The sequence below is a fragment of the Natrix helvetica genome (genome assembly GCF_964273705.1).
Source record: "Natrix helvetica genome assembly, chromosome: 6".
Taxonomy (NCBI): Eukaryota; Metazoa; Chordata; class Lepidosauria; order Squamata; family Natricidae; genus Natrix; species Natrix helvetica.
In genome coordinates this window covers 21,359,018-21,484,650 of record NC_138553.1, presented here as the reverse complement: position 1 = coordinate 21,484,650, position 125,633 = coordinate 21,359,018, and the positions used below count along the sequence as shown (strand labels likewise).

The 125,633-nt window shown below is 43.2% G+C and overlaps 2 protein-coding genes across 5 annotated transcripts; one reads left to right on the top strand and one right to left on the bottom strand.

The window, feature by feature from the left end:
• The first annotated feature begins 14,574 nt into the window (after positions 1-14,574).
• Positions 14,575-98,886, top strand: AKR1D1 (aldo-keto reductase family 1 member D1). 2 transcript variants are annotated; one of them, XM_081958122.1, is made up of 9 exons: positions 14,575-14,816; positions 64,805-64,972; positions 76,332-76,448; positions 80,838-80,915; positions 84,567-84,689; positions 88,648-88,757; positions 93,294-93,459; positions 95,213-95,295; positions 98,429-98,886. In XM_081958122.1, the coding sequence occupies exons 1-9, from the start codon at positions 14,697-14,699 to the stop codon at positions 98,469-98,471; spliced, it is 1,008 nt and encodes a 335-aa protein (XP_081814248.1). In that variant the 5' UTR covers positions 14,575-14,696; the 3' UTR covers positions 98,472-98,886. The 2 variants fall into 2 exon arrangements, with proteins under 2 accessions (XP_081814248.1, XP_081814247.1); XM_081958121.1 differs by lacking the exon at positions 14,575-14,816 and adding an exon at positions 21,934-22,156.
• Positions 98,887-107,353: 8,467 nt separating this feature from the next.
• LOC309394749 (protein mono-ADP-ribosyltransferase PARP12-like) lies at positions 107,354-125,152 on the bottom strand. 3 transcript variants are annotated; one of them, XM_081958313.1, is made up of 9 exons: positions 124,563-125,152; positions 119,907-120,044; positions 118,318-118,438; positions 116,538-116,634; positions 112,774-112,855; positions 110,059-110,189; positions 109,212-109,363; positions 108,046-108,269; positions 107,354-107,869 (listed from the first exon to the last, which is right to left on the bottom strand). In XM_081958313.1, the coding sequence occupies exons 2-9, from the start codon at positions 120,000-120,002 to the stop codon at positions 107,840-107,842; spliced, it is 933 nt and encodes a 310-aa protein (XP_081814439.1). In that variant the 5' UTR covers positions 120,003-120,044; positions 124,563-125,152; the 3' UTR covers positions 107,354-107,839. The 3 variants fall into 3 exon arrangements, with proteins under 3 accessions (XP_081814439.1, XP_081814438.1, XP_081814437.1); XM_081958312.1 differs by lacking the exon at positions 107,354-107,869 and having other exon boundaries at positions 107,892-108,269; positions 119,907-120,041; XM_081958311.1 differs by lacking the exon at positions 107,354-107,869 and having other exon boundaries at positions 107,893-108,269.
• Positions 125,153-125,633: the final 481 nt, after the last annotated feature.

Sequence of the window (125,633 nt, the reverse complement as noted above, 5' to 3'; positions counted from 1 at the left end):
AAGTCATATTTTCTGCAATCGAGTTTGGAGCAGTTTACCTGAGTTTGTATCTATTGTGTGCTCGTGTATTATTACGGCTGAAGCTGAAGTAGTCATTGACAGGTAGGATGTTGTAGCAGATAATTTTGTGTACTACGCTTAGGTCAGACTGTAGGTGGCGTGGTTCTAAATTGTCCAAGCCCAAAATTTCAAGCTTGGTGGTATAAGGTATTCTGTTGCGAGCAGAGGAGTGGAGGACTCTTCTCGTGAAATACTGGATTACATTACTAGATTAACCCATATTATGGGGTCATACAATACAATGACTCAGAAATTACACTGAATCTGAAAGTAACCATTAGGCCGGCTTAACAAAGAACATAGACCGATAGGCATGGCAATAACATGATATGCAAAAGCTGAATATGACTCACAGTCAGGAATTTACTCTTTATTTTGAGTAACATTGACATTAATTAGGTGACATTAATTTTAAAACTTTAACGTTTATTGTTTGTTAATCTTTAAATAAATAAAGCTGTGTGAAATATAAATGCCAGCTTTAAGAACAGCAGTTTTTAATCTATCTTTTGCTGTTAGCAAAGGGATGGGAAAATTCAGGAAGTTAAGAAAAGGCAGGCACCAACTCCCTGTATACATTCTGTCATTACAAATAACTATGCCCCTTAAGTTTATACACAACAGAGATGGTATTCTATTTTCTTTATCTACTGGTTTGTTAGCGGGAGCGCCTGCCTCAGGGCATGCAGAAGATTCTTGATGACGTCAGGATGGGTGGGCGGAGCCTCGTGCCACTTCCTCTATCGGTCCACCTGAACCGGTGTGAACTGGCAGCATATGACCTCTGATACACAAGTGAACACATTTATTACAACACCTGCTAAAGGGAGCTGCAATCACGCGTGTCGTCATGATAGATAAACTAATACGAGACTTTACTATATCTGTGATGTGATAGTCAAGGAATTCTACTTACACTGGTGAGATTCCCGCTAGTTCGAATAGGTGACAAGTTGCACCCATGGAGAAGGTATGACAATGGTTTTGCTTGAAATAAAAGTTACAGCTGCAAGTATAGATATGTTGTCCTCCACTTAGAACCATTTATTTAGTGACTGTTCAGAGTTACAGTGGCACTGAAAAAAGTGACTTGTGATCATTTTTCACACTTAACGCCCGATGCAGCGTTCTCATGGTCACATGATCAAAATTCAGATGCTTGACCACTGGTTCATATTTAAGACGGCTGCAGTGTCCAGGCAGTGTCCGAACCGTGCCAAACCGGTAGGAACCCACCTCTGGGAAGGAGGCAGGGAAGAGATTGATAAATACTGCCGTCAAAACGATCCATATAGATGTGGGTATTTTGATGTTGGAACTGGGGTACAAAAACTCCAATATTCTAATATTCACTCAGCCACAATTCTCACTAGATACCATGGACCAATCATTCTCTCTCTTTCTTTTCTGTCTCAAGTCTAGAACAGGGGTGGGTTCCGGCAGGCACTATTGCTAGTTCACTCGTGTGCCCTCCATGCACACCCGCTTCACACGCACACTTGATGCATGTTGTGCACACATGCGTAGTGCTATTAAAATTGTTCTGTGCATGTGCAGAACTGAAAAACAAGATGGCGGCGCCTATGGTGCCACCCAGAGAACCGGTTCGGGGGCGCTGCAGGCCTGGATCGCTGCCTGTTCCAGGGACCCAGGCCGCCAAACCACTACCGGTTTAGCCAAACCGGTCAAAACCGGTAGGAACCTACCACTGGTCTAGATAATTGCTGTGATGACATCCTATGAGGAAGAGAATGCCATGTAGGCAGCCCTTCACCTTTTTGGAAGAAGAGTGATATTTAATGTCTAATAATCACTGTATAATATATGTATACTCTCACTGACTGCTATCCATCAGTGGCAGCATCAGAACAACTTGGTGAGGATGGGTAGGCTTATTACCCAGAACGTTCTTGTTGCCCTTGATTGACTCAGCAATATATCCCAGCATTCTTGACCATTATTTTTCTTTGGTTAAACTAAATATTTACAGATAACTTGACATCCAGAGCCTTGGAGGTGAAGCCCCTATGATCTGAAGAGGCGCCCAGTTGGGAAAATCATGAGAAACCTTTTGGAAGCAGCTTAGAAAAACAAAGGACAAACATTGGTAGCTTTTCTTTTATTTGATGCCATTATTCTAACAAAAAAGCCTTTGTAAGGATTCACAACCAAAAACTTTGCTTCTTTCCTTTCCTTTCCTTTCCCTTCTCTTTCTTTCCTTTCCTTTCCTCTCCTTTCTCTTTCTCTTCTACCACTTCTTTTATTCCAAAGTAGTAAAATTGTTAGCACTTACTGGAGAAATGCCAAGAGCTTTCTAGTAGTCAAATGAAGCTTTCTTAATAAATATTATTATTAAGGACAAAACAGGCAAGGAATGGAATTCTTCATAGTTAGTTTCTAGAAGAAACACAAACGAGGACACCACTTTGCCCCTGGGCTTTAAGTCCATGTCACAGCCTTTTCAGTTATACATTAAAGGATACTGAACAGATGGGATATTTTGCTTTGGGGTGGTCTGACAGCTGGAATGGATATGATCAGGTAGCATATGTCAGGAAAATACATGCAGTTTTCCTGCCTATTCGTTACTTTACTTAAATAATCCAGGTTTGCAGTCAGAATTAACCTCAGGAATGAGAACTAGAATAGATCCATGGAACTCTTGTAAACTTTTAAATAACATGCATTTTTGGCCTTCAAAGACTCTGATAGAATTCTATTATAGCATAATATATTTTAGCCCCAAGGAGGCTGCGGAGTTAATTTTATCTTGATGGAGTCAGACTTTTTTTTGTGACTTTTCTGTTTTGGATATGAGGTATAACAAATTTCTTGACACATTCCTTAATTTGTCTCTCCTTTTCTAAGCCTCCTATGACAGCAGTCAAAATTTCAAATAGGGGTAGAGAACATTTGGTCTTCCCAAAGGTGCTGGACTCTAACTCTCATCAGCCACAGCCAGGACACCAATGGTCAGAGAAGTTAAAGGCTACACTAGAATAATGTATAAGAGAGCCACCATCTAACTTATCATAGACACACCATCCATGTGGTTTGTTCTAATTGTTCTCTGTTTTAAAAGCCCTTCTTTTAACTGGTAACAGACATCAGCGAAGGTGATTGAATTTAATTTCCGCAATAGATTGGATAGCATATTTTTGCCAGAGGATCATACAAAAATGCTGGGATGATGGACACAGAGTAGACTTTATATGCATTTCCCACTAGTCTGCTAGATATGGGCACTGTTTTACAATGTTAATAAAATAAAACAACCTGAGGATTGCAAATATATATATAATGCATTGCAGCTACTAAAGTGAAGTATCAGATAAATAGTATTTAAGCAAAATCAGCATTCTGACTATGGCTGAAGCAATAGATAACCTTTATAGCCCTATAAAATGTTTTAGTGCTTTGCCAATATATATACACATCATTATCAGAACAAAGTGCAGCTTAGGAGCAAACAGAAGATATAAAAGGCAAACTCAACTTGCAAGGGTTTGATAGCTATTTCAAAGGGATAGGTAGCTAATAGGAAGCTATCATGAGTATGCCAACTGTAGACAGAATACTAAAAAGCAGAGACATCACCCTGCCAATAAAAGTGCGTATAGTCAAGGGTAAGGTTTTCCAAGTTGCAAGGTATGGCTGTGAAAGTTGGACCATAAGAAAGGCTGAACGCCAAAGAATTGAAGCCTTTGAACGATGGTGCTGGAAAAGACTCCTGCGACTCCTTTGGACTTCAAGGCGATCGAAACAGTCAGTTCTAGAGGACATCAACCCTGACTATTCTTTAGAAGGCCAGATCCTGAAGATGAAACTCAAATACTTTGGCCACCTAATGAGAAGGAAGGACTCCCTGGAGAAGAGCCTAATGATGCTGGGAAAGGCTGAGGGCAAAAGAAGAAGGGTACAATAGAGAACGAGGTGACTGAATGGAGTCCCTGAAGCAGTAGGCATGAGCTTAAATGGGGAATGGTTGTGGACAGGAAGGCCTAGAGGAATGTTATCCATGGGGTCGTGATGGGTCGGACACGACCTTGCAACTAACAACAAATCATGAGTAGACCAAAATGGAAAACAGGATAAAATAGTTCACTTAGTTAGAAATAGAGGTGAAAGTAATTTGCTAAGTTTTAATGAATGCAAAACAAACACCCTCTGCTTGAAAATCTTTCATGCTTATCACACAGCATGTAAATATAATCACTTATTGTTCGCCTTCTCAGGAGGCTGAATGTGTACACATATTGCAAATTATAAAACCTTTAAGTCACATCATTCTTTTTGTTGTTGTCGTTCTTTTTTGCTCAGCTTTGAATGAAAAAGTCAAATGGATTTAATGCTTGTAATGTTGCTATCTTAAATTGTAATTAATATTGATGGAATATATTTTTCTCTTCTTTCTATTTTCAGTTCTCTATGGTATCCAAGTAATAGAACTTTAATAATATTCACTGTATTGAAATAACAACATAATAGAAAAAGAAAGGAAAAAGAAACCCCATTTTGAGAGCTACGTAGAGGCGTGGAAGAACAGGTCCACTGCTTTTCACACATGGTTGTTTTCTTTTGTGATTTAACATTTCTTGATGACGTCATTGAGAATTTTCTTGATCTGGTTGTCTAGTTTCTGTATTGGGTTGGTGTTTACTGTTCCCTGTTCTCCAGGAACTCTTTACATTTCTGTATGTCTTGTGCTTTATCCAAGGAGACATTTCCTGACAATGAGAACAATTAATCAACAGGACAGTTTGCCTCCTGGAGTTATGGGTACTCCATTGCTGGAGGTTTTCAACAATAGACTGGACAACCTTTGACTGAGATGATATAAAGTCTCCTGTAGGAGGTTGGACTAGGAGACCTCCAAGGTCCCGTCTAGCCCTATGATTCTATTACTCTAAAGTGAAATTATTTTTAACCCTTTGAGATAGGCCAGCTCAGGAAAGGGAGAGCACAAGGATTCCATAAAGACTCCATGAGTCTTTAAGGCCACCTGGAGGTTTATCTATGTTGTCAGGGTCACCTGAGTGATGCAAATGGGTATGGAGCCTTCTTGGAACTGTTCAAAGGACTGTGTTGTACAGTTCCAAGAAGGCTCCACACCCATTTGCACCACTCAGGTGACCCTGACAACATAGATAAACCTCCAGGTAGCCTTAACGACTCGCTAAAAGACTGCCAGTGATCAGCTGTCTGCAAGGAGTATAAATCCTCCCATTCCCCATCATCCAGTCAGAGCTGAAGAAGCTTCTTGGATGAGAAATGAAAATGTCTTCAAAGAAAAATCAGAAAGTTCAGTTGCCTCTTGAAAAAAGCACCTTTGGGACAAGACATACAGTAAATAATTGATCAATCAGAATAGAGCTGGAAGTTAAAGTTAGAATTAAAGTTAGTTAAAGTTAAAGGTTAAGTGAAGTGAGGTGAGGTGAGGTGAGGTGAGGTGAAGTTAAGTTGCAGGAAGTTAAAAATTGATTTATTTGCTTATTTTTACCCTACCTTTATTTTTATAAATAACTGAAGGTGACAGACATATCTTAATATTCCTTCTTTTTCCTCTTTTCCCCACAACAACCTTGGGAGGTGAGTTGGGCTGACATTGAGTGACAGGCCCAAAGTCACCTGGTCAGCTTTCACACCTGAGGTGGGACAAGAACTCACATTCTTCCAGTTTCTTGCCCTAACGCTTCTCAAATAGTGGGGCGTGCCCCCCAGGGGGGGCGCGAGGCTCCATAAAGGGGGGCGCGAAGGCTCCCTTTCCATCTGGGTGCAAACAAGGAGCCAGGAACAACAAGCTGGGTCCCGCCACCACGTTCAACAGTTTGCTTTCAGTTTGTCTTTGTGGCCTCACTCGCGTCTCCTCTGGGCAAACTGGCAGCGAAGGCGGCAACGGCGGCGGCGAAGGTGGCGAACTAGAGTTTCCCGATGAGGTTGCCTGTCCGACCAGCCCCCGCTGGCTCCTGGCTGAGGGAGGAGCTGCCGCTCTGCCTTCTCCGAGCGGGATCCGCGCCCTGCAACTGGCCACGGCGGGCGAGGGGGAGCGGGAGCAAAAGCTTTTGCTATCAAATCCAGAAACCATATTTTTTATGGGAAATACGAGAATGAACTTCAATTTCATAATGATATCCCAAGGAACAGAAATAGCATTTTAAAAAGTCTTTTGAAAATCTCAAAGTTCCTTGTATCTGGTGGGTGTTATCCTTTCTCTAAAAGGGTTCGAACTTTGAAAGATTTTTTTTCACTATTAAAGTTCATAACATGTCCTATTTATAGGAAACATTTGGACTGTATTTTTGTTTGATCCTGTTGATAGGACCCTACAAGGAAAGGATTATATCATATCATTGCAGTTGTAATTGGATTTGGAACAATAATTGTTATAGACAAATGATACTATTTACAGTCGCGCGGGGGGGGGGGCACGAAATGTTTTCTTCTTCCTAGGGGGGGGCATGAAAGAAAATAATTGAGAAGCACTGCCCTAACCCTTCCCTTCAATTACTTTATATTTTCTGATAAGATCTGAGTGCAAAGGACATGAGAAGGAAGAAGGGGAGGAGGGAAGAAAAGGGGCACTCCTGATTTCTGATTTGGCAAAGGAGAGGGGAAAAGTTGGTCTGTAATTTGTATTATTACATATGGTTATTTGCAAAGCTGATGATTTTGTGTCACCATCTGACCTACCTACATCTCAAAAGTAGTACAGATTTTGGTGATTGCCACTGTTATCTGTTATTTTTCATTTATTTTTCAAATTTTTATTTCATGTTTACTTTTCAGTTTTAGTAATTATAGGTTTATTGTGTTATATATTATTATGTATTTTTATTTTCTGGTTTAAAGGCTGTAATGAAAGTTTTGATTTGATTGTAGATTTGTATATGTACATACATGCATGCATGCATGCATACATACATACATACATACATACATACATACATACATACCAGAGATGGTATTCAGCAGGTTCTGACCAGTTCTAGAAAACCGGTAGCGGAAATTCTAGGTAGTTCGGAAAACCAGTAAATCCCATCTCTGACTGGCCCCGCCCCCATCTATTATCTGCCTCCCGAGTCCCAGCTGATTGGGAGGGAATATGGATTTTGCAGTATCCTTCCCCTGGAGTGGGGAGAGAATGGAGATTTTACAGTATCCTTCCCCTGCCATACCCACCAAGCATACCATGCCCACAAAGCCACGCCCACAGAACCAGTAATTTAAAAAAATTGAATCCCACCACTGATACATACATATATATCCGATAGCTTTTTCTAATTAACAGATTTTATTAAAAATGGCTTTAGTGTCCTAAAATTTACCTGAAACCAGATCCCTCCTGATTTTTTCTACCAGAGATTAACATGATATATTGTAGATGTTTATAAAATCTCAACTATGTTTCTGTTTTGTTTTTGAATTACTTATTGTTTGCTTTCATCTTGAGTTTAGTTTTGATGTCTTGTTTATTTTATAGAAAAATAATTAAACATTGCAATTCATTTTGTCCTCGTGAACTCTCCCCAAACTTTTCAGACACCATATGGAGCTTCAGCCTGATTTATTTTCTTTCTACACCCCCCTCCCCAAATAATTTAAACATTACAAGTTTCCACAGAATAGCAGACCCACTGCTAATAGGTAATAATTTTAACCAGGGTTGACCATTGCATGTCAAACATTATCAGCATATTTATGCCCACTAGAAAATAAGTTATAGGTTACTTCAAAAGGTTAGTGAGCAAATTCCAAGAATACGTATAGAGCAACAAATAATAATTTGGAAAATGTTCCAGTAAAATTGATCACAAGCATATTTAAAAATAGCATTTCTTGCAAATTGAAAACTTTAAATGGTTATGATTTTGACATACTTGGAAACACGTTGACAGTTCCTTTCATTTTATTCTTTATTGAAAAATATCATCATCAGTTCAAGGTTAGTCATCCTACTGTGTTTTCCTGAAAATAAAACAGGGTCTTATTTTCTTTTGACCCCCAAAATAAACACTTGGGCTTATTTTTAGGAAGGTCTTATTATTTTTGAGGTGTAGGAGGCGGCGAGAGTGGTCACCTCACAGCTTCTGCTGTGTTGCAATATTTTTGGGGAGGGCTTATTTTCGGGGAAGGGCTTATTTTAGGGCATGCGCTCGAAAGCTCGATTGGGCTTATTATCTGGGGAGTTCTTATTTTCAGGGGGAAAGCGTAGTAAATAGTTTATTGAAACGATTTATATATCCTGAAAAGTAATGAAATGGTCAATACAAACAATGAAGGAAACGTGGATCCTCTTAAATAGAAATGACTTCGCATCTAACAAAGGCCACAGTAGAATTTTTTTTCCTCAACTCATTTCTTATCAGGGACGTGCGGTCAGGGGAGGCAGGGGAGGCAGAGCCTCACTGCTCTCATCATGAAAATTAAAAATAAAAGGGGAAAGGGAAAAGGCGCTGAGGAGCCTTCTGCACACGTGGTCGGGAATGGGAGCGCTCCGTGGTCCCCTTCATGTTGACTCAGGAGTCAGGAAGGAGGGGAATGGGACCACATGTGAAGGAGGCTCCTCTAGCCTCAGCCTCCCTCCTGCGCACGTCCCATTCCCCACCTTCCTAAGTCAACATGAAGGGGATCGTGGAGCGTGAGCCGCGGTCCTGCAGAGCGCGCTCCGCGGTCCCCTTCATGTTGACTTAGGAAGGCTGGGAATGGGACGTGCGCAGGAGGGAGGCTGACGTGGTCCCATTCCCCTCCTTCCTGAGTCAACATGAAGGGGACCGCGGCTCACACTGATGACGTCACCAGCCTCACCAGCCTTAAACCTCACCGCACGTCACTGTTTCTTATAGTAGGTGTAGGTCAGTGGTGGGATTCACTTACCTTCTCTACCAGTTCGCAAATGTGAGCAGGCACTTCTGCTCATGCACAGAAGGTTGTGCATTATGTCGGGGTGGGTGGGCGGAGCCTCCCGCAGCCACCACTACAGTTCACCCGAACTGGAGAGAACCGGTTGAATACCACCTCTGGTGTAGGTAGCCTGTTGCCCAGTAGCTTCTCATTCTGCACTTTGAGACCTCCCCTAACATGATGCCATCAGAATAGGAGGGCAACCCATTCAATTGCAACGATACAAATGTTTATGCTTTTTTCAACAAACAAACAAGTTGTGATAGTTATAAAGCCTCCAGTGTCTATGGAGATTCTCAATCATTGTTGTCCTAAAGGAGCTTTTTCCACAAGGCAAATGGACTCCACTTTGAATTTTTTTCCCCCAGAAACTTCCTTTGAAAACCTTTCATCCAAATTTTCTGACAGCGAGAACAATCAATCAATGGAACAGCTTGCCTTCAGAAGTGGTGGGAGTTTCATCACTGGAAGCTTTCAAAAAGAGAGTGGACTGCCATCTGTCAAATATGGTGTAGGGTTTGCTTGGGTGGGGATTGGATTAGAACTAGATGACTTACAAGGTCCCTTCCAACTCTGTTAATCTGTAAACCTCAAGATGATTATTCTCCTTGCATCTGGTACTCGGCTATGGCTTTATTATGACAACAAAACACACATTTCATCATTTTTCCCCATTATTATATATGCCTAACATCTTAATGTCAAGGAGGGGGGATGCAGCAATGGACAATTTACTCTTCTGCATCCACTCTAGGTGGTTGCACTCATGGAAGGAGCTGAAGCAGAGACAGCTGTCATTTCAAAAGGTACCCTTAGTCATATTCTTTCCTTTCTGAATTTTAACCAGTTATTAAATTATAAAAGAGCAGAATACCCCAAGGGCACATGAATTTACTCAGACTTCTTTAATGAATTCATCAAATGTCTTTGAAAGTCCAAATCATAAACATCCAAATATATACGAAACCCACATTATATCTAACATTAAAAACGCAAGTTCATTTGAGTTTTCTAAGAACTCATAAGTAGATGTAATCAGAACTCAGTAATTTGCTGTGGTTTAATCTCGTAAGATGTTCCAACCTATCTTTTCTCTGCCTCTTTCTGCTCTTGGTATCTTTTCCAACATGTTCCTCATATGTTTCCCAATTTCCTGGTGAGATTCAGTAATTACAAGTCTCAGAAATCCTAAACTAAACAGAGAGGGTTAAACTGTAGAAAGCAGGTTAATGTACACATCGATGGTTCATAATCTCCCGAGGAATGGGTTTTTTAAAAAAAAAATCCCATTAACAACAAGAAAAAAGGCCTTTGTTGCTTTTATCAGACCTACTGTCCATAGACATTTTAAAAATTTATCATCATTGAATGCTGCAGAATGCTATATTGTTGTGCCTGACGTTGTATTCATATTTCATGCAATAGCCAAGGGATGAAGATCCAAAACAAATTAGTCCTGTGATGGAAGTAAGGCATAAAGTACATGTTCCAAATGTAAATATTACATTTACTTAGCTCTGAGATAAAGTATTCAAAGGTCAACTGGAATGTGCCATAAAATAGAGATGATTAACATTTGATCTGATCAGCTATGCCATTACAAAGTCTTCAGAAAATAACTAAAAAGGATGAAGCCTTCCTGAAGTGCTAACATATTAGAATGGCTTCATACAGGGCTTTCTAAAACACTCCAAACTGTAGTACACTTAAAAAAAGAAAGAAAAGGAAAAGACAAAACTTCAAGCGTTAGAACAATCTTTGAAGGTAGATGTGATAATTCGTAGATGGTAAAAAGGTAAAGGAGTCTCTGCGGATTTTACTCCGCTAGTCATTGCCAACTATAGGGGCAGTGCTCAACTCCATTTCAAGGCCATTGAGTCAGCACTCTCCCAAGACATTTTTACGGTCATGTGGCCAGCATCATGGAGCAATGTTACCTTCCCACCAGAGTGGTATCTATTTATCTACTCACATTTGCGTACTTTCAAAGTGCTAGATGGCAGGAGCTGGGGCAAGGATGGTACACACACGCACACATCACGCATACACACACATAGAGTATATACTGCACCCCATTATATATACGTGTGTGTGTTTGTGTGTGTACATAGATACACACACACACACACACACACACAGACACACACACGGGTTGGATTCAACTGGTTCGGACCAGTTCGGGCAAAACAGATACATACGTCCGTGGTATTGATATATATGTGGTGTTTGTATTCTGTTTTATACCTTTGAATTTTTCTTGAGTGAGATTCCCTTATTTTTAAGGGAGAAGAGGTCCAAAGAAGTGTCTTTGGCAACAGTTTGATTTGCAAACATTAGGTGGTGATTATGTTCCATTTTGTGCTATACAAACTGCATTAGCTTAATCCAGCAGATCAGATTTACATTTTGATAGGTAATTGTTGCCATTGTCTTATCTGGAGTTTTATGCAGCATTCTTATTTAGTTCAGAACAAGTTGGGAGATTGATGGCTCTGTTAGAGCCAGAGTAATTGATGTGAAATCCACATTGATTTTTATTGTGACATCTTCATCTTTTATTGCATTTATTACCAGAAACTGCTGGGAATCTGTGGTTCATCCAGTGGGTTTAAAAGTAATAAATAAATGAACAAGCTTCCATTAAAAGCTTTACAAAAGAAAATGCCAGGTTTTTCCCACTTTCTGATCTATTAGCAATTTTATATTTTCTTGTTTTCAGAGACTGGTAAAAGGAACCAAATATTGCCTCCATTCTAGTGCCGTTTGTTTATTATTTTTCTTTAAGGTCTTTTACATTTAATTTTATTTAATTTTGCATTTTATATCATGTTTATGCTTCCTGATTGATAAGTAAATACAATGCTAATTCACTCATGTATAAAGTATTCTATACTTAAAGGCAAAGGTTCCCTTCGCACATATGTGCTAGTCGTTCACGACTCTAGGGGATGGTGCTCATCTCCGTTTCAAAAGCCAAGTTCTGGAACCCAACAAGACAAGTACAGACATCAGAGGATAATCAGAACTGCAAATGAAATCTACTAGAAGAGGAAATAACATAAGTAGAATTGTAACAATTTGTAATTGCTATTGGAAAGAACAGGAAGTTCCTGTTCGTACTGTATTGTGTAAATGTACTGTACGTCTAAGTTTTGTGTGTGTGTGTGTGTGTGTGTGTGTGTTTTGTATGTATGTAAATAAATTAATAAATAAAAACTGGAGAAAAAACAATTACTACCAACCTGCCTTCCATTGAGGACCTGTACACTGCATGTGTCAAAAAGAGGGCCATGAAAATATTTACAGACTCCTCGCATTCTGGACATAAATTGTTTCAACTCCTACCCTCAAAATGAAGCTATAGAGCACTGCACATCAAGACAACTAGACACAACAACAGTTTTTTCACCGAACGCCATCACTCTGCTAAAGAAATAATTCCCTCAAGAGCGTCAAACTATTTACTAAGTCTGCATTACTATTACTATTAATCTTCTCATCATTCCCAGCTCCTCCCACTTAGACTGTATGACTATAACTTTGTTGCTTATATCCTTATGATTTATATTGATATCGATTGTTTCCTCGTTGCTTATTTGTACCCTATCATTAAGTGTTGTACTTGCAGTAGTCAGAGGAGATGGTTGCAATTTTGCAATATACTTTCGTAATATTGATATTCTCTGCCTTGGGTAAAAAGATTGACTGTCAATTATTCTCCTGCTGAAATAATCCCCATATTTTCACATCTCCATGAAACTGCTCAGGTCAGGGATAACTCCATACTCCCCTTCAGTGCCATCTTTCTTTGTCTGTGGTGATAGAGAAGGAGAAGCTCCATGCAAAACTTTCACCCTGCATCTACCCTTCAAGAGGATCAGGGAATCCTGGTGGTGCCATGGTTTGTACGCAGTACTGTAGGTTAACTCTGCCCACTGCTAGGAGTTCGAGCCTGACCAGCTCAAGGTTGACTCAGCCTTCCATCTTTCTGAGGTCAGTAAAATGAGTAGCCAGTTTGTTGGGGAAAATACGCTGACTCTGTAAACTGCTTAGAGCAGTGGCAGATTAAGGCTCACTGGTGGCTAAAGCACTAAAAAGTCTTGTCTTTCTTTTTCAATTTTGTAGTGCCCTCTTGGGCCTGGTGCCCTAAGCATGTCCTTAGTCTGCTTAATGGTTAATACACCACTGGCTTAGAGAGGGCTGCAAAGCACTGTGAAGTGGCATATAAATCTAAGTGCAATTGCTAGCCAAAATCAGCCCCAGCTGTTCATACTAGGCCAGTGGTGGGCAACCTTTTTTTTCAACTGAGCCAAATCTCGCCAAAACCACGATTGAAATTTATTTTGAGAGCCACATTTTTTAAAACCAAAAATACATAGGATGGTACACTGTTTTTAGTTTCAATAAACTCTGGCATTTGAAGCACGCAAGTCTTAAAGCTGTCAAGTTACAAGATCCTTGCATCCCTAACCCTTTAGGGAAAAAACCCCAAGGGGTCTTCAAACCTGACAGCTTTAAGACTTGTGGACTTCAACTCCCAGAATTCCTCCTCCAGTCATGTTGGCTCAGGAACTCTGGCATTGAAGCATGCAAGTCTTAAAGCTGTCAAGTTGCAAGATCCTGGCACCCCCAACCCTTTAGGGAAAAAAACACAGGGTCTTCAAACCTGACAGCTTGAAGACTTGTGGACTTCAACTCCCAGAATTCTGAGAATTGAAGTCCACCAAGGGCATCAATCATATTAGCCCAGGGATCTGCAAAATTGGCTCTTAAGACTGGTGGACTTCAACTCCCAGAATTCTGAGAGTTGAAGTCCACCAGTCTTAAAACAGCCAACTTTGCAGACCTCTGTGTTAGCCCAAAGCCTGGCGCTGGGCGGGCCTTGCTCCCCCATTGGTGGAGCCCCAAGAAGCGAGGAGGGAGAAAAAGAGACGGAGGCCAAGGAGCTTCACCCCCGCCCCCTCCCAGCAAAAATCTAACAGGGAGCCGGGCGGGCAGTAGCAAATTAGCCGATCACGCCGCGTGGGCAGTAGCAAATTAACCGATCACGCGGCGTGATCGGCTAATTTGCTACTGCCCGCCCGGCTCCCCGGTTAGATTTTTGCTGGGAGGGGGCAGGGGGGAAGCTCCTTAGCCTCCATTTCTTTTTCTGCCTACTCGCTTCTCGTCCCCGCCCGACTTCAGGATCCTCCCTAATCATTGTGGGTCGAAAAGAAAAAAGGGAAAGGGACGCTTGTTTTGAAGTGCCCGAGAGGAGGGAGGGGAGCGGGCGCCCGGCACACAGAAGAGCCGCATTAAAATGTGTAAAGAGCCGCATGTGGCTTGCGAGCCGCGGCTTGCCGACCACTGTACTAGGCAATCACTTCAGATGATAAAATAAGATTTACACAGGGCTTGGCTAAAGCTTTATTGTAGCTGCCTTTCTTTCTAGCATATCGACAATCTTCACTCAGCCAAGTCACTTAGAATGTAAAGACTGCCTTTCAAACACTTTTTCCCTGTAGAAAGGAATTGCCTCCCAGTAATTTCTGCTAATGAAATGCCAAGGATGTCAATCTCAGTATTTAACAGAGAAAATATTTGGCAAGTGTTCTACAACAGGTTCAGCAGCAATTAGTTGCACAAGACTTTCTGTCCTTTTGCACAATCTGCTGAGAGAAAAAAGTACCAAAACCACATATAGAAAACGATCATTTCCTTCAGGAGCTTGGCTGCGGCAGCACAGGAGAAAAAATATGGGAAGCCCTATTTGCATCACCATGAATCAATTTACCTCCAAAAGCCACCGTTTGAGACTGAACGATGGGAACGCTATCCCGGTGATTGGACTTGGTACCAGCACAGGTGCTGAAAAGGTAATATCACCTTTTCTTTACTGATTTTCACGTACCTGAACATAAGATCCATGCAATGCTTGATTGGTTAATTTGCTTTATCTGATATGGAAGCTGATTTGACTTGGTGTAATTTGTTTCCTCTACCCAGAAATAAAATGCTATTCGGTGGTACTTTGGTACTCATAGTTAATTGGTTTCTGGAGGCAGGATGAGTATCAAAAACAGTTTTGCCCTTAAGGAATAATGTAGTGAGTCACAAAGCAGACGACAATGATAGGTTCTAGCTTGTGTGTTGAGTACCAAACCAACCATGAGTACTGGAACAGAATGTTCATGTCAAAATGTATTGAGTACCAAATCTGATGAGTTTCAAAGCAGTTGAGTATTAAGGTACCAAGGCACAAGATATTTACTCCATGCTATCCCTTGTCGCTTTAAAGTAGAATTAAGGTCATCCTTAACAGCTTGGTCTTTTCAAACTTGGCAAGTAATACTTTGGTCCTGGAGAGTGAATCTCAATTTTGCTAGGAGCCCCCAAGACCGTAGGTAGGGCAAGGCAAACATTCTCATCAACGATAAGAAGCTTCTTCCAAGAAGCTCTGAATGGATGGTAGGGAATGGAAGTCCACATTTTGAACAGAGAGAACTCCTGGTTTGAAATGGGGATCAAAGAGGCCATCTATGACAAAACTGAACAGCCCTGTCTCAACAGAGAGGAAGGGATGTGACATCATATATCTCCGGTGTACAACATAGTCCTTTCAACAGTTTTAAGAAGGCTCCACACCCATTTGCACCCACACCCAGGTGACCCTAATGACACAGATAAATCTCGAATGATTCACTAAAAAGAATGCAAATGTCTAACTATCTGCAAGGAGTATAAATCCTTCCATTCCCCATCATCCAGTCAGAGCTGAAGAAGCTTCTTGGATGAAAAGGAAAAGTCTGCAAAGAAAAAACAGAACATCCAGTTGCCTCTTGAAAAAGCATCTTTGGGAGAACAAAGTTGAACTCAGGAAAGACATGGTTACTCTTTGTTCATTCTCAGCCCTAATGTTGCTCCTTCAGGTGCTGATCATCCCAGTCATTCAATTACCAATCTTTTGTGGTATTTTATTGAACATGGATAAAGGGAAATATCATATGCATACAACATCCAGTTTAGCAGAGTGCTCTATGGCAGCTCTAAGCCACAGAGAGTGGAAACAACCTTCACAGAGCCTTCACAAATGTACTACTAATAATAAAAAATTCAACCTTTGAAGATTCAACTACTGATCTAATCATTGTCAATATATAGATTGGGGCACAGTGGTAGTTCCCCTCCTTTCTGCTCCTTGGAGGGAACCTGACCTCACTAGCAACAGCTTTTACTTGGGGATCTCTTGAGCTGGCCAAATAGCCTCTGTTGACGAAGAACCTCAGCTGTCATTGCCCCAAATGCCATTTGTGTGAACCAGAGGTGGTATTCAACAGGTTCTGACCAGTTCTAAAGAACCAGCAGTGGAAATTTTGAATAGTTCGGAGAACCAGTAAATACCACCTCTGACTGGCCCTGCCCTCATCTATTGCCTGCCTCCTGAGTCTCAGCTGATCGGGAGGAAACTGGGGATTTTGCAGCAACCTTCCCCTGGAGTGGGGTGGGATTGGAGATTTTACAGTATCCTTCTCCTGCCACACCCACCAAGCCGCACCACACCCAAAAAGCCACATCCACAGAACCGGTAGTAAAACATTTTGAATCCCACCACTGGAGTGAACTGTACTTGGTACGAGAACATTGAGTGCTTTACTAGGCAGCTGATAAGGTGATTGTATGGGGTCGTTAAGAGAAGCACTGATTTTGCCCTTGAGTTTGTCTGTTTTCTAGTGTATGGTTAGGCAGAAGAGAGCTTGCAATAATACTAGTACACATCAATCTGGCTCTTTTAAGTTAGACTTGAGCCTAACGGGTTTGGCTATATCAGACAGAGGGAGGCTTTGTAGCAACAGAGAACTAAGAAAATGCTTCCTGAGAATAATCATGAATTTTTTCCCAAGCTATGCAAACAATTGAGGGTGAAGGTTCATTCTTCGAGCTTGTGGGCTGGTTTCTGAACGTTTCATTATCAGGCTAGGTAGCATCTTCAGCAGAGTTTAAACCCCTAGCCTGGGTAATGAAGTGTTCAGAAACCAGCCCACAAGCTCAGAGAATGAACTCATCCTACACCCAAGCTACAGATATTCACCACTATTGCAATGCAAACAATTGTACTATAAAACTCTTCACAACATAACAGATCTCAACAATGGTTGCAAATGATTATGGTATGTAGCACAATACCTACAGATTTCCCAATACCACTTATAAGATATTCTTTCCCTCTGTGTGAGAAAACCTCTAGGCCACTAATGGGGAACCTTTTCGGCACCGAGTGCCCAAACCAGAATGTGTGCACATGCGCGTGCCGGAGCACTGGAAATCTGAAGACCATCTGGCTGGTGCAAATATATGTGCTGGCCAGCTGGTCTTTGGGTTTCCGCTGCACCGGTGCTCAGGCATGCTCAAAGACCAGCTGGCCGGGGCGCATGGATGCATCGGAAACCAAAAAACAGCTGGCAACGGTGCGTGTGCCCACGGAGAGGGCTCTGAGTGCCACCTCTGGCACGCGTGTCATAGGTTCGCCATCACAGCTCTAGATGTCGCTTAATGCACAGACCATTGGCCTATTCTTCTCGTGTGAAATCATGAATATTTCCGTTTTGGTCTGACTTAAGTTTTCAATACATGAGGGTAGCACCATATGCTTAATAAATAAATGACATGGAGGTTGCTGTTTTGGAAGCTACATTCTTAGCCATAAGTTCTTTGGCAGGTTAGCTTCAAAATGTTATTCTGAAAGCAAAAGGCTTGAAGAATAATTCTAAACAAAGCAATTATCCTGGCATTTTGCCTTGTGATTTTGCAAAATGGGGATTGGAAAAGACTATTAAGCTTTAGGGAACTTTTGTCAGCAGGGGGAGGAAGGTCCCCTTGCTGGTTAAGGCCAGTGCTTGCTTTCATGCCTTGCTTGGTTGAACCTCTTAGAACCATGTAGCTAACTTCTGCAAAAAGGAACTTTAGGGTAAAACAATTGGGCTATTTTTATACTTCTGTTTTATTTTTTACAAGGTGTCTATACATTCAATTACTTTAAAAGCCAGTTTTATGCCCAGCCACTTGGCTAGTTTGCCACAGTACAACTGAACTGCTTTAAATTATATGCACACAGACACACACACACACACACACCAATTTCCATATTGCCCTGTCGTCTGGAGTTATTGCTGAACTCCTGCCAGGAACAAGCCATGTCTAGTCTCGCTCTCAGCCTTTGAGTTCCTACACCCAGGCTGCCTCCCACCTGGTCTTCCCACCAGTGGGTGCCTGAGGGCGATTCATACCTCCTATTTGTTACTGGTTTTCACACAGCACATCCTTGGTCCCCTTGGGGACTCTCTGCTGAACTGGGGGTTCAAAAGATTGCTTGTCAAGGAGCCACAAAGTTCAGAAAAAACTTTCAGGTAGATTTGGGGGTGGGGAGGATCAGTTCCCAACATTCTCCTTTACTGGAACTCATCCTGGGGCCTCCTTTCAAGATCAAGGAGTGAAAAGACCCAGCTGAGGCTTCTAATTTTGGGAAGATAATTTAAGTCCTTTTTCAATAAAGATGAAAGCCAAACCATTCTGGATTATAACAAACAATTAAGACTCTAGAGCAGTGATGGCGAACCTTTTTTGGCTCCCATGCCAACAGCGGGGGGGAGCGCAGAAGGGTCATGCATGGGTGTGCTATACCCTGTGACCCAGCGAGTGTGTGCGAGACTAGCGACAACCCCGTCCTCGCTTTTGGTGCAGCTTTTTCACTCTTCCCAGGCTCCAGAGACTTTCTAGGAGACCTCAAGAGCTTCCCTGAAGGCTCCGGAGGATGAAAAATGGACCTACGGGGAACTCAGAGGTTCAGGAATGGTGACTTCCGGTTTGTTCATAGGGCCGATTTTTGCCCTCCAGAGCCTTCGGTGAAATCTTCTGAAGGCCCCTGAAGGCTCCAGAGATCAAAAAACAGCCTCAAAAGAAGGCCAAAGTCAGTTAGCCAGAGTGCACATGCGCGCTGGCCAGCTGACAGGACAGTGCTTCACGTGCCCTAACAAATGGCTCCTCATGCCACCTGTGGCATGTATGCCATAGGTTCGCCATCACGGCTCTAGACAATCCACATCAAATTGTCTACCACAGGACAAAAATAGAGGATGTGGCTGAGACCCAGAAGGAGGATGGAGAAAAAGCATGGCAATGGGACCTTTGGCTTGTTATCATAACACTCTGTTTGCTTCTGGCTCTCTCACTCTTCCTCCTCCTCTTCTCCTCCACTGTCAGCTACTATACCAGTGATGGCGAACCTATGGCACGCGTGCCACAGGTGGCACACAGAGCCATTTGTCAGGGCACGCGAGGCGCTGCCCTGTCAGCTGGCCAGCGCGCGCATGCTTTCGAACTGCTAGGTTGGCAGAAGCTGGGAAAAGTAACAGGAGCTCACTCTGTTACGCGCCACTAGGGATTCGACTTCTGAACTGCCAACCTTCTGATCAACAAACTCAACATCTTAGCCACTGAGCCACCCTTCACGTTTTTACTTTCTGATAAAAAGTATGCAGATAGTTTGATAAGTAAATACAATGCTAATTCCCTCGTGTATAAAGAATTCTATACTTAAAGGCAAATTAATTTGCTTGCACAGAAATGTTAGAATGACACGTTTTCTTTATAAATTTATCATGCATATAAGAAATTTCATTGGATTTATTGATTTTCAAGACTGCACAACGCCCAAAAAAACTTCTGGGAGACTTACAACATTCAAAATTCAGTCCTCGACGTGGCCACAACTGAGCCCAAAATTTCTGTGTGATAGTTGCTAAGTCAGTTTTGCCCCCTTTTACAATCTTTCTTGCTACAGATGTTAAATGAATCATTGCAATTGTTAAGTTAGTAACATTGTGGTTAAGTGAATATGGCTTCCCCATTGACTTTGCTGGTCAGTAGGTCGCAAAAGGCGATCACATGACCTCAGGATACTGCAACAGTCATAAATAAGGATCAGTTGCCAAGTGTCTGAATTTTGATCATGCGACCATGGGGATGTTTCAATGGCCATAAATGTGAAAAATGGTTGTGTCTCCTTTTTCAGTGCTTTGTACTTTTGAACAGTCACTAAACAATAGGATTACCTATACGTTATTAAACAAATAAGTCTGTCACCTGCACCTCTATAACTGTCTGGTTTGGTTCTGGAACCCAACAAGACAAGTACAGAAATCAGAGGATAATCAGAACTGCAAATGAAATCTACTAGAAGAGGAAATAACATAAGTAGAATTGTATCAATTTGTAATTGCTATTGGAAAGAACAGGAAGTTCATGTTCGTACTGTATTGTGTAAATGTACTGTACGTCTAAGTTTTGTGTGTGTGTGTGTGTGTGTGTGTGTGTTGTATGTTTGTAAATAAATTAATAAATAAAAACTGGAGAAAAAACAATTACTACCAACCTGCCTTCCATTGAGGACCTGTACACTGCACGTGTCAAAAAGAGGGCCATGAAAATATTTACAGACTCCTCGCATTCTGGACATAAATTGTTTCAACTCCTACCCTCAAAATGAAGCTATAGAGCACTGCACACCAAGACAACTAGACACAACAACAGTTTTTCCCCCGAACGCCATCACTCTGCCAAAGAAATAATTCCCTCAACAGCGTCAAACTATTTACTAAGTCTGCATTACTATTACTATTAATCTTCTCATCATTCCCAGCTCCTCCCACTTAGACTGTATGACTATAACTTTGTTGCTTATATCCTTATGATTTATATTGATATCAATTGTTTCCTGGTTGCTTATTTGTACCCTATCATTAAGTGTTGTACTTGCAGTAGTCAGAGGAGATGGTTGCAATTTTGCAATATACTTTCGTAATATTGATATTCTCTGCCTTGGGTAAAAAGATTGACTGTCAATTATTCTCCTGCTGAAATAATCCCCATATCTTCACATCTCCATGAAGCTGCTCAGGTCAGGGATAACTCCATACTCCCCTTCAGTGCCATCTTCCTTTGTGGTGATAGAGAAGGAGAAGCTCCATGCAAAACTTTCACCCTGCATCTACCCTTCAAGAGGATCAGGGAATCCTGGTGGTGCCATGGTTTGTACGCAGTACTGTAGGTTAACTCTGCCCACTGTCAGGAGTTCAAGCCTGACCAGCTCAAGGTTGACTCAGCCTTCCATCTTTCTGAGGTCAGTAAAATGAGTAGCCAGTTTGTTGGGGAAAATATGCTGACTCTGTAAACTGCTTAGAGCAGTGGCAGATTAAGGCTCACTGGTGGCTAAAGCACTAAAAAATCTTGTCTTTCTTTTTCAATTTTGTAGTGCCCTCTTGGGCCTGGTGCCCTAAGCATGTGCTTAATCTGCTTAATGGTTAATACACCACTGGCTTAGAGAGGGCTGCAAAGCACTGTGAAGTGGCATATAAATCTAAGTGCAATTGCTAGCCAAAATCATCCCCAGCTGTTCATACTAGGCAATCACTTCAGATGATAAAATAAGATTTACACAGGGCTTGGCTAAAGCTTTATTGTAGCCAGTGGCGTAGCGTGGGTTGTCAGCACCCGGGGCAAGGCAAGTAATTTGCGCCCCCTAACCCGTGGATTTTAGCACTCGAGTCTCACAGTGGCGGTGACCCGGCAGCTCGGATCGGATTCGCACAGCCAGCACTGCAGTGAGAGAGAGTGAGTGAGCCAGGCAGGGGCAGAGAGCTGCGAGTGCGAGCGCCCCCCCCAGATGTTGCGGCCGGTGCGGCCGCCCCCCTGCACCCCCCACGCTACGCCACTGATTGTAGCTGCCTTTCTTTCTAGCATATTGACAATCTTCACTCAGCCAAGTCACTTAGAACGTAAAGACTGCCTTTCAAACACTTTTTCCCTGTAGAAAGGAATTGCCTCCCAGTAATTTCAGCCAATGAAATGCCAAGGACGTCAATATCAATATTTAACAGAGAAAATATTTGCCCAGTGTTCTACAACAGGTTCAGCAGCAGTTAGTTGCACAAGACTTTCTGTCCTTTTGCACAATCTGCTTAGAGAAAAAAGTACATAAGCCACATATAGAAAACGATCATTCCCTTCAGGAGCTTGGCTGCGGCAGCACGGGAGAAAAAATATGGGAAGCCCTATTTGCATCACCATGAGTCAATTTACCTCCAAAAGTCACCGTTTGAGACTGAACGATGGGAACGCTATCCCGGTGATTGGACTTGGTACCAGCACAGGTGCTGAAAAGGTAATATCACCTTTTTTTCTTTACTGATTTTCACGTACCTGAACATAAGATCCATGCAATGCTTGATTGGTTAATTTGCTTTATCTGATATGGAAGCTGATTTGACTTGGTGTAATTTGTTTCCTCTACCCAGAAATAAAATGCTATTTGGTGGTACTTTGGTACTCATAGTTAATTGGTTTCTGGAGGAAGGATGAGTATCAAAAACAGTTTTGCCCTTAAGGAATAATGTAGTGAGTCACAAAGCAGACGACAATGATAGGTTCTAGCTTGTGTGTTGAGTACCAAACCAACCATGAGTACTGGAACAGAATGTTCATGTCAAAATGTATTGAGTACCAAATCTGATGAGTTTCAAAGCAGTTGAGTATTAAGGTACCAAGGCACAAGATATTTACTCCATGCTATCCCTTGTCGCTTTAAAGTAGAATTAAGGTCATCCTTAACAGCTTGGTCTTTTCAAACTTGGCAAGTAATACTTTGGTCCTGGAGAGTGAATCTCAATTTTGCTAGGAGCCCCCAAGAGGATAGGTAGGGCAAGGCAAACATTCTCATCAATGATAAGAAGCTTGGTGCAAATGCATATGCTGGCCAGCTGGTCTTTGGGTTTCCGCTGTACCAGTGCTCAGGCATGCTCAAAGACCAGCTGGCTGGGGCGCATGGGTGCATTGGAACCCCCCCCCAAAAAAGAGCTGGCAACGGTGTGCGTGTGCCCACGGAGAGGGCTCTGAGTGCCACCTCTGGCACGCGTGTCATAGGTTCGCCATCACAGCTCTAGATGTCGCTTAATGCACAGACCATTGGCCTATTCTTCTCGTGTGAAATCATGAATATTTCCGTTTTGGTCTGACTTAAGTTTTCAATACATGAGGGTAGCACCATATGCTTAATAAATAAATGACATGGAGGTTGCTGTTTTGGAAGCTACATTCTTAGCCATAAGTTCTTTGGCAGGTTAGCTTCAAAATGTTATTCTGAAAGCAAAAGGCTTGAAGAATAATTCTAAACAAAGCAATTATCCTGGCATTTTGCCTTGTGATTTTGCAAAATGGGGATTGGAAAAGACTATTAAGCTTTAGGGAACTTTTGTCAGCAGGGGGAGGAAGGTCCCCTTGCTGGTTAAGGCCAGTGCTTGCTTTCATGCCTTGCTTGGTTGAACCTCTTAGAACCATGTAGCTAACTTCTGCAAAAAGGAACTTTAGGGTAAAACAATTGGGCTATTTTTATACTTCTGTTTTATTTTTTACAAGGTGTCTATACATTCAATTACTTTAAAAGCCAGTTTTATGCCCAGCCACTTGGCTAGTTTGCCACAGTACAACTGAACTGCTTTAAATTATATGCACACAGACACACACACACACACACACACCAATTTCCATATTGCCCTGTCGTCTGGAGTTATTGCTGAACTCCTGCCAGGAACAAGCCATGTCTAGTCTCGCTCTCACCCTTTGAGTTCCTACTCCCAGGCTGCCTCCCACCTGATCTTCCCACCAGTGGGTGCCTGAGGGCGATTCATACCTCCTATTTATTGCTGGTTTTCACACAGCACATCCTTGGTCCCCTTGGGGACTCTCTGCTAAAGTGGGGGTTCAAAAGATTGCTTGTCAAGGAGCCACAAAGTTCAGAAATACCTTTCAGGTAGATTTTGGGGTGGGGAGAATCAGTTCCCAGCATTGTCCTTTACTGGAACTCATCCTGGGGCCTCCTTTCAAGATCAAGGAGTGAAAAGACCCAGCTGAGGCTTCTAATTTTGGGAAGATAATTTAAGTCCTTTTTCAATGAAGATGAAAGCCAAACCATTCTGGATTATAACAAACAATTAAGACTCTAGAGCAGTGATGGCGAACCTTTTTTGGCTCCCATGCCAACAGCGGGGGGAGCGCAGAAGGGTCATGCATGGGTGTGCTATACCCTGTGACCCAGCGAGTGTGTGCGAGACTAGCGACAACCCCGTCCTCGCTTTTGGCGCAGCTTTTTCGCTCTTCCCAGGCTCCAGAGACTTTCTAGGAGCCTGAGGAGGGCGAAAACAGCCTCCCCCCCCAGACGCCCTCCGGAGACCTCAAGAGCTTTCCTGAAGGCTCCGGAGGATGAAAAATGGACCTACGGGGAACTCAGAGGTTCAGGAATGGTGACTTCCGGTTTGTTCATAGGGCTGATTTTTGCCCTCCAGAGCCTTTGGGGAAATCTTCTGAAGGCCCCTGAAGGCTCCAGAGATCGAAAAACAGCCTCAAAAGAAGGCCAAAGTCAGTTAGCCAGAGTGCACATGCGCGCTGGCCAGCTGACAGGACAGTGCCTCACGTGCCCTAACAAATGGCTCCGCATGCCACCTGTGGCATGTATGCCATAGGTTCGTCATCACGGCTCTAGACAATCCACCTCAACTTGTCTACCACAGGACAAAAATGTGACTGAGACCCAGAAGGAGGATGGAGTAAATACATGGCAATGGGACCTTTGGCTTGATTTCATAACACTCTGTTTGCTTCTGGCTCTCTCACTCTTCCTCCTCCTCTTCTCCTCCACTGTCAGCTACTATACTAGTAGGGAAGAAGAAATGGGGGAAAGCAATCAAGTACTTGGGAATCCTGCTGCCAATTTTTTATCTGATTGACTAATCTACATGTCCTTTGCCAAACCAGATTACCCATATTTTTCAGACTATAAGACGCACCAGTGTATAAGACGCACCAAGATTTTGATGAGGTAAGGAAGAAAAAAAAGTTTTTGTCCTCCCTGGCCTCCAGGAGCACTCTGCAGGCTTCAGCAGGGCTGTGGGCTGTGGAAAACAGCCTCTTTTCTTTTGCAAAAACAGAGGCAGTTTTGCCTTCCCCCAGCCCTGCTGAAGCCTGCAGAGTGCTGTTGGGGGATGGGAGATGGCAAAAACGCCTCTGTTTTTGCGGAAAACAGCCCATTTTGTGAAAAATGGGGCTTCAGGAGGCCAAAAATGGCTGTATTCGGTGTATAAGACGCACCATCATTTCCACACTCTTTTGGGGTGGGGGGAGGTGTATCTTATACTCCAAAAAATATGGTACTATTCTTCCAACCTCTCTCTGGATCTCAGCCATGTTCTCTGTACTTCTGCTCTTTGAATGCTATGGATGTTTTCAGTCTCTTCTCCAGCAGTCCATGTGGTCCAGTTATCCTGCACCTTTTCCCTCCAGCAGTAGCATCAATCTAGTAATTCTGATTCTGAGCAAAAATAGCAATGCAAGCACATAATAAGGCCAGCAGCCAGGACCAAGGGTGGTACCCTGAGTTTTGCTCAATCCTACCTTTAGAAGCTTATTCTCTTCATCTTGCAGGTATCTAACCATCAGCTCTTAGAGGCTTATATTGCCAAAATCAATGGTTATGAACTAGCCACAACAGAATTAATCTCCAAACAAAATGTACCTAGCAATGGACATGCATAAAAGCTATTATTCCTTCAAATATATTGCATCTCCAGCATGGAACACAAGGCAGTCATTCTTTCACAAAGATCCACTGAGAAGAATATCATGCTCACAAGGGATTTGTAAGTGTTATTTAACGAAGAGGGAAAATAATATCTTGTGTACAGGTTGAAAAATTAGCTCAGTGATTTTTCAGTCTTATAAAAGACACACAGACACTAGTGGGTTATTTAGGAATTCAAGTGACTGAAGGTTAGAGGTGTCAGTTTTCCACTCTAAGGCCCTGTGCTCTAGAATGGCTCCTATTGGAAGTTTGATTGACTCCAGTATTATCCCACTTCTGGAAAAAGTTCAAAACTGATTTTTCTGAAAACCTTTGGGGGTTGGCACCAGAGGTGGTATTCAGCAGGTTCTGACCAGTTCTGGAGAACTGATAGGGGAAATTTTGACTATTTCGGAGAAATACCACTTCTGACTGGCCCCGCCCCCATCTGTTCTCTGCCTCCCGAGTCCCAGCTGATCGGGAGGAATTGGGGATTTTGCAATATCCTTCCCCCGGAGTGGGGAGGGAATGGAGATTTTACAGTATCCTTCCCCTGCCACGCTCACCAAACCACATCCACAGAAGTAAAAAAAAATTGAATCCCACCACTGGTATTGTTTGGGGGTGTATGGCTCTCCTGGACCCTGTTTTCACGGGCAGAGGGCTAGCAAAACAAACCAAAAACAAAACAAAAGGAGAAATATTTCCTCTTTTGCATTTGAGCATTCAAGAAGGGACAGCAAAGGAGAAAGGGAAAGAGGAAAGGCAAAGGAAATAAGGAAGGATGGGAAGAGAGCAAGGAAGGAGAAAGAAATGAGAATGAAGAGGGAAGGGAAAAGAAGAAAAGGAACAAAGGATATTATAATGAGAGTGAGGGAGAGTCTGAGGGACTTGGCCACCTCCCACCAGGTCAAACACAACCCTGATGCGGCCCTCAATGAAATCTAGTGTGTCACCCCTGTTATAAATAAATATAGTAAACTGTCTCATCCTGCATTAATCCAGAATCTGATGGATTTTTCTGAAGCAGTGTAACAATATTGTAGAATAAATTCTAAACTAATCAGTGATTTCAAGTCCACCTAGAATAAACTTTCTACCAATTTGGTGCTCTCTACTTTGCTGACAATTGTGATTGTGCTGACTGGAGATAATGTGGACAGTTAACATTCAGCATAGGATCTCTTGTAGTAAATGATTGAACTGTTGTGGCCCGCCAACTGTCAGTAGAGGTAGCGGCAGAGTTGGACAATGAGGAGGTTGGGGAGGAACTTGGGCCAGTTCAGGAGTCTAGGGAAGGTTCTCTGCATCAGACACAGATAGAGCCAGAGACATCTGACATTTCCCACCAGAGAGGCAGCTGCCTTTGGAGGCTGAGATAAGTGGAGAGGAAGAACAACTGGGGGCTGTTCTAGATGCACATATGCGCAGAGCAGTTAGGAGAGGAGAACAACTGAGGACAAGGAGTCGACTTGGGAAGCAAGGCACATGTGGATGCTGAATGGCCCCTACCTGGCTGGGGAATAAATAGAAGGAAAGGAGAGTGATGGTTGTAGAAGACAACAGTTCGGATTTCTGAAGATTTGGCTCATTGTGTTTTGTGCCTCAGAGACTGCTTGCCAGACCTTAATGTGCCGCTTTGCGGCTGTGAGTTCACTGCTTGGCAATTATTGCAAGGAACGACAAGGTCTGTTACTGCAGTTAACTCTTTGAAGGATTTTTGTCTGGACTTTTTGGTGTGTGAAGGCCATTAATTCACAAAAGTTAAATAAAAAGGGTTTTTGGGGGACAAGGAGTTCTGTTTCTTGTTTCTGCTAAGGCTGGGTCAGAACATGAACATAAGACAAACCAGATCTCACACAACACTGTTCTGAGACAAAAATAAGCTTAGATGGTTAGTATATGCCACAGGGCTTCTTCACAAGTCCCAATTAGTTTGGCGTAGCTTTCCTGCTGCTTTTGTGCAATATCCTTTTGCAATTGGACAGTCTCTTTCCCATGGGACTGCCCAGAAATAACATCTGCCAAAAAAGCCCCAACACTACTGCGGTGCCAATTTTACCACTTAACTGAAGGAGTGTTAGCTTGAGGGAATCACAAGAGATAAAACTTCATTGCTTGAACATGCTATTCCTTATTCTCTTGCATATCCTGCTCACATAAGAAGCCCTGCCCCACCTATTTATAGAAATACTTTCCGTGCAAACTGGAAGGGGGGGAAAAGTACCGAAAACCTTGTTTCCATCACCGTGATTCAATTCACACCTGACGTGGGACTAACGCAAATGTCACAATGGTAAAATGACCTTCTATTTACTGTTTTTTATATTCCTGAATATAAATTCTACACAATGCATAATTGGTAAGTTTGGGCTTCTCCGCAATCAATTTTCCACCTAGTGTCACGTTCCGGCGTTCACGTTGCATACAAATAGAGATTCAGTTTGTTTGGTGAAAAACTTTTATCTCTATCTAACAAACTACGCGATAACCAGCACTAAATGACAATGATACAAAGGTAATCAAATCCAAGTCAATTCTAACCAAGTTAACACCATCATCCATATATATATACCATTACCCCACCCAGTTCCACCCACAACTCCACCCAGATGACACACACCCACCATCACCAATCACCATGACCCACACCTCCAGCCACACCCCCACTCAGTGTCATCATAGCCTCTTTCCTGGTTAGCCCCATCCGAGCAAGAGTTACATCAGAGTAGGCAGTTGCACCCGAGTAGAAGAGTTACAATCGAGGAGGCAGTTGCACCCGGGTAGAAGAGCCACATGCAGCTACAGGCTCAATTGACAACAGAGAGGCAACATCAACGTGGCAGTATTGCATGGTGGGCATGCTGATGGACAAGGTCTCCCTGGATGGCAGCCTGAGGGAGATTTAATTTTTAGTTTAATTCTCTGTTCTTGTTGTTGTTTGTCGTTTCTTTCAAGTCATTTCATTCTCCAACAAATTAGGTACATTAAGCTTGTCGAAGGCTTTACAAACTCTCAGGATATATTTGCTTATTGGAAGACGCATAAACAAATGCGACATTATAATTGAGCGGGTTGCCAATTTTGACAATCTTAGGGAAGGAGTCCGAGTGCAGAAGAAGAGGCTGAAGGGCCACTTGGCTAGCCACCTCTATTATAACAAATGGATTGAGGGAAAAGATCCTGTTCTGACCCTTATTGGATGCTGAATCATTTTCACCCTATGAGGATTTGCATTTTCTGCATTTCTGGTAGTGATCCTTCTTTCCTTTTTAGAATATGTATCTTTCAATAATCTATTTACTAGACTGATAACACTGTAAGTATCTGACACCCAACAGTCAACACTTCTTGAAATTATTCTACTGTTGAACTGTTGCTTTGTTAACAGTGTTTAAATGGGGAGGGGGTTCCTGAGAGAAAATAGAGTACTTCAGGGGTGGGCTTCAAAAATTTCAGCAACAGGTTCTCTGCCCAGTTGCTGGGTGGGTGTGGCCTAGTCAGCCTCCTGCACCCCGGCGGGGGAACCATTTTTGCCTTTCCCAGGCTCCGGAGGCTTTCCTCAAGCCTCTTGGAGGGCAAAAACCTCCTCCCCTGGACTCTGGAGGCCCTCCGGAGGTCAGAAACTGGTCCATTTCTGGCCTTCCGGAACTTCTAGAAGGTCTGCTTTCCCCCCTTCCTGAGCCTCTGCAAGGACCCTGAACTTACCTCACATCCAAATAGGCCGTGTGGAGATTCCTGGGAATGGTGGGGTGGGAGGGGAGGTGTGGATGAGGTACAGCCAGCGAGGGGTGGGGTTTGGGGGTTCTCTGAACTGGCCATAACGTTAGCTACGGGTTCTCCTGAACCCGGGCGAACATGAGGCAGCCGACCCCTGGACTAATTTACCCAATCTGAATTCCCCAACTGCATCTGATAGCTTTGCCTATATAATTCCCAGGGCTCCAAACTGACATTAAATTGCAATTTTTAATTGCCTTTTTAAAAAAGCAATCAAGACATCAAAAGTGAAGTAATAAACAAAGAAAACAATAAAAGCTAGCAAGGAAAACTAAACAAGAAAGAGATAGAAAGAAAGCTTGGATTTTAAAAAAATATGTATCAATTAGTAATCATAACAAAGGTTTTGTTGATATACTAAGTTTAAACCTTCCAGTTCTGACAAAAAGAGAAAAGCAATGTTTACAATTCCCTCCCAGCCATGTGCTTATTTGAAACTCAGCCTAAACCTGTGCATTTCATGTATTTCTCAAAAGCTTACGCCATAAATACATTTAATCATCTTAATGTGGCCAAAAATTCTCAACTGATTTAACTGAGTATGCAGCAAAGCAAATATCCCTCTTTAAACTGCACCTTGAAGGTGCCCTGGCCAACAATGGGGACTCGGTTCCCCTGGTAGTCGCGCAGCATGATGTCTGGCGTGCGAAGGTGCCGTTTTTTCAGGCTCGGGATGGCTTGCTTCAGGATTGACCAGGAAATGATCGTGAGGGACGATCCAGTGTCGACTTCAAACTCGCAGGGAGCGTCCTCAATGAGGACTGTGACTTTCAGCTTTTTTGGCCGCCTGGTGCGGACTTGCCCTATCGTGGTTTGATAGGTTACTTTGGGTTGTCTCTCTGGTCGCCCTTGAGTTTTCCGCCAGGCCCCTGGGTTGGGCCTCTGTTGGCGGTTTGGATTTGGTTTTGGCTGCCAGGCAGTGGCAGGGAATTTGCTCTGGCACACTTTGGCAATGTGCTCCTTTTTGTCGTAACGCTGGCAAGTTGCGTCCCGGAAATGACAGGTAGACCGGGCATGGTCCCTTCCGCATCTTGCGCAGGGCAGCAGGAACGAGTTGAATCTTCGCGCCGGTTTCGTGCAGCTACTACGCATGCGGTAGCTGTCATCGTCTTCACTGTCAGAAGGTTCAAGTTCAGCGGCCTCGTGATGTACGTGCGTTTGCTTCTGCGCAGCTTGTGGCGCGTTGTGCTGGCGCTGCAAGTCTTCCGTGGACTTGTCGGCCAATTTGGACGCCCTGGCCTCGTTGAGTGTGATCTGCAGAGACATGTTTGATCTGGCTAGGAGACATCTCTGCAGGTTAATGTCCCACACTTTGCAATTAAACGGTCTAAAATTTGGTCGTCCAGGTCACAGAAGTCACAATATGTTGCTGCCTTTCGCAGGGCCACAACATATTGGTTTATGGACTCCCCTTCTTTCTGGTTCCGCACGTTGAATTCATGGCGGTGAACATGCCTCGAAGGTTTGGGCGCATAGTGCGTTTTTAGAGTCTGCTGTAACACCGCCCAAGGGACTGCCTGGATCAGAGTTGGCTCCGATAAATCCTTCGCTGTTTCAAAAACCTCTCGGCCACAGTAGCCCAGGAAGAGATTTTTCTTGCGGGAGTCGGGAACCCCCATGAGGTCGTTTGCCTCGAGGAAGCATTCGAACCTCAGCATATACGATTCCCAGTGTTTGGCCACTGGGTCATACGGAGTTGGCGGGGCGTGCATGGCCATTCTTGTCTGAGGCAATTCGAATTTGCCGCTCAAAATGGCCGCTCGATGCCGCGCCGATGCTCCGGGCTGGATTTACTCGCTGGATGTCTCATTGTTCGTTCTTCGCCTATCTGCCTCTCAATCCCATCCTCGTCGCCAGTGTTAGATGAGGCAATGAGAAGGCAGACGCAGGCTTAATGCAACAACAGCTCTTTATTATAGATGAACAAGTATGTATAATCCAGCAACTGTTCGGTCTGACAGCTCTCCTTTTATAGGGAGATCTCTTAGCCAATCAGATTAAACCTCTGTTCGCGCCGGAACAGAGGACTAGAGTGGAAACCACGGTAGCTAGTGTTAATATCTAACAAAGCACATCTCTATTCCAATGTTTTTTGGAATAACCTAAAAGATTGTGAGCAGTCTACTATCTCCACTTTACTATGAGCAAAGTCAAAATGGCTTAATATTCTGTTGCTAGTTACTTTTATCAATATGGCATCTTCCGGAGATTTCAAAGACTTTTGCAGTTGGATATGACTTGGATTAGGATCAGGGGTGGGAGTGAAAATTTTTAGCAACCGGTTCTCTGCCCTACTTGGACTGCGGCCTACTTGGACTTCTGCACCATGACAGAGGGGGAATTCTTGCCCTCCGCAGGCTCCAGAGGCTTTCCTTGAGCCTCTGGGAGGACGAAAACGGCCTCCCCCAGGCTCCAGGAGTTGGAAACAGGCCTGTTTACAGACTTCCAGAACTTCTGGGAGGCCCTTTTTTGCCCTCCCCAGGCTCTGGAGGCTTTCCTTGAGCCTCTGGGAGGGTGAAAACAACCTCCTCCCACCTTCAGAGGCCAAAAATACACCCATTTCCAGAGGAGGAGGAGCTTCCTACGAATGGCGGTCGTCCTCTGAGCTCCAGGAACACCATGGAGCTCCCGACCGGGTAGGGACTGCTGCCGGCCCCCATACCATCGAAGGGGGTCAAGAGTTGGACAGCCCGACCACCCAGGCATGTTTCAGGCTGATATTAGCCCGACAGGGTGGTCGGTGAAGAGCGGAGAGGAAAGAGGCTCGGAGGGCTGTAAACAGCAAGGAGAGAGCAATGGCGATGGCGTGGTGCGATTGCGCAGACGGCGCTGGCGCCGAAAACGCCGAAAGGAGAAGCCGAAAAGCCAGAAATGCCAGAAGAGGAGTAAGGAAGAGGGGGTGAGAGGCTCCGGAGGCTCCCAGAGACCCAGAGACATCAAAGGGCTTAAGGGGGAGCAACGGGATGCAACAGGACATTGGAATAATCAGCTGATAGGTGAGAAGGGCTGGGAAGCAGCCAGAGGCAGAGACAGTCGGAGGATCAAAGGGAGATGCCTGCGGCGGCAGACAAAGGGAGGGAGCCGCAGCCAGGGACTCCTGGGTTATTTTATCATTCCTGGCTGCTCCCATACCCCTCCAGGCCCCCCCATCCATCGGGGGGGGGCTGTATCCACCTGGAAACAGCTAAGCTGAACTTTCATCTACCCTCCACTATTTTTGCTACCTTTGCCTTCCCCCTACCACCTGGGATATTTAATCATTTTTTGCCCTCCCCCCCCCTGCCTCCAAGTACCAAGTACCACCTGGACACTGGAATATCCCCTACCCTCCATTGAGACTCTTCTATTTATTAACTTTCTACCCTCCATTCCACCGAGACTCTATTAATTACTAACTTTGCATCATCTGCACCCCTACCCTACTGGGACTATTACAACGTTTTAATTTATTCGAGGTCTGATCTGCTCCGCCTGCGGGAGGCCCCTCTTTCGCAGGTATGGCCCTTGGCTCTCTCAGGGGCCAGCCTTGATGACGGGTTTGTGAACCCCGAGAGGTGGAAGAAGAGGAAGCTGAGGGGCTTTTTAGCTAAATGTTTTATATTGTTTTTAGGGGGTTCTGGGAAGGGAGGGGGGGATAACCAGGCCAGGAGGGAAGCCAGTGCCAGACGAACAGGTGAGTCCAGGAGGGAAGTGAGCGGAGTGGGGGGGGAGAGGGAACAAGTTATTCCAATAGAGGGTTGTTTGATTACAACGGTCGCGGGGAGGGGGGGATGCGAGGACAAAAGAAGATTACAAGGTCGGTTGGGAGACCGTGGCTGTTGGCTACGCCTGGTCGTTTGTACCAACCCCTGCAACCTAGGTGGCCAGGAACTACAGAGCCCGGGCCTACGGCTGATGCTTTGCAATGCAAGGTCCGTAACCAACAAGGCCCCCCTCATTAATGAGCTGATCTCTGAGGGGGAGCTGGACCTTGCAGGGATAACGGAGACCTGGTTGGGCCACGAGGGTGGTTTACCCCTCGTGGAAATGTGCCCACCAGGTTTCCGCGCATTCCATCAGCCTCGGGCCCTGGGTAAGGGTGGTGGGGTGGCGGTAGTTATACGGGAAGGTCTAGAGCCGAGGGAGTTCACTGTTCCTCAGATATCCGGGTGTGAGTCCCTTGGTGTGAAATGGGGCCCAGGGAGGCAGTTGGGTTTGCTGATTGTATACTTGGCTCCTCGCTATACATCAGCGGCCCTGCCCGAGCTCCTCGAGCTGATCTCGGAGACGGCGGTTGAGATCCCCAGGCTTGTGGTTATGGGGGATTTCAACCTGCCGTCGACGGGAGCAGCGTCTGAGGTGGCTCGGGAGTTCATGGCTTCCATGACAGCCATGGGCCTGACCCAGTTAATTCAGGGCCCCACACACGAAGGTGGCCACACATTGGACCTTGTTTTTGTATCTGAGCAGTGGACGAGTGATCTGGGTATAGGGGACTTTGTTGTTACACCCCTGTCATGGTCGGATCACTCATGTCTCCGGCTGGACTTCCCTGGCGCTACCCCCCACCGTGAGGAGGCGGGACCAGATGGTCCAAGCTGGTACCGCCCCAAGCACCTGATGGAGCCGGATAGGTTCCAGATGGAGCTTGGGCCATTACCTGTAGCCCTGACCCGCGCTCGGTCGGAGGACCTAGCGGCCGCCTGGAATAGGGCGGCGGCTGGGGCCTTGGACCGGGTTGCGCCTTTGTGACCTCTCCTGCGGCAGCGACCCACCCGGGCTCCTTGGTATACCGAGGAGCTGAGGGTGATGAAGCGCCATAGGAGACGTCTAGAGAGCAGGTGGAAGTCCTCACGCTCCGAATCTTATCGAACACAGGTAAGAGCCTATTTACGGACCTACCTTGTGGCATTAAGGGCGGCCAAACGTAGATATTGCGCTGCTCTTATTGCGTCTGCGGATAACCGCCCTGCCGCCCTGTTTAGGGTGACCCGCTCCCTCTTGTCACAGAGGACGCAAGGGGCACCCTTGCAGGGCAGAGCAGAGGAGTTTGGGGAATATCTGCAGGATAAAGTCGCTCAGATCCGGAGCGGATGGGCCCCCCTCAGTGGACCGGACGGGCCGCCAACAGCGAGTCTTGTGAGACCATCCTGGGAGGAGTTTGATTCTGTTGCCCCCGAGGATTTGGATAGGTTGCGTGGACGGCTGCGACCCACCACATGTTTAATGGACCCGTGTCCCTCCTGGTTGGTACTGGCATCTTGGGAGGTGACCCGAGGCTGGCTTCTGGGCCTGGTGAATGCCTCATTGGGTGAGGGATCCTTACCAGCCGCCTTGAAGGAGGCGGTGGTGAGACCCTTACTTAAGAGGCCTGCACTCGACCCAATGGAGCTAGCTAACTATCGTCCAGTCTCCAACCTTCCGTTTTTAGCGAAGGTTGTCGAGAATGTGGTGGCGCAGCAGTTTCCACAACACCTTGACGAATCCGAGTATCTAGACTCACGCCAGTCCGGCTTCCGACCCGGGCACAGCACAGAGACAGCCTTGGTCGCGTTGGTCGATGATCTCTGGAGGGCCAGAGATAGAGGTTGTTCCTCTATCCTGGTCCTATTAGACCTCTCGGCGGCTTTTGATACCATCGACCATGGTATCCTATTGCGCCGGTTGGAGGGGATAGGAGTCGGAGGTACCGTTTTGCGGTGGTTCGGCTCCTACCTCTCCGACCGGAGGCAATGTGTGTTGACAGGGGGACAGAGGTCGACCCCGAGGCCACTCACTTGTGGAGTGCCACAGGGGTCGGTCCTCTCGCCTCTCCTGTTCAACACATATGTGAAGCCGCTGGGTGAGATCATCCGTGGTTTTGGGGTTGAGTATCACCTCTACGCTGATGATACTCAGCTGTATATTTCAACCCCAAACCACCCCAACGAGGCTGTTGAAGTGATGTCCCGGTGCTTGGAAGCCGTCGGGGTCTGGATGGGGGACAACAGACTTAAACTCAACCCCTCCAAGACCGAGTGGCTGTGGCTACCGGCACCTCGGTTCAGCCAGCTGATTCCATCACTGGCCATAGGGGGCGAACAATTGCCCCCTGTGGAATGGGCGCGCAATTTGGGCGTCCTCCTTGATGCCCGGCTGTCAATGGATGACCATGTGGCAGCCGTGGCGAGGGGGGCGTTCCACCAGGTTCGCCTGGTGCGCCAATTGCGCCCCCTACTGGACCGGGATGCCCTACGCACGGTCACTCATGCGCTGGTGACGTCCCGCCTAGATTACTGCAACGCTCTCTACATGGGGCTGCCCTTGGGACGCGCCCGGAGACTGCAGTTGGTTCAGAACGCAGCCGCGCGGGCTGTGATGGGGAGTACGAGGTACTCCCACGTAACACCTCTCCTGCGCGAGCTGCACTGGCTACCTGTGGTTTTTCGGGTGCGTTTCAAGGTGCTGATTACCATCTTTAAAGCGCTCCATGGCACGGGACCTAGTTACTTGCGGGATCGCATCCTCCCACATACATCCCTGCGGCCAATTCGCTCACACAGGGAGGGACTTCTCCTGGTGCCGTCCACTAGGCAATGCCAACGGGCGACACCAAGGAGTAGGGCCTTCTCTGTGATGGGCCCAACCCTCTGGAATGACCTCCCCCCCGACATTAGAACCACTTCTGACCTCCGCTCCTTCCGGCAAAAATTGAAGACTCACCTGTTCCGATTAGCAGGCCTGGCATAATTACAACTGTCCCTCCTGGCAAATGTATTATTATCTGGTTATCTTAGGGTTTTTTAATCTGTTGTGTCTGTTTTAGGGATTTTAAAAAATTATATTTATTTAGCTTTGTACAGTTCTTTTAATTGCATTTTAACCTCCTCCAAACTGTACATATTTAATTTTTTATTGCATTTTTGTGATATTCTCTATGGACTGTACACCGCCCCGAGTCCCTTCTGGGAGAGGGGGCGGTCTAGAAGCACAAATAAATTGAAATTGAATTGAAACTTCCAGGAGGCCCTTTTTTTGCCCTCCCAGAGGCAAATCTTCTTCACACCCAGATCTTATCAGAAATTGCCGTATAAAATAATGAAATCACAGAAGTTTAAGCAATTTGTGTCCTTCCTTTATTTCTCAATACCAAACGGATCCACACCAACTCTTAGCAGAGTCTCCAGGCTCAAATGGAGGGTCTGACAGTTTGAAAACCCACTGAAGATGTAGATTTTGAGGGGGGAAATCCATGCAGAAGATCAGTTGTAATTTCTTTCTATTTGTTCAAGCATGGGGATAGGAAAAAAGATGTAGGAACAGAGTAAGATAATGCTGCTTATTATTATGCAAAGCACTACTAAGTGCATTTACAAAACTTTATGTGATATGTTTACCTATATATGTCTATCTATAGTGACCAGGAATAAATGAATGTATATTCTAACTTATTACTCAGAACTTTACAATTTCTACTAGTTTGTTGCTAATTTCTCCTTCTTTCTCCTACACTTAATTATCTACAGATGTAGGAATCCCTACGGCTTTTCCTCAACACTTAATAACCACATGGAGTTTGGACTTCCACCCCCTAGAGATAGATGGAGGGAGGGAGGGACGGACTACTATAAGGATATGCCTAAATAATCAAACACTTTAAACTATTATTAATGTTAGGAGAATGACAGGGGAAAGAAATATCTTATTTTGCCATTTATACCTGATGCAAAATGTCTTGAAATAGGAAAATCATGAATTTTATCATATCGGGCCTTATGTTGTCAGTATCAAGCTTATTTTATTACAAGCTGTATTTTTTGGATTCTTGATGTAAGATGTTATTGCAGCATTTGAAACACTGCTGAATTGTGGTTCAGTTTAATATATCATATAACATAAAATTATATATATATATATATATATATATATATATATATATATATATATATGTGTGTGTGTGTGTGTGTGTGTGTGTGTGTGTGTATGAATGTATGTATGCAATGTATGCATGTATGTATATGTATGTATTTGTGTTACAACCCCTGGTATGCCTAAATATGGGAGGAAGATCACTACTCCCTCTTTCTGTCCTTCGGCTTATCCCAGAAGACCATGGAGGCAGAAAACCATATTTTTATTTTTAATGTTGCCTTTTTATATTTGTGTTGTATTTGTACTGATAAATAAATAAAGGGAGACTAGTATAGATCTATTTCGAGCTAATTAGCTCTCATCAGAATCCCAGTAAGGGTATGGCTAGCTGATAAGAGCTAATTAGCTCGAAATAGATCTATACTAGTCTCCCTTTATTTATTTATCAGTACAAATACAACATATATATATATATATATATATATATATATATATATATATATATATATATATATATATATATATATATATATATATATATATATACATACATACATACATACATACATACATACATACATACATACATACATACATACATACATACATACATATATATATATATATATATATATATATATATATATCTGTTTGTGTTACAACCCCTGGTATGACCTAATATGGGAGGGAGCTCACTCCTCCCTCCTTCTGTCCTTTCGGCTCATCACAGAAAACCATCCAGGCAGAAACCCATATTTTTATTTTTAATGTTGCCTTTTTATATTTGTGTTGTATTTGTGCTGATAAAATAAAGGGAGACTAGTATAGATCCATTTCGAGCTATTTAGCTCTCATCAGCTAGCCATACCCTTACTGGGATTCGAACCTGGGCTGTATTATACACGGCATAGTGGCTAAAACTCTTGCCTAGTGTATAATACAGCCCAGGTTCGAATCCCAGTAAGGGTATGGCTAGCTGATGAGAGCTAAATAGCTCGAAATGGATCTATACTAGTCTCCCTTTATTTTATCAGCACAAATACAACACAAATATAAAAAGGCAACATTAAAAATAAAATATGGGTTTCTGTCTGGATGGTTTTCTGTGATGAGCCGAAAGGACAGAAGGAGGGAGGAGTGAGCTCCCTCCCATATTAGGTCATACCAGGGGTTGTAACACAAACAGATACTTATTTCCCTGGCTCAGCTGATAAAGGAGGAGAAGCCTGTGGCATAGTGGCTAAAACTCTTGCCTAGTGTATAATACAGCCCAGGTTCGAATCCCAGTAAGGGTATGGCTAGCTGATGAGAGCTAAATAGCTCGAAATGGATCTATACTAGTCTCCCTTTATTTTATCAGCACAAATACAACACATATATATATATTGTAATTGTACTGATAAATAAATAAAGGGAGACAAGGATAGATCTATTTCGAGCTAATTAGCTCTCATCAGCTAGCCATACCCTTACTGGGATTATGTTATATATGTTATGTAATAGATAGATACGTATACATACCTACTGTATGTATGTATGTATGTATTCATGTATCTATCAATCAATCTATCATATATCTATCTATCATCTATCTGTCATCTATCTATCCTACAAATATTATATAAAACACTTACCAGTTTGGTCCAGTGGATAAAGCACCAGTCTTGAAACTGGAAGAATGTGAGTTCTTGTCCCACCTCAGGCATGAAAGCTGACTGGGTGATTTTGGGCCAGTCACTCTCTCTCTCAGCACAACTCACCTCACAGGGTTGTTGTGGGGGAAAGAGTGGGAGGAAGGAATATTAAGGTATGCCTGTCACCTTCAGTTACTTATAAAAATAATAAAGGCAGGGTAAAAATAAGCAAATGAATTAAACTTTTTAATTTCCTGTAGGTTTATCTGGGGTATGTCTTGCTTGACCCGTGCTGTGGTAGAAACTGAGTGGCCCCACAATCCACAATGGGCTATTTTGTCTACAAATGCAGAAGGGTGTAATGATAATAACCCTGAAGAAAGTATGCAGGAGCCAGCAAAGGAAAATAAATGATAACTGGGGAAGAACAAGATAGGAGAACAAGTCAACATAATCCACCTTATTTCTGTTTGGCACAAAAGGGGCAGAGGGAAATTCTGGCAGACTTTCCTGATTGTGTTACCCTACCCCACAACCATCAAGCAGTAGTCCTGGATTCCTTGTACTGTCCCATTCCTGAGCTGGCCTATCTCAAAGGGCTAACAATAATTTCACTCTACAATCATAGAATCTTAGGGCTGGAAGGGACCTTGGAGGTCTTGTCATCCAACCCCCCGCAGGACACTTCAGTTAAAGATTGTCCAGTCTATTCGTAAAAACCTCCAGTGATGCAGCACCTACAACTCTGGGAGGCATCTTTCCCATTGATCAAATGTTCTCCCTGTCAGGAAATTTCCCCTTCGTTCTAGAACCCTCTTTCACAAGGTTTCACCCATTACCCTCTTGTCCTGCCCTCAGGTGGTTTGGAGAATAGGGTGACCCCACTCTTCTTTGTGACAGCCCCTTAAGTAGTGGAAAACATCTATCATGTCCCTCCTTATCCTTTACTTTGATAGGCTAGACCAGGGGTGTCAAGCTTAAGACCTGGGGACCGAATCTGATCCACAGGGTGCTTAGATCAGGCCTGCAGGATCACGCTAGAAACAGCAAAGGCCCGCAGTGCCACTGGCAGTGAAAATGGAGCTCGGGAGGACCGCATGCATGCCTCTCAGGCTCTGTTTTAATCTGCCTCCTTAATGGCCTCCTGCCACTCTCCTGCCTCTCTTAATGGCCTCATGTCACCCTCTGCCAGTGAAAACATTTTTGCTGGCAGAGCACTTGGGCAACCACAGATGCCGCTGACATGAGTGATGTCAAGCTGGCTACGCCCACCCTGACGCCCAAGGTCAAACGCAACCCTGATGAAATCGGGTTTGACACCTCTGGGCTAGACAGAGGTGCTTCCCTTAAACATTCATCATACAGTGTAGGCACCAGACTTGTTATCACCTTTGCTGCTCTTCTCTGCTATTTGCTCATCATTTCTATTGGCTGATCTGTTGCCTTTAAAGCCAGGGAAAGTTTTTACAGGAGGCCAAAGAACAAATTGACATTGGATTTGGGATCAGGTACTGCAATGAAAGTGGGGAAGGAAAATTCCACACTCACACCATACTTTCATAATCTTCCAAAATGTATTATTTACTGTTCAAAGCAAAAGTCTGTCCTCTGATATGCCAAGGCAAATCTTTCTGAGTTTCAGGACTTGTAGCCCTATTGTCGTGATAATTTAAAGGAATCTGCTTGATAGAGGAAATATCAGAAAAAAACAATGTATCAGCAGGGCTAAGCAGAGTGGCTAAAGAGGTTATCATCAGATGATTATGTAATGCCATTTTCCCAATTCTCACATGGGCAGGAACAGAATGTACAGTTCTCATCACCCAAGTCATTCCCCCCTGATATTAGAACAACCACGGACCTCCGCTCCTTCCGCAAGAAGCTCAAAACCCACCTGTTTAATCTAGCCGGCCTGGCCTAATTCCAGCTCTCCCACCTCAGTCTGTATTTTTAAATTTCACGGGTTGGTCTTAAGGCGAAGTTTTTAATTTTTATAAACTTGTACAGGGGTTTAAAGTTTAATCCGATTTTAATTATATTTATTATTATTTGTATGGTTTTTAATTTGGTACCTGTACACCGCCCCGAGTCCCTTCGGGGAGAGGGGGCAGTCTAGAAATCAAATCAAATAAATAAATAAAATAAATAAGTTCTAAATAATGGGACTCTTACACATACCAACCTGGATCTCTTCGGGCACAGACCTTCCATTTTGGAATTCGTTAAGAAATGCTCACAGAAGACTGTAGAAGTTGAACTACATTTCAACATTATAGAACATAAAAATCTTTATTGGCCAAGTGTGATTGGACACACAAAGAATTTGTCTTTGGTGCATATGGTCTCAGTGTACATAAAAAGACAAGATACATTTGTCAAGAATCATAAGGTACAACACGTAATGATAGTCATAGGGTACAAATCAGGAAACAATCAATATCAATACAAATCGTAAGTTACAGTCCTGCAGTCATAAGTGGGAGGAGATGGGTGATAGGAACAATGAGAAGACTAATAGTAATAGTAATGCAGCCTTAGTGAATGGTTTGACAGTGGTGAGAGAATAATTTGTTTAGCAGAGTGATGGCATTTAGGAAAAAAAACTGTTCTTGTGTCTAGTTGTTCTGGTGTGCAGTCCTGCATAGTGTCGTTTTGAGGGTAGGAATTGAAACAATTTATGTCCAGAATGCAAGAGGTCTGTAAATATTTTCACGGCCCTCTTTTTGACTTGTGCAGCGTACAGGTCCTCAATGGAAGGAAGGTTGGCATTAATTGTTTTTTTCTGCAATTCTGATTATCCTCTGAAGTCTGTGTCTGTCTTATTGGGTTGCAGAACCAAACCAGACAGTTATAGAGGTGCAGATGACAGACTCAATAATTCCTCTGTAGAACTGAATCAGCAGCTCCTTGGGCAGTTTGAGCTTCCTGAGTTGGCGCAGAAAGAACATTCTTTGTTGTGCTTTTTTGATGATGTTTTTGATGTTAGGTGTCCATTTTAGGTCTGGAGATATTATAGAACCTAGAAATTTGAAGGTCTCTACTGTTGATACTGTGTTGTCTAGTATTATAAGAGGTGGAAGTGTGGGAGGGTTTCTCCTAAAGTCTACCACCATGTCGACGGTTTTGAGTGTGTTTATAAGTATAAATTTTCAATAGACCATAACAAAATTGAATTATAGTAGTCAGGTAACATGAAGGGTGACATAATAGCAGTATTCCACTAACTATGGGGCTGCCACAAAGAAGATGGAGTCAATCTATTCTCCAAAGCACCTGAAGGCAGGACAAAAAGCAAAGGATGGAAACTAATCAAGGAACAAATCAATTTAGAACTAAGGAGAAATTTCCTGCCAGTTAAAACTATTAATCAGTGGAGTGACTTGCCTCCAGAAGTTATGCTCTAACACCGGAGTTTCTTAAGAAGAGATTGAACAACCATTTGTTTGAAATGGTATAGGATTTCCTGCTTGAGCTGGGAGTTGGACTAGAAGACCTCCAAGGTCCCTTTCAACTCTGTTATTCCATTCTGTTAACAGTTTCACATTATAAATCCTACTCTGGGTATCCTAATTAATGAGAGGAGGTTGGAGAAATGTTGTATGATGATGAAGGATTTGAAAACTATAACTGGATATGCCCGTTCAGAAAGTCAGATGATTAAGGTATGCTAGTACAGCTGTTCTCAAACAATTAAAGGGCTATCAGAGAAGTTATGGTGAAAATTTGCTCTTCGTTGCACTGTAATGGGTTCAAAGGTAGACATCTGGATTTTCCCTTTGTTTCTCATTGCCAAGTGCAGCAAATGGCAATGATTTTGTTGAGAGATGCCCCAAAGGATATAATTCTTCACATCTGGAAAGCATTCACTTATTATCAGAGAAATCTGATAGGTCACCACGAGGATAAGAGCCTCTATCCTATTTTTCTATCCATAGGACATAGACAATCTCACAGTCTCCTTGAAATCAATTCTTTCAACTTCCTGGGCAGACAGAAAACAATTAGGGATACCTGGATGGGTGTCCAGGTGCCATATTTTGAGTCCTCCCATCTTCAGAAAAACAAGTTGGGAACCTGTCAGACCCAACTGTGGTGCAATTCAGAGGTGGTATTTAGCCAGTTCGGACCGGTTTGCCCGAACCAGTAGCGGAAATCGCGGGTGGCCCCGCCCACCCGCCCCAGCTCTTTTTAAAGCCAAAGCGTATGCGCAGAAGCCTGAGGGCATGTGCGGACACTTACACTGGCGAACCAGTAGGGAACGTAAATGAATACCACCCCTGGTGTAATTGGAATCGGAGTGGTGGTTGACACAATTGTGGAGGTCTATTTCTTCCTGTTTTGCACACTCTGCATCTGACCAGAGAAAGAATGTCTAGCTTAGTTGGGAGGGAACTTAATACAGACTTTACATTAATTATAGATATCGGGTTCCCTGTGGTATGCCACACAACCAAGGGGCTCCAGATGCCACAGGAAGCCCCAGATGTGGCATGATGGATTTAAGTTCCAGGTTGGAATGCAATGCCTTGATATGATGCTGACATGATCCTCACTTCTACCTGATGCCTACAATTAGATTGAATGATATATATCAACGGTCACCAACTGGTGGTCCACGAGAAAATTTTGGTGGTCTGCAGAAAAATTATTTGCATTTTTTATATCGCACTAAATCAGGTGTCCTCAAACTACGGCCCCTGGGCCGGGTATGTGCAATAAATGCTTGTGTTGCTGCAGACAGTCTTCCCCTTCGGGGTCTTTTTTTTTGCATGTCAGAGGAGGGCAAAAATTCCAACTTGTAGGGAAGTAGCAGTAGAAGTACTACTCCCAAGGAGTAGTAGTTGGAGGAACAGTAATAGGAGGGGTAGCAGCATTGAAGAAGAGTGGAGTAGTGGTAAGCAGTGAGTATTATTCTGTGCATGGATTGCCTAGGGCAGTGGTGGGCAACCCGCGGCTCGGGAGCCACATGCGGCTCTTTACACCCTTTAATGCGGCTCTTCTGTGTGCCGGGTGCCCGCTCCCCTCCCTCCTCTCGGGCTTCGGAGGGAAGCTTCTGCAAAAGCCCAGGCGAGTGACAACCAATTTTGGTCCTATGACTGCAGAATGCTGCAAAATACCATAAATGCAGGCCAGTTGTTGAGTGTTTCAAATGTGATTGGAACACTCAACAAGGTGACCACAGTGTGTGTGTGTGTGTGTGAGTGAGTGAGAAAGACAGACAGAGAGAGGAACAGAGAGAGGGAGTGAGGGAGGGAATCAGAGAGAGACTGACAGACAGACACACACACACACACAGACAGAGAGAGACAGAGGGGGGGAGGGAGGGAGAGAAAGATAGACAGACAGAGAGACACACACAGAGTGAGTGATTAAGTGAATGAGTGAGAGACAGACACACCCACATACACAGAGTGACAGAGAGAGAGGAAGGGAGGGGAGAGAGACAGAGGGAGAGACAGAGACAGACACACACACACACACACAGAGTGAGTGAGAGACAGACAGACAGACAGACACACACACAGAGTGACAGAGATGGGGGAGGGAGGGAGAGAGAGAGAGACAAAGAGCCAGAGAGAGAGAGAGAAAGAAAAAGAAAAAAAGAAAGAAAGTGGGAGAGAGAGATGAAATTAAAAACAACAACATACAAACCTGACTTACTCAAACTATCCAAGGAAATGCAAGGCCAATGTTCACATTAGTGGTTGTGACTTTGTCAGTCAATGTCAGGATGTAATTTTCTCTACATTGTAAGGCAAATTTTACGGAATTTAACGTTATCGATAAATAATATCGTTCTAAAGTTTTTGTTTTATTAGTTGTGTTATTTGTATCCTCCCGACCTATGAGGATACTTGCATGCAGAATATTCTCAATAAAAACTTATTGAAACTAAAAACAGTGTACCATCCTATGTATTTTCGGTTTTAAAAATGTGGCTCTCAAAGTAAATTTCAATCGTGGTTTTGGCGAGATTTGGCTCAGTTGAAAAAAAAGGTTGCCCACCACTGGCCTAGGGATCTGTGTTGTTGTGTTGGCTCGCTTGTGTTTTGAAGCCCACTGACTTTGGTATACATAAAAGTGATGGCGGAGGTGGGATACCCACCTAAAAAGCCTGGGGGTAATTGCATTGTGTGAGCACAACCTCTGATTGGTTAATGACTCCAGAATCAGAAGGAGGGGATTCCTTCCATCATTCTGTTGTGCAGCTGAAGATGCAGAAGCTATCTAGCTTAACTCCACACTCCCATTCAGAAAAAAATCTTTCGTTTTGGGTGTGGGTGTCTGCCTGTTGAAGTTTCATCCTGCAATCTATTGTTGGTTTGGTACAGAACCAAAGTAAGCAGGACAGATACCGTATTTTTCAGAGTATAAGACGCACTGGAGTATAAGATGCACCAAGGTTTTGAAGAGGCAATTTTTTAAAAAAAGTTTTTGCACTCTGCAAAACTCCCCAAAACAGCTCGCTTTTCGTGAAAATGGCCCTGTTTTTGTTTTTTTTTTTTCAAAAAAGGGCACAAATAGCCCTTAGGAGGCTTGTAGAGTGTTCGGGGGGGGGGGCAAAAATGAGCAAAAAAATGGCCCATTTTTCGGGAAAATAGGCCCGGTTTTTGTCAAAAAAAAAAGGACATTGGGAAGCTTATAGAGTGCTCCTGGGGACTGGGGGGCAAAATTGAGCAAAGAACAGCCCATTTGTGCTCATTTCTGCCCTCCCCAGCCCCCAGGAGCTCTCTGAAATCCTCCTACAAGCTATGCATGGCCATTTTGGTGAAGGGGCGAGGTTTCAGGAGGCAAAAAATGCTGTATGCAGTGTATAAGATGCACCCAGATGTTCAGCCTCTTTGTTGAGGGAAAAAGGTATGTCTTATACTCCGAAAAATACGGTAGTTAAGGCTGCAGAAAGAACAACTGCAGCCAGCCTGCCACTGAAGACCTGTACATTGTGCGGGTCAGAAGGAGGGCTGAGAAGACATCTCTGCAGACCCCTCACATCCTGGACACGGAACTGTTTCAACTTCTCCCCTTGGGATAGCACTATAGGGCAGGGGTCTCCAACCTTGGCAACTTTAAGCCTGGAGGTCTTCAACTCCAGGCGTAAAGTTGCCAAGGTTGGAGACTCCTGCTTTAAGGCACTGCATGTCAAAACAATTAGACACAGGGACAGTCTTTTCCTCTGATGCCATCACTCTGCTAAATACCCATTTCTCCCAATGCTGTCTAACGTCTCTGTATATTTACCCATGTAGTATGGTCATAGCATTATTTAGCCTTATCTTTTTTACCCCTCCCTTTTATTGGTATTATGATGATCATGGTTCTGGTGCTTTGCACCTACACGGTGGCGCAGTGGTTAGAGTGCTGTTCTGCAGGCCACTTCTGCTGACTATTGGCTCCTGCAATTTGGCAGTTCAAATCTCACCAGGCTCAAGGTTGACTCAGCCTTCCATCCTTGCAAGGTGGGTAAAATGAGGACCCAAAATTATTGGGGTCAATATGCTGACTCTGTAAAACCGCTTAGAGAGGGCTGTAAAGCACTACAAAGTGGTATATAAGTCTACGTGCTATTGCTATTGCTATTGGGTACCGAAGACAAATTCCTTGTCTGTCTAATTCAGTAGTTCCCAAGGGGGGGACAATTTGATTTTTAATGGAGGCAGGTTTAGGTTTTGGTTTTATTAAATTTATAGACCGCCCCCTCTCCCCGTAGGGACTCGGGCAGATTTAAACCTTGCTTAATCCAAGTCAACGGCCTTTCCTCCCCGTGAGTAGAGTTCACTTTTTGAGTAAAATAAGAATTATAGAATTGTATTTGCACAAAATTGCAAAATGGAAAAAAATTCCCACAGAGGGAGAGGCAATTTAAAAAATATTAGACTGTGCAGAAATGAACGGATTGACATTGGCCATTAAAGAGAAGGAAGAATCAGAGTATTATAAGATATGGGGATGTTTTTATCACTGGATAGAAAACGAATATAGACAAAAAGAAACAGAAAATTGAGTAATTTGGAAAAGAACGTAGAAATATAGGGGAGGCGTTGAATTCAATTGCAATTGAAATGCAAAGGTGAGATTAAAAATAGATCAAAAACAATGTAACTGTTAAATATGATGACACAAAGATTGTACCCAGATGACACTGTAAGATTAATGATGTAAGAGGGGTTATGGAAAAATAAAAATAAAAACACACTTTTTAAATAAAAGAATTATATGTAAGGGGAGAGGGGGAATTAGGATTTTAGAGATGCTTAGGTGGGGCATGGCCCAAAAAAAGGTTGGGAACCAATCCCACTCGGTCGAATCAAGTTCAATTCCAACAAATTCCAATTCTATCTTTTAATATTGTCAGTTAGGTGGAACCCTCCCGCGGCTGAAGCTTGCGGGAGGCAGCCGTTAAAATAAGATTGACGACGGGAGATGGATCGGCCAACTTTTTCCCAGCCTTTTCTCTTGAATCACCTCCATCGGGTTCCCCCAGCGCGCTTATCCAGGTCACTTAGCATCTAGTGGTGTTGTGTGTGTGTTTCTTTTTTAAAGCTCCGCTTTCGCAATCTCCTTTCGCAACGTCCTTCTGTCCCGCGGGGACCGGGGGCTGCCTACCAATAACTTCTGCCGACGGAATCCCAGCGCTGTCGCATCGCCAACTCCGCTATTTAAACCAGGCAGCGCGTGCGGGAGCGGCGTCTTTCCCTTGCTCCCTTGCTCCCTCTTCCGACGGAACGGCCGGCGGCCCCAGAGCACGTTGGCGAGCAACAAAAGACGGCCGTTTTCTGGAGGGACTTTGGCTTGCAGGGCAAGGGTGGAAGAAGAAATAATAATAATACCACTAATAAGAAGAAAAATAAATAAAGCGAGGGGAAGTTTCTCCCGGCCGCTCACCATGATTCAGTTCACCGTCGAAAACCACCGCCTGATGCTCAGCGACGGCAACGCCATCCCGGTGATAGGACTCGGGACTTACGCGGATCCCCAGACGGTAAAGCGACTTTTGGTTGATTGACTTTGCATGCTCCCAGCATCAAAACTGCCCGTGGATGGCTCGGTTCAAATTTAGTCTCCCCATCCGCCTGAAACGGGGAGTCTGTTCTCCATCCTAAAAGCTGCATGGGACTTCGCGGGCCCTTGAGTCTCTCTCTCTCTCTCTCTCTCTCTCTCTCTCTCTCTCTCCTCCGGTCCCCCAGTCCAGCATGCGCGAGTAAAATAAGGGCATCCCCAGCCGCTGCCTCCCTCGCTGCAACTCGGACGGCGGATCCCTCGCAATTCCAGGCGCTGGCTAATTCCAGGCGAGGAAGCGCATCTTTCCTGGGAAGCGCGCCTGGGCGTGAACTCTCCTAACCTCTGCGCCGTTTTTTGTTTTGTTTCTGAGTCAGCTCGCTTGATGATGAAAAAGGGAGAACTTTCGTTGGTGTAATCTCGGGGAGAATTGGGAGGGTCGCAGAGTGCGAGGGGGGGTTCCCTAAAAACCATCTCCTTTTTGACTGGGCTTTTATGTGACCTCTTGGAGGAAAGGTTATTCGCTCTTTGGGGAAGGCACCTGAGCTGTTCTTTGTTTCTTTTTTCTTTTTGAAAAAGGGAGATGGGTTGTGCAAATTAGCCTGCACCCGGGAACAGACCCCCCCGTCTCAAGTGGGGTTCGGTATTTTTAAAACCACCCCGTTTGGATTCAAGACTCCAAAAAGTGACTGGGTGTGTTTAAAGTTTAAAGTTTTGCTTTCTCCCAAACTCCCATTGAGTTGGGTGGACTTTGAAAAAAAATAAGAAAGAGGCTTCCATAGGATGCTAATGAAAAGAAAAGGAGGGGGAAGGGATGCATGCTGAATATGCCCCCCGCCGGCCCTCAGTTTTGGAGTGGGGTGGGGTGAGGATTTGCTAGTTAAGGTTTGGTCTTTCTTTTAACTACTCTTGATGGAAGCATGGCCTTAAAAGACCCACTCTTCCTTCCAGGCATCTGTGGGCCTTGTAATGGCTGCATCTCGCTCCACCGTGGTCCAGAGAGAGATGGCTCCGAACAATAGTCAGCTTGGGAAGAAAGCTCCCCCCTCTGGTGTTCTCCAGTTGTGAGGGGCTTCAGTGCCCTCCCTCATTTCCAGCCAGGGTGGAAGACTTAGGGACGCAAGCTTTATTCTTTTGCTTTCATAGTGGCTGAAACAAAAAGAAGTCAGTGATGGAATTCGGTGGTGGGAATTCCATCTCTACCAATCCCTCGCTGGGGCTGCTCCGGCTTGCGTTCCATACTTTTTCAGACCCAGATACCATCTCTGACTGCCTTTGTGTTCCTGCATCTCCCTTCGTCTTCCCGTAAGGCTACATCATTCAGGTGATGCTTGGAAAGGCGGTTCCTTGTAACAAAAGGAGGCTTGTGCATCTGGAGCCAGGCTGAAAGGTTAGCTGAGCTCTAGAACATTTAAGGGGGAAAAGACCTTTGTCTGACAGATTTGTGTTGCTTTAAACAATTCCTCTCACTGTCCATCTCACAACAATGACCCTGGCAGCCAGGCAGAGCTCTTCACAGTTAATAAAACTCAAATATAGTTTGTGGCTGTAGATTTCATATCCCTTCTCTCAGCATCTTGTGACTCGTGATTCTGCTGAACCGAATTACATTTTAAGAGATGAGGAACAATCTGTATTCCTTATGTGACATCTCCCCAGAGTCTAGCAGCCTTGATGAATAACTGTGTTAGCTGGGCACGAAGGATGTTGTCGTCCTACACATATGATAGTAGTGGATTAAGACTGGCTTGCCCGACTTATTTTTGATCCCAGGTGGGTTAATTGATTTTCCTGCCATCAGATTACAGAACTTTGTAGAAATGTAGCTCCAGACACCAAGGACTTTCCAAGATTAGAAGCTTCTGAGGACACTTGAATGAGAATGATCGGGTGTTTTAATGCCGTCTATCTTGAAACCTCCCCAAGGTAGACTTGCTCAATATAATTTTATTAAACTTTTATTAATTTTTGAAAAAGAAATAAAGTTAATATAAACTAATGTAAAGGGAGGAAAAGAAGAAAAAAAGAGAAGAGAAGGCTAAAAGCATTTTTGTATCTTTTTAAATTTCTTTTCTATTTTTCGTTTACTTCCCCCCTCCCTTTTTTGCACCTTTTCAAATCATCCTGTTCAATGTTTCTTGAGGCCTCCCAATATCTTGCTCTTGGGTTTAGCTTCTTGGCTTGGCTCTTCCTCTTGGCTATCCAAGATGAAATTAAAAAGAGGGGAAGAAGTCCTTTTGTCCTCTGTGAGTTCTGTGGAAGCCCGGGATCCAGAAAAGTCTAATCCCGTGATAGCGAACCTATGGAACATGTGCCACAGGTGACACGCAGCACTTTCTCTGTGGGCACATGAGCCATTACCCTAGTTCAGCTCCCACCGCGCATACACACACACCTCCTGCCGGCCAGCTGGTCGTTGTGTCTCTGCCACATTTGCACAGGGGGCGGGGCATGTGTGGGGGCGTGCGCTCATGCACAGGAGTGGGGGCGCATGTGAGGCCCGTGTGCGCATGTGAGGAGGGTGGAGTGCGCATGCAGGGGACATAAGCATGCACAGAGGTCAGGGCACATGGGGGGCGCACATGCATTGCAGTTTGGTGGTTTGGGCATACATGTGTGCATTCATGCATGCACACATGTGTTTTGGGCACTCGCTCCGGAAAAGGTTAGCCATCACTGGTCTAATCCTTAACCTGTTGTCTGCGTTCTTCTGTCTTCCCATGATCCTCTGTCTTTCAAGATCAATGAGAAAGAAAGCCTTGCCTGGAGAAAAACAGCCCGTGTGAGAGAGAAATCTAAAACAGATTCTTTTTTCTTGACACATAAACTTTCCTCTAACAATATACAAGGAAGAGGCTTCTTTATTAGGGAAGAGGAAAAATGGCATATTTTAACTGCTTGCAAGGATGTGTTGGTTAGCATCATATTACTTTTTAATGAAAAAGGAGCATTAAAAGAGGGGGGGGAATGCTGCTATGCATTGGGCTACCAGATCTGGGTTGCAAGATTCCCTGTAACACCAAACAAACTCTTTACTGCCTGCTAGTGGTTGTTAGAATGCTTGCAGCCCAGAATGAGGAGCCCTGATTTTAAGTGTATAAAGGTATTGTGTCATCTGAGGGCAGAGAACTCTTTCTGCTGAATTTGAAGGGAGATAAAATTTATCTTTTGTACCATTTTAAGAACAGTATGTACATTCTTCCACTCAGAAGCCTCTCCCCTCACTGTCAAAAAAGATGCAGAAGAGACAATTCCCTTGCTCTTTAAAATTATAAGCATTGTAGCAGGTATAAGTATGAACATGGACATGAATGAAGGAAATGAGTACAAATAAATGGGGATAGTAGGACAGGGATGGTAGGCACGCTGGTGCGCTTATGCATGCCTCCTTTTACAAACCTCTTAGGAATGGGGTGAGGTCCACGGTAGACAATTTAAGGTTGAAGCTGTGATTGTTTGAGGATGTAACAACGGAGTTGGGTAGAGCATTCCAGGCATTGACCACTCTATTGCTGAAGTTGTATTTTTTTCAATTGAGTTTGGAGCAGTTTACCTTGAGTTTGTATCGATTGTTTGCCCGTGTATTATTGACGTTGAAGCTGAAGAAGTCATTGACAAGTAAGACATTATAGCAGACAATTTTGTGTACTATGCTTAGATCAGACTGCAGGGGGTGCAGTTCCAGATTGACCAAGCCCAACATTTCAACCTTGGTGGCATAAAGGATTCTATTGTGAGCAGAGGAGTGGAGTACTTTTCTCGTGAAATATCTTTGGGCCCACTCAATTATATTAATGTCTGATATTCAGTGTGGATTCCAGGCAGACGAGCTGTATTTGACAATACGCCTTGAGTATTCCTCTGTATTATATGATGGGCTACTTAGTTGTTCAACTTCAACAGTGAGATGTGAGTTGTATAAGTTTGATTAATAAATAAATAACAGAACATAAAATGCTGTACTTAGTCAAAAACTGGAAGGAATTCATGGGAATTGAATGGGCCTCTCAATTGGCCCAATCTCAATTAATGACCACATGGTCAACAATTTGTTTAAAGTTAAAATGGCACCAACCTAATGGTACTTACCACCAGTTCTTGACTTTCTTTGCCATCCCAGCACCCCTGCAGTTACGTAATTGTGGTCCAGGTACTTAGTGCTGGGGTTGCACTTACAACAATTACAACTACTGTGCCTTCAACCAACTACCAGTCAATTCAACATGCTTTTGGCTGAGCATCTTAAAAGTTTTACTTAAGAAAGTCTTTAAAAAAAATAAAGTTGGAAACTGCTCATCACAAATAACTTATAAGTTGCTTTTAAAAAATGATAACAACCAGAATGCTATTGCAGGGGTGTCAAGCTGGTGACCTGCGGTCCGGGTGCATCACGCACAGGTCACGCCCACCCCAGCTCCGCAAATGGGAAAAATGTCATGAAACATCACATGATAGCAACATGACGCCACGAGTTTGACACCCGTGTATTAGAGAATCATTTACTATTTCTCAGTGCTACATTTCATGACAAGAAACAGGTTTGAATAAGTGAAGGTTATAGGTTTAAAGGTAAAGGCTCCCCTCACACATATGTGCTAGTTGTTCACAACTCTAGGGGGCGATGCTCATCTCCCTTTCAAAGCCAAAGAGCCAGCGCTGTCCGAAGACGTCTCCATGGTCATGTGACCGGCATGACTAAACGCCCAAGGCACACGGAACGCTGTTACCTTCCCACCAAAGTTGGTTCCTATTTTTCTACTTGTATTTTTACATGTTTTTGAACTGCTAGGTTGGCAGAAGCTGGGACAAGTAACGGGAGCTCACTCCGTTACACGCCGCTAGGGATTTGAAGCACCGAACTGCCGATCTTTCTGATCAACAAGCTCAGCATCGTAGCCACTGAGCCACCGTGTCCCTGGTTATAGGTTTACTCCTTGGCATTTTTGTTATTAAGAAAAAGAAACAAAGAAATAGAAATGGAGGCCGGACGGTTGAGAAAGAACCTTTGCTGGAGACCTTAACCGTTTGGGTTATCTCACTGAATGAGTTTAAATGAAGGAGAAATCATTTTAAATTGTCCTAATTTTACTCGCAGCAGAGTAATGGGGACTTCTCTGAGACAAGAGAATGGCTGAAGTCAAAACGCCCATCCTGCATAACCATTATTTGCTTAACCATAATTTGTTAATAACCTTGGGCGGATGACCTACTACTACATGTCAAATCTAAACAAAATAAACCCTCTGAGTTTACTGCACGGCATGAATGAGCCGATATCGGTTTTGTCTGTTGCCAATGAACAATAACCAGAGGAGTTGGCAATTCCTACCCTATCCTCTTAGTTTAGGACTTCTGCAATAACATCAACATAAACTAGGAAGATTATCTACACCAAACCTGGAGGGGTCCTTTGGTATCTGCAGACCAGTGGCGGGTTCCAGATCCCGTTCCAACCAGTACAGTTGGAATGGGCCTGGAGGTGTCCACATGGATGTGTGCAGCTTGTGCGCACATGCACACAGCGTGCACATGTGTTGTACTGTCCACCGATGCCTCCGCAAGCCTCTGCGACACTCCAGCCACTCAGCGGAGCATTGCACAGGTGCTGTACATGCCATGTGCATGCACGGAAGCACCAAAGACTTTAAAGACAGGTAAGGCGCACAGGCAGGTGGGTGGGCCCTCTGGAGCACTGTACCGGAATGGTATACTGGGGCATACCGCCTGCAACCCACCACTGCTGCAGACAGACTTTTCAGATATTTGGACTCTGCCTGCCTTTTGTAAAGATTCCCTACTGCTGTTAAGCCAAAAGAAATTCAGGCTCCAGAGGAAGAACATGACTTCCTAACCTCCTAAGGTTTCTAACTCTGCTCCCTGCCTGCCTATTATATTGCTGCAGTGAGCAAATATAAAAGGCAAATAAATGTGTGAGACCCTCTTGCTTTCAGAGGAATATTTCTAAAACAAAAGACCAGACTCTCATTGGAGCTCCCTGAACTAAGGGCCAAAATCAATAGCCAGAAGAGGCCACGAATCTCTCCCTATGTCTCTTGATCATCATCATGTTTGTCGCTGTTTATCCACTGCAAGATGAAGGACTTAGATGAGGGAATAGAAGATGAACTTACCAAATTTGTAGATGATACTAAGCTGGCAGGAATAGTTAACACCATAGGCTCAAGATCCAGATGGATTATGACAGACTTGAAAACTGGGACCTATCTAACAACATGAAATTCATTGTAGAGAAAACTAAAGTCCTACATTTAGGTAAGAAAAACCAAAAGGACACATTTAAACTGGGTGAAACCAGGCTTAATAGCAGTAACTGTGAGAGGCATCTTGGAGTCTTAGTAGACAACCAACTAAATATGAGCCAGCAGTGTGCAGCGGCAGCCAAAAAAGCCAATGCAATCCTAAATTGCATTAACAGAGAGATACAATCAAGATTAAGTGAGGTACTAATACCACTCTATAAAGCCCTAATAAAATCACACCAGAATATTGCATCCAGTTTTGGTCACCACACTATACAAAAAATGTTGAGACTCTAGAAAGAATGCAGAGGACAGCAACCAGGATGATTAGAGGACTGGAGACTAAAACATATGGAGAACGGTTGCAGGAACTGGGCATGGCTAGTCTAGTGAAGAGAAGGACCAGGGGAGATATGATAGCAGTATGACAATGTTTGAGGGGCTGCCACAGAGAAGAGGGAAGTCAAGCTATTTTCCAAAGTACCTGAAGGCCAGACAAGGAATAATGGATGGGAACTGACCAAGGAGAGATTCAACCTAGAAATAAGGAGGAACTTTCTGACAATGAGAACAATCAACCAATGGAACAGAAGTTGCCTTAGGAAGTTGTGGGAGCCTCATCACTTGATACTTTCAAGAAGAGATTGGACTGCCATTTGTCAGAAATGGAGTAGAGTCTCCCGCTTGAGCGGGCAGGGAGGTTGGACTAGATGACCTATAAGGTCCCTTCCAACTCTGTTAATCTGTTATCATGTCTCTTGATAACATGTGCTAAATATTAGACATTATCCTCTTCTTTGGGCTATCAAAAGGTTGGTGAAAACTTTCTTGATGGTTACACTCTGTGGCCTCAGTCACACATCATGCAAAGCCGGGGTTTGGTTAATTCTGATTTATTGTCTAAGCTTTCTGATAAATCATAAATCATGGTTTATAAAGTATAGGGTTCATGCAGCAATTACACCATGCTAAGCTAAACTTGAGGAAGCCATATTATGTTGCACCATGATCTCACAACCAAGTGTGAGACTTGCACTTTGTACTAAATCATGATTTGCTCATGGTTGCGTTCAAATATCTTACTAACACATAAACTATGTTTTATAAGCAATTAGCAGCAAGATTTAAGCTTAACTAAAAGCCAATTCTACTATAGTAATTTGTGTGCAAATTCATTCACTTGATCTTGGTCAATGAAATTGCAGGGAAATGTCCAGATGGTTACTGGGGCTCCAGTTTGACTTGAAGGAGACTGATATTTTTTCAATGTAAACAACAGATTGATATGGGAGTCACCAATGGTCCATCACGTTTGTGCAACAATGCTAAGCTGTTCTAGCTCACTTTTTCCAGTCTTATACAAGATTGAAATAGTACTGAAATGAAGGGAATGGAAGACAAATTCTAAATAAAAGAATTTACAACTCCCAAGAATTGTGATCAATAATTCATCTCCTTTGGCAATTCATTTTTAATTGCTACTTATTAAATTTTAATTGCTATTTGTTAAACTGATTAAGCAGACCTATTAGGGAGATCAGACCAGAAATCAAATCCACAGGAAGACCAGAATAATATATATATATTATATATTCAGTGATATAATAACGGAATCCTGTAAGTCTGATTATGCTGTTCTTTCCTTCATTCTTATATTCCAGTGAATCTGTGAAGTTTTGCCTGAGTTGCTTCTTCCTGGTTTCTTACTTCCCTAAGACTTAATTGATTGGTATTTAATCTTGAATATTTCTGTCAAGTTGTCATCTTCACTCTCTGCACATCCCAAATCAATATGAGTACATTAAATATACCTCCTATTTTGATATGAGCTGGACCAGCTGCTAAGTTGCTTCTGGGTCCAATTCAAGGTGTTAAAGGTTAAGGTTTCCCCACACATGCATGCTTGTTGTTTTCCGGCTCTAGAGGGCGGTGCTCATCTCTGTTTCAAAGCCAAAGAGCCAGTGTTGTCCAAAGACGTCTCCGTGGTCATGTGGCCGGCATGATTAAACGCCGAAGGTGCACGGAACACTGTTATCTTCCCACCAAAGGTGGTTCCTATTTTTCTATTTGCATTTTTACATACTTTCAAATTGCTAGGTTGGCAGAAGCTGGGACAAGTAACAGGAGCTCACTCCGTTATGTGGCACTAGGGATTCGAACTACTGAACTGCCAATCTTTCTGATTGACAAGCTCAGTGTCTTAGCCACTGAGCCACCGGGTCCCTCAAGGTGTTCATTAGTACTTTTAAAGCCCTTCATAGCCTAGGTCCAGGCTATCTGAGGGGGGCATCTCATCCCAATGAGATTGGCCTACCCCACTTATGCTGGCAGAAGTGTCATGCTGTGGACTCTGTTGACCAAGGAAGTTTGACTGACAGGGTCCAGAAGAAGAGTCTTTTCTGTCCTGGCTCCCACCCTCTGAAAGATCATGGCCCCTGAGATGAGAATCACATGCACATTTTGGCCTTCTGAAAGTCCTTGAAGACATGACTGTGCCAAATAGCCTGGAGCTCCAATGGAGGTGTGGCATTTTGGAGGTGGCTAATGGAGGTGGCTATTGGATGCAGTAGCTCGGTGGCTAAGGTGCTGAGCTTGTCAATCTGTAAGGACAGCAGTTTGGCAGTTCGAATCCCTAGTGCCACGTAACAGAGTGAGCTCCAGTTACTTGTCCCAGCTTCCGCCAACCTAGCAGTTCGAAAGCACGTAAAAAATGCAAGTAGAAAAATAGGGACCACCTTTGGTGGGAAGGTAACAACACTCCATGCACCTTCGGCGTTCAGTCTTGCCGGCCACATGACCACGGAGATGTCTTCAGACAGTTCTGGCTCTTCGGCTTTGAAACAGAGATGAACACCACCCCCTAGAGTCGGGAACGACTAGTGCATATGTGTGAGGGGAACCTTTACCTTAATGGAATAGATAACACTCACCTCTTCCCTGTGAACATTTTACTCTCTCTCTCCTCCTCTGGGTTAGTTTTTTAAATGTAAGAGTACTATCTATAGTTTTAATGTTTTACAGTGTATTTTAATTGTATGTCCATAAACCACCTAGAGTCACTTCTGGTGAGGTGGGCGACATCCAAATGTAACCATAAAGTATGTCTCTAATCTTGCATAGAACAATATTAATATGCATGACATTTTGGGGAATAGTAGCAAGAATATGCCCAAACTCACCAGTACTGTCCTTGCCATCAGCAGTACATGTTTCTGTGACATGGGTAACGAAGACTGCTAATACAACATTTTTCTTCTCTGTTGTACAAGCCTCGATTGACCAAAGCCATGATGAGCAGCAGAAATCAAAGCTTATGAGCCCATATGGTAATGGTTACAGCATATTAAATATTATATTACCCCTTGGAAGGCAAACAAAGAGAATGGTAAAGAATGTGAATTAAGGAGGGGCCCTTGGTGCTCTCTGAACTTGGTTGTTTTCTTCCAGATATTTCATTACCCAACCTCATGTTTGGTTTAATGAAAAGTCTGCAAGAAAGTAGCCAAAGTCAGAGAGCACCAAGGACCCTTCATTCCAACCCTGACGTACAAATATTGCCCTTTACTGGTAAAGTGTGAATTAGGGCAGGGGTGTCCAAACTTGGGAACTTTAAGACGTGTGGACTTCAACTCCCAGAATTCCCCAGCCAGCGATGCTGGCTGGGGAATTCTGGGAGTTGAAGTCCACACGTCTTAAAGTTCTCAAGTTTGGACACCCCTGAATTTGGGAATGAAACAGAAAGAAAAACTTGTGTTTGTAAAATTAAGTGAAAGAGTATAAGAATAAATAAATGTAGGAAGCACAATGACAGGTCTAAGGTGCAAAAGCATTAAAAAATAGATTGATTTTTTTTAAAAAAGAATGAAAAGTACTAATCTCTATGGAGATTCTCAGTCATCCAGGTCATGGTTGTCCCAAAGGTGTTTTTACAGGAGGCAACTGGACTTTTTCTTTTTTCTTTGAAGACAATTTGCTTCTCATCCAAGAAGCTCCTTCAGCTGAAGAAACTGCAACTGAAGAAACGTCTTGGATGAGAAGTGAAACGTCTTCAAAGAAGAACCAGAAAGTCCAGTTGCCTCTTGAAAAAAGCACCTTTGAGGACAATACAAATGGAAACTATATTAAAAGATGCTTTGTGGAATGGTAAAACGAAAGAGGGGCGCAATGGCTCTGTAGTTAAAAACACTGAAATCAGCTGAAAAGCTGACAGCTCATGTTCGAGACCTGAGCACTGCATGATGGGGTGAGCTACTGTCCTTGCATCAGCTCCTGCCCACTTAGCAATTCAAAAGCAGGCAAATGCGAATAGGTAAATAGGTACCATTTCGGTGGGAAGGTATGCCTCAGTATATAGTCATGCTGACCATATGATCACAGAAATGTTTTCAGACAACACTGGCTCCCTTGGCTAGGAAACAGAGATGGGCACCATTCTCTGGAGTTGAAGATCACCAAACAGAGAAACCTTTACCTTTACTTTTAAAATGAAAGAGACTGTGGATAATAAAATGCATATACAGTAGGTAGTCCTTGGTTAATGACAATACTTGGACCCAGGATTTCCATTACAAAGCAACATGATAAAGAATAGTATCACACTACTGCAGGGGTGTCCAAACTTGGGAACTTTAAGACTTGTGGACTTCAACTCCCAGAATTCCCCAGCCAGCATGGCTGGCTGGGGAATTCTGGGAATTGAAGTCCACAAGTCTTAAAGTTCCCAAGTTTGGACACCCCTGCACTACTGTATCACTTAATGAAGGACATCCCAGCAGTCCCTACTGATGTCATTAATTGAATCTCACCAGTCATTAATGAGACCCCATGCCTAATTCCTAATTCCCACAACACGGTCAATAATTTACTAAGAATTTATTATTATTATTATTATTATTATTATTATTATTATTATTATTATTATTATTCCCTTCCTTTCTAGTATCTACGTATTTCTCCACACTTATGACTATAACCATGTTGCTTGTATCTTTCAATTTATATTTGATTAGTAACCTTGACTCTCACTAAATGTTATCTTTTTATTCTTTATGAATGTATTTTATTCTCCTTATGTACACTGAGATCATATGCACCAAAGACAAATTCCTTGTGTGTCCAATCACACTTGGCCAATAAAGAATTTTATTCTATTCTGCCCTGCCCTGCTCTGCTCTGCTCTATTCTATTCTATTCTGTTCTATTCTATTCTATTCTAATGACTGATCCAAGTCATCCTTGGCTTGGTCCCTTCCAGCCCTGAGCCTCAGTCATCTAAGAATTCTCTTCAACACCCCACCTGCTTATCTCCTTACATCTCTGACCCAAGACCCAATCATCACATTTTAACATATTTTTAATATAGACTTAAACTAGCTGACAACTGTCATTTTGAAGAGGCGCTATTTTTTCTGAGTGGGAATAAAGAAGAGCTGTCTGATAATAGGACGTGGATGGACAGAAATCCTCATAATTGACTAATTCAGTGTTTCAGTTGGCTGGGGAACACGGATTTAAAAGTTAGAAAGACTTCCAGAAACTAAGTGTCTGCATACTTTCCTGACATGCTGTTAGTTATCAAATCTGGCAGGCCAGCTGTGAAGATGTATTCTGCTTTTTGTAAAAATAAACAAGGATGCCCCTTCAAAGGAGGTGTGTGGAGAAGTCTCAGTAGCTGCCACCTAGAATTTTTTTTAAAAAAAGTTGCTATGTTGGTTCATATGAAAAAAAAGGACCAATAGGGATAATAAATACATAAGGACTAACCCAAATCAGCAAAATTAAAATCAGCAAAATTAAAAGTAGTTTTATGCTGTTAGCTTGGGAGGGGGGAGATTGTTGTCTTAGCATATGCAGATGTACTGTATGCTTCTTTCAATTAATCACCAGATAATAGATTTAAATCTATTGGATTAATAGCAGAATTTAAGGCTTGCTTGCTTTAAAGTAAGCCCGGCTTAATTTTCAATGGAACAGATGATCCAGTGGGGGAAAAAAGCATAGAATTGTAATTCTATGCATATTTACTGAAAAGTTTGTCAAGGCTCAGTTTTGGGTACATCCATACAAGATTGCAGTGTGATTTCCTTTAATTGGACATTCTTATTCTGAATAAGGGACGTGGTGGCCCAGTGGCTAAGATACTGAGCTTGTCAATCAGAAAGGTCGGCAGTTCGGCGGTTTGAACACCTAGCACCACGTAATGGAGTGAGCTATTTGTCGCAGCTTCTGCCAATCTAGCAGTTCGAAAGCATGTAAAAATGCAAGTAGAAAAATAGGAACCACCTTTGGTGGGAAGGTAACAGCATTCCATGTGCCTTTGGCATTTAGTCATGTCGGCCACATGACCACAGAGACGTCTTCGGACAGCACGGGCTCTTTGGCTTTGAAACAGAGATGAGCATCACCCCCTAGTCGGGAACGACTAGCACATCTGTGCGAGGGGAACCTTTACTGTTTTAATCGTAAAAGACATACACAGTAGATATCCACAGTGATATTGGGTTGTTGTTTACAATCAAACCGTTTTGGGAAAGAACACTAAAGTTTAAGACTGTTCATTTACTTCTCTCCTACTTTGTTTAAAGCCATAAACTGGCCTGTTCCACAACCTGGGCAGGCTGCTTGAAAGGTGAAGACAAATGTAATCCAACACTTTCCTGAAGTAGCAGATTGCTCTGTAGGTCTATTTCAACAATGATAAGAAAGTGCCTGAAGTTTGGCATTGCTGTTCTGCCCTTGCAAGTTGCCGTTAGCCATTAGGACAACATCTTCTTCCACTATAACGTCCAATGTTGCATCTGGGAATATCATCTGCAGAACTTGCCAGCCAACCTGGCCAAAATCCTATTCAATCCAGTTCATTCCTAAAGTGTTGGGGAAATAGAATAGAACAGAACAGAACATCAGAGTTGGAAGGGACCTTGGAGGTCTTCTAGTCCAACCCCCTGCTTAGGCAGAAAGCCCTATAGATTTCAGACAAATGGTCATCCAACATCTTCTTTAAAACTTCCAGTGTTGGAGCATTTACAACTTCTGGAGGCCAGTTGTTCCACTGGTTAATTGTTCTCACTGTCAGAAAATGTCTCCTTAGTTCTAAGTTGCTTCTCTCCTTGATTTGTTTCCACCTGTTGTGTTCTAACTAGCACGGCCAGCAGATGGCGCTGTCCGAAATGCCTCTGATTGGCTCAGACGCGCCTGCCGGCCGGCGGGAAAAATACAATTCTCTTATTGGATCCCCGTCTGACAGCTACCCGTATAAATAGCTGTCAGGCGGGGAGGTTTCTGTTCCGTTCTGTCAGAAGTTATTACTGTTAATAAACATTCAATTGCACTGCGGCCTCCTCTATTATTGCCACCTCAGAACTTAAAACTGGCGATGAGGACTGATGAAACGGACCCCTACCTGATTCTACCTATGGCTACCGCTTCAGTTTTCTCTCCTTTCCGCCCTGAGGCTGAATCTTGGGACGCGTTCCTTGAACGCTTCGAATGAACGATCTCACCAGCCTCTCTCTTGACAGGAAACGGGGCATTTTTTTTGAACTACTGTGGACCTGACATGTTTGCTACTGCTAGGGCGCTATCTGCCCCTACGCCAGTCCACACTATGCCGTGGGACCTACTGCTGACTAAGCTCAAGACCCACTACAAGCCCGCTCCCTCCTGGATCGCGCGGCGCCAATTCTTCCACCGCTGTATACAAGCCGAGGGCCAATCTATCAGTCACTACATGACTGCGCTCAGAGCAGCTGCCATCAACTGTGAGTTCGCAGATCTCAATGAGGCACTGCTCAAACAGTTCATCTACGGCCTCAGAGATGTCCATCTACACCACCGCATACTCTCTCGCTCTGAGCTCACCCTCAAGATAGCTGTCAACGAAGCCTGCATTTACGAAATGGCTGACCAGTCCACACCTGACATTCGCCGCCTTCCTCCGCCTGCGGCTCTGATGTTTCCTGCCTCTACAGTGCACCACCAGCAAGCCTCTGACAATTTCAAGTCAGAGTTGGACTTGGCCATTGACCACCTGCAGACTCTCTCTCACAAGGACAGTCGCAACTGTCTAAGCTGTGGGGGGCGGCACCTCTGATCCTCCTGCTGTTTCCGCTTCGCTGTCTGCCGTAAATGCGGCAAGAAGGGGCACTTGGCCTCCGTCTGCCGTTCTAACCCCTCCGACACTCGCACAGCTGTCCTCCCTGTTGCTTTCTGCCACCCCTCTGCGCCTCCTTCTGCTCGATGCCAAAACTCCCTCTCCATTGGGGACACCGATGATGCATGCCCTGAGTGGGTCATCGACTCGGCCTCTTCTTCTGCAGGGGGTCGGGGTAAGCTACACCTCAACATCCGCCAACTGCCACTCACTCACGGCTGTCAAACACTCTTTGACTGTTCCTCCTGTCTTGGTGCAATATGACGAGTGCCTTCCTTTAGTCCTTGCCTGTGATGCCTCCCCCTTCGGCATTGGGGCTGTCCTTAGTCACTCCTACCCTGGCAGCTCACAGGCCCCCATTGCGTTCTACTCCCGCACCTTATCCAAGCCTGAGTGCAACTACAGCCAGTTGGATAAGGAGGCTCTGGCCGCCATTGCGGGAGTGAAACGCTTCCACCATTATTTGTACGGCCGTTCTTTCTCTCTTGTGACTGACCACAAGCCCCTCTGGGGATCCTTGCTGGAGACCGCCCTACTCCCCCTATTCTCTCCCCGAGAATGTCCCCCTGGGCAGAGTTCCTGACTGCTTACTCTAACTCCCTGATTCACCAGCCAGGTCGCCATATGGGCCATGCGGATGCCTTGAGCTGCTGCCCTCTGCCCATCAAGGTCTCAGATCGTGCCCCCACTGAGTCTATCTGTCTCATTGAGGACCTGCACCTTCCTATGCCTGCTTCGGACATAGCTCAGTCCTCTCTAACTGACCCCGTACTCTCCTCTGTCCTGAATGCTGTCCCCAGGGGCTGGCCTACTGGAAATTCAGGAAAGCTGGAAATGAGTCCATTTCTGCCTCCAGAGGGCCTCCTGAGCCTGGGAAGGCCGTTTTTGCCCTCCTAGGGGTTCGAGGAAAGCCTCCGGAGCCCGGGGAGGGCAAAAATGCCCCCCCCCATGGTGCAAGAGGTCAACTACGCCACACCCACCATGGCCACACCCACTCAGCAACCGGGCAGAGAAGTTCTTCCTAAAATTTTTGAAGCCCACACCTGGCTGTCTCCATAGTACTTATGTTCTTTTCTTTAATCAAAGTGGTCTGTTTTGCCATTTCAGCCAACTCCATCAACTTCTGCAACCATTCGTCCATGGTAGGAATCAAAGGGCCCTTCCATTACTTATGGCTTCCCACTTAATTGGCCAAATGAAAAAAACAACAACAAATGACTAGATTTCAATAACATAATTTCAACCCACTAGGATAATTTTAATGAATGGAACCGGTGTGGTTTTACTCTTGCTTCAATTCTTAAAGCTCTTCCCCCACCCCACCACCCACCACCCCCAAAAAAGGGGGGGCTGTTCTGATAATGTCACTGTGTCACCAGATGTTCTCTTGCAATTGCCAGGCTGGTGCTTTGTGTGAACACCCAATCATCCAGGAACAGAATGCTTTTTTTAAAAAAAGAAAAACTGGCAGCATCCTATCTTGACAAAGCATTGGAAAGCATTATTAGCAAATGAAATTTTACTTCAGTCACTGAAATGAGGTATAATTTCACACGCCAAATTACTCCAGATTAAGCAGGTTTTAAAAGATCTTGTCAGAAATAAAGGTACACATGACAGGGAATCTCTATTTGCAACTATACAATTATTCAAAGTTACTGAAGCTTCCATTTATATCATGTCTTTTACCAGCTCACTCTGTTATGGAGAAAACTAAAGGGATAATTAAAAAAAAAATATTTGCAATTTACCAATAATAACGTATATATTATACATTTGGGTTATAAACCTGGGACACTGGGATATTGTTAGCACTGTGAACAGTTGGATTTAACTTTGAATGGGTATTAGCATCCTCTGCAGGATTTTACTGCTTTTGTCGTATTGTGCTACAAGCTGAGCTCTGGGGCATGGGCATGACATCATGACACACAAAGAAAAGTGGTGAGGATTATGTTACACAACTGCTTTCATCAATCTGACCCCCCTCGCCCCCTGTGGAAGCCATTGACGGGTAGATACTGTATAGAATTGCATTGTAAATGGACTTTTCTACATTTGTCCTTGTGCTTCTGAAAGAAACCGTTGTAAAGTTTTAACAGCTTTAACATTAAGCTATCAGAGGCATGTCAGAATTAAGGCTAAACTGATGGGAAGCAGCTTGAGTCATTTTTTTTTATAACAATTAAAGGAGCAACCCAAGTTGATTTGGAAATTAAACAATATAGTAGACTGAGAATATACCGTAGGCGTATTTGTATGATGTGTTTATCTACATTTCTTTGCTCTCAGTTCTCTGGCAGAGAAACTTCCTAACAGTGAGGACAATTAACCAGTAGAACAGCTTCCGTCCAGAAATCGTGGACACTCAATCATTGGAGGTTTTTAAGAAGAGACTAGATAGTCATTTATCTGAAATAGTGCTTGAGCAGCGGGGTGGCCTAGAAGACCTCAAAGGTCCCTTCCAGCTCTATTCTAAACAAAAGGGTAACTCTGTGAAAAGTTTGCTCTAATTTTCTCTAACTTGCAGATTTCTCTTAATCTACAGACTCCCAAAGGGACGTGTGCTGAATCAGTGAAAACCGCCATTGATGCTGGTTATCGTCATATTGATGGAGCTTTGGTGTATCACAATGAAGATGAAGTTGGACAGGCCATACGGGAGAAAATTGCGGAGGGGAAGATCACGCGCGAAGACATATTTTATTGTGGCAAAGTAAGACATCTGAGTCCATTCCTTTCCCCAGAATAAGGGGAATCAAGCACGTTGTTGCTTAAATCAGTGTTTTGCCTCCTTTTTCTCCTTCTCAGATCAGACAGGAAGCTTGGGGAGCAGAGGCTACCTCAGGAATTCTGGGAGTTGAAGTCTACAAGTCATAAAGGGGCCACCTCTGAGCTAGAACCTAGGTTTACCATTCTTCATTGCAAAGATCCTGCAATTCTTGCTCCTTTCTGTTATACCTGCTGCTGCTAATTTTATGTTGCTGATGATTTTAGAGGAATCTTTTGGCTGTCCTTTCATGGCAGGAACCCTCTCAGTGAGATTTTCAACACAAGTAATAATAAAAGTAACCTGGGGTGGGCTTCAAAAATTTTAGCAACGGGTTTTCTGCCTCGTTGCTGAGTCGGCCTCCTGCACTACAGCCTCCTGCACCACAGCCTCCTGAACCACTGGGGAGGGGGGGTGTTCACCCTCCCCAGGGAGCCTCCGGAAGGGTGAAAACAGTCTCTCCCAGATTCGGAGGCCTCAGGAGGCAGAAAACAAGCCCATTTTCTGCCTTCCAGAACTTCTTCCATTTTTCCCCTCCCTGAGCTTCTGCCCTGTACTTACCTGGCATCCCAAACGGGCCATGTAGGGACTCCTGGGAGGGGAGGGGTGGGAAGGGAGGGATGGGCATGGCCAGCCAGGCGTGGGATTTGTGGGTTCTCCTGGGCAGATTCTTAGCTAGAGGTTCTCCCAAACCCGTGCAAAAGCGCAGCAGCCCACCCCTGAAAGTAACTGATAATTAGACTAACCATATGTCCTCTATTATAAAAGACTGTCCTTTATTTCAGAAAGCAGTCCTTTAGATGTATTTCATTACTTTCTTGGTTTTCCTCTTGAATTTTCTTTGGTAAAGCAAAGTTATAAACAGTGGGGGGGGGGGAAACCACCACAAATGCTCATGAACCTGTTTTACATTTGCCCCCTTTTTAGGTTTGTTCTTTATTTTTTCCCAAGAGAATATGGCAATATTGATAATAAAAGAAACATCCTGACCCGCTATACAATTAAAAAACAACAACATGAAGCTATTGCAGTCTGATAAAAACACAACTTCAGAACAGACTGCAGGGGGGGAGAAATAAATCATTACAACCTAAGACATAATGGAATCAACAAAATGTTTTAAGTAGAACATGAATGAGTTTTCTTGGGGCTGGGAACTGGACTTCTTTTTTTTAAAAAAATGGCTTTCATCTCTAAGGCGCTGAGAAAGCTGTGGCAGAGCTGTGATAGCATCTGAGTGACTTGAAAAAAAACTGGAGCCTATATTGGGGGGGTGGGCAGTTTTGAAGAAGTTAATTGAGTGCCCTATGTCTTGCAGAAATTTAAGCTCTCCATTTTGCTGCCCCTCAATCCCCTAGTGGCAGTTTTATATTTGCAGGATTTTTTGGCAGTTCTTTAAAAATTAAACTCAGAAACGCCAATGTTTGAAGGGGAACAGGAACTCCAAAAAAAATCTCCTTAAAATTACAAAGGCTTTTGATAGCAGAATAGAAAATATGAATGTGGTTTTAATTAACCTTGACCCTGCCACTTTAAACAACGGGCTTTCAGGCAAAGGGGGGGGGGACCCGTGCAAATAAAAGTCAGATTCTGTTAAGAGATCAGTCTCTGAAGCAGTTCATTGATCTATGTTGGAAAAAGCTGTTGTGAGCTGCAGGAAATGGCTAATTTCTTGTGTCTGAAGCTTGATTTTCTTGAAGAGGAAGAAGAGGCCACTAGAATCTCTGTAGAAATGTTTAAATTCCGATCAAGCAAAGTTTTGGAAATAAGAAGAATTCAGTTTTAAACCCCCAGTTAAAAGACTGCTCATTAGGTTGCCATTTCCAGGCAATGTTCAAGTTCCTGATATAAAAAAATAGAGCTGATTTCTGACAACATACAACTATGTTACTGAAGATACTGAATACAACATGAAATGAAGCTGCAATTACAATTCTCATAGCAGTAGCAGTAGCACTTAGACTTATATACCACTCCATAGTGGTTTTACAGCCCTCTCTAAGCGGTTTACAGAGTCAGCCTATTGCCCCCAACAATCTGGGTCCTCATTTTACCCACCTCGGAAGGATGGAAGACTGAGTCAGCCTTGAACCTGGTGAGATTTCAACTGCTGAACTGCAGCTAGCAGTCAGCTGAAGTAGCCTGCAGTACTCCACTCTAACCACTGCGCCACCTTGGCTCCAATTCCTCTTTTTTTGCAGCTCCCCCCAAACCTAAATGGATAGCCATGTTGGAGCAGGGAAAACACAAAAAAAACCTGTGAGTTCTGTAACTGACATATATCATTAAAAAATAATAATAAAGTATATATCCCTGTTGGAAAATCCTAGCTTTGTTTACATGCATCAGGGGTGTCAAACTCGATTTCATTGAGGGCCACCTCAGGGTTGTGTTTGTCCCAAGCATTAAAATGTTGCCTATTTGTGCTCTACAAAAATTGCCAGGTCTTCCTGCTATGCCTTATTAGTGACGCTCTCTGCATCCTAGAGCATTAGTTTCAACAGCTTCCAACCAGGAGCTGTGAATTCCTTAAGATTCCTTCATGGGGACCATGGCTTCATTCAGCAGGTGAAGCAGCTTTCTGCCAGCCAACGAAGAAGACGCTTGTGTCTTCTCCGTCCTAACTAGGAATTACAAAACTCTTTCTCTTGAGCACAGTTGCTCTGCATCAGGAGACATGAGGCCTCTGAACGGATGGACAGCTTCCATGTTAGTCTTCCTCTGGCATTTTAATTCATAGCTTGATCGTGCCTTACAAAAAAACTAAATCATATCAATGACAAATAACTTGCATTTGTTTTCTGGAACAGGCATCTATAGTTTTTAGAAACCTGATTTACTGTTTGGATCATGGCCATCATCATGGATCACCATCCTTATTTTAATCTTTGTTTTTAGTTCTGGCGGAACACTATGTTTGTTTTCCTGAAGAAGAAGAAACCTTTCAGATAATTTGCCTTTAAAATTGGAGTTATTATCTTAATTTATTGAAATTCTGGTTGTTGAAATTCTGGTAAAGGAGTCAGATGGGTTTCCTCAATGAAATAGCTTCATCCCTAGTTAAAAAGTTCTGCTTGCAAGGTCATCCTGTAAGACTGCTTCCTGCTGCTGATGGACTAGAGAAAAATTACTCCTAAAATACTCTAAATTTCTTCTGTTGTCAAGAGCAGGAACTACAAGAGTAATTTTAGAGTCCTAGGAGAGAGTGCACTGCAACTGCCAAAAAAGCCAAAGCAGGCAGCATTAACAAAGGAATACAGTGAAGATCACACGTTAATACCACTTTATAATGCCTTGGAATATTGCATCCAGTTTTGGTCACCACGTTATAAATAAGATTTATTTTATTTATTATTTTATTTATTATTTTATTTATTTTATTTATTTTATTTATTTATTTATATATTTTATTTATTTTATATATTTTTTATTTTATATATTTTACTTATTGTTTTATTTATTTTATATATTTTATATATTTTATTTATTGTTTTATATATTTATTATATTTATTATATTTATTATATTTATTATATTTATTATATTTATTATATTTATTATATTTATTATATTTATTATATTTATTATATTTATTATATTTATTATATTTATTATATTTATTTATTATATTTATATTTATTTATTGTGTTATTTATTTTATTTATTTTATTATTTATTTATTTTATTATTTATTTTGTTTATTTTATTTATTATTTTATTTATTTCTCAACAAGTACAAGGAAACAAGTAGGAAAAACACATGAAAAAAATGGCACAAATAAATGGAAAAAAATAAGCAAAACAGCCATAAACACATAAAAAGAGTACATATAAATGGGGACAGTAGGACAGGGATGGTAGGCACACTGGTGCGCTTATGCACGCCCCTTTAGGGACCTCTTAAGAAATGTGTAAGGTCCACGGTAGACAGCTTAAGGTAAAAGGTATGGGAGTCATAGGAACTAGCAACAAGATCAGGTAGGGTGTTCCACACATTTGCTACTCCATTGCTGAAATCATTTTTCTGCAATCAAGATTAGAGCGGATTACATTTAATTTGTATTTGTTGACCAAATCACTGCAGTTGATAAATGAATCTGGCGTCCCCAATGGGCTTTGCTTTCAGATGCCGTCTGGGAAGGTTGCACAAGGTTGCAGATCATGTGGCCCTGTGATTCTGCAACTTTTGTAAACACATGGTGGTTGCGAAGTGCCTGGATTTTGATTATGTGTCTAAGAGGATGCTGCAATGGTTTATAAATGGGAGGGTCAGCTATATTTCGCTTTTTTCAGTGATGTTGTAACCTTGAACAGTTGCTAAATGAAGGATGGTAAGTTGAGGACTTTCTTGCATATATTATATCGTATGTGTATAAACTTAGTAAGCCTGTTGTGCTCAGGCTAAGGGCATTGTGTGCTCATTCTGTTAAATGCAATTCTTAGGCTCCTACTCCAGATTTTGCTATTGTTTTACTACCTTTCTTGTGTAATTATCAGCCCAAACATTTTAGCTTTAGAGGGGGCTTCCCTTATCAAAGAATAGCGAAATAGTACAGCCTGTCCACTCCTCTGCTGTTTACTGCATTATTGTGAGATAAATAATTGCTGCATTTTAGCAAAGAGTGTGAAAAATAAAAAGCCACAACAATCAGGTGGTTATGTTAAAAGAATACACATTTCAGCAGGGCAGGTGCAATCAATTCTTTTGAGATAAATTGTCCCCAAGTGTGCTTCTAATGTAATTATAACACTCTAGTTGGAAGAAGGCTAGAGAACCAGATCTGGATTTTTATGTTTAGTTATTGATTGAAATTAATGATTAATTCAACCAGCCAGGTTGGCCTGATAAGATAAGAGGGTTCGCTCAGGGTCAAGTTTACCATTGTGGGAGGCTCATCCCACATGTGTGGAGAAGCTGGAGGATGGGGATGGGCCATGCCTCCCACCACAGCCAATCTGAGTCTGGGCAAATCAGTTGTTAAATTATCTGAATCCCACCACTGAACCAAGACTACTTAGGTTATGTAGTACTAGTCTTATGGTACCAGTCCAGATGGCTACTGCTATTCTCTGACAATCACCTGATGTTTCTGATTCTGAATCAGTTTGCCTTTCTGGATCTCACACAATAGACCTCAGAAACTTCTAGAAAGTCTCCAAATACGGCACCAGTGTAATAGCAAGTTTGATGTAGTAGCTAGCCAGGAGACTATGAGTTGTTGGCCTGTCTTAAATATGAAAGTTGTCTGGGTGACGTTGGGCAAGTTGCTTTCTCTCACAGGGTTATTTCTGTGGGGAAAATAGGAAGCGGGAAAATTAGATCTATATTCTGCCTTGAGTTATCTACAAAAAGGCAAGATAAAAATATAATAACAACATCCCTCTGTTTACGTTTTCCAACAGTTAGTAATGATAGGCATGATGCCTCCCATGCAGAGAGTGATAAATGTAGCAGCCTTCATATTTCATTTATCTCAAAGATTTCTTTTGCCAGAAATCTGACAAAAACAATCTTGAAACACTTGCAATTTGAAAACGTTGAAAAAGGGGTAGCAGTCAGAAGCAGCTGATGTGATTAAGCAAATGTGTATTGTGAATAGATGGAGAAAAGCTTACTTTTCACCTCATGACTCAGAATTACAAATGTTGGCGTTTCATCCCAACAGATAAAACGGCAGGTGGCAAATTTCAGGAATGGAAAGGGTTATTCGACGTCTCACACTTATGTCACTATAACGCTAGATCTGATTGGGACAGACGGCCTTTCTCTGTCAGTCATGTCTGGGGCACAGTGCTCCTCTCTGTTTCTTAGCGGAGGAAGAGGGCAGTGTCCGAAGACAATTTTTGTGATCATGTGGCCACCCAAGGGCACACAGAACGCGGTTACCTTTCCATTGAAGTGGTACCATTTTAATTTAATTAGTCAGGATACAGCTGGAAAGGACCCTGGAGGTCTTCTAGTCCAATCTCCTGCTCAAACAGGAGACCCTATACGAGTGATGGCTAATCTTTTCCGGACTGAGTGGCCAAAGCGTGTGCAGACGCACATCTCAAAACACCCCTGCACATGCACCCCCCCTCCCCGCATGCACCTCACCCCCATACATGCATGCACGGCCCCCGCATGCGTCCTGCCCCCTGCAAATGTGCGGCAGAGACCTGAAGACCAGCTGGCCAGTGGAAGGCGCGCATGAATGCATGGCGGAGCTAAACTGGGGTGATGGCTCAGGTGCCCACAAGAGGGCGCTGCGTGCCACCTTTGACATATGTGCCCTCTACCATTTCAGACAAGTGGCTTAGTCAAAGACAAGGGGCTTTCTGGTCCCTTTCACTTAACATAAAAATTGCCTTAGGCTCTTATCTACTCGCCTTTGATTGCTTTCGAATTGCTAGGTGGACAAGAGCTGGGGCAAGGAACAGGGTCTCACCCCATTGCATGGAGCTCAGATCTGACAAGCTCAGCTTCTTTAACCATTGAACCATCATGTCCCCTAGATCTTTGGAAGGAGGTTCCTGTAATTTTTCTTCCCAGGGATACTGATAAGACGCATTGTGGAGTCCTCACATTCAATTACATAATTCTAAAAAGTTCAGATGGGGTGCCATTCTTCTGCTGGTTGGCTGGCAGGATCTTCCTCTGGGTTATATTTCAGAAGAAGACGTATTGGGAAATGTAGAGTTTCTTGTGTGGAATCCCTGAGTTCATCCAGCTTAGGGGTGTCAAACTCACGGCCAGTGGGCCAGATGCGTCACGCACTGCCCATGCCCACACCCAGTTTAACAAAGGGGGGGGGGAAGTCACATGATGCTGCTGTGATGACACGAGTTTGACACCCCTGATCTAGGTCAAATCTCTCCCAATTCTACTTTCTGTGAGTTGAAATTTACATGGGAGTTAATCAGCCTTTCCCAAAACGGTCAATCTCCAGCTACAGCAGTGGTTCTCAACCTGTGGGTCGGGACCCCTTTGGGGGGTCGAACGACCCTTTCACAGGGCTCGCCTAAGACCATAGGAAAACACATATTTTCACTGGTCTTAGGAACTGAGACACCAATTTTATGGTTGGGGCTCACCACAACATGAAGAACTGTATTAAAGAGTCGGTGCATTGGGAAGGTTGAGAACCACTGAGCTACAGTATGTAGAATAACTCCAAAATCCTCCAGGCAAAACGGCTGTTGGTGAATTTAATATATCTGGAGGAGGTGGAGCTTAGTGTATTTTGATTCAGAGCCATTTTCAGGACACTAATCAACAGCTTGGTTTATGTGTAAAATCATAGGGGTAACTTTATCTTTGTACTGAATCTCCTACCATTTAGTTTGATGAGTACATGATCCTAACGTATTGAATGATGAGAGCTACCCATCTCAAACAAATGACTTTGAATGTCAAACAATCATAAAATATTTAAAAACAGTTACAACATCTGCGGGGGGGGGGGAACTGTCACTCCTGATGTCAATATAGCCAGGAAATGGGGCCCCAGGTCTGGGCACAAAAACAGGTCTTCAAGACCTTACAATCTGCATTTGAAAAAGGTGATTTTTAATCAGTATCCTCGTACACAGTTGTAGAGAGTAAAAATGACCTTGATGGAAATATGCAAGAACCATTACCTGGACAAAGGAGGCTTAAACCTTGAGAGAGAAGATAACATTTAAAAGTGGCTCAGACAGATGCCTTCCTGATTCAATATGGAAGGATAAGAATAAGGCATAAAACAGCACAGTCAGATTTGCAGGATTCTATTAGGGTAGTTAAGGGATGTGGTGGCTCAGTGGCTAAGATGCTTAGCTTGTCGATCAGAAAGGTCGGCAGTTCAGCAGTTCCAATCCCTAGCGCTGCATAATGGAGTGAGCTCCTGTTACTTGTCCCAGCTTCTGCCAACCTAGCAGTTTGAAAGCATGTAAAAATGCAACTAGAAAAATAGGGACCACTTTGGTGGGAAGGTAACAGCGCTCCGTGTGCCCTCGGCATTTAGTCATGCCGGCCACATGGCCACGAAGACATCTTTGGACAGCGCTCGCTTTTTGGCTTAGAAATGGAACAGCGCCCCCTAGAGTTGGGAACGAGTAGCATGCATGTGCGGGGAAACCTTTACCTTATGTTTTATTGGGGTAGTTATAATCTTCCTGTGGAATTGTTTTCCTGTTCTGGTCTGACATCGATCTTGCAAGTCTCTTTCAAGAGAGGCTGAAGGTCTTGCCTTTGTTGGGTAGAGATGACCTTTGGTCCCCTCAGGCTATTCCATTCTCACTGAGCACTTTGCTGCAGTATTGCTGCAACACCAACAACAGACAGGTTTATGAATAACTTGCAAAATGCCATGAGGCAGCTAACGCAAACATTGAGATAGAATTTAACTTGGCCAGCAGCCTTTAGTGCAACTGGTGTTTCTGCGCTCTCATGAGAATCCAGAGATGATTGGAGGAGACCAAGACCAATTTCTGAACTTCATGGTGGTCTATTTATGGCAGACTGACCAACAGAATTTCCCACAGATCGCACCAAAGTGACTCCCATCCTGAGTTTGCTGAAAAATGGGCAGTCAGGTGGGCTACACCTATCATTAAGGGCAACAAACCAATGGTGGACAATTATTAAACACTTCATGCAAAAGCTGAGAATTCCCTTTGGTAATTTCATGAGACTCACAAACTCAAGCAAGGTCAGCAGAAAGTGTGGATGTATTGTATGTATAAATTTGAAATTATTTGCCGGAAATGTGGCATGGAAAGATCTGGCTCTGACTTAACCAATTTAGTGAGGGAGTTGCTGACAAATTGAGACATGTGTTGGTAAGACAAGGCACCCTAGATAATTTGAAAAAGCTGTCAGACGAATGGGTCATGCAAGTCCTAAAATTCTTGCTGGTGGAAAGTATCAATATTCATATTTTGGCATGCTGATCAAAGATTATTATTTTTTTAAATCTGCAAGCAACGATCACTGGGGGTTTCACTCATCCCTCAGTAGCCAATTCTTTTGATGTGAGTTGGTCTTTATTGGGCGTGGCAGTCATTTCCTTCCCCATTCAGGAGGCTAAAATATTGTTCCTGACAAACTGATAACTTTGGCAGAAGAGTGACCTGGCAGCTTTCTCTCGTTTTCATGGTTTGATACAAGGTCATTATCTTTACAAAATAGATAATAAAATTTACAATTGATAGGGACAAAAAAGGGAAAAGAATTCCTGTGAAAGAGTATCTTATTTTAAATATCCAGGATACAAACTAAAGTTGAACACAGGTCATAATTTCACTCAGAAGGGGATTTATTTTGTAGAGGTTGCTCTTTGTGTAAACTTTGAAAATGATGCAGTGAAGCCAAGAGTTGGCTTACAATTATGCAATGCAATCCTAAATTTATGTTTGTGTCAAAAGGTCAGTTTTCTACTCTAGATGGGTGACTTTGGGCCAGTCACTCTCTCTCTCAGCCCAATCTACCTCACAAGGTGGTTGCTGTTGTGGGGAAAAGAGGAGGAAGAAGGTATGTTAGATATGTTTGCAGTCTTGAGCTATTTACAAAAATAATAAAGGTGGGATGCAAATAAATAAAAGAAAAATAAATAAATTCCATTGACTTGTGAGGAAAGGATTGCAACCTTTGTCATTGAAAGATGATCTGCAAATTTGGGCAACAAAATACAAGAAGACCAGCATACCTACACCCGTGAAAATCTACGAATACACACACACACACACACACACACACACACATGCATTAAAAGCATTAATCAGATTAGCACTGTCATTTGTTCCTGTGGGGGAAACAACCTAAGAACTTTCCAGATGTTTGGGGCTGCAACTTCCATTAGCCCTTATCAGCATGGTGAACAGAAAAAGCAGCATGGTGAACAGATTGTGGGAGTTGCAATCTCAAACGCTGCAAGGATACTCAATTCCTTCCTTTTGACAAACTCCATCCATGGCTATTAAACACAGCTGGAATTAATGGGTTCTCCACTCAGGATTTGGGGGTTAGATCATAGGTCAGCAGAGTTGGGTTCACTTTTGTAAAAAATGTAACTGTTGTGGTCCAAAGGAGCTCATTAAGAGCATTTATACAATGAAACTCCATTTGCTTTGAAATATCTGGATAATAATGCAACGCCCCCTTTTTTGATGGGGTACAGTGACTGTTTGCATCTCCTCAAATGTGCTACTTTCATCATATCAAAGGTCATCTTTTGAAAGACAGTGCCTGGCATCACATCCCAAAAGGAGATGGAAACATAGCAACAATTCAAGAAGTTTCAGGATGAAGATTTGGAATAGAATAGAATAGAATAGAATAGAATTATTTATTGGCCAAGTGTGATTGGACACACAAGGAATTTGCCTTTGGTACATATGCTCTCAGTGTACATAAAAAGACAAGATACATTTGTCAAGAATCATAAGGTACAACACTTAATGAGAGTCATAGGGTACAAATAAGCAATCAGGAAACAATCAATATCAATATAAATTGTAAGAATACAAGCAATAAAGTTACAGTCATACAGTTATAAGTGGGAGGAGATGGGTGATAGGAATGATGATGATGATGATGATGATGATGATAATAATAATGATGATGATGATGATGATGATGATGCAGCCTTAGTGAATGGTTTGACAGTGGTGAGGGAATTATTTCTTTAGCAGAGTGATGGCGTTCGGGGTGGAGGTGGGGGCGGACTGTCCTTGTGTCTAGTTGTCTTGGTGTGCAGTGCTCTATAGCGTCGTTTTGAGGGTAGGAGTTGAAACAATTTATGTCCAGGATGCAAGGATCTGTAAATATTTTCACGGCCCTCTTTTTGACTCATGCAGTATACAAGCCAATGGAAGGCAGGTTGGTAGTAATTGTTTTTTCTGCAGTTAAAATGCAGTTTTCTGCAATTAAAATAATGATAGCTTATAAGTAATTTATTCAGTTGACTGTTTAATTCTCACCTCCCTGTAGACAATCCTTTGCATCATAATTTTATTCATTTCTCCTCAGAGTTACTGTAAGTTTTAGACATTTGAACGGCTGTTATTTCCACAGGAATGGTAATAATATCTTAGCCTATTTACGCTATTGTTTAAAGAACATTTGTCAAAAGTATTCATTCCCTTAGAAAAAAGTGTTACATTTTTGGGTTTGCTTTGGCAAGTCTGTGGTTTATTATTCTAGAATTTAATGTAACTAGCGCTGGTTTATTTTTATTAATGCTGTTCATTAAAAATGGTGTATTTTTAAACTTTGTGTTTCTATATTCCATAGTTCCAAGGAGTAAAGGTCCTGCTTTCTTTCTTTTCCTTCTTTTTGCCCTAGTTGTGGAATACATGCCACCCACCAGAAATGGTGCGTCCAACCCTGGAGAAGACATTAAAAACTTTACAACTTGACTATGTTGATCTCTATCTCATTGAACTCCCCATGGCTTTTCAGGTAAAGTATTGTGCTTGAGCGCCGCCTAGTGTACATGTTTGTGTACTGTAAGTACTTAAAGTCTCCTTGGCAGAGGATTATTTTTGGGGGACAAAATTCCACAAATGTATTTTTTTTAATAAAAATGTCAAATCAATGTGTGAACAGTGTGGCATCTGGGTGCCATACATTCCAGTATGAACAAAACTGATCAGATTAAACATTATTAGATTCAATCAATATAAAATTCCCATAACAATACACATCTGTATTAGATTACAATCGATCATTATTCAATTATTTCACCTTTTTCTCATTATTACTTTCACTTTATCAAATAAAAATGTAATACATTAATATTCCCTTTGTTTCTATCTCTTACTCTAGCTTTTAATCATATCACCATACTTTAAATAGCTTTTTTCATTCTTTCCTCTCTAACTTCTAATCATGTCACCTACCTACAAAAAGAGAAAGAGAGAAAAAAAAATAGAGAGGGAAAAAAATCACAACAAAGCATATGCTTGCAAATGTTCCATTTCAGCCCTTTGACGTTCACCATTAATTGTGAGAGTTGGTGGGTGGAATAATGCCACGTTCTTTCACTTATAAGCCATATCATAGTTATGCATATTGTGTAAAGGCACCTGTTATATCATAACAATTATAGCAAGGCTTAGGGTTCTCTGTAAGTCAGTTCATAGTATAGCCCTGAAAGATCCTCTGGACTAGAACTGACAGTATTTAATACGATCGTTTTCAATTAGGCACCATCAAATGAGTTGGGTTTTAACTGTGATAAATAATGCTGACTGTGGAATTCCAATATATATGCAAGACACAAGGTTGGCGATAACAGCCTAAATATAATAAAAATGTGTTGGCACTTCCGATATCCTGGAATGCTCCTAAGAATTTTCTTTCTACACTTTTCTACCTGTATGATTCCTTGCTACATCCATGTTTATTAATAAATTTATTTTCTGTCACATGTTTGCAGCATACCTAATACCATCAATTATAAAACTCTACCAAACTTGTAATTGGTATATTGTAACCTAGAAGATAGTTATGGCATTAATTAAAATGTGACCTGTAAAATGGACCATAGGAGTATCACAAGTTCTTTTAACTACACCAATTTGGTGGGCTCAAGACACAAAAGAAGCAACACAAAATGGGTGCCTAGACAACACGCACTCACAAGCATTCACCAGTTATTATTACTAACTACTCATGACTACTCTTACTACTCATTACACTCTTCCTCATTACTACTACTATTCCAGCTACTACTTCTTGTGAGTGCAACTATTCCTATTTTTTGGAAATACCGCTGGAGAAAACTTTCTTGTTCTAGCTCTTTTACTTCCATATATACACACACAGCTCTTTTACTTCCATAAAGACACACACTTTTACTTCCATATAGACACTGTCAGACTGACAGACAGACAGACACACACACACCAGCTCAGGGGTGGGTTCCAGCCATCGCTACTGCCGGTTCACTCATGGCCATGCCGCGCATGCACTTGATGCATGCTGCATGTACATGCACAGTGCAATAAAAATTGCTCAGTGCATGCGCAGAAGCAGAAAACAAGATGCCGTCACCTATGGCGCCATCCAGAGAACCGGTTCAGGGGCGTGGCAGGCCCGGGTCGCTGCCGGTTCCAGCAACCCAGGCCGCCAAACCACTACCGGTTCAGCCGAAGAACCGGTAGGAACCCACCATTGCACCAATTGTATCTCAGCATAGCTTTTCTACCAACCTTACCTTGCTGGCTGGGGAGAAGGCTTAAAGAGACAGGACAATGGGTATGTAACTTCATGTGAAGATAGGACAGAATTGATCTCTGCTCTGAGAGCTTAAGCCTTAAGTGCTTCTCAATTATTTTCTGTCATGCCCCCCCTAGGAAGAAGAAAACATTTCGCGCCCCCCCCCCCGGCGCGACTGTAAATAGTATCATTTGTCTATAAAATTGTTATAAGTACACCTCTGCATAACATAGCACACCGGTCTTTCCTCATCTCCCACCGTAGTCACATCCTTTCTTTCCTCTTTCCCTCTTACTTGTCTATCCTTCCTTCCACCCTCCCTTCCTCCTTCCCTTCCTTCCTGCCTCCCTTCCAGTTCCCTCCTTCCTCTTTCCCCCTGCCTGCCTGCCTTCTTTCCCTCCTGCTTATCTATGCTTCCTTCCTTCCTTGCACCTCCCTCCCTTCTGCCTGCCTGCCTTCTTTCCCCTTTCCCTATCCTCCTATCCTTCCTTTCTCCCTCCCTCCTTCCCTGCCTCCCTTCCAGTTCCATCCTTCCCTCCTTCCTTCTGCCTCCTTCCTGCCTGCTTGCCTTCTTTCCTCTTTCCCTCCGGCGTGTCTGCTTTTCTTTCCTTCCTTCCACCTCCCTTCTCCACTCCTGCTTTCTTTCCTCTTTCCCTCTTGCTTGTCTATCCTTACTCCCTCCTCCCCTCCTCCCCTCCCTCCCTGCCAGCAGCTCCTCCAGCATCCCAGCTGGAAGCAGCAGCACAACAGTCGTCGTTACCAGGGGCGAAGGGGTGGCAGTGGCAAGATCGGGCGACCGCCGCCCCTTTGTCCCTTCCCCAACAGCGGCTGTTGCGCTTCCGCTTCCAGACGGAATGCTGGCGGTGGAGCTGCTGGCGGGGAGGCGAGCTACGCGGTGGCGAAGACGGGCGCTTCCCTCCCTCCCACCCCCGCCCGAGCAGGCTTCTTGCACAGCTCCAGCCCGCGGCTCCAATGAAAATCCACAGTCCGAAGTGCTGCCACTTCCAGGCGGGATATATTATGCCTCGCCCATGCCTTCGCCGCCGTTGCACCCAGATGGAAAGGGAGCCTTCGCGCCCCCCTTTACGGAGCCTCGCGCCCCCCCAGGGGCCGTGCCCCACTATTTGAGAACCGCTGGCTTAAGGGAAGATGAACCATGTCTCTGCTCTGAGAGCTTAAGGGAAGAAGAACCATGTATCCTCTTCTAAAACCAAATGAATGAAGCAAATAAGGCGCAATTTGCACCCTTTTCAATGCAATAAATCTCATTGCTTGCATAGTTTCCTGCCACTATGCAAGTAGTAGGATATCCCCTCTATGAAGTACACAAATAGTATTTTTCCTACTATTCCTAGGATTATTATGAATCACATTTGGAATATAGGTGACTAACAAAGTGTTGGCAGCTGTTTCTTTTTCCTCACTCCGACCCACAAAACTCCTTTGAGATTTTGTCAAAAAGAAGGATATGCGGATTATTCCAGAATTCGGTTTGGGCTCTTGTTTCCATTGGCTTCCTGCCTAAGGAGAGGGAGGGAGCCCAGCTGTACATTCCCAGCTTGCTAAATCATGGTTTAGCAAGCTAGAGATCAATGTTCAGCTAATATTGTTCAATTTGCGGTAAAGTGAGAGTAATTCAGAATATCCACTTGTAAAGCTACCCATTCCCTGTTAATTATAATGGAGAGGAATTCCAGAGACAGCACCAGTCTTCATTCAGTTTCTTTCAAAGAGAAAGCTCTTGTCTAGAGAGTCAGCTAGGATTCGGCTGGTATTGGGATCTTGTTCCTTTTCCCCTAGTTAGAAAACATTCTGCTCCAATGTCTAGTTGCCTTTTGGCAAAACCACCAAAAGAAAAAACATCCTAATCTCTCAAGATTAATATAAAGGAATTAGGTCAAGTTTAAGCAATCTAGTATCCTATAGATGCTTAGGCTTCAACTCACACAATGAGAAATTGTAAGAGATATACTCGAAAACATCTGGAGCACATCAGGTTGCTTACATGTGACCTGGCACATATTGGGTCTGTCACAGTAGGGGGATTCAAATTAGGTTTTCTGCCCTAATGCCCCCCTGTGAGGCCCGTTGTCTGCCAAGAGGCCCAGCTGAAGCCTCGCTCGCTGCCCGCTGAGGTGCCTGGATTCCTGGTGACAGAGGGCTCCTTCAGGCAGTTAGCTTGGCCGTCTTTAGCTGCAGCCCCTCACTCTGAATGCCATGCCAGAGCTGTCTGGGGTTTTGCCTGCATGGACATCACTTGCTTGGAAGGGAGCCGGAGTGGTGGTTAGAGAAGTGCCAAGATGCCAAAATGGCCTCAGGAGAGGCCAGCCAAGGCAAGGAGTGCCTGGGAGGGGCAGGGTGAGTGGCCAGGCTAGCCAGTGGTGGGCTCAGCCAATTCTCCAAACTGCACATAAAGTTAACAATTGGTTCAGCTGAGCCAGGACGAACTGGCTGAATCCCACTTCTGGTCTGTCATATCTGACATACATACATCTGATGGTTAATGTTCAATCAATTGAAATAGCTTTGAGCTTTTCTCCCCAAATATATTTACAGGGAATTAACAGAATATTGCAACATTGTGAGATTTCATCTCTTTTTCTCACCTTCCTTTTTTTGTTTCTTCAGCCTGGAGAAAACCCCTATCCCAGAGATGAAAATGGAAAATGGCTTTATCATGAAACAGATCTATGTGCCACATGGGAGGTGAGTATTCGGGAAGCATTAATCGTATTGTAACTAACAGTATCCAAAACCTTCTCACAGTCCTTAGGACGTCTCTTCCAATAAATTTAGAGGGGGAAAGAAAATTAGGTTCCATTGGACACCTCAACAGCAATGGATTCTGAGTTGTATGCTATACTGAAGCAGTAGTATTACCCTTCAACCTAGGTGTGCTCAAGATTGATCAATCTAGTTGTCTGCGATAAGGAGGGCTATTACTTTGGCAAAATAAAATAGCAACATAACATCATACAATGTAGGGATGATCTGTTTACTTAATTGACCAAAATTACAAAGCCACAAATGGTGGATAGCAGATTATCAGGTATAATAAATCAGGCATGCATTGTGTATTTGTAAAACATTATTATTTTCGTGATATTTGGGGTGTGTGTGTGTTAAACTCTACAGTCAGTCTTATGGCACATTAAATATTAATATATTACTATTTTAATACTAATATATTACTGAGGGTAGGACAAGAAGCAATAGGTGGAAACAAATAAAGGAGAGAAGCAACTTAGAACTGAGGAGAAATTTCCTGACAGTTAGAACAATTAATCAGTGGAACAACCTGCCTCCAGAAGTTGTGAATGCCCCAACACTGGAAGTCTTTAAGAAGATGTTGGATAGCCACCTGTCTGAAACGGTATAGGGTTTCCTGCTTAAGCAGGGAGTTGGACTGGAAGACCTCCAAAGTCCCTTCCAACTCTGTTATTCTATATTCTATATTCAATACCACTTAGACTATTTTACTGAAGTTTTTTTTTTAATATTAATTTTTATTGAACAATTTTCTTCATTTTATATCACAATTACAATCTTTACAACATTCAGGTATTGGTTTATCTGATATGTATGTACAAATTATTTACCTTATTTTCCCTTTTCCTTTATGAATGCATCTATTTTATACAGTATGCTATTATTATAATTACATCACTATACATATTACCTCTTAATTTAATTTAACATTCTTGATCTTTACTTCTATTTTCCAACCAATTTATTGAAGTTTTTATTGAACTCAGTACACGTCCAAGAGAGCAGAGAAACCTTTGGTGGCCTTAGTGATAGGGTTTGTGTGGGAAGTAGAATTATTTCAAAGTTTGGAGACAGAAAAACCAAACTAATAGGAATGTAAAAGAAATGAAAGGATTGTTCTTGTCAGATCAGTGTTGGAGACCCTAAAGCAAGCGAAATAGTTGTGATATGAACAAGATCATATGGCAAACAACTTGTGATGACTCCCACCTGGAGTTAATCATGGGCATGGGTATGGACTTGAACCCAGACTCAGATAAGGACAGAAAAAAATGTGAATAGAATAAGAATACAAGAATACAATAGCAGAGTTGGAAGGGACCTTGGAGGTCTTCTAGTCCAACCCCCTGCCTAGGCAGGAAACTCTATACCAGTGATGGCGAACCTTTTTTGGCTCGCGTGCCACAAGTGGGGAGAGCGCAGGGGGGTCGTGTGCGGGCGTGCCACACCCATAATGCAATGCGGGGAGGTGGGGGAAAAGAGCCTCCCCCGCCTCCCCGGAGGCCCTCCGGAGGCTTCAGGGACCATCCAGAGGCTTCCCTGACACCTTTGGAGCGCTTAAAACGACCCTCCGAGCAAACCGGAAGTCACGTCCGGTTTGCTCGGAGGGTCGTTTTAAGCATTCCGAAGGCTTCAGGGAAGCCTCCGGACGGTCCCTGAAGCCTCCGAGGGGGTGGGGGAGGCTCTTTTCGCCCTCCCCAGGCTCCTATAAAGCCTCTGGAGCCTGGGATGGGCGAACAATGGCTTTTTAAAATGGTGAACTCAGCAGGCCAGCGCGCGCATGCACGCGCTGGCCAGCTGACAGGGCAGTGCCTCGTGTGCCCTGACAAATGGCTCCGCGTGCCACCTGTGGCACGCGTGCCATAGGTTCGCCATCACTGCTCTATACCATTTTGGACAAATAGCTATCCAATATCTTCTTAAAGACTTGCAGTGTTGGGGCATTCACAACTTCTGGAAGCAACTTCTGTTCCACTGATTAATTGTTCTAACTGTCAGGAAATTTCTCCTCAGTTCTAAGTTGCTTCTCCCCTTGATTAGTTTCCACTCATTTCTTCTTGTTCTACCCTCAGGTGCCTTGGAGAATAGTTTGATTCCCTCTTCTTTGTGGCAACCCCTGAGATATTGGAACACTGCTTCAATTCTATTGAAGAAGGATAATACCAAGGCAGAGATGAAAACTTGGTAGGGCAGTGATGGCGAACCTTTTCAGCACCGAGTGCCCAAACTAGAACATGCATGCATGTGTGTGCATGTGCGCGTGCCGTAGCACCGGAAATCCAAAGACCAGCTTGCTGGTGCGCACATGCCTGTTTTGGGGGGCATTTTCCGGGCCATTTTGGCCTGAAAAATGGCCTGGAAACGGCCTGTAAAACGGCCTATTTTCAGGCTGCTTTCAGGCCGTTTTCTGACTCTCCAGCACCCGCGAAGACCAGTTGCCCGGAAACCAGAAGAGTAGCTGGTGATGGCGCCTGTGCTTACAGAGAGGGCTCTGTGTGCCATCGCTGGCACGCGTGCTATAGGTCCGCCATCACGGGGGTAGGTTCTTGAAACATGGTGATGCTTGAGGCACAGGACTGGGCCAGAAACAGTTGAATTGGTAATTCCAGAATCTGTCTATCCACGTCGACCCCTCCCCCACTCCTGAGATGAATCAGTGTGACAGGAATTGTTGCCATCTATCAGCCTATCAATTCAAGCCATGGAAGAAACCCCAGAGAAATACCAGGCTGGAAACCCTCGATAGATTATTTTTAGTAAAAGAATTTTAAAAATAAATAAACTTGTGATTTATGGTTTTGATGAAGCTATATTATAGAAAGAAGAGAGAGGGGGGAGGGAGAGGGAGAGAGGGGGGGGAGGGAGGGAGGGGTTAAAATATAAATTATAAAATATAAATTATAAATTATAATTTACTATTATAATTATAAAATATAATTTACTGCTGGGAAAAATATTGGAGCTACTTGTTTATATTTCTTTGTAATGGTCTCCTTTTTCTTCAATTTGTTTTTCTTATTGCATTTTTAGCTTTATCTGTTTCTTTCTTTTTCATTTTCTCCGGTCCAATTTAGTTTGCATTATTTACTCTAACTTTTTCTTACGTCTGTGTGGAGAGAGAGAGTGAGTCATTAAATATTAAATATGATTTGAGGTTATTTGAGCACTTATACTATTTTTAATAAGGATCATTAGCATCTTCTACCTTCTCCCTTTCCTATTGCTTCTCCCTGTTTGTCTTCTCTCCAGTCTCCCAAATGTTCTAAATTTGGAACCAAGTACAATCTTTTGGTGGGGGATGACCCGACCTGTCCTTACATCTCCTTTGCCCTCCTCCACTGGCTGCCTCTCACCTGAGTGACCCTGAGCTCCCATAGTTCCCTAACCAGCAGGGCCATTGCTGAGAATGGACCTTCCATTTCTGGGAATTGGTCCACCTGAGGAGTACTTAGGTTGGTGGAGTTCATCGTGAATTGTTTCCTTGTAACAGCATCTCAATTCCATCACCCTTATTGATTTTGTACTTCTAAGCAGTAAGAATATTATTTGCCAGTTTATTACACCGTTTTGCCTACTTCGTTCTGACAGGCTTTGGAAGCATGCAAAGATGCAGGCTTGGTGAAATCTCTTGGTGTGTCCAACTTCAATCGTAGGCAGCTGGAAATGATTCTGAACAAGCCCGGCTTGAAGTACAAACCTGTCAGCAACCAGGTAATGACAGTGAATAGATGAGCCCATGTAAGCATGTTGACTTTCTCATGTAATGAGTGGCATAAGCCATCGGTCTTTGACTAGTGTATCTAGCATCAGAATATCTTGTATGATGCATCTTCATGATTTCCTGGCATAAAAAAACCAACTATGTCATTTTTTATATACAGTATTTCTCTTTTCAGCTTTGCTTTTGGTTTCCACTACATAAGATAAACAAACATGTTCCTAAACTAAACAAAATCTTAGCCTATTCATTCAACCTTCCCCACAGGCCTTTCATTTTGGGCTAAATTAAAATCATGTTAATTTTCTGCTCAGGGTTTTAATCTGGGAAATTCAAGTAATTAATTTCATTATATTGACAGAAGAGTCCTTTACCCTTGGGAGGAGGAAGGCATTTTGGACAGCAACCATCTAATATATGGTGGGAGGAGACACCCCTAACGCCCCTTGGGATGTGTGTTCTGTTAAAATACAGCCTGTTGTGCCTTAAAATGGCTTCTGCTGTACAGTGCAGCAAAGTTGCCATGGTAACGGCTTCACAGTACTCCACAAGGGGGATCTCTCTAGTAAGGGGGGAAATCCAACATTAGAAATTATGTTTGGTCCTGACATTTCCCCCTTATACATAAATATCCGGGCAACACCAGATTATTGGCTTGTAGTTTCTAAATATGTAATATTTCAGAGAGTGATTCAGATAGTCAGAATGGCCTTACTTACTCCAATTAATAGCTTTTTCACTTTTTCTGATCAAGATCATCTGTTCTATAATTCTTTTAAGTAGATGAGTAGGAGACAAAAGTTTATGAACATACCATGTATGCACCATACACAGGACATCATAATACTTGCATTGAACTCAAACATGTGAAAACATAGTAAGAAGAGAAATTCTGGATTTTGTTGAATTGACTGTTGCTAGTTGGAGGAGTGGGAGGAATCATAGAAGAGGAGAGCTTTGGAAGTGATGTCTGGAATGAGAGTTTTTTCTCTTCCTAAAGGTCCATATCCCTTACATCAAACTGATCATGAATGATTAAGAGCTGATACTTGGCTTTCTTCCTTTGGCAATTAACAACTGGAAATGAGATGCTATACAGCTCACAAGGCTATGCCATCGGAAAAATCTTGTGGGCTTTATTATTATTATTATTACCTTGCAGACAATGAGGTTCTCTAATGCATAAATGGTTGGTGTTTTTTAAGTATAATTATTATTATTATTATTATTATTATTATTATTATTATTATTATTATTATTATTATTATTATTATTAGCCGCTCCCTCTCCAAAAAGGACTCGGGCGGCGTACAATAAAACATGAAACATATAAAACATAAAAACATATGTGCAAACACATAAACAGCAAATCCACACACATACAAAGACATACATGCACGGAGGAGGTAACAATTACATCACATTAAGAATGTTAAAAAATCAGCCATTAAAATACCCCTTAATAATAACACAATTTAAAATTTAAAAGGACTGTCACAACCGCCTCTTGAGCAGGGGCCTCACAACCGCCTCTTTCAAGGCAGCCGGCAGAGACCCCTCGCCCAACGAAGCGTTCACTAGGCCCAGGAGCCAGTCGCGTGTAACCTCCCAGGATGCCAGTACAAGCCAGGAGGGACACGGATCCAATAAACATGTGGTAGGTCGCAGGCGTCCACGCAGCCTGTCCAAATCCTCGATGGCAACCGAGTCAAACTCCTCCCAGAATGGTCCCTCAAGACTCGCCTCGGGCGCCTCCACTGGACCACTGAAAGGGGCCCATCCCATCCGGATTTGAGCGACTTTGTCCTGTAGATATTTCCCAAACTCCTCTGCTCTGCCCTGTAAAGGGGCTTCCCGCGGCCTCTCAAACAAGAGGGAGCGTGTCACCCGAAACAGGGCAGCAGGGCGGTTATCTGCAGACGCAATAAGAGCGGCACAGTGTTGACGTTTGGCCACTCTTAATGCCACAAGGTACATCCTCAAATAGGCTCGTGCCTGTGCTCGGTCAAATTTGGAACGGGAGGATCTCCAACGACTCTCTAGGCGTCTCTTGTGGTGTTTCATCACCCTTAGCTCCTCGGTAAACCAAGGGGCCAGGGTGGTTCGTCGCCGCAGGAGAGGCCGCAAAGGCACCACTCGGTCTAGGGCCCCGGCAGTCGCACTATTCCATGCGTCTACCAGGTCCTCCACCCGGGGGCGGGTCAGGTCTACAGGAGGTGGCCCAAGCTCTGTCTGGAACTTATCTGGTTCCATCAGGCGCTTGGGGCGGAACCATCTAATACCTTCCGGCTCCGCCTCCCCGCAGCGTGGGGTAGCACCAGGGAAGTCAAGTCGGAGAAGTGAGTGATCTGACCATGACAGGGGAATAACAGTTGAATCCCCTATTCCCAGATCACTTGTCCACTGGCCAGAGACAAAGACAAGGTCCAGCGTGTGGCCCCCTTCGTGGGTAGGGCCCTGAATTAATTGGGTCAGGTCCATGGCTGTCATGGAAGCCATGAACTCCCGAACCCCCTCAGACGCTTCTCCCATCGACGGCAGGTTGAAATCCCCCATCACTAAGAGTTTGCAAGTATGCAAGCTTGCTGAAAGCAAACTTTCTTGGCAGTTGTAAAAGGTCATTGTCTTCCACCACTTTGAGCTTATAGTTGAAATATGTGGATTAGCCTAACTGAAATCTTCCTCCACCCCTTTAGAGGGCCCCACTTTAGCCACAGGAGATGCTATGGATTAGAACATGTGGTTCCCTTGGCCTACCGTTACCATAAATGTCACACACCATTCAGATGCCTGGAGTAAACTGGAACAATTCAATGAAGCAATAACTTCTTATTAGCTCTTTAGTTGGCCAGGCTACTCAGAGTCCCAGGGAGTTGAATTTTCTCCTTCCGTGCTCCTAACTTTCACTGTTTCCTTTTGCAAGGAAATAATATTGGAGATGGGAGACGCGGTGGCTCAGTGACTAAGATGCTGAGATTGTCGATCAGAAAGGTCGGCAGTTTGGCAGTTAGAATCCCTAGCGTCACGTAACGAAATGAGCTTCTGTGCTCCAAACTTTCACTGTTTCCTTTTGCAATAAAATAATATTGAAGATAGGGCTCAGTGGCTAAGATGCTGAGCTTGTCAATCAGAAAAGTCGGCAGTTCGGCAGTTCGAATCCCTAGCACCGCTTAACAAAGCCACAAAGGTCCTAACTGGAAGCCCTCTGTTTAATTCTGGTTCTGACTGGAACTCCAGTTCCCCCACCATAGAGTCTCCTCCTAGCACAGTATCCTTTTTCCTCTGCCAACTGGAAGTCTGGTTCCCCCACCATAGAGTCTCCTCCTAGCACGGTGTCTTTTTTCCTCTACCAGTCCTAACTGAAAGCCCTATGAATTGTAGAGCCGATCGGAAAACCCACCCCTTGCCATGGTGTCTCCTCCTGGTGTGCCCTGCTTTCCCTCCCACAACTGGAAGCTCCTCTCAACATTGTGACACTGACTGGAAACAGGGAGCTGCAGCAGAGGGATGAAAGAGCCGCATGTGGCTCCAGAGCCATGGGTTGCTGACCCCTGGGCTAGTCACTTTCTCTCTACCCTAGGAAGAAGAAGGCAACAGCAAACCTCTTTTGAAACCCTGGCAGTCCGCAGGAGTCAACAGTGACTCAAAGGTGTGCGCGCACGCACGCACACACACACACTGTCAGAGAGAAGACTTGATTGTGCCAAACTCTGCTGAATTGAATGACGTTTCCTAAATTACTTTGCAACTACTTTTTACCAGTTTTACAAAATGCAGCTATACCAGAGAAAGAAATCTGTGCAAGAAAGGAAGCTTATTAATACTTCCACAGTTGATTTTTCTAACCTTTGCAAGAGTTTGCTTCCTGCAAAAATAAATACAGCTAGTTTTGGTTTTGTTTCTTAATTCTGATTTTTTTTTTAAATTCTGCATTTCCCACTGTGTTTGTAGATTGAATGCCATCCATACTTCACTCAACCCAAACTTTTAGAATTCTGCAAATTGCATGATATCGTTCCTGTCGGGTACAGTCCACTAGGCACATCAAGAGATGAAAGTTGGTAAGTTATTGCATTGAAGATGGAGGAGGGAAAGAGGAGGAGGAGTGAAGCAAATGTGAAAGGATTTATCGTTTAATGCTGATGCAACTTTGTGACCAAAGCAGAGAAACAGAAATAAAGAATGTTTTGTCATGGATCAATTGTGATGTTCCATCACTGAGACTGACATGGTGATTCCATGTAGGTGAAGAGAGAAGTAAATGTGAGGAAAATCGTCAAAGTAGAAGTTCTCCTGGAGTGCTCATGCAGTTAGGGATGATGATAGCTCTAACATTTTCCTGATCCATCCTCACTGAGCAGCCCTTTTTTCATATGATAGTTGACAATTCACTAATAGAGAAGAAGAGAGGGATCAGTTCAGGGGTGAAATTCAACTGGATTGGACCGGATTGGGTGAACCGGTAGGAACTATTGGAATCACTTTGCCAAACTGGTAAAAATCACCCCTGGTTGGCCCCACCAGTGGTGGGTTCTGGATCCTGTTGCAACCGGTATGGTGCAATGGGGGCCGGCGTTCCCCACATGCAAGCACGCAGCACGGGCGTACACGCGCGCAGCGCGCAGATGTGTCCTTACCTCCACAATGCCTCAGTGATGTCTCCACAACACTCTATCTGCTCGCCGGAGCGTTGAGCAGGTGCTGTACGCTCCGTGCATGTGCGCAAAAGTGCCAAAGAGCTCAAATACAAGTGAGCTTGGGCGGGCGGGTGGGCCCTCCAGAGCACCATACCGGAACGGTACTTGGTGCTCCTGGCAGGCACCAGTACACCCGTACCAGGGTGTACCGCCTGCAACCCACCACTGGGCCCCACCCATGCCCGCCCAATCACTTGCTTCATTGCCCAGTTGCCTCTCATCTCTTCCCGCTGCTCACTCGGCCCTTCCGGCTGCTCGATCTGCCCAACCAATCCAAAAGTTTCTCCCTCTATTCATTGCAGAGCTGTTTCAGCCTATCCCAGGAGGGAAGGGGCTGGGGGGGATGATAAAGGGAGTAGTAGCTCCACTGTGAATGGAGGGAGAAAAGTTTGGCTTCTCCCTGCCACAGCATTCACTATGAAACCTTCTCATACACACATTTTTTTTCCTACCGGGTTCTCTGCATGTGACTAGGTGTGGGGGTCATGTGACTGAGTGGGCGTAGGCATGAGTGACATCGAGTTGGTCACACCCACTTGGTCACAGGACCCGACCACCACCAAGCCATGCCCACAGAACTGGTAGGGAAACAATTTGAATGCCATCCCCGGATCAGTTCTCTAATTACGGTATATATCCTGCAATTTCTGATTTCCCTGTTTTATTTCAATGCTACAGCCATCAGAACATAGCCTCAGCTAGGGGTTCATTTTTCTGATAATAACAAAGCTCCTTTTATTTCCTAATGAAAATAAGAGTTTGAATAAGGATTAAGAGTAGAATGATTTCAAAATGGCATTTTGATTGATTATGTGCCAAGACATTTTTGACTCCAGGCAACCACATAAATATATTTTCTCCATGACGATCTATCCCTAACATGTACTTTCATGTCTCCCAAGGGTGCACTCATTGCTTCTATGACTAAGCCCATCCAACCCCTCCATCCACTGCTGGTTTTCCCTCTTCTTTTCTTTCCATCTCTCTTTCCCACCATTGGGGCCTTTTCCACAGAGCTGGTCTTTTGCATAATATATCATAAGTTAAATAATTTGAGCCTGATCATTTGTGCTTCAAGTGAGAACTCTGGGTTGATTCGTTCAATGGTCCATTGGCTGCCCAGGATATCATTAGGAATCTTCTCTAACACCCATGATGGCGAACTTATGGCACACATGCCACAGGTGGCACCTAGTACCCTCTCTGCAGGCATGACAGTCATCGTCCCAGCCCAACTCTACTGCACAGGCGCATGCACCTCCTGCTGGCTAGCTGGTGTTCGGGTCTCTGCTGTGCATGCAGGGGAGGTAGGGCGCATGCGGGGACACACACACATGTGCAGGGGGGCGCATGCACAGGGGGCACTCGCATTGCATTTTGGGGCCTCGTGCAGTGCCTCCACGGCCCATTTTGGCTTCCAGTTAGTGCAGGAGGACTTCCAGGCCCAAAATAGGGCACAGGTGTCTGGCCAAAACAGGGCACATTTGGGCGAGCAGAGTGCTTCAGGAGATCCACCAGGCCAGAAACGGGGCATGGGGACCACGTCCCACGTCCAGTTTTTGCTGTCAGTGGCACCGCAGGCTGGTCCTTTGCTATTTCCAGGCCAGATTTAAGCATCCTTGAGTTTGACACCCCTGTCCTGGATTGTATCATGGAAAGTGACTGGTTTTCTTCTTCTTTAGCATAACGTGGATCCTGCATACAAGCGATTTGTTATCTGTTCCACGGTCAGCACCTGGCTGTCTCTTTGATGGTATAATCCAGTGTTTCTCAACCTTGTCAACTTGAAGATGTCTGGACTTCAACTCCCAGAATTCCCCAGCCAGCGAATGCGAATGCTGGCTGGGGAATTCTGAGAGTTGAAGTCCAGACATCTTCAAGTTGACAAGGTTGAGAAACACTGGTATAATCGAATGCCTTCACCTCCTTCACCACTCATATGGTTCATTTCTGGTGATATCCATGTATAGAAACATCATTTTAGATGTTTGAAAACAGTGTTAGCTATGAAAAAAATCATTGGAGTAGCAAACAATACATTTGTCTCCTGTTCCTTTCACTTTCCTAAGCCATACAATCCAACTACATTTTCCTTCTTCGCGTTTCCAGTTTCCTCACTCCAGTCATCAATCACAAGCAGCATCTCTTGCTTGCACGTCCTATTAAATCATAGACTCATGGAAAAAAAATCATATTTAATATTCTGACTCAATACATTTACCTAGGAAGAAAGCAACATTAGAAGTCGTGATCATCCTCATTCATGGCTTGAGATTATGTAATTATTGAAGACATGAATTTTGACTTGAAAACAACAAAAGATGAATAAAAAAATCTAGAAAAGATGAATAAAAAGTATGCTTCGAGTAACAACCAGCACAGGAAAATATAAAACATGAAAAAAAGGACTGTTTCAATACCTAGCAAAAACTCTGTGCATGAAACTATTCAAGAGAAGATATATGTCTTCCTGGCCATGATTTCCATTATGGATTTCAGCCAGCTCCAGTTTGGAAAAGACATTTCTTTCTATATTAAAGTGTCTGAAAGAACAGATAGAAGACCTCTTCTAAGGTCATGTCTACTGCAGATGTTTTAAATTCTTCCATTCCAGCCAATTTGTCAGCCTCTGTTTCGCTATTTGCTTTCGGCTGCCATTGAAATGGGGAGGGGGGACTTGGTATTTGAGAGGGGAAGATTTAGTACAGGGGAGATTATAAAAAGAGAGTTTTGTTCTTACCGCCTACTGCGCATGCTGGAGACTGGTGCTTGGTGTTGGTCAAGCCAACCGTCCTGCATACCAATCTGATGATGCTCCTTGAAGATGAAACTCACATGACACCTGAGGGATTTGCAGATTGGACAGTGGGATGAGGGTTCCTGGGGGGAGGGGGTTGGACACATATTGATATGTATGATTTTGCGCGCTTTTGCCTCAGACCTTGCTTTACTTAGCTGCTATCTTTTCATAACCAGTAAAAGTACTCTTAATTCTGCAAAATGGAGTTAAGTGGTTTCTTTCTTGGTTGCTGAGGGAGGCCGGCTTGACTTTTAAAAAAACTGAATGCAAGATTGAAAGCTAGAATATTTTAAACCAATGAAAAGATTTTTAATTAAATATTAGAGCTACACATAAAAACAATTGTTCTCTATTATGGCAGCTAAAATCATGCTTTCAGCCTGAGGACAACCTTTGAGTTTCAATTGTCCTTTTTGTTGTTGTTAGTTGCGAAGTCGTGTCCGACCCATCGCAACCCCATGGACAACGTTCCTCCAGGCTTTCCTGTCCTCTTACCATCCCCCGGAATCCATTTAAGATCACGCCAACTGCTTCGGTGACTCCATCCAGCCACCTCATTCTCTGTTGTCCCTTTCTTCTTTTGCCCTCAATCTTTCCCAGAATTAGCCTCTTCTCCAGTGAGTCCTTCCTTCTCATTAGGTGCCCAAAGTATTTGAGTTTCATCTTCAGGATCTGGCCTTCTAAAGAGCAGTCAGGGTTGATCTCCTTTAGGGCTGACCAGTTTGATCGCCTTGCAGTCCAAGGGACTCGCAGAAGTCTTTTCCAGGACCATAGTTCAAAGGTCTCAATTCCTTGGCACTCAGCCTTTCTTATGGTCCAACTTTCACACCCATACATTGCAACTGGAAAATTGTCCTTTTACTCATCTGTTTATATGCCAACATGGTTAGGTTACCCCAGTGAACTAAATCTGGATCCATTAAGTACCATGCCTCAATTTGAAAAAGGATCAAAACTGCACTTGATTTAGTAGTGGATATACTTTTGAATAGTTGTTGTCTTGTGCCAGCTCCTTTTCAAACCCATGTTGTAATCTATGTATCTTCCTCCTAAGGAGAATCTGATTCTTTTTTTTCTCTTTGTGTATTTTTTTTTACAAGGGTGAATGTATCTTCCCCTCCGCTCTTGGATGATCCCTTGCTAAATGCCATTGGAGAAAAATACAACAAGACAGCAGCTCAGGTGGCCCTGCGCTTCAGCATTCAGCGTGGCGTGGTGGTCATTCCAAAAAGCTTTAACCCAAAGCGCATTAGAGAAAACTTCCAGGTAAACACAATGAATGAATGCAATGTAGACTCTTTCCAACTTAAACAAAATGAGGCAGTCTTCAGTTTTTTAGATTTAGAGTCTGTTACAAGTGCCATTACTATTACTCTATCTCCAGTTGTATCTGGGTGGAGATATTACAGCTGTGATTCATCCACTGTAACCCAAGAATGAATATCATTCTACAACAGCAGCAGTGGTGGGTTTCAATTTTTTTTAGAACCTCTTCTGTAGGTGTGGCCTGCTTTGTGGGAGTGGCTTGCTGGCCATGTGACTGGGTGGGAGTGGCTTGCTGGCCATATGACTGGGTGGGAGTGGCTTGGCAGCCATGTGACTGGGTAGGCGTGGCCAACTTGTAAAATGTGGTGAAACTCACTTAACAACACTCTTGCTTAGCAACCAAAATGTTGGCTCAGAAACTCTGGCATTTGAAGCACGCAAGTCTTAAAGATGTCAAATTACAAGACCCTTGCACCCCTAACCCGTTAGAAAAAAAAAAACCCAGGGGTGTTCAAACCTGACAGCTTTAAGACTTTAAGGTTTATATAGGACTCTTAGAGGCAGGCGGGGCAATTGGTGAGCCAGCCAATCAGTGAGCGGCGGGCGGGGCAAACGTGGTGCAGATGGGCGGGGGGAGGGAGCCGGAACCGGTTTTAAACAGCATGGTAGATTTGTGGAACCTCTTCTATAGAAGAGGTTAGAACTGGCAGGAACCCACCCCTGGCCAGCAGCCTTCTTCAATCTTGCACCCTCCAAATATCTCAGCCCCATCCTTTCCAGCACAGCATGGCTCTTGAGGAGTTTTCCAATCCAACTTCTTTGGAAGGAGTCCGGTTGGATTAGAAACCAGAAGGATAAAAGATCAGACGTCTTTTTTTCCATCTCTATTCTTTCAGATGTTTGTAACATTTTTAATACATTTTGAAAGCTGCAAGTTGTCCCCTTTTAAAAAGCACATAAATATAGTAGATAGCACAAACGAGGAACATCTATTTCTCACATGTTACTGAACTACAGTTCCCAGCAGTCTTGGACAGAATGGCTAATAGTGAAGGCAGCTGCATGTTAAATTTCAAATCTTCTGAAGGATCACAGATTCCATATCCACAGAGAGATTATAGATTGCTGAATTTGATTGCTGATTAAACTAGGGCCAGTCATGTTCTTACAAGGTGACATAGCATGTGATAAATGTGAATGCCCTCCTCCTCTCCTCTTTTTTAAAAAAAATTCTCCAAGGGATTGCTTCTTTCCTTCCATACAGTCAGTTAAATTTGCCATTTTGTATCCTTATTTTAGGGGATGTGGTGGCTCAGTGGCTAAGAAGCTGAGCTTGTCGATCAGAAGGTCAGCAGTTCAGCGGTTCGAATCCCTAGTGCCACATAACTGAGTGAACTCTCGTTACTTGTCCCAGCTTCTGCCAACCTAGCAATTCAAAAGCATGTAAAAATGCAAGTAGAAAAATAGGGACCACCTTTGTTGGGAAGGTAACAGCATTTTGTTCGCCTTCGGCATTTAGTCATGCCGGCCACATGACCACAGAGATGTCTTTGGACAGTGCTGGCACTTTGGCTTTGAAACAGAGATGAGTACCACCTCCTAAAGTCAGGAATGACTAGCACATATATGCAAAGGGAACCTTTACATTTGCCTATCCTTATTTTAAAACTCCTTTTTGCAAAGAATTTATACTGTGTTTTTCTTTCATAAGATGCTGCTAGAACTAACGTGTCTCTTTCTTTTTTGCGTTAAGATCTTTGACTTTTCCCTCACTGACAAGGAAATGAAAGATATAGAAGCTCTGAATAAAAATGTCCGCTATGTGGAGCTTTTAATGTAAGTCCCTGAATAATTCCAAAGATTGACAATTAGGGGAAATTTGTGGTTTTTATGGGATACTCAGTACCGCACTGTCACTTTTTAAGAAAATAAAACTGGGGGCTATCAATGATTTGTAAGCAGGTTGGGGATTGCTTGATTTGTATGTCTTGTGAACTTGCCCAACTGCTTTGTATAACACATGGCTAAAAACTAGAGTTTAGAATAATGTGTGAAGAATTCAGGGTCCTAAATAGCCATCACATCGAAGGACAAATCTCAATGAGCTTCATACTTTTGCTTAGTCCCATGATCCTTAGGACATCACAGGACAGTTGCTAATAGCCAGAATTCCTTTGGCTGGGAAATTGGCACAAACCCATTTTCTGTTCATTCACCACTCTCCTAATATTCATGCTCCCAGGAGTACAACAAAGATAAGGATATATGGGAATTATAAATCAGTTTTTCTTTCAAAGGTAGCTTCACTTTTCCTCAAGCTTTTACCTCAGCACGTAGAAATGTCATCAGTACCATAGAGTTCTATAAAAACAGGAATGTCCCTCATGTCGTTGTGTTTCCAGACAGAAATTGGAATAAAACAGCAATAGATAAATGCTAAGATCCATGACTCCTTCATAGGTATATTGTAGTGATGGCGAACCTTTTTGGCACCGAGTGCCCAAGCAGGATCACATGTGCATGTGCGCATCAGAGTGCTGGAAACCCAAAGACCAGCTGGCCGAAACCTAAAAACACATGCCTGTTTTGGGGGCATTTTTCCGGCTGTTTTTGGACCGGTTTCAAGCCAGTTTCTGGGCCATTTTTGGCCTGAAAACGGCCCCAAATACCCAAAAAACAGCCTGACAAACAGCTTGAAAACAGCCCAGAATACAGCCCGAAAAACAGCCCAGGCTGTTGGGTATTTTTGGCTGCTTTCAGGCCATTTTCCAGCATTCCTGTGCCTGTGAAGACCAGCTGGAAACTAGAAGAGCAGCTGGCGATGGCATGCGTGCCCACAGAGAGGGCTCTGAGTGCCACCTCTGGCATGCATGCCATAGGTTCGCCATCATGGGTATATTGGATTAAAATCTCCAGAATGTTTAGCCAGCTCGATAGCTTTTGACTCTCCTGTCTTCTCACAGTGCAACAGTCTCTGCCATGAAATTCTGTTCATCTTGAAGCTGGAAAATGGCTTTAAGTTTTCCAAAAAAAACAAAGATTTAGGAGCACAGCAGGCTGCGCTGTGATGAGGCTACTGCTCACTTTCAGGATTGATAACATTGAAATCAGTGTCAAGAAATCTGCAGAAGGATCAGCTGAGTAAGAAATGACCCCAAGATTTATTTCACATACGCCTGTCTGCTGGAAGCTATCCAGACCATCCGTGTCCTTAGATAACCAAATGAAGGTTCCAGATTTAGCCCCAGCAGCCTAATTAAAACGAAGAGCCAATCTTAAATTGGATGCCTGGCAGTCCAGAGAAACTAACAGAAAGTTAGCCAAACCAGAAAGGCCAGAAAGCTTTGGCAGTTCAGAGAACTGAAACAAAATTCAGTAATGGCTCTAGTCCTCAGAATACGTAGTTTAGTCAGCACGTGTTAAAGAGGTATAATTTTCTTTTACTTCTCAATAGCCAAACAATATTTTGGACATGCCCTTTACCTAGGGCAGGGAGCTCCAAACTTGGCAACTTTGTGGACTTCCTTATGCTGATTGGGGAATTCTGGGAGTTGAAGTCCACAAGTCTTAAAATTACCAGGTTTGGAGACCCCTGACCTAAGGCTATGAGATGTAGATTGTAAAATTCCAGACAGCAAGCCTGTTCCACAAAACTCATTGAGTGATTTTAGGCCCCCACTGTCTCAATCTAATCTATTCATACAGGTGAGGTGGAGTTAAGATTATGTTGTTAGACACCCAAAGTCATTGGATATGAGATGGACAGCAAATAAATTTCATAACAACAAACAAACAAATAAGATTAGGGACCTTTTGCTCTCAGAGAAAAGGAATTAATGTTCCTAGTAATACCAAGTCTTCAAGATGAGTCCATAATTTCTGCCAATCATATGAAAATTAGCCTGTCTCAATATGAGATGTTTTTTCAACTTCCCAGCCTATCCAGATATTTGCTGAAAATCTCTCATCCAAGTAGTAACCCAGTCTGATCTACCTTAGCTTCTTGAGGCTAATCTTAAAGTCACCTGGTGCTGCCAATTAGTGGCACTACGCTAGAACTAATAGTAGCGATTATTTTCTCCATTAGGAATTTTAGTACAATTCTCAACAAAGTTGCAATGGCAACTAGCATTTTTATTTCTTCAGAGGCTTTAAGGGAGGTGGCGAGTCAGGAAGGGCATTTAACATATTAATACAGGGGTGACATTCAAATGTTTTCCCTACTGGTTCTGTGGGCATGGTTTGGTGAGGGGAGTTTCCTCTGACTGAGTGGGTGTGACCAGCTCGATGTCACCATGGCCACACAGTCACATGACATCCCCCCACCAAGCCACACCCACATAACCTGGTAGGAAAAATTGTGTGTATGAGCACAAGAAGGGCTTATAGTGAATTCTGTGGCAGAGAGAATCCGAACGTTTCTCCCTCCATTCACAGCGGAGCTGCTGCTCCCTTATGGTCCTCCCCAGTCCCCTCTCTCCCAGGGACTACCTTAAAGGGACAGGCTGCAGCAGCTCTGCTGTGATTGGAGGGGGAAATGTTCGGATTGGGTGGGCAGATCAAGAAGCCGGAAGGGCCAAGCAAGTAGTCAAAAGAGGTGAGCGGTGGCTGGGCAAGCAGGCGACCGAGTAACCAAGCAGGCGACTGAGCAGGCATGGGCAGGGCCAACCAAGGGTTGATTTCTACGGGTTCGAGGGACCGATTCAAATCGTCCCTAGCCAGCCGGTCCAATCCGGTTGAATTTCACCCCGTATTAATACACAACTGTGCTCTTTCTGCTACAGCTTCCAGTAAGGCATCGTGGTCCATACAAAACAGTATTGAGAGTTCTGGTTTAGCAATTCTGGGAGAGATGCAGTATTTTCATTCCTAATTTTGCTCCTAGCAAATACTGTTTGTGAACCAGTTACGTGACTGTTGGTGTTTCTTTTAAGTGACATTATTAATCCTAACTCTTAATTTCCTGCAGGTGGAAAGACCATCCTGAATATCCTTTCCATGATGAGTACTGAAAATTTGGGGTATCCAAGAGCATACATTCACTTGTAGTGATCTCAACTAATATCTTATACGTTTGTATCTGGTAGTAGTCCTTAAATCACTTAACCCAATCCAATCCTTAGTGCTACAACTTATGTAGTGGATATAGAAAATAAGGCACATTCAGAAAAAATGTTTTAAAACTTAATGTGCAAATACTGCCAAATGTAAACTTTAGTAGAGGAAAACAGGATGCCCTTTTTTAAAAAACATAGATATGAAAAATATATCTTTCTCCAGCCGTCTCAAAACTTGCCATGATTAACGCACCTGAAAGAACAGTTCTGGTTAAGCCTGCAGTGAACCAGAACTACTGGATGCAAAGGCAGGAAACATTGATTGAGGGCAACAATTATTCAAAATAAATCTGGAAATAATTTTTGGGAATTGTTTGGGTTGCTTTTTTTTTTAATGGCCTTCCCGATTAGAACACTCTTTACTCTTACATGCTGACTTACATGTTTCATTCCTATTACACTGTTTGCATGAATAATAATCGTATATCCCCCTGAATTAGCCTCCCTGAAAATACTTGCAGATGTGCTAGACTGCGAACTTTCATATTTCCCAGGGGCCACTTGCTGCAACAGAGAATGGGAGATAACAAGGAGGAGGCCCTGCGTTCATTTCCAACAGTTTCTTTCTCTTCCTCTCTATGCTGTAAATGGAAGGAGAGAAGAGGAACTCAAAATCTGAGCCACAGAAAAATCGAAAGTTGTTTCTACTCACTTTGCAGATCCAAGTGAAATTGTGTAGATCTAAGTGAACATTTTGAACAATTCAAGGTAAAACTACAGTTAGTCCTAAGTTGGTACTTATGATCCTTTAGCAGCCATTTGATATTACGAGGTCACCGAATGATCGCTGGTTATGATTGATCCTTGGAATCCTGCCTGTCCCAGCAGCCCCACAGTCACGTGATCACAATCTGGGTAGTACTTGGCAAACTGCACTTGTGACTAGTTGCCAAGCACACTGCAGTCACATACAATACAATAATACAATACAATACAATACAATAGTAGAGTTGGAAGGGACCTTGGAGGTCTTCTAGTCCAGCCCCCTGCCTAGGCAGGAACAAGATCAACATTGCTACCTTCCATGCCAATTTCCCCAGAAATTCAAAGGTGAAGCTGGCAAGAAGATTGCAGATAGCAGGAATAAGCTTCCCAACCTGCACATCATCCCCCGGTCTCTCTGCACTTGCCCCATGCCAGCCACTTGTGTTCCCACACTCTCCCCCCCCCCAGCATATGTGGCCCCTCCTGTTTAGCGCACACACTCTTCTGTACCCTCTCTAATCCACGCAGCATCTCTCATATCCCTGCTCACCCTTCCCATGTACCCATGCACCCTCCCAGATCACCCTCTACACTCCCACAAAGTCGTGGGATTCAGCCGGTTTGCACCAGTTTGGGCAAACTGGTTGTTAAATTACTGCTATCAAAAGTGGAGCCTGGGTGCTGCGCTGCAATGGAGAAATGGGCAACGGAGCAGCTGGTGCAAGGGAAGGAGAAGGCCGCTTTCCCTCTTTCTTCTCCCTGCTCCTTCTCCTTCCTTCGTGCCGGCCACTCTGTTGCCTGTTTCTCCATTGCAGTGCAGTGCCCAGGATCCACTTTGATAGCAGGGGTGTGTATGTGTGGTAATTTAACAAACCGGTTCACCCAGGCTCAGGTTGGCCATCGCAGGAGGCTCGTTCCATGTGTGCATCACAGCTGGATTATGGGAATGGGCCATGCCTCCCATGACAGCCAACCTGATCCTGGGCGAACCAGTTGTTAAATTATTTGAATCCCACCACTGCTCCCCCTGTCCCACATCTCTCCCTCATTCAGCAACAAAGGTGGGTTCCTACCAGTTTGGCCGAACCGGTAGTGGTTTGCTGGCCTGGGTTGCCAGAACCAGCAGCCACCCAGGCCTGCCATGCATCCGAACCGGTTCTTTTTCATTCTGTAATGTTCTGAGCATGCGCAGACCTATTTATGGGCAAAATTGTATGCGCACCAAACCGGCAGCAATACTGGCAGCAATCCACCTCTGCCCATCAGCATCCATTTATTGTCCTGCATGCCCGGGACTTGCATCTTCCCAGCAGCTTCCCCACTGACTTTAGTTGTGGGACTCTGGCAGGAAGTTCCCTTACCTAATGACTGTAGGATTCAATTAACAAAGGCAGCCGGGTCTTCAGAGATTTCTATCACTAAGCCATGCAGTTACACTTCATGTCTGCATTGCTTAGCGATGGAAATTCCAGGTCCAGTTGCTGTTGTAAGTTGAGGATGAACTGTACGGTCATTCTCATTTCGCAGTTACAGTTTGCATTAGAAAATGCATGGTACTGGTCTACAGAAGAGCAGCATCTTTATGTATCCTTGATTGGGATGTAACATTTTAATCCTGCTCCAGTAAGGTTAGTGGAGCCTCGCCAGTAAATCCAGTAGGAGTAAAATGTAACACTCTGTGCTGTACAAAATGTGCTGCCATTTAAATTCTGTATGCATTCATCAAACAGTTGGAGATGGAGAAGACATTAAAAAATAATAATCAAGGCCACCATCCAAAGTTAGATGTATCTACGTCCCATTTAGAACATGATAGTCTTTTAGCAGCCTGACATTCTGCTTTTATCTCAAACCACAACTAGAAAAATGATAACTGTCTTGGCGTAAGTACATCCTTTGCCTGAGACTTCGTTCCAAAACTTTGACCATTTGGTTTTCAAATGCATACCAGCTGACAAATCTGCACTGAGATGCAAAAGGCCCAAAATGGGGAAGATAGTAAAATTAGTCCATTCATGACCCCAAAGAAACCTTGGTGAATCCAGTCCTGTTTATTTGTTGAAGATTTAAAGCAAATTAAGACAAAGAGACTCCATTCCCAAGAGAACAGTCAATTCCCAAACTTACCATATTTTTCAGAGTATAAGACGGACCTTCCCCCCCCCCCAAAAAAAGACGGTGAACATCTGGGTGAATACAGCATTTTTAGCCTCACGAACCCCCCCCCCCTTTGTGAAAATGGACGTGCAGAGGGTTTGGGAGGCCTGTAAAGTGGTTCTGGGGGCTGGGGAGAGCCATTTTTTGCTCATTTTGCCCCCCCTGCCCCCAGGAGCACTTTACAAGCCTCTCAAAGCCTATGCATGCCCTGTTATTTTGTGAAAAATGGGCCATTTTTTGCTCATCTTCCTCCCACCCCCAGTTTCCAGCAGCACTTTGAAGGCCTCTCAAACTCTCTGCATGCCCCGTTTTTCACCAAAAAAAGGGGGCTTGCAGAGGGTTTGGGACGCCTGCAGAGTGCAAAAACTTTTTTAAAAATTTACCTCTTCAAAATCTTGGTGCGTCTTATACTCTGGCGCGTCTTATAGTCTGAAAAATACAGTATAATGGGGCAACGTTTTTTTTTAACTATAGCAAAGTTTTTTTATACTTTACTATTTTGGAACTGGGGACAATCAGCTTCATCTTGATTTAGCAAGGGGCATATGCAGAACATTATTTTTCTGTTGGAGAGATAAAAAAGAACTATATTGGCTAATGCCACCCTTTGTTCACCAGGCAAATGTCAAACCCTTATACGGTCGATACATTTTAATGAGACACTGGCTCACAAGTTGTGGCAATTTTTAAGGCTTTGGGATTTATCATTCCACTTTAATTTTTTGAGATCTTGAGCATTGGATAGGGGAAAAATGCTTTAAAAAGCTTTAAAAAAAAGCTGAAAGTGGAAAAAAGTTGGCCACACCCACCCAGTCACATGATCCACCACTAAGCCATGCCCACAGAATGCGCAGGGGCGGGGAGATTAGATTTCACCACTGTATATGATGTTGCCAATACTGCAAATCTAAGCAACACAACACATGCAATTATTGGCTAGGGAATTCTAGGGTTGAAGTCGACACATCTTAAAGTTGTCACAGTTGAAAAATACTGATGTAAAAATACCTTTCCCAACCTAGCCCAGCAAAAGTTGGGCTTGGAGAGAGAAATCTCGGTGCTATGAGACAAAGAGTAACAACCAATAAAGTCAGTGGCAAACATCAGCTTTGTAAAACATGAAAATCCAGTGAGGGGAGGGCAAAAAAAGAATGCCATATTACACATTACCAAAAGACAAAACAAACAAACAAGCAAAAATGCACATGGCTATCCAAAGGAAAATTTGCATAAGGTTAACGGCAATGTCTCAAATTAACAACCAACAACAATAAGGTGGGAACATTTGTTAGAATTCCCTGGCATTATTGAATTATAGCAGTGACGTGCAGGCAGGGGAGGCAGGGGAGGCAGAGCCTCACCGCTCTCATGAAAAGAAAAAAAAAGAAAAAAAATTCTCCCCTTTTCTCTTTCATCTCTTTCTTCCACGTGCAAGCAAAATACCCCAGGATCACGGTGGCAGGGGCAGCAACTCCTTCCGCTGCACTGCAGAGTAGAGCCACGCTGTGTTCCTCAGCTCTAGCCTCAGATCAGCGTGAGCCGCAGTCCCCTTCCTGTTGGCTCAGGAAGGAGGGGAATGGGACCATGTGTGCAGGAGGCTCCTCAGCGCTAGCCTCAGATCAGCGCGAGCTGTGATCCCCTTCCCCTGCACACGCGGTCCCATTCCCCTCCTTCCTGAGCCAACAGGAAGGGGACCGTGGCTCGCGCTGATCTGAGGCTAGCGCTGAGGAGCGCAGCAGAAGGAGTTGCTGTCCCCGCCACCGTGATCCTGGGGTATTTTGCTTGCATGCTTGCAAAGATCAAAGTTGTCACAGTCCTCCCTTCATGATGATCATTTGATGATGTCACCAGCCTCACCAGTCATAAACCTCACCGCACGTCACTGAATTATAGAGATCCAACACATCTGGAAGGCACTAGACTGTGAAAGACTAACGTACTCTCTTGAGCCGTCCACTGATTCCAGAGGCATGTAACAATAATCAAACAATGCATCACGACTCAGCAAAAAACATAAAATAAACCCAGTTGGGTACTGTAAGCAATCCAAAATCCAAAACGCTTTGTTACAATGGCTTAAATGAAAAATAAGCGTTCATGGTTTAGGATCAATACAGAAAAAGGGAGATGCCTATTTCCGAGCAATTCTTCCATTGGCTACAGTCAAGCAGAAAAGCAAGAATGAAGTGTGCTTAGAAGGATTCAAATGTTGCGGGGGGTGGGGGGGCTTGTTTGAAGTTCATCATCCAAAGAGGATGATGACAAAAATGATTAGGGGACTGGAGCCTCAAATATATGTAGAACAGTTACTGGAATTGGGTATGCCTAGTTTAATGAAAAGAAGGTCTAAGGGTGACATGATAACAGTGTTCCAATATCTCAGGGGCTGCCACAAAGAAGAGGGAGTCAAACTATTCTCCAAGGCACCTGAGGGTAGAACAAGAAGCAATGGGTGGAAACTAATCAAGGAAAGAAGCAACTAGAACTAAGGATAAATTTCCTGACAGATAGAACAATTAATCAGTGGAACTATCTGCCTCCAGAAGTTGTGAATTCTCCAACACTGGAAGTTTTTAAGAAGAGATTGGACAACCATTTGTCTGAAACATTATAGAGCTTCCTGCCTGAGCAGGGGGTTGGACTAGAAGACTTCCAATTCTGTTATTCTCAGTAAGAAATATGGTATAATCCAATGCACAACCTAAGGGATTTGAGGTTCAAACCAGTTCCATACTATAAAAAAAATAAGTGAGAATATGAAACAGAATATTTAAATTTGATTACAGTTACAGCCCCCATACGTTTATACATCTAACACACACATCTAACACTTTAAATATTACAATTTGGCAACAATTTAGAGAAGGGATTGAAAAAGATAAGAGTTTCCAGGGAATGTAAAACTTTCTTTTAAATCCTGGCTTTGTTTCAAAATTGCAACAAGCCCGTTCAAATTCAACTGCAGACACATTTTTCTGTCCTAGTACAAGGGCAAATGTGAATTATTAGGACACACAGCATATAGCAGATGGGTTAATAGATAAAGGAGCAGAGTTTTTAAAATGAAATTAAAGATGTGTTTGACATATTGCTGTTTGAAATTTTATTCTTCTGTCTAGTAGTACAGAACAAACCAGTTTTCTCATTTCCAAGTATTCCATTAAGTCATCTGTAAAATTTTAAATTCACATATCCGGACGTGTAAACTTAGAACTAACTTGCTGAGTTTACAGAATAAAAGGTAGTATTTTAATAGCCTTAGCCAAAAAGTAGATCTTTTCATATATTGTAGCTCTACTGACAGAAGTCCATATATTATTAAACAAGTTCTTTTTATTTGTATAATTCTATTGTTCAAAACTGAGCTTCCTGCAAATATACTGTAAAGAAAACCAACCTAGGTCACAGCTCATTTCCACGGCCTCTTTTGGATTGGGGATTGCTCTTGGACTTGCAAAATTTCCTTTTAGCTCTTGGAATTATCAGAGGAGATCTCAGAAAAGATGCAAAGGGGAGCATTACAGATGTTTGGCTTGGCTTGTAGAAGTGAAAGGATGGCACTGTTTACCAAAGCAGCTTTGAGCCACTGTCAAATTAAAGACTCCCAAAAATCTGCATAGCCCTGTTATGTAAGACAGTTGCTACATATGCAGGGAAGGCTATCTATTACCCTCAGTTTTAATTTTGTCAAAAGGTATAAACAACATGGCCATAGATTGGCTTTAACCAACCAGAATGCCCTCTACAAATATGCGGTTCGGACCGGTTCGGCTGAACCAGTAGTGGTTTGGCAGCCTGGGTCGCTAGAACCGGCAGCGACCCAGGCTGCCACGCCCCTGATGGCACCACAATCTTGTTTTTCGGTTCTGCACATGCACAGAACAATTTTAATTGCACTATGCAAGTGCGCAGTGTACATCAAGCACATGCGTGAAGCATGCACACAAGCGAACTGGCAGTAGTGCCTGCTGGAAGCCACCCGTGCAAATGTGGATCAATTTTCAGAACTCTCAGCAATACCTCCTATAGCCAAATCTTCTGTAAGTTGATGTCCATGCATCTGGAAACATAAAGGTTTGGGGAAGGATACTGAAACGTCTCTCTTGGTGGAGAGGAGTTTCTTTTCTAGACTCTTTTTAATTAAAAGAAAACCAAATGGGAAGCTGCAATTCTTCAACGGTTCGGTCTCTGGAATCATCTTTATTTGCATAAAGATATTGCATATATATATGCAATATTTTGTGCAATCTCTAACTTGGGTATCAAACCCTTTTATCATGCCAATGTGTTTAATTATGGTGATTAATGAAAAGAAGGACTAAAGGTGACATGAGAGCAGTATACCAATATCCCAGGGGCTACCACAAAATAAGAGGGAGTCAAGCTATTCTCCAAAGCACCAGAAGACAGGAACAAGAAGCAATGGGTGGAAACTAATCAAGGAGAGAAGAAACCTAGAACTAAGAAGAAATTTCCTGGCAGTTAGAATAATTAATCAGTGGAACAATTTGCCTCCCAGAAGTTGTAAAATGCTCCAACACTGGAAGTTGTAAAGAAGAAATTGGATAACTTGTTTTTCTGAAATAATATAGGACTTCCTGACTGAGCAGGTGGTTGGACTAGAAGACCTCCAGGGTCCCTTCCAACTGTTATTCTGTTCTGTTCTTCTATTCTATGGCAGGGAGCCCCCTTGACTCCTAATGCCAATCCATTAGATTTTATTCAAAAGGGAAGCTTTAACTCTTTCACATCCCCTTGTAAAGTGACTAATACAGTCAAAAAGATGCAATCCAACTTTCCTTGCATTATTGTAGGAGGTGCAGTAACTCATTGACATTAATCCTAGTTATATAGCTGAATTCTGTCCTCCAAAATAGAACACCCAATATTCAGAATTTAAACTCCCCCACTCTGCTCATTTCTACGAGGAACTTACAACAGCAAAGAATTGTCCTGAAAATTTGTCCCCTGATATACGAGCCAATGCCTTCCATCCAATATATTACATTCCTGAAAATTCCTTGAAGAGAAACCCATGCCTTCTGCTTCTCCAGATGTTACTGGATTACAAGTCATTCACAGCCCACAACCGGTTCCCAAAGCGGGGGAATGTTGAGAATTCTGCTTCAGTGGTACTCAGAAGCCTGTAATCATGATCATGCTACAGCTATTAAGTTAACTTTCAAGTTGATTTAAAGTCAACCCTTTCATGCGTGACATTTTAATGGGCGAATGATTAAAAGAAAATGAGCTGTCTGTGGAATACAACAGTGTTTCTGAACCTCGGCCACTTGAAGATGTGTGGATTTCAAGAGCCAGCATTCTGAGAATTGGAAGTCCACACATCTTCAAGTGCCTGAGGTTCAGAAACATAGAATACAACATTTCTTTAACAGGAAGTGGGTGGAAGATATCCTAAAGATTTATAGCTGGTTTTTCATGCAAGATGCAATATAAGCCAAGCCATTTTTCAAACATCTTTTATGGGACTCCAAACCTGCTCCTTCTCAACTAAATATTTTTCCGAGTTGCAAAAATTGTGGCTATATCATTAGATTCTGTTGTTGTTGGTTGGTTGCAAAGTCATGTCCGATCCCTCATGACCTCATGGACAACGTTCCTCCAGGCCTTCCTGTCCTCTACCATCCCCCGGGGTCCATTTAAGCTCACGGCTACTGCTTCGGTGACTCCGTCCAGCCACCTCGTTCTCCGTCATCCCCTTCTTCTTTTGCCCTCAATCTGTCCCAGCATTAGGCTCTTCTCCAGTGAGTCCTTCCTTCTCATTAGGTGGCCATTAGATTATATGAAAAAGCTAAGGTGTGTTGATTTCTGCAAGCCAGATCTGCTACCCTAATATCTTCTAAACTTTATTAATCCAGACTAGTATTATGCATTTGCAATCATATCATCTTTATTAATCCACAATCATATAAAAATTACCAAACTTCCTGAGACTTCACGGAAGATTTGCTGAATCTCTTACTTATCCTCTTGCTGCCCTCTACTGTTAGCCAATTGAAGCAGCCCTCCATTTCTTAACAAGTAGCCACCGCTTAGCAGACTTTTCCAAAAAGAGCTCCACAACAGACATCCTAGTTGCACCGATTTGCTGGATTATGGAAGAGATCCGATTGCTATTCAGAAAGCATTCATTTTGCTATGCACCACAAAGAGGTGTAGCTGCTGTGCTATTATTTAAATGATTAAAGGGAGTTCAGTATCTTAAATGAAAGGGCCTTGTAAATGTTTGTGTGCATATTCGTTTGTGCACGCAGCCCCATCAGTATATACACACTTCGCATGTTCATGAAAGATTTACTTATGAAAACAAGAAGCCCCAGGTTCCCTTATCATTCATAATAAATTGTTGCCGGTGTTGATGAAATCACTGAGCAAAGTATTCAAAAGAGGATTGGTCTTCTTTCTTTTACCTCCAAGAGATGAAAATAAAGAATCACAGACATCTTTTAAATAAGAAATATTTTAAATTTATGTATACATATAAAAAGAAAGGAACGGTCATGAAAACAAAAACAAAAAATTGATGCCTTTACATGATCACACAATGGGATAACTCCTCATACTCAACAACGTAGGCTGGGTATACCTGATGCTTCTCGAAGATGACAAAAATAGAAGGATTCAGAACATCGTCCACGCAGCTGTCATAGAAGCTGTTTGATTGGTTCGGTCTAGGAGGTGGGCGAACATAAGAAGCTTCTCCTTGGACATAGTCTCCAACCAGAACTCTAGCTACGAACATGGTCTTTGCTTGTTTCTTCGACTTGCAGTATTTGTGGGAGTAGCAGGCATCTCTGGCAAAATAGCTTCCTACAAGAAAACACATTTTAAAAAAACCAAACCCTTTGTAAGGAAAAATATATAAAATTACTACATATTGTTCAAGGTTTCAAATGTTACTAAACTACAATTCCCAACATCCCTTTGCTGGGACTGCTGGATACTCAGATTCAGCAACACTAGAGGTCCCCAGTTTCCCAAAAATAACACATTCACCCATGTATTTGATGGCTCCTTTTACTTCCAGTGTCCAAAAGTAAGACCTTTTTTATGTACTCCAATAACACAATCTTCACAAGTAACAATCTAACACAAATAGGGATGTATCAGTAGGTTCAGTGTGTATCAAAGAGACAGTCCTGAGTATGCATATATGGAAAATCATTAGTTGTCACATTGTACCAAAACATTCAAAACTGCAACTATATATCTCAACCTGCCTCCAGAAGTCATGAATGCTCCAACACTGGAAGTTTTTCAGAAGATGTTGGATAACCATTTGTCTGAAGTGGTGTAGGGTTGGACTAGAAGGCCTCCAATGTCCCTTCCAACTCTGTTACACTGTTCTATTCTATTTTATTCTCGCTCATGAACTTGCCTGATAGCACAATTTGTAATTCAAACTCAGTGTGGTTGTGTAGTGGTTAAGGACTTGGACAGCAGAAGCTCAAGTTCACACTTCCACTGGACTAAGAGGTTTATTTCAGTGATTTAGGTCCAGCCATTACCTTTCAGTTGAACAGGGTTATTGTGGGAATAAAATTAGGGAAGCCTTCCCACCTCTGCAGGTTTGAGCTCTCAAAAAGTCAGGACATAAATGCATACATTTGGGGAAATGGATAGAAAGGCAATACTTGAAGATGCTGCAACTCAGATCTCTTCAAATCTTGCTAATTATGTGAATTCTAACTGTCAAGGCAGGGAATACTTAGCTCTTCCAGAATACACTACTTCTTCCCAACTCTCTAGTACCTTTTCCATATAGTGTTCCATGCGTGCCACAAATTCTCCAGTCAAAGTTTTGTCCGCAGATGTCATACAGGTGTGATGTGCTAGTGCCATGAAACAAGAGCCGTTCATCAATTTCCTTTCCTCTATTCAACTTCTTCATCTGTTCTTTTTGCCTAGAAATAAACTACTTCAAGTTATACTTGAGGTCAAGAAAAAATTTAAATCACTTCTCTTTTCCAACTTGAAAGACATTTTCAAGTCCTACTCTCCCCATTTATTTGTATTCAATTCTTCCATTCATGTCCTTGTTTACATTTATACCTGCTATCTTGTAAATGTTTGACAAACTAATAAAATACAAAATACAAATACATATCACAAAAGGATCTAAGAACACTTAAGATAAATTTACTAATCTAAATTTATTACCCCAATTTAATGTAGCTTTCCCAAGCAAAGTACTAAATTTATTTTTCCCAGATCTATTAGGTTGGGCTACTATCTATTCAGTAGCACTGGATATGCATGAATGATGTAATTCAATCACTAGCATATTGGAGATATGCTAGAATTCTGCAGAGCTGTGGTAAGGCAACAATGATCTAAGTCTAAATGAGACCAAATCAAACAGATCAGATTAGAAAAGTCTGGCTTACATGATGTCCAAGATCCCTTCCAACTTTTTGCTTATAAGTCACAGCCTATTCATAACCAGATAGATCTGGTATATGATCACAAAAAAATAAATTCACAATAGTACTAATGCTCAATAGAGAACACAGAAGATCAGTTCCAGATACAGTACTGGATCCAATTATTATACCATAATTTTGACTCCCTGGGAAGAAAATAAAAATCCAATACAAACCACTGAAAGACTTGCCAGAGAGAAGGATTCTGAACTCTTTGAAGTCTATGTATAATGCAATCTTCCATTGTCTTCTCAAAAAGCATCTTGATTTCGTGATATTCTTCTGAAGAATTAGAGACCTCTACCAGCTAGGAACAAGATCAGAGCTATTGTGAATGAATCTTTTAGTTTCTTTTGATCTATAAATATTTTTCATTCTTTCTATATTTGTCCCTTTCAGGTCAAAATGGAGACTCATAACATAACTCATGTAGATCAAATAAATTTAGAGCAGAATAAATTCCTTAAAAAATAATTATAGTTGGGTTTAGACATTGGACTACGTAGCCATAACCTATTTTTCACAATAAGTGAACCTAACCACTGTACTTTATAAACAATGCCCTCACCATATATATAAAAAATGTGTTAATCACAGTACATCATTGTTCTATTTACTATGTCTCTATTCCCTCTAATACATTATCCAACCTTGATTTACAGTTAAGCATTACACATGAGGGCAAGACAAGAAGCAATGGGTAGAAACTAATCAAGGAGAGAAGCAACCTAGAACTAAGAAGAAATTTCCTGATAGTGAGAACAATTAACCAGTGGAACAGCTTGCCTCCAGAAGTTGTGAATGCTCCAACACTAGAATTTTTTAAGCAGATATTGGATAACCATTTGTCTGAAGTGGTATAGGGTTTCCTTCCAACTCTGTTATTCTGTTCTATATTCTATGTGGACAAGGTCATCATGATTTAGCATGAGACATGAATAAATAACTTACTGTGAATCAGCTTTGACCTTCAGATATTGACTTCATTTCTTAACATACCCAAATGGTAGGGATTATAGAATTGTCATCCGGCAATATTTCAGGACTCAAGATTGCTTTTAATGCTGCTGTATGCCCTGCTTGATAGAGTCTTCTGTACAGCTTTTACCATGAAAATTTAAATAGAATATTGCCAAGGGACATGATGGTGCAACCCCAGGAAAATTGTTCACTAATCATTATTTGCCAGAGGGCTATTTCACATTTAATTCTGTCTGATATTTACAAAAAAATAGAAGTATAAGACGCACCGGAGAATAAGATGCACCAAGGTTTTGAAGAGGCAAATTTTTTTAAAAAAGTTTTTGCACTCTGCAAACCTAAAAAAAACGGCCCATTTTTTGCAAAAATGGACCCGGTTTTTTTTTCCCCAAGAAGGGGCATGAATATCCTTTAGGAGGCTTGTAGGGTGTTCCTGGGCGGTGGGGAGGGGGAGAATGAGCAAAAAATGGCCCGTTTTTCATGAAATCAGGCCCATTTTCTGTCAAAAAAAGGCATGGATAGTCTTTAGGAGGCTTATAGAGTGCTGCTGGGGGCTGGGGGGGCAAAAGGAGCAAAAAATGGCCCGTTTCTTTGCTCATTTCTGTCCTCCCCAGTCCCTAGGAGCTCTCTGAAACCCTCCTAAAAGTTATGCACGGCCATTTTGGTGAAGGGGGCAGGGTTTCAGGAGGCAAAAAATGCTGTATTCAGTGTATAAGACGCACCCAGATTTTAGCCCCCTTTTTGAGGGAAACAGGTGTGTCTTATACTCCGAAAAATACGGTATCTTTCAAGCCACCTAAAAGCTAATTTCAAAAAAATGTTGGTGTCAGGCCTGTAGTTATATTCTTTTTAGGATCTTTGGCCTTATAATTTCCTATATGTTTTAGTAGTGTAGTAGTTGGGAGGGGGGAATAGAAAGGAGTAGGATTTGTGGAATGTATTGTTGTCATTCTTTTATAGAAGCTCAAGGTCATCTTTTGTCTCTGCACCTCGACACCTGACCGGAAGCAGAGGGGTGTAGATGCCAGCGTGGGAGATGATTGGAACATGTGATGGATTTGTGGGTGTGGGGATAGATCATGAACTTTCAACTGTGTGGAATTCCAGGAAGAACATTAGAGTTGGAATTCCATAGACGTGCTAACTTGCCTGTATGATTAAAAGGGAACTTTAAGGATGATTCTGCCTTGGTCTCTGATGATTTCATACATGGTATTTAGAACGCTAACATTTGGACTGTTTCAAACTATGTGGCTTTTATATGACATAGGTCAGAGGTAAGAAGGTTTGAGTATCATCTCTAGGCACTGCATAGGGAATAGCAGTAGCATTTAGACTTATATACCACCCCATAGCACTTAACAGCATTCTCTGAGCAACGCAGAAGCATTTTTTGCATATTGCCCCTAACAATTGGAGTCCTCATTTTACCGACCTCAGAAGGATGGAAGGCTGAATCAACCTTGAGCCCTGTCAGGATTGAACTCCAAGCAATGGGCAGAGTTTGCCTGCAATACTGCATTTTCACCACTGTGCTACCAGGGCTCTTAGAGAAGTTTATGAACCAACCATACCACCAAACAGTATTTTTATTGTTGGCTAATATCTTCCCCCTAGAAATGTTGTAAAGAATGACTTCGGTCAACATTACAGCAATGGTCAAATGGCCAGGAGCAAAAGGAAATACTGATCCCCAACAAATTGCATTTGAGCCCCTATGAACTTGGGAGAAAGTTTTAGGAAGTAGGGTGGCACAAACCTGGAAGAACATACCAAGTTGTGTTCAGGGGTGGGGGGATGAAAAGACATAGAAAGAAAAAGGGAAGGAGGTTACCCAAATGCACATAGAAGATGTTTTTTAATGAGGGCAGGAACAGAGGGTGTTACTATGGTCAGATAAAACAGAATACCTTATAGCCTATGTCAGGAAGGGCTGACTGATCCCAGGTTGAAGGAAACAAGTGGAAGGGAAAAGAAGATTCAAAACGGCAGCTGCACACGGGAAATAAACAAAGAGCATTACTGGGGAAATAAAGAAACAAAGAGCATTACTGTCTCACTTAATTTCCAATTTTCTCTTTCTATTTTGGAGCAGACCTCGCCAATTCAGTCATCTCCGCAGTTTTTTGGCTAAAATATTCATGGTGACTGGAAGTGATGAAAACAGTCATCTAACTAAGTGGCTCCCAACCTTTTGGGCATTAGGGACCAGTTCCGTAGAGAGAGCGGACCGGAGGGGGTGTGGTTTCATGTGCTGCCTGTATCCCGCAGATGGGTTTTGTTTGTTTGCGCGGCCAGATTTCTGGCATGCCGCGACCTGGTGCAGGTCCATGGACCGGGGTTTGGGTACCCGTGATCTAACTCTTCAAAGGGTATCAGGCAGTGGTGGGATTCAAAAATGTTTACTACTAAATGTTCTGTGGGTGTGGCATGGTGGGCGTGGCATGGCTTGGTGCGTGTGGCAGGGGAAGGATACTGTAAAATCTCCATTCTCACCCCACTCTAGTAAAATGATAAGGTCTTGCCAAATGGTGCTCCTAATAAATGACTAATTTTCTTTTGAAAGTTGGCTTGAAGCTCATGAATCAATTAGGGCATCTTTCGGAAACCTGACACATAAAATCTCCATTCCCTCCCCACTCCAGGGAAAGGATAATGCAAAATCCCCATTTCCTCCTGATTAGCTGGGACTCGGGAGGCAGAGAATAGATGGGGGCAGGGCCAGTCAGAGCTGATATTTACCGGTTCTCCGAACTACTCAAAATTTCCGCTACCAGTTCTCCAGAACAGTCAGAACCTGCTGAATACCACCTCTGGTACCAGGTCAAGAAAAACTGTGTTAGTTCCTCAAACTAATTTTTCCAACTGTATTTAGCCTTTTCCAGAGTGGTGCAGTGGCCTAGAGGTGGAGCTCTTGCCTCACAATCAGGAGACTTCAATCCTAGGTAGCGGCAGATATTTCTCTCTCTGGACACAATGAGTAAATACCAGCTGCAAACTCTGCATTGGCTACAGGAAGGGCATCTGGCCAGTAAACACTCAGCTTCATTCAGTTGCCCCAACTCCATCCTGATCCAAGGGATTATGGGGTGATTAAAAGACAAAAAAATGCCCTTTCCCAAGTTATTGAAAGCTACTAGAACTGGAAAGCAATTCCTAATGTCATCACTTTTATCAGACCTGGAAGTCATCTTTTACCTTTTGGATTTCTGGCCTGCCACATTTTCTACTGTGGGAAAATGGGAGTGGGGATTATACAGAGTGTGGGTGATATGTAGCCATAATAACATTCTTGCTCAGAAAGTCAAGGTCGACTGGCCCTGCAGCTGCAATAAGATGACAGGGAGGTAACTCCTGGTTTGGAGTGTTACCTGATTGGAGTTACCTGACTGAACCATGTGACGGACATGTGGGTGCTGGGCAGGGTCTTGAACTTTCACTTGAGTGGGGAAAACTTGGAAACTTTCAGATTCAGATTTTCCCAAATGTGCCAATATGACATCTCTAATAAAAGGGAACTTTGAAGAAACTCAAGTCTCAAAGTCTTCTTTCGTTAGGGATGTTACTTGGAACCCTGACACTAACCCAAATCTCTTCTAAAGAACTTTACCAGCTCCCCTAAATTTTGGGGTGGTGTGCAGGGTCCTGAGCCCCAGCGTCGAACCAAGCCCGGGCAGGGTGAAGGGAAGATGGAGGAAGAGACCCACGGAGAAAGCCATAGGTGACAGCTTGGCAATTTACGTTGACACCATCTACTCTCCTTCCCAAGCCATGGTGGAAGTTGAAGAGGTCACCGAGAGGGAACGCCAGCTGGGAGCCAAACGCAAAGAGCCGGCACCTGAACAAACCTCACAGCCAGACCTGACCCTGCAAGATGAAGCTGTGGGATTCATCCCCCCTCAGGAGATGCTGTTGGAACCACAGACGGGTGCGCGACAAGCCTCGACCACGAGTGGAGAATGCCAAAGCAAATGCGCAACAGGCGCTCCAGAGAATCGGGATTACTGCCACCGTCACGCAGTCAGTTGCTGAGTTTGGCCAGCTCCACGCGAGCGTGGCTACCCACGTCCCTGGCACCAAGTAGCCCATGTGACAACTTTTATTTCACCAAATCCAGAATTAGTAAAGGGGTAAAATGATGGAGATGTTTGTGTATAAGAGTGTCCCAAGACTGGGAATTGAGCCTAAGTCATGAGCAATAAAGCAGATTTTATAACTGTAACAGAAAGATGTATTTAAAGAAATATATGATAAAGCTAGGCCTAGCATCTCTTTGACATAGTTTATCAGGAGGAGAGCCTGAGGGCAGGCTTAATTCCCTAAAGTATCTACATCTCAGAGCTCCATAATTGTTTGAAAGTCACACTTCCAACAAAATCATTGGGAAGCATACCTTGGAAGTGGAAACTGAATATAAACATGGTAAAGTTTATGAGAGTGTGAATCAGGCCAACAAGACCATGGTTTAAACCAGTAGTTCTAAGCCAATGGTCTGTGGACTCCTGAGAGGCCGTGATGTCATCATAGGGGATCTATGAAGACTTGAAGATATGCTATGATTTAAATTTTGGGTTGCGTCTTGGGGGTCTGTGGCCACAAAAGGTATTTAAAAGGGGTCCGTGGTGAAGAATAAGTTGAGAACCACGAATCCAGTTGTTTATTTATTTGGAAATGTTTCAATGGATTAATGCAACAGTGACTTCTTTTCCACAGATCTTTTGCTTGAAATGGCTGAAATGTCTTTATTTTCCTACTATGATACCATACTTTTTGGACTATAAGACGCACCGGAGTATAAGACACATCAAGAGTTTGAAGAGGTAAATTTTTTAAAAAGTTTTTTTAACTTTTTGCACTCTGCAGGCCTCCCAAACCCTCTGTATACCTTGCTTTTTGTGAGCGAGTTTGAAAGGCCTGCAAGTGCACCTGAGGGCAAAAACAAGCAAAAAAACCGAGCCGTTTTTGCAAAAAACAGGGCATGCATAGAGTTTGGGAGGCTTGTAGAGTGCTCTTGGAGGCTGGGGAAGAAGCATTTTTCCCTCGTTTTTGCCCTCCCTAGCCCCCAGGAGCACTTTGCAAGCCTCCCAAAGCCTAGGCACGTCCATTTTTGAGAAGAGGGCAAGGTTTCGGGAGGCTAAAAATGCTGTATTCAGTGTATAAGTCACACCCAGATTTTCACTCTCTTTTTTGGGGGGGGAAGGTGCATCTTATACTCCCAAAAATATGGTAATTGCTATTTTTTTTCATCCCGCAATATTATGTGGTTTGGGAGCGAGATCTGGAGTATGAGGATACCGCCTGCCCAAGGATTGTGCACCTGGATTGTGGTTAGTGTCACTGTGAAATTACTGAAGTGGCTGAACTGAAATTGGGAGAAGGGGAAAGGAATCCAAATTTGGATGCTTGGCAACTGGTTGATATTTATGATGGTTACATATCCTGGGTTGATGATCCCCTTTTGTGACCTTCTGACAAGCAAAGTCAGATTCACTTTACAATTGTGTTACTAACTTAACAATGACCGTGATTCACTTAACAACTGTGGCAAGAACGGTGGCAACCTGGGGCAAAACTCACTTAACAACTACCTCCCTTACAAACAGAAACTTTGGACTCCATTGTGGTTGTAAGCCGAGAACTACCTGTAAGTAAGTTTGTGAAAAATATTAATTACCTCTTCTCGATTTTTCGTCTACCTCCAAAAAATACCAGTCGGGGCCACCTGCAGACTCTCCTCTGTGTTTGGTAGAAGACATTTCTCTGAACCATCTCTTGAAGGAAACAGCAAAACACACTGTCAAATAATTCACCTCTGGTAAGAATTAATTCATTTATCAATTCAACTGAGCCTCGGTGGCACAGTGGTTAGAGTGCAGTACTGCAGGTTACTTCTGCTGAGTAACGCCTGCCTGCAATTTGGCAGTTCAAATCCCACCAGGCTCAAGGTTGACTCGGCCTTCCATCCTTCCAAGGTGGGTAAAATCTGGACCCAGATTGTTGGGGGAAATACCCTGACTCTGTAAACCACTTAGAGGGGGCTGTAAAGTACTATAAAGCGGTATATAAGTGTAAGTGCTATTGCTAACTCAAATACAAGGCATTGTAGGCTGCTACTCTTGGGCTGCTGATAAAGCTTTGTGGACTATGCAGAAAAGAGTACAGGAGGACTATATTTGATGCACTTGGCCAGATTTACATCTGTTTCTCGATATAATGGAGAGAAGCCTTATATAAGGAAATCAGAAACTTTCCAAAGAACAACCAAGAGGAACACCCATCTTTGCTTCCTAAAAAACATTGTGCTATTCCACAACTGGCAGTGTGGGGTTAAGTAATATTTAAAAATAAGGTAAGATACTAGAATCTGTCAGATCTGTCTCATGGAAATTTAATCTTACTAAAATATTATCAAGAAGAGACAAATTATACCCCAAGGACTCTGGATGAACAAAATATTTCATGATAAAATTTGTTAAATGAATGATCTATCAAGAAAATGCCTATTACTGGCAAAGGTAGATATTTGTTCCGAAAGTTTTTTTTAAAACCCTCAGTACTACTTGGTAATCCTAAATGGCAATTGTTTTGCCTGCTTGCATTTTTTTTCATTTGACAGTTTGAATAAATTAGGCTGATAACCTTCATGTAAGCAACAGGGTTAACTGCAGGGCAGTGGTGAAATTCATTTTTTTTTACTACTGGTTCTGTGGGTGTGGCTTGGTGGGCATGGCAGGGGAAGGATACTGCAAAATCTCCATTCCCACCGCACTCCTGGGAGAAGGGTATTGCAAAATCTCCATTCCCACCGCACTCCTGGGAGAAGGGTATTGCAAAATCTCCATTCCCACACCACTCCTGGGGGAAGGATACTGCAAAATCTCCATTCCCACACCACTCCTGGGGGAAGGATACTGCAAAATCTCCATTCCCACACCACTCCTGGGGGAAGGATACTGCAAAATCTCCATTCCCACACCACTCCTGGGGGAAGGATACTGCAAAATCTCCATTCCCACACCACTCCTGGGGGAAGGATACTGCAAAATCTCCATTCCCACACCACTCCTGGGGGAAGGATACTGCAAAATCTCCATTCCCACACCACTCCTGGGGGAAGGATACTGCAAAATCTCCATTCCCACACCACTCCTGGGGGAAGGATACTGCAAAACTTCCATTCCCACACCACTCCTGGGGGAAGGATACCGCAAAATCTCCATTCCCACCCAACTCTGGGACCAGCCAGAGGTGGTATTTGCCAGTTCTCCAAGCTACTCAAAATTTCCACTACCGGTTCTCCAGGACTTTTAAAAAATAAAGATGGTAGCCTCAACAGCGTGATGAAAGTTCCATCCCTCATCATGTGAGTTGTAGCCGCCATCTTGATATACATTAACAGGGGGAACCAGTTAGCAGTCATTGTCACATACCAAGCTATTATTGCTAAAAATTACCTTGAAAATTCAATGTATACATCTGAGTCCCAGCCTGGAAGAATACAATTCCTCTGCAGTCAGTTAGGAAAGTAGCCTCCAACTCAGAGGATGAAATTGAGGCAGCACAGTGCTTAGAGTTCTGCAAAATAGAAAGAAAAAAAAGTAAGGTAGGAAAACAGAGACCGAAGGGAAAGAGAGGGAAATGAGTAGATTAACTTTGGTCATTGTGTTTGAACACATTGGAGAGCAAAACACAAAATAGGATGTTGCATTACAGTAGACCTTCCTCATCAACTCTCTCGGTTATGATGGTGATGAAAAAATAATTTTACGACCAATATTCACATGTACAACTTTTCCAGGTCTATAAAGCAAAGAAAAGATGAAGTAAGATCATAAGCACAGTTGCGGTTTCCCTTAGAGATCAATTGACTTAACAACTGAATTTCTGGTCAGTTGTTTGCAATTGCTAAACAATTGACTTATGACCACAATTGAGCCCAAAATTTCCGTTGCGGGCTGAGACCGTTGTTAAGTGAATTTTGCCCCTTTTACCACCTTTCTTCTTGCCACAGTTGTTAAGCGAATCATTGCAGCTATTAAATCAGTAACATGGCTGTTAAGTGACTCTGGCTCCCCTGTTGACTTTGCTTGTCACAGGGTTGCAAAACGGGATCCCATGTCCCCAGGACAATACAACCGTCGTAAATATGAGTCAGTTGTCAGTTGTCTGAATTTTGATCGTGTGACCATCAGGAGGCTGCAATGGGCATAAGTGTAACAAATAATCACAAGTCACTTTTTTAAAAATGCAGTCGTAACTTTGAATGGCCACAAAATGAACTGTTGTAAGTCAAGAACTACCTGTATTTAGCTCTACCATCCATTCTCTAAAGGAGGGAATAACCAATATTCAAGACACGGGCACAGGTGCTGCTCTATAGAGATGCCTAGAGAAAATGATCACGTCCAATTATCCTATTCAGCAATAGTTTGCTTTAAGGTAAAGGTAAAGGTTCCCTCGCACATATGTGCTAGTCGTTCCCGATTCTAGGGGGCGGTGCTCATCTCTGTTTCAAAGCCAAAGAGCCAGCCCTTTCTGAAGACGTCTCTGTGGTCATGTGGCCGGCATGACTAAACACCGAAGGCGAACAGAACGCTGTTACCTTCCCAACAAAGGTGGTCCCTATTTTTCTACTTGCATTTTTACATGCTTTCGAACTCCTAGGTTGGCAGAAGCTGGGACAAGTAACGGGAGCTCACCCTGTTATGCGGCGCTAGGGATTCGAGCCGCCGAACTGCCGACCTTTCTGATCAACAAGCTCAGCGTCTTAGCCACTGAGTCACCATGTCCCTATAGTTTGCTTTACCATGTTTTAATAAGCTGAGCGTATAAATATTAACATCTGAGCTCACGGCGTCTCAAGTCACAAAGGCCACTCTGTGCAGCACACTAAGTCAAAGACAAACAAATGGCTTTACATTGTAAATGGTGGCCGTGTGAATCCAGCTAATACATCTGTGTAGCAAAATTCAAGCTGACAACAATGTCAGCATCCTAGATGACAACATCCTACATCCGATGACAGCAGCAGATAAAAATTTACCTGTTGGCCGTACTCAATCCACTTGCCATTTTCATCCAGCCAATACCAGATGAACTCTATTCTGACAATGGAGTCAAACAGCATGACCATTGGCATTCGCTAGGAGAGTCAGATATGAATTGTGGCACCAGGCATCTTCTGAAAAAGAACAACTCATGCATGTCAGCAAGGACATAAAAACAAAGGAGGGAAATCAATTAAGTCACATTTTACCCTGAGACAAAGAGGTAGAGATTCAATGTCCTCCAGTTAAGTTCTTCTGTATAGGAGCCTATGGTTGTAATACATCTACTAGCAGCGGCTCTTTGTAGGCATAACAAAAACTGAATCTACAAATTGGATGCACATGACTCGGGAGATACCGCTGCTCTTAAAACAATAACAAAGTTGGAAGGGACCTTAGAGGGCTTCTAGTCCAACCCCCTGCTCAAGCAGGGAATTCTATACCATTTCAGTCCAATCTCTTCTTAAAAACCTCCAGTGTTGGTGCACCTGCAACTTCTGGAAGCTCTCTTGATGTTTTAAAAATCAGTTGCTTAAAATAGATTGCATTTTAAATTTTGCTTAAAGCTGGCTAATATCTTTTTTCAATCCCTGTCCTAATCCGTAAAGGAAATCCAGGAAAATAGGTCTGTGTTATCTAACCAGGTTAAACTTTTATCTTCCATGTAAGAGGTTCCAGACTTTGCTCCTTTCTTAAATAATCTCGAATTTCCATCAAATCTGCTTACACAGAACCATCTCATTCAGTAAATGAACAGAACATTCAGCATTAATAGCAATAGCAGGATCAAAAATGATATGGAAGCTTGGGCATAGTTGGTGTCATGATGAGGTTATCTCAACCTTTTTAACATTTTGATCCTTTAACTTTTAATACCTTAACACTTTTTAAAATTAACTTGTTCTTATTTATGCTTTAATATTATATATTTCTACTGTATTTCTACTGTAAACTATCAGTGTCACTTAGGTCAGGGGTGTTAAACTCGATTTCATTGAGGGCTGCATCAGAGTTGTGTTTCGCCTTTGGGGGGAATGGGGTGGGTGTGGCCAGGATAAGTGTAACTAGCTCAACATCACTCGTGTGGGGAGCATCTGTAGTGCCCTGATGACTCTGCCAGTGAAAACGGGCTCCCTAGCTCCATTTTCGGTTGCAACGGTTTCCTGCAACCCTCTTGGGAGGGTGGGCCTTCCAAGCTCCATTTTCGCTGGCAGAGGCACCGCGAACCGGTCCTTTGCTGTTTTTAGGGCAGCCCCATGGGCCAGATCCGGCCCCTGGGCCTTTGGTTTGACACCCCTGACTTAGATGAAATGAGCTTTGTAGAAATGTGATGAATAAATAATGGTCACCGTTTCCCTACCAGTTGTCTTGCTAACTGTATGACTTGCAATATTACTTGAGAAAAAACAGAAGCAAAGTCTGTGTTTGGCCGTCAACCTCCTTTCTCTAGGAATGACCTCCCATCATGACTCATAATAGAAAAATAGCAACTCCATTGGTGATGTCATCAGTCACTACATTATGTCCACTTTAATCCCAAATCTCATGACAAACATACCAAGTAGTATTGCCAACACCATGTTTGGCTTAGTGCAGTGATGGTGAACCTATGCCATGGGCACACGAGGCGCTGCCCTGTCAGCTGGCTAGCGCACCTGTGCGCGCTGGTCAGATGAGTTCCCCCTTTTTAAAAGCCATTTTTCGCCCTCCCCAGGCTCCAGAGGCTTTATAGGAGCCCGGAGAGGGCGAAAAGAGCCTCCCCCGTTCCCCCGGAGGCCCTCATGAGCTTCCATGAAGCCTCTGGAGAGCAAAAAACCGGCCCTACAGGCAAACCGGAAGTTCAGAAACGGACCTCCTGTTTGCTCAGACGGTCGTTTTGACTGCTCCGGAGGCTTCAGGGAAGCCTCCTGAAGGTCCCTGAAGCCTTCAGAGCTCTTAAAACGACCCTCCGAGCAAACCGGAAGTGACTTCCTGTTTGCTCGGAGAGTCGTTTTGACTTCCGGTTTGCTCGGAAGGTCGTTTTGAGCGCTCCGAAGGCTTCAGGGAAGCCTCCTGAAGGTCCCTGAAGCCTCCAGAGGGCTTCCGGGGGGGCGGGGGAGGCTGTTTTCACTCTCCCCATGCTCCTATAAAGCCTCTGGAGGGCAAAAATGCATGCAAAAATGGGGGGGGGTCGCGCCTGTAGTATGTGCATGCTCACTGGGGGGGGTCGCGCATTGCATTCTGGGTGCAGCACACCTGCACACGACCCCCCTGTGCTCCCCCCATTTATGGCACGCGAGCCAAAAAAGGTTAGCCATCGCTGACTTAGTGCATTTGTATTTGATTATTCATTGGATTTCCACCCTGCCTTCCCTCAGGAGCTTGAATTCTAGTCTTCCCCCAGAACATCTCCTCTGTAAGGTAGGTTGGGCTCAGGCAGCACTAATGGTCCAAAGACACCGAGTCAGTTTCAATGCTGAAAGTGCATTTGAACCTCCATCTTCCTAGAGCCAGTCCAAGTTTAACTGCAACATGGATTGTGAATCTAGCTAGTCTTACATTAAAAATTGTTAAGTAGCCATCCCTTACGCAGGGCTGATCTCTTCCATCTTCTCCAGTTCTCCTGAAAACAATCCTAATCAGGCTCAGGTGGGGCATATCCTACCAGAGTAGGAAAAGATTTGACCTATGCAATCAGGGAAATTATCTCTATCTGAGGTGGATCTGAGGAGAATAGAAAAGTTGTAAAGCAAAGTACTTGCTTTCAAAAGGCCTCCATTTTATTAGTATTTAGGGTAGCATTGAATATACTACTAAGCTGCCTGAAATTTCAAATCAAACCTGCTTGGATAAGATTCAGCTAGAGTGAGCCATGGCTTATAGTATTAGACACTTTCCTAAATTCATAAATAGAAGCAAATCAGGGACTTTCGAATAGAATAACAGAGTTGGGAAGGACCTTGGGGGTCTTCTAGTCCAACCCCATTTAGGCAGGAATCCCTACGCCACTTCAGAGAAATGGTTATCAGACATCATCTTAAAAACATCCAGTGTTGGAACATTCACAAGTTCTGGAGGCAAGTTGTTCCACTGATTAATTGTTCTAACTATCAGGAAATTTCTCCTTAGTTCTAAGTTGCTTCTCTCCTTGATTAATTTCCACCCATTGCTTCTTTTTCCTGCCCTCAGGTGCTTTGGAGAATAGCTTGACTCCCTCTTCTTTGTGGCAGCCCCTGAGATATTGGAACACTGCTATCATGTCTCCCCTAGTCCTTGATCTAAGAACCAAAACCAATGACCACATATCTATCTCTATATTGCAACACTCAATGGGCATCTCCCTATCATGAGCATTGCAACATGCTTGACTTGGTTATTGAGTCTGCTGAATATCATAAACCATAAACTGAACAAATGCCCTGGATTCACACAATATGTTAAAACTATCTCACACTAGCCAGCATGTTGCATACATTCCGCCACTAGGTTTGTAACTGACCTAACTTAAACATGTTTGTGTGCATACAGTTCCTTCCTCTTGTTCTCTAGTTGGTCAAGCCTGCATTACCAATTAAATGGATAGATTATTCTGTTACTGTCCCCAATTCCTTAGAAATACATATTTCAAATAAGAAATACTTTCGAAGGATTTCAATAAGAAGCACATTAAACTTTGCCCTGAGGCTTCCTTGTGGACGTATTCAAATGGTGCCTTTCTCAATGTAATGTTCCCAGATTGATGAGTTACAACGATCTTGACAAACTTGAACATTGGGTACTATCTAATAAAATGAAATTCAATGGTAAAAAGAGTAAGGTTCTACATTTAGGAAACAAAAACGGAATGCACAGGTACAGTATATATGGTACCTTGCTCAGTAGTAGTAACTGTGAAAGGGATCTTGGAGTCCTAGTGGACAACCATTTAAATATGAGCCAGCAGTGTGCAGCAGCTGCCAAAAAAGCCAACACAGTCCTAGGCTGCATCAACAGGGATAGAATCAAGATCACGTGAAGTGTTAATACCACTTTATAATGCCTTGGTAAGGCCACACTTGGAATACTGCATTCAGTTCTGGTCGCCACGATGTAAAAAAAAGATGTGGAGACTCTAGAAAGAGTGCAGAGAAGAGCAACAAAGATGATTAGGGGACTGGAGACTAAAACATATGAAGAATGGTTGCAGGAACTGGGTATGTTTAGCTTAACAGAAAGAAGGACTAGGGGAGACATGATAGCAGTGTTCCAATATCTCAGGGGTTGCCACAAAGAAGAGGGAGTCAAACTATTCTCCAAGGCACCTGAGGGTAGAACAAGGAGCAATGGGTGGAAACTAATCAAGGAGAGAAGCAACTTAGAACTGAGGAGAAACGTCCTGACAGTTAGAACAATTAATCAGTGGAACAGCTTGCCTCCAGAAGTTGTGAATACCCCAAACACTGGAAGTCTTTAAGAAGATGTTGGATAGCCATCTGTCTGAAACGGTATAGGGTTTCCTGCCTAGGCAGGGGGTTGGACTAGAAGACCTCCAAGGTCCCTTCCAACTCTACTATTGTATTGTATTGTATTGTAAGTTCAACTTCTCCATACAACTGTCCTTCGCTAAGCCTGAGGACAGTTGCTGGTGTTTTTTTTTTAAACAAACCCTCAAGAGAAACAATTTATTCACTTACCTTTTCTTGTAGTTCCTTCTCTTGTCTTTGATTATTCTCTAAATAAATCCAACAACAATATTCATGTAGAAACAGCAAGAGAAAGGAAGTATATATCCATTTTTTTCATGTGAACTAATTTTGCAGCAATCAAACCATACTCGTAGTTTACAACCAGCCCAGCAAAATACAAGGCTTAATCAAATTCATGCCAGAGGGGTAGGTTTAAAACGATCAGAAAAGGCTACAAAAATAAAAACAAGGAAACAAAACAAAATCCCACTACAACTTTTCTAAGTTCCAATTTTTTTTGGCAGACTTCACTTCCACCTAACTCTAAAGTAAAGTTTTCATGTTGCAGGTAATCAAAATCCCGACGTCACTTTTTTCCCCTTTTTCCTGGAGACTAAATGTTATCAAGATACAAAAATACAAAAAATAAAAATAAAAAAAATCTGCCAAGCCTTAACTTCTGTCTGAACTTTTTCCGGTGCTCCTGCTCCCTAGCTCAACCAGGAGGACAAAGAACAGGCCTCTGGGATTATCACTTGGGCGGGATAATTAACTGGCAAATCAGCTGCTCCAAGGTAGAAGTCCACCTATTAACCCCTTCCCAGGTCTTTCTTGGACTAGCACCTGCCTATGGGAAACTATGATTCAGGCAGATATTACAGTCAACTAGGATACGCTTAAAAAAAACATTTACAGCCTTTATGTTAGGCATTTCCATTATTATTTATTTCCCTCCTGAGCAGGGAAATTAATCCAGAACAGGAGGGAGTAGTTTCGTGGATACTGGCAGAAAACTCTCCATAGTCATGAAATTATAATTATTCCCAGACTCAGTGGAGCAGGCTCTTGTATTCTTTTAACTCGATTCATTTGCCTGCTTTTTTTCTCTCTCTAAACACTGTACCTCAGAATAACAGAGAACTTGAATTGGAACAATCTGCTAAGCTAAAAGGTGGTTAGTTGGTTGGTGGTGCAATATAGTATATACAACCACAACCTAAAACTAATGGATATATATCACTGCCATTTCAATCAAAGTGATCCACATCTAACGATCTCTTGATAGCAAATGCATTCTCA

Bases quoted from the DNA above. Each gene is read 5' to 3' on its own strand.
- AKR1D1 (XM_081958122.1), top strand. From the start codon at position 14,697: ATGGGAAGCCCTATTTGCATCACCATGAATCAATTTACCTCCAAAAGC. The intron at 80,916-84,566 runs GTGAGTATTCGG...TCGTTCTGACAG, and splicing joins ATCTATGTGCCACATGGGAG to GCTTTGGAAGCATGCAAAGA. The intron at 95,296-98,428 runs GTAAGTCCCTGA...AATTTCCTGCAG, and splicing joins CGCTATGTGGAGCTTTTAAT to GTGGAAAGACCATCCTGAAT.
- LOC309394749 (XM_081958312.1), bottom strand. From the start codon at position 120,002: ATGCCAATGGTCATGCTGTTTGACTCCATTGTCAGAATAGAGTTCATC. The intron at 116,635-118,317 runs GTAATTTTTAGC...GTTTCCTTCAAG, and splicing joins GTATACATTGAATTTTCAAG to AGATGGTTCAGAGAAATGTC. The intron at 109,364-110,058 runs GTTTGTATTGGA...GTTTATTTCTAG, and splicing joins CTCTGGCAAGTCTTTCAGTG to GCAAAAAGAACAGATGAAGA.